This window comes from Calliphora vicina, chromosome 2 (assembly GCF_958450345.1).
Source record: "Calliphora vicina chromosome 2, idCalVici1.1, whole genome shotgun sequence".
NCBI classification, from domain to species: domain Eukaryota; kingdom Metazoa; phylum Arthropoda; class Insecta; order Diptera; family Calliphoridae; genus Calliphora; species Calliphora vicina.
This window is the reverse complement of record NC_088781.1, coordinates 53,920,155-54,064,333: the sequence shown is the minus strand read 5'-3', so window position 1 is coordinate 54,064,333 and position 144,179 is coordinate 53,920,155. Positions and strand designations below refer to the sequence as shown.

At 30.7% G+C, this 144,179-nt stretch overlaps 5 protein-coding genes across 7 annotated transcripts; 2 read left to right on the top strand and 3 right to left on the bottom strand.

Annotated features, from left to right (window-relative positions):
* Window positions 1-25,643: 25,643 nt before the first annotated feature.
* LOC135950257 (retinoid-inducible serine carboxypeptidase-like) lies at window positions 25,644-34,630 on the bottom strand. The gene is made up of 5 exons (XM_065499798.1): window positions 34,459-34,630; window positions 26,596-27,167; window positions 26,311-26,530; window positions 26,052-26,237; window positions 25,644-25,978 (listed from the first exon to the last, which is right to left on the bottom strand). Exons 1-5 carry the CDS (start codon window positions 34,517-34,519, stop codon window positions 25,680-25,682), a joined length of 1,338 nt encoding a protein of 445 aa, XP_065355870.1. The 5' UTR covers window positions 34,520-34,630; the 3' UTR covers window positions 25,644-25,679.
* A 5,042-nt stretch (window positions 34,631-39,672) lies between these two features.
* Window positions 39,673-40,615, top strand: RabX6 (RAS oncogene family member RabX6). The gene is made up of 2 exons (XM_065499745.1): window positions 39,673-39,970; window positions 40,031-40,615. Exons 1-2 carry the CDS (start codon window positions 39,791-39,793, stop codon window positions 40,502-40,504), a joined length of 654 nt encoding a protein of 217 aa, XP_065355817.1. The 5' UTR covers window positions 39,673-39,790; the 3' UTR covers window positions 40,505-40,615.
* A 3,899-nt stretch (window positions 40,616-44,514) lies between these two features.
* On the bottom strand, window positions 44,515-45,485 carry Vti1a (Vesicle transport through interaction with t-SNAREs 1a). Its single transcript, XM_065499735.1, has one exon. It carries the CDS (start codon window positions 45,381-45,383, stop codon window positions 44,700-44,702), a length of 684 nt encoding a protein of 227 aa, XP_065355807.1. The 5' UTR covers window positions 45,384-45,485; the 3' UTR covers window positions 44,515-44,699.
* Window positions 45,486-46,459: 974 nt separating this feature from the next.
* Rab3GAP1 (RAB3 GTPase activating protein subunit 1) lies at window positions 46,460-121,183 on the top strand. 2 transcript variants are annotated; one of them, XM_065502511.1, is made up of 6 exons: window positions 46,461-47,802; window positions 47,861-48,030; window positions 117,914-118,323; window positions 118,381-118,616; window positions 120,245-120,370; window positions 120,434-121,183. In XM_065502511.1, exons 1-6 carry the CDS (start codon window positions 46,501-46,503, stop codon window positions 121,028-121,030), a joined length of 2,841 nt encoding a protein of 946 aa, XP_065358583.1. In that variant the 5' UTR covers window positions 46,461-46,500; the 3' UTR covers window positions 121,031-121,183. The 2 variants fall into 2 exon arrangements, with proteins under 2 accessions (XP_065358582.1, XP_065358583.1); XM_065502510.1 differs by having other exon boundaries at window positions 46,460-47,802; window positions 117,914-118,616.
* Window positions 73,719-130,073, bottom strand: haf (leucine-rich repeat and fibronectin type-III domain-containing protein hattifattener). 2 transcript variants are annotated; one of them, XM_065502508.1, is made up of 9 exons: window positions 129,839-130,072; window positions 88,112-88,470; window positions 87,090-88,040; window positions 86,663-87,031; window positions 85,749-86,473; window positions 82,071-82,209; window positions 78,109-78,233; window positions 77,478-77,762; window positions 73,719-75,366 (listed from the first exon to the last, which is right to left on the bottom strand). In XM_065502508.1, the coding sequence occupies exons 2-9, from the start codon at window positions 88,442-88,444 to the stop codon at window positions 75,237-75,239; spliced, it is 3,057 nt and encodes a 1,018-aa protein (XP_065358580.1). In that variant the 5' UTR covers window positions 88,445-88,470; window positions 129,839-130,072; the 3' UTR covers window positions 73,719-75,236. The 2 variants fall into 2 exon arrangements, with proteins under 2 accessions (XP_065358580.1, XP_065358581.1); XM_065502509.1 differs by lacking the exon at window positions 77,478-77,762 and having other exon boundaries at window positions 129,839-130,073.
* Window positions 130,074-144,179: the final 14,106 nt, after the last annotated feature.

Sequence of the window (144,179 nt, the reverse complement as noted above, 5' to 3'; positions counted from 1 at the left end):
ATGTGCATATCTACATTAGAGTGTCCCAAAAATTTTTTTTTGGAATTTCGGAACGCATACCCTCTAATTTTTTTATATATATAAAACTATAGTTAAATATGAAATTTTGTCTTTCTATCATGATTGTAACCCGTGGCGACTTGCGGTTTAGTTTTGTGGTGCCCTCCAAGGGGAAAAAATGCAATTTTTTCGGTTTTTGTAAAAATTTTGCCATTAATTAATTACTTTTGCAATTTAATTTAAAATAATCGAAATATGTACGTAATTGTCGTTCTAATAAGATTTAAAACACCAAAATGGGTTAAAAAATGTTAATGTTATTGACAAATCGCCAGACCATTAACGTGTCTCAGGCCACTAGAGCAAGAAATGTAGGAACAAAATTAACATATTTTGAGAAATATTAAAACAAACGTTTATTTTTACTTAAAATATATCCATATTTACTTGTATATGAGTTTTTGTCTTCGTAGAATACCGTTAACCTATTCGCAGGTATGACCAAAATAATAATATTATTTTAACGGCAGTTTCAAAACTCCATTTTCAAATTTTTAAAAATTTTGTTAAACAAATTTCAAAATTTGTTGACCATCTCATTGGGATTTATTTATAATGTAATAAAGAATCAAAATATGAAGAAAAGTATGACAATACCTTTTATAGTTTTTCCGTACGTGCGATTTAAATTTTGTGATTTTCGAGAAAACTAATTTTTTGGCCATATTTTGGCTAATGAGCCAAATTTTCTTACTGTTATGAGTTGTAAGTAAAACCTATTCAGAATATTATTGTACAGATAATTCTAAATATACTCTGAAAGTTTTATTAAAATTGAAAACGTTAAACATTAAATCGAGAGGTCAAAGGTAAATTTTTTCAATATTTGGAATTAATAATTTAAAGATGGCGAAATATTATTTATTTTTAAGCCGATTTTGATAAAACTTAAGAAAAATATAACATGAAGTCTATGATTTCAGGATGATTTTTTGCCAATGTTCACCAAACTTGGGGGGGGGGTTGAGACTTGCAAAATTTTCAACTTTATTTTATTAAGGGCCAGCCACCCTAATCTGCATATTGTGAATGACTTCAAAATGCGGGATTTACAACTTATATGTCGTTTTGAAGCTAAAATATCAGTCATTTATTCTCACTTAGTTATTGAACATTACAGTGTAAACAACAATGTTTTTTGTTTCGAAATTGTCGAATTTTGTACCAAGAAAGCGGGATATGCGGGTAGTTTTGCTTTAGTTCTTTAATTTGAAAGAAATTAAGCTGACAAAAGTTTATGGTGAATGTGTTCCATCGGTTTATACTTACGAGAGATGCTTTGCGGTTCAGAATTGGTGATTTTGACAAGGAAGACAGAGATCGATCGATCAAGCCAGCCAAAAAAGTTTGAAGACCAAGAATAGGTTGCATTACTCCAAGAAGATTATTGTAAAACTCAACAAGAGCTTGTAAACATATTGGAAACTATTCAAGCTGCAGTTTCAAAATGTTTGTGAGCAGCAGGATTCAACCAAAAGCAGAGAAATTGGGTACAATACGAATTGATGCCGAAAGATCTTGAAAGACGATTTTGCATGTCCGAAATGATGGTTGAACGCTATAAAAGAAAATCATTCTTGCACCGAATAATCACATGTGATGAAAAATGGATCCATTACGATAACCCGAAGTGTAAGAGATCATATGTGAAGCTCGGCTAATCAGCCGAATCGACACGGAAGCTAAATATCCATGGCGCTAAGGTAATTTTCTGTATTTGGTGGGAACAAGCGGGTTCTATCTACTATGATATGTTGAAATCTGACCAGACTATCAGGGAATCTGTACCAAACCGAAATTGGCCGAAAAAGGCCCTCTCTGGGATACGCTTCACTTTGGAACAGAGTATACGATATTATCTTGATTCGTTCTTGGCCTCATAAGATGAGCAGTTGTTTTGGCTCGGAATTCATATGTTGCCAGAAAGATGGGAAATATTATAGCTAACAACAGTCAATACTAGGAATAAATTTATATTGTACAAATGTTTCAAAATTAAAGCTAAACATTCTAAAAAATTCCGCATTTTTAAGTCATACATCAAATATAATATAAAAAATCGTAAGATAAAATCATTAAATATAAATGGCATGGTGACTTTTTGAATTTTACGCTTCTTAACTGTGGGGAACCTAACAACAGGCATCTACCAGTTGTAACCTGTCAAAATTTAAAAGAGCTGCGTTATTTAGTTTGTGTTTGACAGCCATTCATAGCTGACTATCGCGTGTCTTGAGGATAAAATGGAAAAACAGTGAATTTCGTGTGTTCATTAGACATTTTTTTTTGTGGAAAATGTATCAATCAAATCCAGGCTAAGCTTGATAAATACTACGGGAACTCTGCACCATCAATTTTAATGGTAAAAAAGTGGTTTACTGAATTTCGTTGTGGCCAATCAAGCACGGAATATGCCTAATGTTTTGGAGGCCCAGTTGAGATCTCTAATTCACAATATGTTGTTGGGCGATCGGAGATTGACTGCCTGTTTCTCTAAATGCGAACGAACGTTTTCTTTCGTATTTTAAATTAAAAAAAAAATAAATTAATTTTAATTTTTTTTATGTTTTCAATATAAAATACAAAAGAAAAGATTCGTTTCGTAATCATGGACGAAACGTGGATCCACCACAACAGACCAGAGGCCAAACAGTGAGCTTCTGGGGGTGAATCGGTGAATCTGAAATCTTTTTAACAACATTTTTAAAAACTTAAAATTGGAGATTCGAAACAGCCGTTAAAAAAATAATTTTTTTTGGCCGTACCTTCGAATAGGTTAACGGTATCCTACGAAGACAAAAACTCATACACAAGTAAATACGGATATATTTTAAATAAAAATTAGCTTTTATTTAAATTTTTCTCGAAATATGTTAATTATAAACTTCACCTTCGTGAGAAGGGTATATATAAGTTTGTCATTCCGTTTGTAATTTCTACCTTTTGCATTTCCTTCCCTATAAAGTATATATATTCTGGATCCTTAGAGATAGCGGAGCCGATTAAGCCATGTCCGTATGTCTGTCTGTCTGTTGAAATCAATTTTCTGAAGACCCCAGATATCTTCGGGATCCAAATCTTCAATAATTCTGTCAGACATGCTTTCGAGAAGTTTGCTATTTAAAAGCAGCAAAATCGGTCCATAAATAACGGAGATATGAGCAAAAAACCGGAACAACATCGATTTTTGACCTATTTTTGATCTATATCTGGATTACTAAGTCATTAATATAGACAGTATGGATATCTAATGATAGATATTTCAAAGTCCATTGCAACGATGTAATAAGGCTATAGTAAGTTGGACCTACAATAGGTCAAAATAGGGAAAAATATTTTTTAACCCGAATTTTTTTTCATCAAAAAATTTTGTTTGTCATACATTTTTTTTCCAAAAAAAAATTTAAAAAAAAATTCGAAAAAACGTTTTTAAAAAAAAATAAAAAACAATTTCAAAAAAAAAAAAAATTGAAAAACAATTAAAAAAAAAATAAATTTTGTTTACCTAAAAATATTTAAAAAAATTTATTTTAAAGTATAATTTGGTGAAGGGTATATAAGATTCGGCACAGCCGAATATAGCTTGTTTTTTCCTAAATTTCTTGTTGAAGTAGCCTGAGACACGTTAATGGTCTGGCGAATTTGTAATAACTTTAAAATTTTTTAACCTAATTTTGTCATTTATATCTTAATACAACGATAATTACGTACACATTTCGATTCCTTTGCATTGAATTGCAAAAGTATTTATTTAGTAGCAACAAAATTTTTTTCCGAATTTTGGCGATAATACAGTTTTTGGGTTAATTTCCAAAAAAAAAAATAATGTCATATTCATTAATATGAATAAATCTACATATGTATTTCTAGAAAACAATTCAGAAAGTTAACGAGTTTCACCTATTTATTTCATATAAATAGTAAAATTTTGCATATATCTGAACTTTGACCTCGATGCGCGTCCAGAAATCATTGTCCGATTTGAATCAAATTTTCAGCACTTAACTTTTAGGCCTAGTGTCAGAATATTTCACCCGGCACTCTTTGAAATCTAAAAAAAAAATTGGCTGTCACTCTTCTAAACAAAGTAAACACATTTCTAGTTTCCATGGCAAAAACCCATGAATTATGCTACAAATTGCTCCCTCATCCGCTCTATTCTCCATATTTAGCCCCTACTGACTCTTTCTTATTTCCAATACTGAAGGAATGGCTCGTCGGAAAGAGATTTGATTCTAACGATGAAATCATCTATATTGACGACCCTGACAAATCTTATTTTTGGAAGAGATATAAAAATTGGAGAAACTTTGGACAAAGTGTATAGAAATCAAAGGAGACTATGTTGAAAAATTAAATGACTTATTGACCTCTTATATAGTTATCTCATAAAACATCCCACTGTTATGTGTAATATCCAAAGAATTAAAGCTAAACATTCTGAATATTGTTTATCGAATTACAAATTTTAAATCTTTGAATATAATATCATAAAATATACCACTGTTTAAAAACAGAAATAAGTACGTTCCTACATTGATATCGCATGCAAATATTTGCGTAAATATACGTAAATTACCCCCTTTAATACTATAAACATGCACCGACATGCCAACATAGCAATTCCCTCGCATAAGTCTTGAGGAATATGCATGCATGCGAAAGCTTGACTGATTGTGCAACTAAATGAAGGAGGAAGTGACGGATTGGTTGACTGGATGTGAACTGGTTACTGCGTGTATATACAAAATTTTATTTACTTTTCATTTCAACAGTTTGTTGTATTTTATTTTCTGCAATTATTGCCAATATTCACTCGTCTATTTGGTAACATTTTATGATTTCCGCCAAATGAAATGTACAATTTCCGTTTCTTTATTTTCAATTACAACGTTTTTTGCTCATACGTACGATTTTTTTTAAAGGAGGTAATTGAAAAAATAAAAATATATCAATATGTTTGCAATAAAAATTTACTCTGTGATTGATTCTGTGGGAAATTTGAAGAGATTTTTTTAATAGGAAGATTGCAGGCAAATTAATAAATAAAAAATTGGAAATGTAAAGGTTATCATTCACTTGGAAATGGTCAAAAATTATTATTTATTTTTGGCTTATCCAGCAGAGTGGAAATGAGGTATTGTAGTCACCAAGTGAAACTGACACTCGTAAAAAAATTCCTTAAGGTAAAGACCACATTTGTCAAAAATATACCAAAATATACATAGAATAAATACATAGAACGGAAGGAGAAAGAAATGTCAATGAAAAATATTAAACAAAATTACTTTCATTTTTAGCTAACCTCCTTAGAATGGTAATAAATTGATTGATACAGAGTTTAAATTCTTTTAGAATTATAGTTCTCCAGATATTAAATATTAATTATTTACTTTGCGCCATAACCACTAATGCAATCCCGACCATTTTCAGCCAATCTGTGTAAAATGGTAAGAGATCTATGCGAACAATGTTTGAAGAACCTTGCAATTATTACTTTGTATGGGAGGTGACTCACATTCTTTTCCGACCTCTCCCATTTTGGGTGCTATGCCCTCTAATCTAATTCTGTCTATATTCAGCTAAACTCCGCACAGTAATAAGCAGGGAAACCAAAATATGCAAATGCATGTTTTTTCTGGTGAGTCTAATGAGCACATGGATAAGATATTTACACGTTTCAGAACTATTTAAGAATTTTGGCATCGATTTGTTAGTGCATATTTTTGCATATTTTACCCTTAAATACATATTTTTGCATATATTTGTTTTAAGAGCATATTTATGTCATATTTTGCGTTTTTAGAGCATATTTTACTGTTTAATAATATTTTGAGTTTATCAAAAACAAATTTTGTCTTACTTATTTTTCGCTGTTGTGTTACAGGTTTTTACTTCCTTTGTTTAAAATTCAAAATTGAAAAAAAGATGGCTTTTCACCAAAAAAAAAATTTAAAAAACAGAAATTTTTTTTTAAAATTTAAAATAACAATTCGAAAAATTTTTTTATCCAAAAAATGAAAAAACTGAAAAAAAAATTTTGTTCACCTAAAAATATTTAATTTTTTTATTTTGAAGTATAATTAGGTGAAGGGTATATAAGATTCGGCACAGCCGAATATAGCTCTCTTACTTGTTTTAATATAAAATAAGCACTATTTTAATAATAGCTCCATCTAAATATCAAATTTTAGTTCTAACTCAAACTTAACAGTTCTAAGTGTTAAAGAAATATTGTCTTTTAAATTTGCTCCTGTAACATCAGTTGATGTCGAAAGAACATTTTCTATGTTTAAAAATGTTTTCAGATCCAATAGACAACGATTTTTATTTGAAAATTTACGTAAATTTTTTTGGTTAAAAATTATGTAAAAGTTTGTTTTTTTAAGAGCATATTTTTTAAATTTTAAGAGCATATTTTAAAGTTTTTACTGCATATTTAAAGCGCCTAAAACGCTTTTTTTAGAGCATATTTCCGGTTTCCCTGGTAATAAGAAATTAATTCGCTAAAAGTTTAAACACTTTTACAATTATAGTTCTACAGATATTCGAAATTAATTATATACTTTGTACAGGGTGTGCCACGCCCACTATTCCAATCCCGAACAATTTCAGCGAAACTATGAAAATTTATAAAAGAGCCATTTAGACGCAGTTTGAAGAATCTTGCAATTATATTTCACAAAATATTTAGAGATAACTATTTACTTTGTATGGGAGGCGACTACAATTTACATATTTACCCCATATGCATAAACAGTGTTTTAAATTTGTTTTATAAACCTTTGATAAATTTAAAAATTGTTTATGCATATGGGAGTTAGAAAATAAAAAATATATTTATTAAAGCGAATTTAAATTACTAAAGTCTTCTTCTTTGTTTTCTATAACAACTCTCACTTAAAACAGAGCGAAATCAATACTGTTTAATTGTTTCTCTTATTTATTTACAACAACATATTGCACAAACACGCATAGCTTCCCAGCGGGAAAAAGATGCAGTAAAGAGGCCTTCCTAAATGCCTCATTTTGCAGACACAAGGACTTGCAAAATCATTTTGCCGCATTGCAAAATCATTTCAATTTTACACGGCTTGTCATTGCGAGCCAAGGCCTTGCATACTCGCTGCTGTTAGAGGGCTGAGAGAAGGCCTACTTATGATATGCTGTTGGCAGCCAACAAGCTCACTTGTTATTAGAAGGGGATTCATAGGGCTTCTTGAACACCTTCTAAGAGCAGGCAGGGTGGAATGAGTATCGGATCTTTTAGAATGTGTAAGTATGCCTATTAGAAGGCCTACAAATTGAAGTCCTATCATTTTTTCCCGCTGGGTTTGTTTACTTTTTTGCATATGTGTTAGTAACATCTTTAAACGCTTATAATTCCTAAAAAACTGAACCGATTTAAATAAAATATTTTTTGAAAACTGCACTTCTGTGAATAAATCCATTTAAAATGGTATATTTTTTGCCCAAATTGAATGTATAATGTGAGCGTAAAAGGGGTCTAAAGAAATCGACTTGCCTATTAATATTATGATTTGTCACAATTAATTCCATATTTATTATATTCAATACATGTTCCTCTATATTGCCCCAAACCTGTCTATCCTGCAACCAACTGTTGTCTGCACCACCCAAAACACTTGCTGACACCACTCTCAAATTAAACCACTAATTCAATAATTTCCTTATAAAGTTGTCAATTTTAAAAATTAAATAATTACATTTAATAAATGTCTCGACGGTAAATTAAATATCAATTTCATAAAACGCCTACAAACTGTCACCTGTCAAATACACGCCTTCTAAACATAGACACACACACTCATTTTAAATTTAAACACAATTGAAGCAGTCTTTGGTTACACTTTTACAATAAATACAGCAAGTAAAGCAGTATAAATGAGTAATTAAAAGCTTCTCTGCCAAGTCATAACTTTCGAAAACAGGAAGTAAGTGAAAGTATATAGTGTATACAAGTGCGTAAATAATTAAAAGCTGTCAGAATCTCATTAAATTAAACAACTGAAGCACACTTTAAATTATTAAATGATAAAATGGCAGCAATGATAACAACTACAAGATACTAGGGAAAGCATAAACAGTTGCTTAAAATAATCGCAGCAATGTTTGTCACCACAATACACCAGAGGCACTTGCAGATAATAAGATTTGCAAGTAACTTCAAATGATAAATTTGAGAAGATTACTGGTTACACAAGCTAAAGTCCTATATTTAATAGTGACGAATCATAAATACCCTTCTCTTCATTATGACAAGTAACCTGACATTTCCAAGAATTGTTTTAATTTTGCGAGGTTGTTTCACATTATGGTTCACAACTATTCTGCAACTGTTCCGCTTTTGCTGATTTTCAATATGAAACTGCATAGGGCAATGACAAATATTTTGGATGAATTTCTTTATTTTCGATTTTGCATTATTGCTGTGAGCGTCATATACACAAAAAAACTTACATATTGTTACGAAATTGTACTTAAATTCAAATATAACGTTTTTAACGGCTGATTTAAAGATGCACAATGCTATTTTAAAGCAGTGCCTCTCAGTCTGTAACATATCTGTGGGCATTATTAACATTAAATAAAAGCTTTGAGTTGATCATTGATCGAAAATATGACAACGCTGAATTTTTGCTGCGACTCGTATATTCGAATTCGAATTTTTGACAGTCAAAGAACATTGTGGAAAGTTCACCAGAGATGGCATGTGTATTCGAAAGTTCTAGGCTTCGAATATACGAGCTTTGACAGTTAAAGAACATTCTAGAGTGCAGATGACAGTGTTATAAATAGTGGCAGAGGTTGCAGTCGTTAGTGAGTTTATCAGATACGCTATTCGAATAAAACTGAGTGCCTTAAAGTGTGCTGTATTTTTCAAGTGAATTCATGGACATTATAAAGTGTGTCTGTATTTCTGCGAATTTATAAACGTGTATAAAAAAATACTGAGTGACTATTTAATTCTGTTTTTGTACATTTTAAATAAATAAAGAGTTGTTACAATTTTCAAACTACTAAACGGCTGTTATTTGCAATCAAAAGTATCCGGTTTATATAAAGGAAATAAACCAACGTTTTGAAAAGGTTAAAACGTAAAATTGACCAAAAAATTATGGCAGTCAGAGCGATAACGACCGATATGGTTAAATCGAGAACAACATTGGACTTTAAAAAAGCATTAATCGACTACTAAGCTAGTGCTAGGCAACTCAGGAATAGTAGGCAATGAACGAGCTAACAACCTCGCCATCACACGCTGGACTAGTGGGTAGGATCACATGAATCCTATGTCCAATAATAGTAGAGCGGTACGCATTTAAACATGACACTCTGTTTAAAAAGCGCAGCTATATCAAATGAGTTGAGCAAAATCTAATGAATTTAGGACAAGATATCGAAACTTTCGAGTATTTTCTCTACAACTGCAATGCTTTTGCCAGAATTAGCTTGATGCACTTCGGGCAGGATCTGATATTGGACTTAACCAGGCGCGGATCCAGGTCAACCATTTGGGGGGGGGATATTAAAATTTGTTCTACATTTTTCTTTTTATTCCTTTTTTTATATGAAAACTTTTTGGTTTTTGGGGGGGGTTAATTTCCTATTTCACCCCCTCTGGATCCGCGCCTGGACTTAACCCTCCTCGGCAACTTTGTTTGGATGACCCTAAGAAACTTTTGTTGAAGAAACCGAGTTTTTAAATATCGAACGATGTCTAATTTTTTTTATGAGATTTGCGCCCCGCCCCCTGTTATGGGTTAGTGGAACTATTTTCAAGGATTCAAAAAACATCAATTGTATTAATTTTTGATGCAGAATCGACAGGTGTAATCATATTTGCAATATATTTAACCGCTTTTGCTCTACAGAAAATTGTGCTCAAAATCCGCGTCTTTAGGTGCGTTGAACCACCACAAGGAGTGAAAATTTTCCAAAAAAAAGGACGCCATTATTTTTATTTACGCAAAAACCTTCAGAAAAATGATGATACCTGCAAATCAAATTTGAAATTAACTCTAATATACATACATATATGTACTTAAATTAAGAAAATATGACAACCATTTTTCGTTTTAATGGACAATTGATGGATTACATTCAGCCACAGATGGATTACATATCAGACAATTTGTAGGTTATCACAGGAAAACGAACGAGGTGTTCAGTAAGGGATGGTGCACATTGGATTTAAACTTTAAACACCATGGGGGCAGATCCTCAAAACCTAAAGGGGGGTACCTCGGGTATATGAAAAATTAAAAATGATGTCAAACTTTTTCTTCTCCATCCGATTTGAAAGATATTTAGTATATGTATTAGGGTGGGTCAATTTGTTCCGGCCTGAAAATACGTGACAGCAAAATCGGAATCTACACAAAATTCTAAGAAAATTACCAAAAGAAAGTATGGGTCTAAAATCAAAACCTAGCTCCCACTGAGAGACTTCAAAAGACACGTTTAAGAAATTTCACTGTCCAACAAATTGAGACTTTTTGATTGGAACAGAATAGCGACCCTATAATTCTGAAAGGGCATGTTGAGTAGATCATTTTTGTAGAATGAACTTATATTACAGTGGGTCAGAGTTGTTGTATGTTAATGTCTGAGAGAATTCTTATTGTCATAGTTATATTGTGAAATTTTATGGGGATAATTTTTGTGGAAGATCGTAACTAGGGTATTCAATTAATCGGGTTTCTGGTTTAATCGGTTAATCGAGCAAATAATTAATCGAGGTTTAGATTTATTCGGTTAATTTAAAATTATTCGATTAACCGAATAATTTTTATTTTCATTTTAAATTGAAAATACAACAACGAATTTTGTGTACAAAAACATAAAAAACAGCAAATAAGGTATTTGAGATCATTTTTGTAAACATATCGTCTATTTGCTGCAACAACGTCATAACTCAAAATCCGTGTTTTTTTGAACTGAGTAATACAAAATATGAGCTGTTCTACAATCTTTCTTAAAGTTTTATCAGTTTTCAAAAAAGTCAATTATTTTTGTGTGAGAGTGTTTTTTTGTTGTAAACATCAAAATTAAAATTCAAGTTTTCTCGTATATTTTATAAGTTTGGGTTAAATACAGATTAGAAAGATATTAACATCTACTATTTATATTTCTGAAATCGCATGATTTGTTGAACTTTTATTTAAGAAATATGTAGTAAAATGTCATAAAATATTCAAAGACTTTTTTCTCGAAACGACTTTTTTTGAATTATGACGTTGTTGCCGCAAATGAGCAATGTGTGTGGTTTTTAGGGCTTTAGTGAGATCTTCTTAAATAATCTTTTATTAAAAGAATATAATTTAAAAGATTTTTTCTTTAGATTTAATAAAACTTTTCTTGGAAAAAACTCTGTCGCTGATTGTATATGTTAGAGAAATCAAAAGCATGATAAAGAATATTCCTTTTTGCATTGTTTTAGATTTTTCATAGTTTCGTTTAGTTATGATAAAAGACTCATTTCAAAAAAAAAGTTTCGTCTATACATGTAAATCCAAACAAAGTTTCAAATACATGTAAATTAAATATGTCAGTTGTTATACATACTCACTAATCATGTTTATTGGATGTTCAAAAAATATCTAATTTTAATTTGAAATTTGTATTTGAATTGAAATAAAAAAATAAATACAAAAAAATGGTAAAAGTGCAAAAAAAAGGAGGCATTCGAGTTTAAGATATTAAATTGAGTCATACAAATGGTCGAGGGTTGGCGATATGGTGCTTCAAATTAGGGTACCTTCGACATGTAAAATTTTTAAACATGTGCAATTTTTTTGTTTTCTATCCGATTTCAAAAATTTTTATAAAAGCGCTCGGCTAGGTCTTGAAAAAATATGGTTGCGTGTGCTATTTGTCTCTTATAATTTCCGAGTTATAGGAATTTCAAAATTGAAATTTAAATATTTTTCCATACCTTGGTCCGCTTTTTTAAAAATATGGGTAGTACTTTTGGACCGAATGGACTTGAATTTTTTTTATTAGTTATACAACTTAATTACGAATAACATACAAAAGGATTAATGATCCAAAAATAAACGATTTTCAATTTAAATATTCAAAAAATAGTTGATTTTTGCTGTTTTTTGTGGCGAAAAGGTGACTTACCTCTTTTTTACCTCTTTGACCTATTTTTTTTATCAAAAATTCAACTTTGGGCCACATGTTCTAAAATCTCAAAGCTGGGATCAGAAAGCAAAAAGCAGCTTTGGAAACCTTGATGTGTTCCCTATTTATCGCCTAAGTATTTTCTCAGCCCCGAAGGAAATGTGGACCCTATATGCAAAATTGTAAAAAAATACCATTTTTTAGGAATTGCGGGATTCCCTTTTGACAAGTTTTTTTACACCTTGTTATTTAGAATGACAAACTTAAAAAATGTTAAAATTTTCATTGAGTTTCTAAAACTAAAATTTATATCAAAATTGTAATAGGATTGCAAATATTAGGAAAAATTTGATCCACATTTATTCCGAGCTATATTTTATTGTTTAGATAAGTAAATTTTTGGTCTTACAAAAAAAAATTCAAGTCAATATCTCAATTAGATTCAAAAATATGACAGTTTAAAATTCCGACCTTCAAAAATATTCAGCTTTTTCATACTGAAAAATTTGTATAAATTTTCTATTAAGAAAATTTATACAAACTTTTTAGTTAGAAATTAATTGACGTATTTGAAAAATTTTACATGTTTTTTATATCAAAATGTAAAATTTTGTCCCGATCGGACAAGCCGTTTATAAATGCCAGATTTATTGCCCCACTGTGCATAGTGAGGAGGATATTATGCGTTTGTACTGATGTTTGTAACGCCCAAATATATTAGTCTAACACCCGCCTTAAAGTATAACAATCGACTCAGAAGTAATGTCCGTCTGTCCTGTCTGACTGTCCCCATGTAAATCTTGTGAGCAAAGTCCGAAATAGGACTTTATAGGTCATAAAAGTTAACTTTTTATAAATATCTACACAAATACGGTAGTCATGTCACCTACTTTTATTATGATTGGTCCATAATTAGTCATATCTCCCATATAAGGCCCAATAATTCAATAAGGTTAAGCATTGCACAGTGGGGCAGAATCGAAATTTTTTGGAAATAAATCTGGCATTTCTAAACGGCTGGTCCGATCGGGATAAAATTTGAACTGGACGTAGCCAAGGAGTATTCGATTTTAAGTTATTAAAATGGGCCCTACAAATAATCCAGGGGCGGCGCTATGGGGGCTCAGTAGGGTTCCTTCGACATGTAAAATTTTTAAACACGTGCCATTTTTCCCATCCGATTTCAAAGAATTTTATATTTTTGGAAAGCGCTCGGCTTGAAAAAACATGCTTGTGTGTGCTATTTATCTCTTATAATTCCCTAGTTATAGGCATTTCAAAATTGAAATTTTAAAATTTTGCCATACCTTGGTCCGCTTTTTTAAAAATATAGGGCGCACTTTTGGATTTTATTTCCAAAAAATTTCGATTCTGCCCCATTGTGCATTGGTGAATCGTAAAAGTGTCGTTGGAGAGTTGTCGAAAATTTCATGTAGACTCTCAACTCTTGTCATCTCTCAAGAACTCTTTTGAACCATTCGTTAGCGTTTTATGAGACTATAAGTAGGTTTTCTACGACAAAATAAATTAGAATTGGTCTCTCTATCCAGACCATCTGCTTTCCACATCTGATATAAGCGTTAATTTTGTTAACGTGTTTCTTTTTTCTTGTTTTTTTTTATTTAAACTAATTTATATGCACATATTGTCATAATGTCCTAATATCAGAGACCGAAAATAACGGGTTCACCTTCATTTCAATGGTAAATTCTCATTCGCAGCCATTTAAAAATAATTTTTTGTGGTATGGGCTGCGCATTACTGGTTTAGAATCTAAACTTTAGATTCAAAATTGACATATATAGGTACAAAGGGCATGGCACCTCCCATACAAAGTAAACTTTTATTAATGCATATCTGGAGTATTATTATAGTGGGTGTCTTTAAACTTTGTGTGAGCTATGGCAGAACAACGTTTGCCGGGACAGCTAGAATATTATAATAGTTAAAACAAATTTTTGTTGTGTTTCAAATAAAAAAGTTCTAAACTAATAAGACTATTTGAACCATAGAGAATAGACATAGAGCGGAAACTCTGCTGTCAAAGACCTAACTCAGTTGTCAGAAACCTAAGTGGTGAGAATGTATTAGTAGAAAAAACTATGTGAAAACAAAAACAACACTCGTATGTATGTGTGATTATTTTGAGTAATTTTTTTGTTTGAGTTTTTTTCTAGTTTCCGCTCTATGTTTCTCTATGATTGTTGTTTTGTCATAAAATAATACTTTTATAATAAATAAGTAAAATATATTAGGACATTATGACAATATGACTAATAGCAGACCATGTGAATACCCCAAATGTTTCTCAATTTTATTTAGAATTTTCTCAATTTAATTTGGAATTTTCTAAATTTTATATTGAAATTTCCTTTGTGAATTTTCTCCATTTCAAACGAAAATTCTCAATTTCATTCGGAATTTTCTCAATTTAAAGAAGAAATTCTCAATATTAATTGGAATTGTCTCAATTTAAAATTGATATTTTCAATATCATTTGAAATTTTCTCAATTTAAAAAGGAAATTCTCAATATTATTTGGAATTTTCTCAATTTTAATTTGAAATTCTCAATTTCATATGAAATTTTCTCAATTTCATTGAAAAATGGTGTAGATTTTTGTAAATTTTTAAATAGAATAACATTAAATTCATAGTAGAAAAATAGAAGGTAGTTTCATTCTCTCTTTATTTTTTAAAATTCTACGTCTGACATGCTTAAGGATTTTGACGTTTTCGTTAAAATAGTAATGCCATATCAATTTCAAATTTTCCCTTTGGGAATACATAATTTTCATTAATTTAAAAATTATTAAAAAAATAGAAAAAATATTTACCCAACAACAACAACAGTTTATGGATATATGTAAAGCTTGCGAAGAAGATTTGCCAAAACAGCCAATGGTGTGCTCCGACCATTTAGTTAAAAGTAATATTTCAGTTAAAACAAAGCGTGTGAGATTAGATATGAATGCTGTCCCAATGAACACAAGGTAACTTCAAAATACTATTTATTATGTAAACATATTTTGGGATATATATCACCGATTATTACCGATCATAATCCATTAACTATGCACACTGGAGTAGAATCGAAATTATTTTAAGATTTGAAAATGAACCCCACAAATACTTCAATGGCGGCGCTATGGGACCCAAAGTAGGGCACCTTCGACATGTAAATTTGTTAAACGCGTGCCATTTTTTGTTTTCCATCCGATTTCAAAGACTTTTTATATTTTCTGAGAGTGCTCGGCTAGATCTTGAAAATACATTCTTCCGTGTGCTACTTGTCTCTTATAATTAAACCTCCATTTAAAAGATATTAAATTTTTACATAGTAATAAAAAAATAATTAATAAGTAATCGAACGTTAGGAATTGAATCAATAACTCCCAACACAACATAATACATTTTTATTTAAATAATAAATTAAATTACACATTTTTTGTAAAAAATTCTCGAAAATCATAATAATTTTTTGGAATGTGGCAACGCTTTTTATAATGCTCACAAAAAAAGGAAACTTCAAAAAACCTTATTTTAAAAAAAAAAATTTGATTGAAACTACCTTCTATATTTTTATCATGATTAAATTTACACTTTATAACAGATTTTTAAACGACAAATTCTGTCTTAGCTTGTAACTTGACAACATGGATTGTTATTTTTTTTAATTTTGAAATAATTTTATTAATTAATATCCCTCATTGTGTGATTTATCTTCATGCTAATTTGTCATTAAAATGTTGATATACTTTTTATACAATAACTTATTCATTACTTTTTAATGAAATGAAAATACTAAAAATATAATAGAAAAACGACAGTTAAAATACCCATTGTTTCTTTCTCGTTTTAAAAATTTCCATATATTTCGCTGTTTGTCACACTAATTGAGACAATTTCTGACTACAACTTGAACATCTAACTTATACTAGAATAAATCAAATACTAGTATTTAAGTAACTAAACATTTTTTATAAAATTCCAAGTTTTGTTTAACTTTATTTTAGGTTTATCAAACTATTTAGAATACTAACAATTTTGTTGGGAATATTTACAACTTTGTTACCAACCAGCCACCCCCAAAAAATTTACTCTAACAGCCACTTGTTTCTAATTATTTATGTCACTAAAACTTAATCAATTACTTAAACTATTTAATTATGCAACATTCTAAAAAGAGCATTTGAAAAAAAAAACAAAAAGCAACCAAATAATCAAGTAAAAATTAGTTCACAGCAGAGATGAAATGCGATAGGAAAAACTTTTCACATGTGGCATGTCAAACCAAACCTTAATGTCGTTGTTGCCAGTGGAAATATCGTGCCAAAAAACAAAACCCCGACAAGTATCTAAAAAAAAGAAGAAGAAATATTGTATATAAAAGTTTTATTTTTTTGAAATCTACAGGAAAATCCCTTTCAAACTTTTATGTAGAACCGTAATAATGTTCGTGTGTACAAATTGATTATGAAATATTTTTTTTATAAAAAAAAAAACTTTTTTCTTCTTGTTCTGATTTTTTATGTTATTTTCAGTCTACTCTTTTTTGGCATCATAAACCAGTCAAGTCAGTCAAGCATTGTTTGATGCTTTTGTAGGGGTATTCACAGATAGTGTTGTAATGGATTTTCTTGAATTACAATTCCTATTTTCTCAATATTAAATTGGATTTCAAATTATTTTTTCAATTTCAAATTATTTTTTTCAATATAAATTTATATTTTCTCAAATTCAAATTGAAATGGTGTAGTTTCACATGAATATGTCGATGGCAAAGTTTTAGATTTTAACTAATTCGAAATCAAATTTCAATTATTTGTTTCTTGGAATATAATATAACACAGCCTCCCTACACAACTATCGGTGAACAGCCTCAATATAATTGCCAGTGTTAACTACTACTTACTATTTGATGCTACTACAGCATTACAAACATCTCTCCATCACTTTGAAAAGGCGTGAGTGTCACGACGTTATTGGTGCTGGTGGTGTTAAACAATCATCCTGGAAACTCATTTATTATTTTTGTGGGTAAGGGAAAAGTTGAACGTTTCTTTTCTATTTTTTCTACTTTTTTTTTTGTTTGTTGTTTGCAACATTTATTTATGGATGGCAAAAGTTGTCCTTGTCAAAATGTAAAAAGCAACAGAAATAGAATAGGAAAACGAAATGGATGGAGGAAAAGAAAAATACAAATAAAAAGAGAGATTAAAAACTTAAAGTAACAATTTTACAAATCATAAGATTATTTTTCTTTATTGTTTTCTTTTCATTTTTGTTGTAAGCATAAACAATAACAAAAGATTTATTATTTAGGATGAATTTCTAACCACTAATTTTATTTCATGTTGTGGTATTTTCCTAAAGTCTTATTATTATTAACTGTTTATTGATTCCCTTTTAGTATTTTGACAGTTATGCCAAATAAGTAATGGACACTTAGACCCTAATGTAACAAAGTGACAGAAGGTGGGATTGGTTTTAATATCTTAAAATGTGAAATTTTACTAGGATGACGTTAAGTTGGTTTATTTTATTTTGACATAAAGGAAAGAAATGTTAGACATGTTATAATTTTTCATCAAACATTTTAGATAGCAGATACATTAGCAGCAATAAAATAGTCCAGGAATGCCGGCCATCCTTAAATAGGATATCGAGACAGTCGTTCTCATACACTGAGGGAAAAATGTTGTTGCAAAATCGACAACGGTTGATGTCATTTTGGTACCATACAGTGTCAGTTTTTTTCGACACCGTAAGTTTACAATTTGTAAACAAATGGGTACGAATCGACAACGCAATGTTGTTAAATTAAACGCCGACGCATCTTAACGTGAGTTGCTGACAAGTTATTGTCAAAGTGTTGCGGCGAAACTTTTTGCTCTGCTTTGTTTTTATAAGTGAGTTTTAAATTTTATTTACATTAAAAAAGTGAAAATATTTAAAAATGAAAATATGTATAAAAGAAAGTGTAATAGTGTTTAATAGTGAATTTGTGTTTATGCAGATGAAGACCCAGACAGTGCAAGAAATGAGAAGATCACCGAATCCACTGACGACATACAACTCCAAAAATTCCTGGAAACAATAAACATACAGTTTTTGTACATTTAAAAGGAAAGTAGAGCTATATATATAATTATCAGCAATGTAGAAATTTCACATACAGGAACTCCTACAATTGCCACAAATGTTTTGCCACATTTAAACATGAAATTTGTATGTTTTATTTTATATAAGTATTTATTCGTATTGTACTTAAAAATAAATGTAAAACATAAAGGAATTATTATTTATTTCAATTGCCAAATCGTACACGAACGGTATCAAATCCACAACATATGGTTTCAAATTGACAACGGTGCGGTATCAAATTGACAACGGTCTGGTGTCAAATCGTACACGAACGGTGTCAAATCGACAACGGATGGTTTCAATTCGGCAACTGAATGGTGTCATATTTTCGTTGTCAAATTGACACCGTTCATGTACAATTTGCGCACATACGGGGTTGATACACTATTGACACCGAATGGTGTCAAATCGTACACGGATGTGTTCATTTTTTCTCTGGGTGTATGGGTTCATAGACACGGAGATATTTTCGGCAACTGTGTTGCTGATGATCTGACGATAAAGGCGCCATGATGCCTGACGGAGACAGAGACTTCCCATGTGGGATTTCGTTATTTAAGTAAGTTCGCTCACACAAGATGGAGATGTGATTCCCAGAATGATATGGCCTCGACTAAACCAAGGACGGACAACATATCTTCTTAGCCCAACATGCTCACAACTAAGTAATACATTGGCGGTGATAACAGGATACTGCAAATTTGGCAATCATGCAAGGAGGCATGGCCTGCCCTATAATGACTTCTGTAGAAGCTGTCAGAATGAAAAGGAGGATTAGACCATTTTTCATCTTCTTTGTCAATGACCGGCATTAGGATATTTACGCATCAACGCCTTTATAAGAATTGGCCACTAACGCCAAACAAGAGAATCACCTAGCAGTGACTCAGTATCCGTCAAATGACTGGAGTCTACTAATATCCATCTTACTTCTCACATAACCTTTTCCTCTATATTTCTTTTACACCCTCTATATTTCTCTTTTTTCAGGTAACCCTGCAGCCACACTAGTTGTGTTCGAGTACTTGATAATTTGTAATAATTTGTAATAATTTGTACAAATTATCATTGGAAGTTACGAGATTCCGTTCGTTTACTTTTAAAAACTTGAAACGAGAGAGCAAGAGAGTGTTAAAAGTGACAGTTCGTAGATAGAGAACATGGTTTTTTTACTGGACATTTTTTGTCCAGTAAAAATATTTTTTTTTATTTATTTATTTCAAAACATGTAATATAAAGCCAACATAAATAAATATCAACATAAAAAATTTCATGCATATCTCAAATGCCATATTTTTTGTTAAAGAAATTCGAAAAATTAAAAAAAAAACAAGTAAGAGTGCTATATTCGGCTATGCCGAATCTTATATACCCTTCACCTTTGTTGTGGATGCATTATTATTTTTTATAATTAGTATATATGTATGTACATTGCCCACTTTCAGCGTACAGCATCCTAAATTTATCAAGAACACAAAAAACAACAACAACGCCAACGCCAAACGAAACAAAACACCAAAAGAAAAAACAAAATACGCAAGCCAATGAAACCAACACACGTCCAAACATACGTTTAATTGTATAAAAAACAACAACGCCAAAAGAAACAAAACACACATACGATTTGTTGCTTTTTTGTCCAAACATACGATTTGTTGCTTTTTTGTCAAAAAAACCAACACACAACCAAACAAACGTTTAGTTGTATAAAAAACAACAACAACGCCAAAAGAAACAAAACACAAAAAAAAAAACAAAATACACAAAACTTGCACATCCAAACATACGTTTTGTTGTTTTTTTGTCAAAGCATGCAATACATTGTGTTTTTTGATGAAATTTTCAGAGGTTGTCTCGGATTTTTGCTCATATCTCCGTTATTTATGGACGGATTTTGCTGATTTTAAATAGCAAAATTCTCGAAAGTATGTCTGACAGAATTGTTGAAGATTTGGATCCCGGAGATATCTGGGGCCTTCAGAAAATTGATTTCAACAGACAGACAGACAGACAGACGGACAGACAGACGGACATGGCTTAATCGACTCCGCTATCTATAAGGATCCAGAATATATATACTTTATAGGGTCGGAAATGAAAAATGTAGAAATTACAAACGGAATGACAAACTTATATATACCCTTCTCACGAAGCTGAAGGGTATAACAAGTAAGAATCATATATACCCTTCACCAAATTATACTTCAAAATAAAAATTTTAAATATTTTTAGGTAATCAGAATTTATTTTTTAATTTTTTGGAAAAAAAATGTTCGAATTGTTTTTTTTTAATTTAAACATTTTTTTTTTGTTTTCTAAATTTTTTTTTAATATTTAGCGAAAAAAACTTTTGGTGAAAAAAAAATTCGGGTTAAAAAATATTCTTTTTTCGATTTTGACCCATTGTATGGTCGTTGCAAAGGTCTTTGAAATATCTATCATTAGATATCCATATTGTCTATATTAATGACTTAGTAATCCAGATATAGATCAAAAATAGGCCTGTTTTTTACCTTATATCTCAGCCATTCGTGGACCGATTTTCTCGATTTTAAATAGCAACCGAGCCGGAGATATGTGATCGTGTATGTAAGTTATTTGAGGGCTTCGGAAAGTTGATTTCAACAGACAGTATGTCAATATGATTGATTATATACAAATTATTTATTAACAACTAGCTGAACCGACAGATGTTGTCCTGTCCAAATTAAAAAAATGCTTGTGTTCGATTTGTGAGAGAGACAAAGAACCTAAGTTTGCTGTCAAAAACCTAAGTCTTGCAACAATGTACATATTTTGAGTTTTTATATAAGTAATCGAATTTTGGTCAGAAATATGAGTGATCACAGATCGAGCTCCGATATTAAGGATCGATATTAAGGAACACAGATCGAGGTCCTTTTCCTGATTCAACGCATATTGGCCAAGTTATTAGCGAATTTAGATATTTTGAGTTTTTATATAAAAAATTGATTTTTGATCAGAAATATGAGTGATCACAGATCGAGGTCCTTTTCTTAATTCAACGCATATTGGCCAAGTTATTAGCGAATTTAGATATTTTGAGTTTTTATATAAAAAATCGATTTTTGATCAGAAATATGAGTGAGCACAGATCCAGCTATTTTTCTTAATTAAACACTTATTGGCCAAGTTATTATCAATGTAAGCTATTGTGAGTTTTTATATGTATAAGTAATCGAATTTTGGTCTGAAATATAATTGATCACAGACCGATGTATTTTGCAGATGTATTTAATAAGTAGGCGTATTAGTGAACATGGACAATTTGTATTTATGTAAAAACTGTTGCGAACATTAAAAAAAAAAATATTTAAATCGGTCCAGGCGTCCTGCGATTTTAGATACATATATCGATATACATATATATTTATCTATTTTGAAAGTGCATGAGTTTTGTCAAACTGAATTTATTTTGAAAAATTAATAAATTTTATTTTCAAAGAAAAAAATTTTTAAATCAAAAAACATGAATGAAAATGTGAATAAAAAGATTTCATATAATGAAATTTGGATAAAGCACTATTAAAACGTTGCACAGTGGTATGAGAATAAAAAAATAGGGAAATAAATCTGTAACTACTAAACCCTTACGCCGATTTGAATGCAATTTCACATGCGCACAGACGAAGTGTTGTCGAGTTTAAGTTTTGAATTTTGACCGCACGGACCCACCGGGGGTGCGGCCCGGGTTCCCCAAATTAGGACACCTCGGGTATGTTCAATTTTTAAAATGATCCTATTTCTTCGTTTGTGTTCCGATTTAAAAAAATTACACATACAGAATCTCCTCGTCGAGCACTACAATAAAAATTTTATTTCAATTTGAAACATTTGAAACATTTGTATCTATGCAAAATTTAATAAAAAGCTTTTTTTGTCATATTTTTCAAAAAAGTATTCCATGAATTTTTTAATTGTCAAAAGATATATACATTTTTGAAAAGAAGACAAAGCATTTTTTGTCATATTTTTCAAAAAAGTATTCCATGAATTTTTTAATTGTCAAAAGATATATACATTTTTGAAAAGAAGACAAAATCCTCTATCCATTGATATATAACATGTCTACCTTATGTTTTTTACCTGTCAAATAAATAAGGGAAAACTTAACAACTCGCTGAGAATTTACCTAGCACTGTTATTTACATTCATAAAAATGTTATTATGTAGGCAACTGCTTTTTTATGAATTTCTATGTTAGCTATATTCTCTGCGAGTTGTTTAGTTTTCCCCAATTTATTTGACACGTAAAAAACATAAGGTAGACATGTTATATATCAATGGATAGAGGATTTTGTCTACTTTTCAAAAATGTATATAACTTTTGACAATTAAAAAATTCATGGAATACTTTTTTGAAAAATATGACAAAAAATGCTTTTCATTGAATTTTGCATAGATACAAATTTTTCAAATTGAAATAAAATTTTTATTTAAAATATTTTTTAATGAAATTTCACAGTTATGTATATTTTTCTATTTAAAATGGAAAAATAAAAACAAATTTTGAAATTTGTTATCAAGTATCCCGCAATTCCTAAAAAAATCTTGAAAAATCCCAAAAATGGGATTTTTTCGTTTTTTGGCTATAATATCCATACCAGGGGCGGGGTTATCGGAACCCTTTACAAAGTAATTAAGAACTTATTGGGCCATCTAAAATAGCTTACTATATTTTGATATCGAGTATGCGATTTGAGAATTTTTGCCCTAATATTGAATTTTATATAAAAAATAGGCATTTTTTGAATGGACCTGATCCCGTCGGTATCAAAAATTGTAAATGTTTTTTTCATATAAAATATTTGGCGTAAAGTTAGCTTTTCAAAAAAAAAAACAAATTCATTATACAACCTCTTAGAAAATTTTTAGATAACTTAAAAAGAATAAAAGTACTTTTTCCCCAAAAAATTGCGAAAAATCGCCATTTTTAATTTTTTTATATTCAAATGCATGTAACTTTGGACTCAGTCATGATTTTTAAACACTTCTTTCTTTATTTGATATATAGATCTATTGTTAATCCTATAAAAGAAAAATGGATAAAATCGGAGAAGATTTGGAACCCCGGTCACCAAAAAACTGGTATAGGGTGGGTAAAAATGTTGAAAATTAAATTTTCAAATGCGAATATCTCCTATATGAGATAATTGATAGGTTTTATGTAGTGCTCGACGTGGAGATTCTGTATGTGTATATTTTTTAAAGCGGAACGCAAACGAAGAAATAGGATCATTTTAAAAATTGAACATACCCGAGGTGTCCTACTTTGGGAACCCCTGATCCCGCTCTTGGTCGGGTCATGAGGTCCAAATTCAAAACTTAAACTCGACTACACTTCCTCTTTGCGTATGTGAAATTTTTTCGGCGTAAGGGTTTAGAAGTTACAGATTTATTTCCCTCTTTTTTATTCTCATACCACTGCACAGTAGTTTAGAAACATTTTTTTTTGGAAATAATTCGGTATCTCGGGAACTATTGGAGATATTATTACAAAATTGCACATGGTTAGAGCTGAGGTGTTTTTGAGTTGAATTACATTTGTTCAGCTTCCTAGGGGTAATACGGGCCAGTTTGTGCCCCCTCAAAATTGGTCACCTCGGGTATCAAAATATAAATAGTCCTTGAGAAGATCTACAAAAAATACGCTTACATGTGTAGGTTATCTCCTTCAGTTAAAGAGATATTTAGGTTTATTTATTTTTTTAATTTGCTCGGTTTTTTTTTTGTTTTTTAGATATGGCGGCCCTACGGAGGGTCGAATTTTTTTTTCAAAATATCAGCTATATTGGCAATAAAATTCTAAATAAAATAAAAAAAACTTGGTAACAGTTATCTCGTCCGTGTAAAAAGTTACACGCATCCAAAGTTGGAACATGTAAAATGGGCCTAATTTTTTACGATTTTTCCTAAAAAAAAGTCCCTATATTTTTTCTTTTGTAGAAACAAATTTTCTTTGGGACTATATACAATTTTTATATGTTCCGGAAAGAAAACTTAATGCAAAAGCATGTAAAGTAAAATTGGGCTCACTTAAGCGGACACAGTATCCCCCAGACCTATCCAAACTTGGACAATTTTAAAAAAAATATTTAGGTTTCAGTAAAAAATTCTAAAAAGGCAAAGCACTGATCCTCGAAAAAGTTCCGTATTTGTATAACCCTATATGTTGTTTAAATACTTAGAAAGTTGTTTTACTATCACACGGTAAATAGCGTCACAGTAGTCACTTTTCTAAAAAACTCAGTTTTTGGAACACATTTTCCCCGTTTTAGGAATTTCGATATTTGAAAATAAAAAATGTCAAAAATTATAATGTCATTAATTTAAGGACATTTGGATCTAAATTAGTTCCCAATTTTGTTATGATATCTTTAACCGTTAAAATTTTACATTAAATCAAATTTTATATTTTTATTCGTGGAAAATCACCATATGAAAGTTTTTTTAGTTTTTAAGGTAAATGAAGTCCCAAAATTTTATAAAATTATTTAATTTTACTAAAATATCAATCCTCAGGTCATAATGTTTTCAACAGTATCAAATACTTATATAAAAAGCCTTTATTTACTCCTCAGAAGTTCCACAAACCTTGCCCGCTTTGACAAATTTGTACGTTTTTTCATATAATACGTGCAAAAATCTGTTACACTAAAATTTCTGTTAAGTCAGTATGTGTTTGAATTCAAAATTTACATTTGATATGTTAATAACATTTTGTACGCATTATATGAAAAAATGTACAAATTTGTCAAAGCGGGCAAGGTTTGTGGAACTTCTGAGGAGTAAATAAAGGCTTTTTATATAAGTATTTGATACTGTTGAAAACATTATGACCTGACCTATTTACATTGCGTGTTGACATAAAATATAATAAATTTAAAAATTCTAACAAAAATTAAAATCTCTTTAATTCTGAAAAGCAACATTTTGCTAAAATCAACGTTAATAAAAATAATAAATAAAAGATACAAAATTATAAGGTGAGTATCAATAAAATTGAACTTAAATAATAAACATCCCATTAAAAAAATCTAAAAGATGCCAAAATAAAATTTGTTTATTTTTTATTTGACAAATTCAATTTTGACAAAACCTATGCACTTGTCAACAAGAAATATTGTGTTTGTTGTCGAAACGCTCTCACCTTACTTATTACATCATGGAAAGACTATTATTTTGAAAGATTTTTTATAATTTACTTTTCATATTAGACTATTATTTTTTAAACGGAAATAAACTCTTTTATATTGTTTTCTTTGGTAAACTACTATATTTATTTAATTATTTAATAATATTTTATTGACCATAATTGGTAAACTTCTTAAGAATGTGACTCATAGCAGCGGGATTATCGGCAGGTACCATATGACCAGCACGATTAACCCAGAACATGGTAAAGTTGCCAGCAGACTTTTCGTAACCCTCCAAAATGCGATTAACACTAATGCCCAAGCGGGGAGCCTTAACATATTCATCGCGATAACTCCATTGCATTTTCTCAATCCAGTTAACGGTACCAGGAGTGGCGCAAATTAAATCCAATTGACCAGATAAAACGCCTACCTTCAAGTTGGTGTTGTCCAAAAGTTCGCTGACTAAAAAGGAAAATTTTAAATAAATAAATTATACTAAGTAAAAAGCTTTTTATACAATCAATGTTCCACTTACCAATATGAATAACGGGTTTCATGAAATCACCCATTTGACGCGAGAAGGTATTACTGCTTTGAGAGCCCCATTTAACCTTGGAGGGAATACCCAAAGCTTTGCTAACTGGACCACGCATTAAATCTTGTAATTTTTGATCACGATTCTCATCAATATCGTAATGCACCAAAGTACGATACATGAGTTCTAAACATTTTAAAGAGTTATATGATATAGATATAATTAGACGATTTTATTTATTTAACTGATAATTTTTTACCTTGATAATTGTTTGTTCTGAGCAGCATGCGTGTGTAGGCATCACCTCTGGTGGGCTTTTCAATATCATAGAAATCAACACCTTTAGATTCTCTAAGCAAAACCGATTGTGTGGCACTCCATTGCATGGTGGCTTGAGTCCATTTTTCACCTTCAACCAATTCCTTAGTTTTGTTAGCCGAAACCATAATGTTTTCATAGCCATCTTGATCAACAATACCCTAACATGAATAAAATAATTATAAAGTTTTCATTTAATTAGTTTTTTAAAATCTGGCACACTTACCATATTCAACAAAAGAGGAGCCCAAGCCATTACCGAATCAATGGGTGAAGTCCATGGATCACCCAAGACCACCGATGTCAAATTACTTTTGATCTCTTCCTTTTGTATGGCATAGTATAATTCCAAAGCAAACTCTGGTGCCATTTTGCCACCATAACTTTCACAGAAAATGTGCAATGGTACATCTTGGAATTCTGGATGCAAAGCATAGAAACCCTTCATGAATTCCACCAAATCCAATGCAATTTGTTTGTTGTTCGTAGTCAATTGTAAAATACTGTCGGTATATGAAAAACCACTGCCCACGGGATTATCGATGAACAAAACATTCATATCTTTAACCCAAGTCCAAGTACGATTGTTTCCATCGAGATCCAAAGGACCTAATTCCTCGAAATTACCATAGCCGGTAGAGGAGGCGCCTGGACCACCCTGCAACCATATAGCCAAAGGACGTTCAGTGTAGCTGGTAACATTTGCATTGGTGTAGTAGAGCCAATAGAACATATGGGCACCCTTGCGAACGTCCACAAAACCCCAATCTTGCTCACCAGGACCATAGCCGGTTTTAGCTGAAAATTAACAGTTAAATAAAGGTTAATAAGCTGATAAATTATTACTCCACATACAGATATTAGATTCTAAGTCTACAATGCTATCAATGGAAATGAAATAGGTCAAATTTCGAAGAGCGTAGGGACGACATATTCAAAAAATGGGACATGTTTTTTAAACCAAAATGTTCTTTGTAAAGATACCTTACAGAAAAACATAAAATTGTTATATGTTCTTAAAGAACATTTTTTTACCAAAAAAAAAATTTTTAAGTCATCTATTCGCCCAAAAAACAGCAAAAATTTACAATTTTTTTATATTTATATTGGATTCATAATAGATATTGGTTTGAAATCCTTTGAATATATTGATAATGCCAGTGTCGTTTCTGGAGAATATAGTGAAGAAGAACATATTCGTGATAATTCGAATGATAATGGTAGTGAAGTCTCTATATTAGAGGATGAAGAACATATTAATACAAATTCGAATTTGTTAACTGATGATAATTCTGATTCTTGTGAGAACGAATATGTAGAAGCAACTAATCCCCAACCTAGAAGAAGCGAAAGATTGAAAAATAAAATTCTAGGTTACATTACAGGTAACGCAAATACTGTAATTTCTGACTATAGTTGGAAATAGACCTGATAAATCTAAGTGGTTGGAAGCTATTAAAGATGAACTAGAATCAATGAAGAAAAATGAAGTGTGGAAATTAGTATCACGACCAGAATATAAAAAGATTCTTAAATCTATGTGGGTTTTTCGGATTAAAGAAGATTCAAATGGAAATCCAGTTCGATATAAAGCACGTCTAGTAGCAAAAGGATTTCTCCAAAAGGCAGGCGTAGATTATGAAGAAACTTATTCGCCGGTAGCAAAGCTATCTACTATTCGTATAGTATTAGCAGTAAGTGTTAAAAGGCGTTTGCATTTACATCAACTCGATGTAAAAACAGCTTTTTTGTATGGAGTTTTGAAAGAAAATATTTTTATGGAAATTCCTGATGGACTTGAATTTTCTCCAGATCTTGTATGCAAACTTAAGAAATCAATTTATGGACTGAAACAAAGTCCCCGATGTTGGTATGAAAAATTTAATAATATTCTGATCCAGTTAGGATTTATTCGTTCCAAATATGATGCATGCCTATACACCAAATTTAATGATAACAACTTTATATACTTGCTGTTGTATGTTGATGATGTCCTAATCGCTGGTGATAATATTAATGTCATTGAAAATCTCAAAAAGGATCTCAATTCAGCTTTTGAAATGTCAGATTGCGGTCCTCTTCAATATTACTTGGGAACAAAAATTGAATACGATCGTCCAAATGGTGTTATGAAATTAAGTCAACATACAAATATTGAACGAATACTTTAGAGATTTTCCATGAATGATTGTAACCAAGCAAAAACCCCGATGGAAAAGTCTTTATGTCTTTCACATAATAATTCAAATGAACCAACTAAGAGCCCGTATCGTGAAATGTTAGGAAATTTAATGTACCTAATGTTAAGTGTTCGTCCAGATATATGTTACCAGGTCGGCTATATGAGTAGATTTCAGAATAACCCCAGTGATAGTCATTGGACAAGTTTAAAACGTATAGTTCGTTATATCAAAGGCACAAAGGACTTGAAACTTATTTATTCAAGAAATCTAGATGATAATGAAGTCATTGGCTTTGTAGATGCTGATTGGGCTTCAGATACTGAAGATAGAAAATCTGTTAGCGGCTATATTTTCAAAGTATTTGGTTGTCCAATATCTTGGAGCAGTAAGAAACAGACAGTGGTAGCAACGTCATCTAGCGAAGCAGAATATATTGCTCTTAGTCATGCAGTTTCAGAAGCTATTTGGATTAGAGGTATATTAATAGATCTTCATATACTTTCAGAAGACAAAGCTGTGACTATTTATGAAGATAATAGAGGATGTATTGGAATTGCAAAGAACTCAGAAAGCAAACGGTCCAAGCATATTGATGTGAAATTTCACTTCGTGCGTGATTACGTTTCTAAAGGAATAGTTAAATTAGAACCAATTTCAACAGAATTACAACTTGCTGATTTGTTCACCAAAGCATTGGATTCAACAAAATTTACTAAATTTCGAAAAGATCTACAACTTAGTGATTGAGAGGGGGTGTTGTGTTATACTTGTTATTATAATACTTGTAATTTTATAATTGTATTTCAATCACATATGTTGTTCTTTTTATTATTATAAACTCAAATATCAAAGAATAACAAGAAGGGAAGCCTCTCAATTTTTCTACAACAACAACTTCTCTCTCTTCTCACATACAAGTAGTATGTGAATTCAACACACTTGAGAGAGAGATTTGACTTCAAAACTTTTTCTTGAAAATTGCAATAAATTTGCAATTCTAACACACTTTTTCACAGACACATAATATTATTTTATTTTTTTCCACACATATAAACCATTAAAATAACCGAAACATGTATATTTCGCACAAACGAAAAATATTTTTTTTTAATTATTTTGACTTTTAATTTTTGGGTGTTGAAATTAAAACTGAAAAAAACACACTTGTAAAATTTAGTATTAAAATTTAATAAAATATTCAAATAGATTTAATTTTTGCAGAAATTATGGAATAAAAAGCTGAAAAATCTAATTATATAATCTTTTCAGTTCAAATATACATTAAATAATTTGAGAATTGTTTGAATTTTTTAAATTTAATTGTAGTACAATTTTGTTATAATTTTGTATTAAGGTCGCTTTTTTACAACTCTGTGTGTTTGAGGAGTGTGGTGAAAGTGGTTTGAAAACTAATACATATGAACAAACTGTTACCAATACATGCATAGAGTTAGGTTTTTTATGACAACCGACTTAGGTTTTTTTTGTCAGCGTTTCACTTCTTGTTATTATTCTTTGTCAAATATTTTCTTTTAACTTCTATTACAAAATATTAAATTGAAAACTTTAATTTTTCAATAAAACTTTATTCTTAAAAATATCTGCGTACTCTAAATATAATAGTAGTTGTCTAAATAACAAAAATAAAATCGACTCCATGCGGTCCAAAAGTAGCCCTATATTTTTAAAAAAGCTGACCTAGGTATGTCTAAATTTTAAAGTTTCAATTTTTGAATGCCTATAACTCGAAAATTACAACAGATAAATAGCACACGCAAGCATGATTATTCAAGAACTAGCCGAGTGCTTTCCATAAGTATTAAAATCTTTGAACAAAAAAATGGCACGTGTTTAAAAATTTTACATGTCGAAGGTACCCTACTTTGAGTCCCCATAGCGTCTTAACCCTCCGTTAGTCGCAATCATTTTCAATCGTGACTAGTCGCAATGTATCAAATTGATATCAATAATAAAAGGCGCGTTTGAAAATAATCTCTTCACTTTTTATTTCGAAAACATAAAAACAATATTAAATGCAATGTATTTAAAAGAATAATATAAAAAAAATTGCAGTAAAAATATTATTTTATCAAAAAATAGTTTAAATTTAGGGTGATTAAAAAAATGTTCAATAAAAAAATGTTTGCCTGTATCAACCAGATCAGTTGCGAGTAACGGAGGGTTAAACTTAAACTTGAATACTCCTTGTTTACGCCCACGTCAAATTTTATCCTGATCGAAGCAGCCATTTAGAAATGCCACATTTATTTTTATAATTTTTGATTCTGTCGCACTGTGGACTGTTAATCAGAACTTGCTATTATAAATGGGCAAACTCTGTCCAACCGAAAAAGATTTTAGAACAATATCTCCGCCCGTCCATGTATAAAAGCAATTAAAACGTGATAGGGCCTAAACTAGGAGGAGGCTATTAGCACAAATAGTTATTTATAGCTAACTTATATGTACCAAAATAAACAAAATTGATTGAACTGTTTTTTTGGATCAAAATATATGAAAAACTTTGTTCGTACCACTATACATATTTTGATCCCAATAACATTTAAATTCATGAATCTAGTAAGATGAAATTTACCGCTGACAATTTCTAGTAATAGAAAATATAAAACTAACCAAATCGAATAAAAGAGATAAATATGTTTATACAAAATGCGCTACAATCGGTGGCTATATTATATTGGTGGTGGGTATATACAATTCGGCACAACCGATTATAATACTCTTACTTGTTATTTTTAAAAATGCATTACAAATTATTCTAAAGTTTATTTTTCTAATATTTCAGCCATACAATGTGTTTAAACGTTTAAACGTGTAAGCATTATTTATGGGAATATAAAATTTATTTTAATAGTATGTTATAATTTTTAACGTGCTAAATTCACCGTTTATAGATTTTGGTTAAAGTCAGTGAAATTTATTGCTGGGAGATAAGCGAAACGAAAATGTTTGTGTTAAAATTGTACACAGAATTATTATTTCGAAATTTAAGTTAATATCATTATAGTATATAAATTAGTTATTGACAATAAAATATTTTTCTGGCATAGGGGTTATATGGGGAGTAGAGTCTATTATGGACCGATCCTCATAAAAGTTGGTAGAAAGATTTAGGTTCATATAAAACTTGCTTGCTTACGACGACATTAATTACACTGTCCAACAGCATTTTTGGAACAGAATAGTGACCCTATAATTCTGAAAGGGCATGTTGAGTAGATCAAAGATACCAAAGTTGCAAATAAAGCTCTTTATTTACATCTTTGGTGACCCCCACTGATATTTTCCGGAAAAAAATTTTCGACAAATATTTTAAATCTTAAGTGTCCTTTTTTAAAGGACTTTTTTTAATTTTCTCGAAAAAAGGGTCAAATTGACCCCTAAGGAGAGGAGCTAGAGGGTAAAGATCTTCCACAAAAATGATCCCCATAAAATTCCACAATACAACTCTGACAATAAGAATTCTCTTAGACATTAACTTACAACATTTTTTCAGTATACTGCTCCCTTTGATCAAAAAATTAAAACTTGACCAACTGTAAAAAAAAAGTTTATTCTACAAAAATGATGAACCCAACATGCCATTTCAGAATTATAAGGTCGCTATTCTGTTCCAATCAAAAAGTCTCAATTATTGGACAGTGTTATTAGAAGACAATTATGAATGTTCAAGTCTTTTTCTGAGGTGGACCTTGTATGGAGACTAGGGACAAATGTTGCCCGAATTTCATCATACTTTACAGTCTAATTTCAGAGTACTTATAATTGTGTGCAAAATTTTATCAGGATTGTCGCATAATCAGCATATTTATGACTGCTCAAACAGTATTTCGGGGGGGCATTTGTATGGGGGCTAGGTGAAATCATGGACCGATATTGCCCATTTAACAAATACCGAACAAACCTTATCAATAGATAGTTTTTGTGGAAAAGCTCCTTTCGTTTAGGTCCTATCGAGTTTTAAACAGACAGACGGAAGGACATATCGAGATCGCCTTAGAATTTTATAGGGTCCTCATTTTGGTTCTAGGATCAATATAGATATGTATTTTTATACCCTTCACCTTCGTGAGAAGGGTATATATAAGTTTGTCATTCCGTTTGTAATTTCCACAATATAATTTTCCGACTCTATAAAGTATATATATTTTGGATCCCTATAGATAGCGGAGTCGATTAAGCCATGTCCGTCTGTCTGTCTGTTGAAATCTACTTTCGAAGCCCCCAATACATACACTACATACACTATTGATTAAAATTGAGAAAATCGGTCCACAAATGGCTGAGATATAAGGAAAAAACCAGGACAACCTCGATTTTTGACCTATTTTTGACCCATATCTGGATTACTAAATCATTATTATAGACAATATAGATATCTAATGATAGATATTTCAAAAACCTGTGCAACGACGTATATAAGACCATAGTAAGTTGGACCTACAATGGGTCAAAATCGGAAAAAATATTTTTTAAACCGATTTTTTTTTCATATTAAAAAAAAATAAAAATTTAAAAAAAAAAATTATAAAATTTAAAAAAAAAAATTCGAAAAAACAATTGGAAAAAAATTTAAATTTTGTTTACCTAAAAGTATCAAAAATTCCGGGTAAAACTCGGATTTTTTTGAGTCCAGTCAACTGTAATAAAAAAGCTCCCTAAAGTATGCAGTACAAATTTAGATATTTTATTTGCAAATAAATAAGAACAGGCAGGTGTATGTGGGTTATAGAAACTTGGAGAACTAACATTAGTAAATGCTACCGGGCGAAGCCGGTGCGGTCAACTAGTTTGGTATAAATGTGTTCCAAACAAAATTTAAAGTTTGAATAGTTTGGTTACGAAATAGCTAAGAATCGCCAAGAGGACCATTTGATTAAAAAATCGGAGTTTATATAATCAATAGAAATTGAGCGATTGAGGAACGGGTAAGGTCCGATGCCTTGTCAAACATTTTTGTTCTCCCTATGGCGAATTCGCGTCAAACTTTATAGGTTATCCAAAATGAAAGCAAAATAATCTGGCAGTTGAAAGGCTTGTGTAATTTATTGTCCAATTATTTGCAATTGATAAAGTTTAGCACACGTACATATATATTTGTTAATCTTCAATTCCCACTTTCAATTGAAATCTATGTACGTACTTATGTATGAATATGTATCTCTAGAAACTATATGTATGTACTTACAAGTATTTATCAAATCTCATACAATACTAAGTACTAGTATTGATTTTAATCTAATCATTTGATGGTTTTATTAAGAACTATAGATTATATACACACTTGTACATTGGAAGTGGAATATATTATCAGAACTTTAAGAATTTGCTACTGTTTCGGTTAAAGACATTTCAGTTAAAAACGAAATTAATAAAGCAATAAATTAATAAGATAAAGTCATGATTTAAAAGGGGGAAAATACTGGCACAAAGTCAGTTAAAAATAAATTATTTATTTCACCAAAATGATTTTCCAAAATTTGTTCTCAATAATTGTCACTGTGACTGTGAATTAAATGAACATTTTAAATTTTTTTTTATAGAATTTGCATTTTATATTGGCTTAATTATTATTTAGTAGTGTTTAGTTTTCTTTTATCTCTGAATTTTAATTAGCATTATTTTATTATTCAAAACTCCCACAGCTTATTAATCGTGTTCTACTTTTGTTTACACTATATTTTGTTGGTTTTTTTCTCGTATAATTATTTAAATTTATTCATTTTTTAAACATATATGAGAACACTTAAGTCATTAAACTTTTCCCATGATATTTATGTTTTATTTTTTGGATTTTATTTAATAATCTCGTTTGTTATTCTCACTTTCAATTCATTTAATTTCCAAAAACAAACATAAACGAGCACAAAAATAGACCAACTTACCACAGACGGTGGTGGCAATTGCTAATAGAGCTAACAACACAAAGATTTGACCACGATTCATGATGGGTTCTTTCTTTAAGTTGTCTTCTTTCTTTTTATTTAAACAATTCGATCACGTTCTTTTTTCACTTTTATTTTTTCGGCGTTTGTTATGGGTGAAGGTGGCGGAGTTAATAATGTTGCGAAAGCCCCTATTGCTGGTAGCCTTCTGCTAAACAATTCGACTTGTAAATGGCTTTTATAACATTCTATGGCTGGAGTAGCTGTGTGTTTGAGTGTAATAGAGGTTTGATATGCTGCGTTAACCGTTAGAAATATAGTGATAACTGTTTATTTAAAAGCCTGTCAGCATTTTTCAAAGAGAGTTTATTTTATGATAAGAGACTTCGTAAATTTTTAATTTAATGAAATTCCCAGGAATTATTAAAAAATTATCGGAAATTACTTCAAAATATATGTATGTATAAAAGAGTGACTAAGTTTTTTTATTATACATAATTATTAATTATAATTATATGTATGTAAATAAACTTTGACAGTTGATAGCAGCCATTGTTGAAACTAAATCTATCGAATTGGCTGTCATATATTCAGTTTGTTTTGTCAAATCACCAGGCAACGTTCCGCGAACTTTGCCCATTTTACGGTAAGTCCCAATTCTGAATTAATAGATATAAGTTTTCAATTTAGACCTCATGGGTCCACCAGGGTCGCGGCCAGTAGGACACCTCGGGTATGTTCAATTTTCCTATTTCTTCATCGAATCTCCTCGTCGAGCACTAAAAAAAATCTCAATTATTTCCTATAGCTTAGGAGAAATTAAATTTTCTAAATTTATACCCGATTTTCTCTACTTTTCCTTTTATGGACTAATAACAAATATGCAGTGGTTGACATGGAAACTTTTCCAAATATTCCATATGTATAGTTTTATTTATATAAATTAACTGAAAAACAAACAACATAATTATATTCTGAAAAAGGGAACAAAATTAAAAATATTCACTATTTCGCTACTGGCAAAACAATGGAAACTTTTAAACTTCTGCAAGAAAGAAGTGTAAAATGAAAATTATATTTAAAAAAACGATGTAAAAAGCATCCTGTTTACAGTTATTTTATTTTATTTTTAAATTCTGGTAATTTTTCACAATTTCTTTTTCTAAGTTTTTCGCATAATTGCTTTTTTCAAAGTTAAGATTTGTGAAGACTTAAAAAATAAAATAATTAACGATTTTAAAGCTGGTTTAAAACAAAAAAGTATCTGTGACAAATATTCAATAAATAAATCAGCTGAGTTCTGTAAAAACTCAACATTTAGGTGGAAGGCCTCGTAAGACTACTCCTAGACAAGATAATTTAATAGCGAGAGAGTTCAAGAAATTCCCAAAAAATAACTCCTCGAGAGGTTATTAATAGCCTAAAATTAGAAATAAGTCCTTTGAAAAAACCACTCATTTCTAAAAAGAACCGTTCTGCTCGTCTACAATTTGCCAGGGATCATTTAAACTGGTCGATACAGAAATGGAATACTGTCCTCTTTTCCGACGAATCCAAATACAATTTAAGAGGCAGTGATGGGAGAACATTTGTAAGACGGCCAAAGGGAAAAAGATTAGATCCAAAGTACACAAATAAGACTATAAAGTTTGGCGGTGGCAATATTATGGTATGGGGATGATTTTCAGGGCAAAGTATGGGCCCAATTCATATTATAAAAGATACCATGACAGGTATAGGATACAGAACAATATTAAACGATGTTATGTATATACGCTGAGGAAAATAAGCCCCTAGTTTGGAGATTCCAACCGAGTGGTTACAATCCAACGAGGTACGTGTTTTGAAGTCGATCTGGCCTGCCCAATCGTCAGATCTCAATCCCATAGAAAATCTATGGGAAATTGTAGATCGTAAAATAAGGACCCAAAATTACACCAGGAAGGAAGATTTATCGGAGGCGGTTATAAGGGAATGGCAAAATATTTCAAAGTAGACCATTGACTGTTTAATTGGTTCAATGCATCGTCGATGTGTAGCAGTTATAAAAAATAAGGGATACCCAACAAAATATTGAGTTATTGCAAAGTTTGTTAAAATAATACCTAAGTTTCCATTGTTTTGTCAATGCCGTAATAAAGAAATCTTTTAATTTTGTTTTCTCATTTTTAGAATTTAATTAATTATGTCCTTTGTTTTTTGTTAAATTAATTTAATAAAAATATACAAATAAAATACTAAAAAAATTTTAAAATATTTTAAAAAATTATTTCAGATTTTAGGCCATTAATGAAATATTTGAATGTGTGAAATAAAAAAATAACTGTTTAAAAATCATGACTGAGTCCAAAGCGATATTCATTTGAATTTAAAAAAGGCGATTTTTCCATAGTTTTTTGGGAAAAAGTACTTTTTTTCTTTTTCAGTTATCTAAAAAATTTCTAAGAAGAAGTATAAGAAATTTATACTTTTTGAAAAGCTTACTTCACATTAAATATTTAAAACGAAAAAAAAATTGAAAATTGTTGATACCGAGAGGATCAGATCCATCCAAAAATTCATATTTTTTATGTAAAATTCTTGTTAAGCTGTTATCAAAAAAATGGGTAAAAATGGTGAAAATTTAATTTTCAAATGCGAATATCTGGTAATTTATAAGAGATAATTGATAGCTGCGACGAGGTTTTTGTAGCGCTCGAGACTATATATGTAATTTTTTTGAAATCGAACACAGACGTAGAAATAAAATCGTTTTAAAAATTGAAAATACCCGACGTGTCCGACTTTGGGGACACCTGGTGGTCCCATTAGGTGAAAATTCAAAACTTAAATCGGACTAAGGGTTTAGAAGTTACAGATTTATTGTCCGTTAGGGATAAAATTCGTGGATAAATGTCGTGGGCGTAGCTAAGGAGTATTCGAGTTATTAAAATGGGCACTACAAGTGATCCAGGGGCGACGCTATGGGGGCTCAAAGTAGGGTTCCTTCGACATGTAAAATATTTTAACACGTCCAATTTTTTTTTGTTTCCCATCCGATTTCAAAGATTTTTATAATTTTTGGAAAGCGCTCGGCTAGTTCTTGAAAAAACAATCTATTTATCTCTGATAATTTCCGAATTACAGGCATTTCAAAATTGATATTTTAAAATGTTAAGAAATGCCAGATTTATATACAAAAAATTTTGATTCTGCGCCACTATGTGACCCTATATATTCTGGAACCTTATTGATAGCGGAGTCGATTATGCCATGCCATGTCCGTCAGTCTGTCTGTTGAAATCAAATCAATATCTTGATTACTAAGCCATTAATATAGACAATATGGATATCTAATGATAGATATTTCAAAGACCTCTTACTTGTTTTTCTATACCACTGTGTGACACCTCAATATAATTATCTTCATTATCTGTGTTGATACTAAAATCAAAATATCTGCGAAAAACATACTACATTTTCCAAAAAAATACGGAAAGTTTGTAATGGTCGTGTTCCATTCCTAGAGCTCTGACATCAACAAGAAATTCATAAGTCTGTAGCAAATGACATATTTTAAATGCTGTTGTAGCGATCTATTGAAAAAACTGTAAAATTTAAAAAAAATCTGTAAAAAACTTTATGCCAAAAAGTATTACTACCATTATTTATTGCATATTAAAATGTCCAAAGTCTAGCGCTGTAATTTATAGTAGATGTAATTTGTAACTTTAAAACTGCGAGTATCAAATAATGAAAAAACAATTTTTAAGTTTTTAACTGTAAACTGATCATAACTTTAAAAGGTTTAGTAACCCCAAATTTGTCTACAGAGATGTGTCAATATTTTTTCTAATTTCGAAACACAAAAGAAATATAAGCCACATAAATTCAGTTTCCACGATTCTCCAAAATTTTTGATTTTTCTCATATATGTATGTATGTATATTTTTTTGCACTTTATCTAAACAATGTGGATATTTTTAGAAAATGCTTCAATACCATTATATTAAAATAAAATATGGTAGATTGTTACTCAAAAAGGGTATTTTTAATTTATATAATGGAACTTTAAACATTTAGAAATATAAAACAAGTTTTTATAGCTAGGATATAGCTATAGACCGGAGGAGTACGTCTTTATGCCCAGAAGAAGAAGGAAAACAAATACGTTATCTTTCAGGCAAAATTGAAGATGTTATTATAATAATTCAAACTAAATAATAAGGTGTGTTCGCGTACTTTCCAGTAAAAATATCCAGTAACTTTATTTTAGAGAGTAAAAATAATTTATTCTCAATCTAAAAAAATATCCAAAAAAAGTACGCGAACAACAATTTGTAAAAATAAGTTGTATTTTATTATAAACCAATTTAAAACGTTTATTTGGTGTTATTTTACTTCTTTTCTTTGCAAAACTTGTAAATTGTATTAATTTTCAACTTTTTTGTTTACTTTTGCAACAATAGTTGTGTTCGCGTACTTGATAATTTGTAATAATTTGTACAAATTATCACTGGATGTTACGGGATTCCGTTCGTTTACTTTTAAAAATTTGTAACGAGAGAGCAAGAGAGTGTTAAAAGTGACATTTCGAAGATAGAGAACATAATATATTTTACTCGACATTTTTTGTCCAGTAAAAAATATCAACATAAAAAAACGTTTAAAACATATGTTTGCAAATGCAAACAAAACTAAAAAGTTGAAATTAATACAATTTACAAGTTTTGCAAAGAAAAGAAGTAAAATAGTACAAAATAAATTTTTACAAATTGTTGTTCGCGTACTCTTTTTGTTACTTTTCAGATTGAGAGTAATTTATTTTTACTCTCTAAAATAAAGTTACTTGATATTTTTTACTGGAAAGTACGCGAACATACCTAATATGTTTTAAACGTATTTTTTATGTTGATATTTTTACTGGACATTTTTATCATGTTCTCTATATACGAACAGTCACTTTTAACACTCTCTTGCTCTCTCGTTACAAGTTTTTAAAAGTAAACGAACGGAATCCCGTAACTTCCAATGATAATTTCTACAAATTATCAAGTACGCGAACACGACTATACTTTGTTATTGGTTTTCATTTTAACGGTACTTTACTCACAATAATATATATTCGTCAACAATTCACAATAACATCTATTATTGTGATTGTTTTAGTAAATACATTTTTTCCTAATTATTTTCTATTGTTTGTTTTGATTGCTGTATTCGCAGTGGCATAAAGGAAACCACCTAAAGTCAGTTTACTGCTAACAAGAAAAACAATTTGTATAAATAAATATAGAAATATTTCTTAAATCAATAAGAAAAGGTGTTGGCTTATTAGTAAAACAAGAAAATAATGGCCAAAGTAAGAATACCAAAACAAAAGGTTATACTGTGCGGTGATTATGGTGTAGGAAAAAGTTCTTTGTTTCGACGTTTTACCAATAATACATTTGTGACGGATACTGACCGCAAGTCTACGCTGGGCTTAGATCATATTGACAAAGACTACCGGATAGATGACAAGCAAATAAAGGTAAATGAGTGGGTAGTTAATTAACTTGCTAAATGGAAATATATATTTTTTTACATTTAGTTACAATTATGGGATACTGGCGGTATGGAGCGAGTAGCTTCGGTTACCTCATCCTATTACAAATTTGCTGAAGGTGCTATTTTGGTATTTGCTTTAGATAGCGCAGCCTCATTTCACTCTTTATCACAGCATCTCTTGGATATTGTAACATATGCTGAAAATGCAAAAATTTTCATATGCGGCAATAAGTCCGACCTGGAAGGCCGGGAACCAGAAGTCACTGACGCTGAGGTGGAGGCATTTTGTGAACAGTGTCATACCCTTATCAGTGCCACTTACAAGACTTCTTGTAAAACCGGCGAAGGCATTGACGAAATGTTTGAAGACATTTCACGTATCTTGGTAGAAGCGAATCGTTCAAAAATGGACTTGCAAGCCAGTATGGAACAACATGGTTTCCAGATTGTAGCCGGCCAAGTGGAACTATTAGATGGTGTCGATGAGGGCGAGGAAGCCTCTAGTTGTGTTTGCTAGCAAATGGCCGAACTGGAGTTCGGTTAAACAGCCAGTGCCAAGAAAATTTATTAGTATGCATAGAATGTTTAATTGGTGGATGAAATTGGGTGGGTGGGTGTTTCTTATTTGTGTATGTGTGTATTACTCATATGTATTCATAAGAGGTCTCAATTATCATTGAAATGGATTTCATTTAATCCCAGCAAAAAAAGTGAGGAAGAAGATGCAGAATTTTCACAACAAATAGCATGCTTGATGTACTTCCAATTTTGGTGAAAAAGCTATGAATTTTACATAAGCTTGTCATTGGAAGGATGTTGTTCATTTTTGACAACTTGTTACTTAATAAATTCGATGCTTTCGATGCGATTAAATTTCGATTTTAAGGTGTTATTTTAATGTAGGTAGTGGATACCTATATTTTTTGGCATCTTGGATGGAAATATAAATAATAGAAAAAAAGTGATGTAATTGAGCATTTATGAATTGATTTTAATGTAGTTATAAAATTTATGAAACAATGGTTGATTAATTTTAATGATTAAAAAATGTAAAAATTGTTTGTATACCAATTTTTACAGGTTTTAATAAATTTTAAAAAATTCAAAAAATGTAGGAAACAATTACATCAACGAAATATTTATAATTCAGTGTCAAATACCCATATTTAAAATCACATCTTCAGAGGTAGAAAAGATTCATTTGCAACTTTAGATGTGATTAAAATGTCATATGTAAAGATGCACTTCCATTATTTTTTGCTGGGATATTTTTGTAAAAGCTTTAATTTATAAATACATTTAACTAACATAGATTTATTAATCACATTATTATAAAGAAAATATTTATTATACTTGTACTCATCACAAAAGAAAATCATCATATTTATTAAAAAAACACGTCCATTAATCATGAATTTTCTAAAACAAAAACTAATATTAAAAAATTAATATAAATAAATTTAAGATTTCAATAGTAGGGCTCGGCTTAAAATGTAGATACAGCAGTGCTTTAGTTTTAAGTTAAATAACTATCTAACATTGGATGTGCATCCTTTTGAACTCATTTCACATCGAAATATCAAAATCAGTTTCTCATCATATACGGCATTTTATAGATCTAACTTAATCTTATGCTTAAGATCAAAATTTAATTTAAAAATTAACTATAAGCCTTATATGGTTAAAATTATAGAACTAACTAACTAAATTTTTACTTAAAATGAAAAATTTTAAAATTGCTAATTTCTATTATTAGAAAACTTCTTTAAAAACAAAAAAATACTATTTAATCTAAATGATGTAACAAATTTTTTAATTAATTCAACACACCGGTTATAAGTTCTATTATGAAGAATTTATATTGGAAAATTTAAATATTTTATTTCAAAAATATGCATACATATTTTTTAATAAATGAAATATTTATAATTATGTATTTCATGACAAAAATGTCTAAAATGAAGACAAACTCCATATTTAAAACGGCCAGAAAACTGAGGTTTACTCCATAATACCATTCGAAAGAAACCACTTTGGAATTAGGATGTATTTTGCAGACAAATTCAAACATTTTCATTTTCGAATCGATTTACGGATTTACCCTGCTGGTTTAATTTATAATATTAATTACAAAATGTAAACAAATTGGAGAACTTCTCTTTTAAATCGATGTAAAGCTGAAAATTTTTTAAAAATTTATGTTTAAATAAAAATATGAATAAAACGAAAATAACTGAGTTTATGCTAAACAAATAATTTTAAATTAGGTAATATTCCTTTGACTCCTAATATTATTTTGTATCCGATCATCAGATTCCGATGTTCTTCATGCCTCCATTTTTTTTTCTGAAAGCCTCCAGGTAATAAATTTTATTAAAAATCAACAAAATGACTGAAAAAACTATTGATTTAGGAATTAATGAAACGATTTGAAAGTGATGAATTTCGATCGATTTCAGATATAGTTTTTGAACCATAGACATTAGTTTTTATAATTCATGAAACTACTAGAAGATGACACTGTACATAAATAGTGACAGCAGGTTGCAGAGAGTCAGTTTATCGTAGTCGCTTTTAGAATTAACATCAACTATATTACCAGTGTGTAATATAATTTCTATTTATTGTTTTAGAAATGCGATTTTAGTCACAGAATTTATGAAATTTTCTAGTCCTTTTCCCAATAAGAATTTTTACTGGAATTCAAGTGTAAGTGTAATCATGAATTGAATTATAGTTGTACTTTATATCAATAGCATTCTCCAGTTAAAAGAAATCATAAATTCAAGCCATATGTTTTTTGTTTGAAAAATATTTAATTTTTTACAAATATTTATTAAGTTGAAAATATAATTATATTTGCATTAACACGAAGTCTGGTTATGTGTTAACTAATAGTTAAACTGACAGTTTTCATACAAAAATATTTTAAACCGACAGTATGGGTGAATTCCAAAATGTATGTATGCAATGCAGTCATATCTTTATCAAGACAAAGCATGTAAACGCGTAGTTAAAATTTAAAAAAAGAAACTTATCATGCCTGTTTTTACTTTTTCATACATTTTGCGATATGAAACATTATCAAAGTTTACACGGTTGCATTAAGAATCGCTCGACATTTTAAGGTTGCATTGCATACATACATTTTGGAATTCACCCTATAACTATTAGTAAAGACATAAACAGACTTCATGTTAATGGGGGTAAGTCAAATTCTAACAAAATGTTCAAGTGCTTGAATTTTTGGGGCGTTGGGTTAGTTTTATATCCAGAGCTTCGAAATAATTAATTCAATTTGAGATTAATTCACTAAAATTAGAACTGGGAATTAAAAAATTCCAATCATTAATTACATAAATCCATTTCCAACATCTAATTCTTAAGCTTTATTAAAAGACTATTATTTAAATATAATTCATTAATCGTTGAATTAATTTATAACATAATTCATTCAACATTTAAATGATTACATTTTTGCTAATTAAAATATTTTTTCTTCATTCTGTTTTTTTTTCGCTTACAAAATTAATTGAAAAAATTTACTTTTTGAATAGATTTTAATTGAAGAAAAATTTAATGGCTTTGAATTCAGGATATGTTGAATGATTCCATAAGGAAGTTTTAGTTGTTGTTGTTGCAGCAATGGTTGCTGAGTTGACAGCCCTTGTCAGCTTGAAATCGGGTCATTCCAGTGTGTAGAGCCAGTTGCAGTAAGAATGAAGTCAATATGTTTGCAGTACTTAGGAATTAAGACAACGAATTAATTATTGCTTTAATGGAATTGTTAATGTATGACTGGAATTAAACATGTTTTACACATGAATTCCAGCAAAAAAGCTTATTTGGATTTGATTGATTGATAAGAATTAATTATTTCGAAACTTTGTTTATATCAAATACATATGTATATTATTTTTTTTACTGTTTTTCTATAATTTCAAAAATATAATACATATTTAAAAAAACCTGCGTGCGAATATTTTCGAAAACTTACATTAAAATATGAAGAAAATGTTGTAAGGGAATATAAGTATGGTTATTTTTTATTAATTTATTAAAATTTTTACAATTTTTGTAGTAAATAACTTTAAAATCGCTTCATGTTTGTTTCAATTATTAACAATAGAAAAGTTATTAAATATTAGTATTAAATTAATTGCATAAATTTAGTAATTTTTCTAGGTTTTCTAATCATTATACATAAATATGAATATAATTTGTTTCAAATATGTATATTAAAAAACTGAAAATTTTGTTTAAACACTAAACTAAAAATACTTTTGTTAAATGACATAAAAACAAAAATGTTCAATAAAATAATTTTGCTATAAATACGTTATTCTTTGATAAATACAAACAAGCAGTTTAACAATTTATGATTACAGATATATATAAATAAATGTAAATTTTAATTTCCGTATTCATTTATAACAGCAAACACATTTAATGTAACGATTGTTTTACGTCCCCCCATGAACATTCCTGGATGTACAGTTATGTTTTGCAATTTTAAAACGCAACAAATTACTGTTAAAATTATTACATTTATATATATTCAACAATTTATTGTTCAATTTAAATGGAATGAATGAATATTTTTCGTTTCGTTTTCTCAAAAGTAAGATTTAGAAAAATAATAAAAAAAAATTATAATAATTTCAACAATACCATCAATGTAATTATACATACAAAATGTCTTTTAATTTTCTTTAAGACGTAGCTGTTGACGAAGTAAACGTAAAATATAGACTTATAACTACACCAATCACAAAAAATCCTCCAACTACATACAACACGGCCTTTTCTCTTAAAGCCCTTAGCAACATGGTGTTTAGAGTTCTTGATGCCCGACCTAATTCAGCATTAGTTTCTCTTAAACGTCCTCGTGAATTTTGTATGGTTTCTCGTTGATGATGCAAATCGCTCAAGACCTGAGCGCCCAATGTTTCGGTTTCGACGAGCACACGATAGCCATCTTGAAGGCGATTTCCCGTTCTTTCTATGGTCTCCGAATTCTCCAACAGTCTCTGTCTCTGATCATTGCTTATGGCCACATCTTCATAGTCGTCATAGTCTCCAGCTGCTGCTTGTAGATCCAAGGTTGTGTGTTTCTTCTTACCCGCCTCTTTGGCTTTCGAATATTCCGTTTGCAGTCGCTTTAATTCAACCTGGGCACAGTTTAGTTTATTGGTGGCTGTTGTTCTCTGTGCTGCATTAAGGTCTCTGATCTCCAGACCCATTTGTTCCAACAGTTCTTGGGCTTCTGTTAAGCTGGCATCGATTTTTGCACACTGTTCCCTTCGTTCATTTGTTAGAGTCAATCTGCCAATTTGGCTGGTAATTTCAGCAATCAATGATGCATATTGCTGTTCGTAGTTCTCCAACAGCGTCATTTTTTAATTTTTTATTATCTATATGCTATAAAATTTAACTTTTTTTTGCAGAAATATGTTACTTTGTGAAAATTTTCTGTACTTTTGTTTATTTTTACTTATTTTTTTTTTTTGGCTGTACAGCTGTTTCGTATAAGAAAAGGAAATGTCAAAAAATGAATGCTGTACATATAACAGGAAAATATTAGTACTAAAAACGCTTAAATTAAATCTCTAAAATCAAAGAAAATGTGGCACACTCGTGAACCGCTCAAGTTTGTCAAGATAAAAAATTATTAGGTAGTTCACCATTTATCAGTATTATTGCTTCGTTGCCTCCTGTCTATACTTGACAAATATTTATCATAACAATTAATGACGTTTGTTGTCAAGACAAAGTTTTCTGAGCAAAAGCACTAACAATTTTGTCATAACTAAACAATAATACTAATAAATGGTGACCATACCTGATAATTTGTTATCTTGACAACCATTTTGATGTTTAACATGATAACAATTTATCAGGTATAGATAGGGGGTTATGACAACAAACGTCATTAATTGTTATGATAAATATTTCTCAAGAATTTACAGGTTTAATGAGAAATTAGTCCTTTTGCAGAATGCAGAAACTGAATGGCAGACAGACGAAGTTTGTTGGCGAGGGGTTGGAGAGGCAGAGTGTGCAGTACTCTTCGCAATTTTGAAGTTGTTGCTTCATATAATTTTTCTCACAGCAATGTTTAAATGCATTTGACAATGCAAATATTCATACGCATCAACAACGAAAAAAGGAAACGATACATTTCTGTCTGTCTATTAATTTCGCGGCTGAAAAAGGTTTAGGCAAGTTCAAAAGGGAATGAGAAAAATGTCTGCGTTTCAATTTCTGCATTGTAAAAGGAGACTTAGTCCCATAAGAAATGCACGGTATGTGTGTGGTACTGTAGTTAACGTGATACAGATGAGCCGGAGTATAAAATTCAACAATCTGGTAGCATTTTATTATCTCAAAGATAATTGAATTCTGACATTTCTACACGTAAAACGTAAACAAAGAACATATGGTCGGTTATAAAAACAAATAAACAGTTTCGTGTTTTTGTTCGCAAAGTGCATTTTTGTTTGTAATATAATAATGGCCGAGGAAATTGATGATAATGGATTTTATCGCGAGGATTTTAGTGCCGAATCCGATTGGGAAATATTAAATGCCCAATTGTGTGAACTATTCCAGAAATGGGAATTGGCCAATACTGACTGGGGTCGCAACTTCCAGCAAAATGAATTGTATCAATGTAACTGGAAAATTGAAGAGGAACTTCTAGATGTCAAGGGTAATCAGGTAGTGGTGACCTATTACAGGGCGGATCTAAAATCTTCAGATAGAGTTAAAACAAAAGAATTGAATGCTTCGCCCATGCATGAAGATCTATTATCTTTGGCCAATAACTTTGGTCCTCCGGTTTGGGATGATAAAACCAAAAAGTTGCATTGGTTGGCCAGATTTTATGGCCTCAGACGTTTTGTGGTCTTAAATCCTCGCAGTGAACAAAACAATTTCATTACCAAGCGATCGGAATTTAGTTTTTACTTCAGTGCACTTTCGGTAGTGGGTGCCGAAGTTTGTGCGGCTGTACCCATGTTTGTGCAAATCTATGATCAGAAATGGAATTTCTTTTTGGGTCTAGGCATGACCTCTTATATGCGCACGAACTTTGATTTGGTGGCATTGGAGCAGCCTCCTCAAGATTATTGCTATTTGTCGGGTTTATTGACCATGTTTAAAGAAAAGTTGCCCAGGCATTGCAAACAACCGGCCTTGGTATCGGTGCGCAATACATATGCTTTAGATACGGTGAAGATTCGTGTCCCTATGTATGTACCATTTGGCATGACACCCCTGGTGGATGAGGATCGTTCGGTTATAAGTTTGTCATATTTTACGGCTTTGCCTCATGGCTATTTCCCAGACTCACACACAAAAATATTTGCCATATTCACCTGGCCCGAATTGACCGACAATATGGTCATCGACTCTGCCATGCAGACACAATTTGTACCCACTAAGGCGCCCGGTGGAGCCATACATCAAGTTGTATATGCCACTTCGTATTTGTCATCGTGCATTAAACATTTCCACAATTTAATAACGGCTAAAAATGCACTTGAATCATATGTGGGTCGCAACTTTACGGGCACCCTATCGCCCTCAGACGTGGCAAATCCTTTGGAGCAACTGACCAAACCAAATTTAGGCAAGTTCCAGTCATATCGCCAAATGAAACGTAGCAATGAGGGTGGCCAGCAATCGACGGCTTTAAAAAAATTGCCTGGTCCTATGCATGAGCACGAGCTTAATCAAATGTTGTATTATTTGTTTCCTGACTTACATCCTGAAGTGGCTTTGTTTCCCTACGAAGCAAGTGATTGGTTAAAGGTAATTAAATTTGTTTATTATGCTAGGTAGATATTGCTAATGATGCTTTTGTTTTAAGGATCCTCATCGTGTTAAATCAGCGTTAGCTGATTCATTGGTTCACCGCTTAAGTTGCTTACTGGCCACTTGTAATGCTCATTTTGGTGGCAAAAGCGGCCTGGCTCAATTGTGGGCCACCTTTACGCGTGAATTACGTTTGCTTTGGGATTGTTGCATTACTATACCGGGGTAAGTTGTGTTTGTTATAGTTATTTTCTTTAAATTTATCATCATCATTTCTATGTTTGGGGTTTTATATGAAAATAATTGATACATATAAATATTTCTTTATTGTATGAGGACAAATATTCAAGAGCTATGAGACATGTAATGGCATTCCCTTAAATATGTACCAACTATTGCACCTATGATTGTAACTGATATATCATGTTGTCTTCCTTACCGCTAATTCTTCTATCATCTCGAATTGAAGCTCTCCGCATTTAAAGCCTTTCTCTTCAATACACTTTTAAATACAGTACGGTTTGAGACCCTGCCTATTGTTTTCACCGGCGAGAGATCAAGTAAGAGAGCTATATTCGGCTGTGCCGAATCTTATATACCCTTCACCAAATTATACATAAAAATAATTTTTTTTTTAAATATTTTTATTTAAACAAAATTAAATTTTTTTTTTTGTTTTTAAGTTTTTTTTTAATTGTTTTTAATTTTTTTTTTCCAAATTGTTTTAAATTTTTTTTTAAAAAAGTTTTTCCCAAATTTTTTTTTTAATTTATAAAAAAAATTTTTTTTGGAAAAATAATTTATGACAAAAAAAATTTTTTTATGAAAAAAAATCGGGTTAAAAAATATTTTTCCCGATTTTGACCCATTGTAGGTCCAACTTACTATAGCCTTCATCATTAGATATCCATCATTAGATATCCATATTGTCTATATTAATGACTTAGTAATCCAGATATCAGGCTTGGGCAGTAATGATTACATTGTGTAATATATTACTGGTACATTACCATTACCTTGTAATTGTAATTGGATTTTTGCAATTACAATTACTTGTAATGTGTAATTGACCAATAGCACATTACAATTACATGTAATTGTAATTGAATTTTTCAATTACAATTACAAGTAATTGTAATTGCAAAATTTTACATTACAATTACATGTAATTGTAATTGAAAAATGTCAATTACAATTACAAAATTAAGAAAAAGTAATAGTAATATGACTAAAACTATGTAATGATTACTTTCAAAGTATTTATTATTAAAAAAATATAAAATTACAGAAGTTACCAATTACTTATTTTTATAGTGTGCAGTAGAATGCCGAAGACCAGTATATTATATAGTAACACATACATATCTACTGATGCATACTCGATTAATTAAATTAGTCTTCAGTTTCCCAACAAAGATTAAAAATCTTTATATAAGTAGAGTTTGTAAACAATAATTTTTAAATTTTTTCGAAGTACAATGTATATGGATTTTTAGCAACTTCGAATTCTCTGAAATTCAAAGTATACATTCTACTCATTTCAAGACGTATTAACTCGAAACTCCAACTTCATATCATTTTATATCCCTCTAAATTAGAACATTCACTTCTCAGAACTAACATATTGACCATTTTTAAAATATGATGTACGAATATTGAACAAAATTAACAAACTATTTTTAAAACGAAGTAAATTTGTAAGTTATGATTTACATTTAAAAACAAGTAAGAGTACTATATTCGGCCGTGCCGAGTCTGAAATACCCTCCACCGAAATATGATGAGAATTATAGAAGTTACATTGGTATAAAGATCCTATTATGTATGAGGATTGAGAAAATGTCATTGAAATACTATTAAATAAATATATGAAATAATATAACAATTGTTAAAAATACTATTTTGCGCAGAAGTTATTTCATTTTGAATGTAAAATAATTATATATAATTCAAGTGAAGAATCCGATTTTAAAAAAGGGTATACAAATATATTTAGAAATAGTTCAAAATTTTGCATACGGAAATTTTAATATACATATATTCGCGTTTAATGAATTTTCCGGATATGAGCCTTATATACGTGCAATATATAATTATGAACCCATAGTCTCATGATTATGATTTCTGTCTACTTGAAACTGATTTCTGTTAAATTTTTGATCGATATAAATGTGCGTTAATGTATTTTTGGGTTGAGGGACATATGTGGGGCTATGACCTACTTGGTTCAGTAAAGATTTCTGAAGGTTAATGAGTTTTCCGGAAATGTTTCTCATGCGAAGGCTATGACGATAATTTATCTTCATAAAATTGAGTACAGTGATTTTTATATATATTGAAATTTTTTTTTCGAATTTCAACTTGATAACTATATTTGTAAGAAATTTATTACGATCTTATTCGGGAGTTGACCTTATATGGGAGGTATAGCCAAATATGGACTAAATTCACAAAATCCTGTAGTATGATTTGCAAATATAAATTACGGATAGGTATGGAATTTTTGTTCAATATTAATATTTTTTAGATATTTATGCATCTTAATGTGTTCGTAAATGGTCCTTATATGGTCCTTAAGAATTGAGTAATAAATCCTCGAACATTTTACATTTTTTAATTCTTTATGCAATTATTTTATATCTTTGACGAAATAATATTTTTAAAAATAGTATCAAAGTTTTTAAAAATATGTTTAAATGAGCTTTAAAAAAACATATTTCATTAAAACCGTTAAAGAAACCTGAAACCGGTCGAGTTTACAAAGATGAAAAAAACGGTAAACCGGTTTAATATTTATAAATGTAATTGAATTTAAAGTAATTAAATTACTTTTTAATAAATTACATATGCTTTTTCTATCAATTACAATTACTGGTAATTGTAATTGCCATTTTTCAATTACAATTACTGTTAATTGTAATTGAATTTTTCAAATTACAATTACATGTAATTGTAATTGAAAAAACGCAATTACAATTACCAGTAATTGTAATCATAATTCTTCAATTACAATTACATGTAATTGTAATTTGAAATTATCAATTTCAATTACACCTAAAGTAATTTAATGGAAAATGTAATTGGCATCGCCCAAGCCTGCCAGATATAAAATCAAAAATACAGAAAGTTGATTTAAACATACAGACGGTCAGACGGATAGACGGAAATGACTATATCGACTTCGCTATCTATAACGATCCAGAATATATATACTTTGTGGGGTCGCAAATAAAAAATGACAAACGGAATGACAAACTTATATACATATATGTACCCTTGCAACTCATGGTGAAGGATATAAAAATGTTTTTTTTATTTTTCAAAATTATACATTATGTATTTATTCAAAGTATTGGCCATTGGTAGCTATGACATTTTCTTATCTTTCTGTTAACATATGGATTCCGAGCCAAAAGAACTGCTCATCTTTTGAGGCCAAGAACGAATCATGCCAATATCGGATACTCTGTTCCAAAGTGAAGCGTATCCCAGAGATGGCGTTCTGCATTGATCGAAACAAATAGTAGTCGGACGGGGCACCGTCAGGACTATAAAGCTAGTGAAGCAAAACTTCCCAGCCTCTTCATTCTAGACCAGCGAGCTGCAGTGAGCTCTCAAATGAGCTCTCTTGTTTTTATTTTCACATGTACGCAAGCACCAGTGTTGCCACTTCATGTGTAATTACACATATTGGGTGTAATTTTAACTTGGATGTGTAGCCCATGTGTAATTGAGTGAATGTGTAATTCATGTGTTATTTTAAATTCGGAACAAATCAAGATCCGCGTAACAGTTTTTATTTTCATAATTTTTTTTCTGTTAATATTCACATTTTCTGTATTGCCGGCCTTCGGCCGGGTGAAGGGACTTTTAGTTCTGGGGTGTATCGCTGGGGTGTAATGCAAGCTGTTTCGCTGATCTTGATTTATACCTTAAATTCCAATTATATCCAAAATATATTGTCAATGTATGTCTTTTATCTATATTTAAGATTTTAATTGAATGAATGAATTATGGATTGTTCAGATTTTAAAACCGATTGAAATAAATATGTACATTTATATGAGGGATAGTAGCAATATCCTCTATTTTAGTTGATAAATAAAAATCCAGTATCTCTAAATGTATTCATATTGTTACGTTTTAACCTTTTCAAAACGTTGGTTTATTTCCTTTAAATAAACCGGATACTTTTGATTGCAAATAAAAGCCGTTTATAGTTTAAAAATTGTAACAACTCTTTATTTATTTAAAATGTTCAACAACAGAATTAAATAGTCACTCAATGGTTTTTTTATACACGTTTATAAATTTGCAGAAATACAGACACACTTTATAATGTACACGAATTCACTTGAAAAGCACAGCACTCAGTTGATGTTTATTTGAAAAGCGTCTCTGATAAACTCACTCACTACTGCAACCTCTGCCACTATTTATAAGTCTGCTTTTACACAGGGCAATTTTTCTTGCGCAAGTCAAGTATAGGAGAGAGAGGCAAGAAGAAAGAAGGGGTACACACTTGCTTGTACTGGCAAGTCTCTTCAATTCTCTTTTGTTTTCTCATTTTCAATATGGCGTTTATTAGGTTTTGACATACAAAATTGCTCACAGACTTGCTGTGTGTAAACAGACGAGCAATTTTAAAAGGGAATCGACGAGACTTGCTTCAAGTAAACTTGCCCTGTGTAAAAGCAGACTAACACTGCCATCTGCACTCTAGATTGCTCTTTAACTGTCAAAGTTCGTATATTCTAGAGCTTTCTAATACATACGCCATCTGTGGTGTACTTTCTACAGTGTTCTTTAACTGAATATTCGAATTCGAATATACGGTCGCAGCAAACAGCGTTGCCAACTTACGATCAATGGTCAACTGAAAGCTTTTATTCAATGTTAATAATGCCCACAGATATGTTACAGTTTGCTATTACAGCACTGTTATTTAAAAGCATTCTGCTACTTTTAAATCAGTCGTTAAAATCGTTACATTTGAATTCACGTACCATTTCGTAACAATATTTATTATATTGTACTCCTTTGTTACTCAGTATAATTGAATTATATGTACTAGGATCGCCCGTGGCCGAAAAATAGGTTTGCAGAAAAATACGATAAGTAATTTGGAGATTGCTATGTTTGGTTTTCCAAGTGGACATTTCGCCGTTTGTGATAGTTTTGTTTGCGTAATATTGGTAATAGAAACTAAATTTTAGTTTATATACATATAAGACTTTTAATTTCAACATGAAAAAAATATAAAACAACAAATACTATACAATAACTATACATTTTTACAAGTTATTACAAATTGTTATTGGAAAAACGTTAATTTTCAAGATAACCCAAAATCGAAAATTTGTATTTTTATAATTTTAAATTGTTTATAGAATAAAGGTAATATCGATAACGGTAATTGCAGTTATTTCGGGGTAACGTTAGCCAATCTTAAGAGAAAAAAACAAGAACGTAGGAATTTGTGGGAGAAAAATTTATATACAAATTGTTACTAGTTATTTTTTATACCTGTAAGATCTGTTTTGTATTTATGCTATTGTCTGTCTGGTTTCCAATTTGTGTTTTAAATAATAAACAATAAAACTGACTTACTATTTTGGAAGCTTTATTTCAAATTTATAACTACAAATTTTAAAAATATAAACGTTACAAGATTTTACTGGTAAAGTATTTACTGGGAAGAAAAATGATCAGAGCTATAATTTTTAAACAAATAGTAAAAAATATTTATCTGAAAACTGAAAACGAAACTGATTTCAAAGCACTTAATATAAATTAGGAATAAATTAAAATTCGAAAGCAAACAGTGTGCTATTTTTTAAATATTGTTAAATTTTTAATAGAAATGTAACAATTTCCAATGGAACAATCTCCGAATGGACATTGATTAATATTTGTTAAAAGCGTATTTGGGATTGACATATTTGACTGATCTCAAGAATTCATTAAATTATAAAAGTTCACTAAAAAAAGACATTGCTAACCTTGATTTAATACCTCTCATATATCCAATTCCTGGTTAAATTAAAATCACCGCAAGTGAAAATTGTGCATGAGCATTTATAGAAGCAGGTTGTGTTACGCATTTATGTTTGTTTATTTCATTATTTCAGATATTTGTTTTTGTTTTTGCCAGAGAATAATTCTCAACTCATACAACTACAATATCTAAAAACTGTAGTGGTGTGAGTTTGCATTTCGCTGTTCTAGATACTTTTTATCAGGTATTGCAAAAATGTAACCGAGCGTTGTCCTTCCTGATGGAATCTTACGTGTGATACTTCATTTCAAACTTCATTTCGGACACGCAAAATCGTCTTTTAAGGACTCTTGGATACAATTTGTACGGTACGGCTTTTTGATGAATCCTGCTGCTCGCAAAATTATCTCAAAATGATTTTGCAAGCTCTTATTGATATTGACAACAATCTTCATGGAGTAATGCCTCAAATTCTTGGTCTTCAAACTTTTTTGGTTAGCCTGGACGATCTTTGTCTTCCGAGTCAAAATCACCACTTCTAAACCGCACGAACCATCACTTGCACGTTGAAACCGGTGGAACACATTCATCATAACATTTGGTGAGCAATCGGTGTGCTTCGGCGGCTCTTTTTTCAAGTTAAAAAAGTAGAGCAAAACTTCCCGCATATAAAGCAAAAAAAAAAAACTTTTTTTACACTATAATGTTTAATAACTAAGTGAGATTAAATGACACATATGTATGTAACCTTCAAAATTACATATAAGTTATTAAACTGAAATCCTCGTTTAAAAGATGCGCCATCTAATTTCGTTTTCTAAATTGTTCACACTATCATTTTGAGGCTTTTAAACAAATTTATATCAAATTTCTTGCCAAAATTCTATTAAATTAAATTTGATATCTGGGCTTGATTTTGGTAGGAAATAATGAAACATTTGTTCAAAAACTTTTCATGAAATTTATCGAAATTCATTACACTTTTTCAAATCGATCGTTTTGAAAATTAAACTTAAACGAAATTTATCAAATAAACTAGCTGACCCGACAGTCCTGTCCAAATTAAAAAAGTGCTTGTGTTCGATTTGTGAATTTGTGAGAAGCGGTTTGAAATGGGTAAAAATTGTTAAAAAAAAACCTATTGTTGAATGATTATTTTTATTCATATTCTATGGCCTATAGAATAAAATATACATAGAAGCGCTACTAAGAGACAAATTACAATGTACATATTTTAAGTTTTTATATACAGTTTGTCAAAAAATTCTTTGCACATAGAGAAAAAATAACAAAATTTTAAAGAAAACATTGATTACTAATATAAATAATCAACTTCTTTATTATTTTCAACACATTTTTTTATAAACATATGTTTATTAATATAATAGATAACAAAAAAAATCAATTTCAATAAAACCATTCATATTTATAATAAACAAGTAAGAAAGTATGGTCGGTCAAGCCCGATCATATAATACCCTACACTAAGTAAAAGAGCAAAAACATTTTTCTTTTAAAATTTCAATAATTTATATTTTTGAGTGATTTTCGGAAGTGGGCCTTATATGTTGGCTATGACCTTATAGGGAGCTATGACTAATTATGGACCGATCGTAACAAAATTTGGTGACATGAATTTTGTATATATAAAACTTATTTGGAGCGCAATTTGTGGAGATACATTTATAAATTAATCATTTATGACCGATAAAGTCCAATTTAAGAAGGACATTTGTATGGGGGCTAGGTGAAATAATGGACCGATTTCAGCCAGTTCCAATAGGCTTAGTCCATGGGCCGAAAAAATAATATGTACCAAATTTGATCGAAATATCTTCTAAATTGCGACCTGTACTCTGCGCACAAGGTTTACATGGACAGCCAGCCAGCCAGCCAGCCAACCAGACGGACGGACGGACATTGTTTAATCGACTCAGAAAGTGATTCTAAGTCGATCGGTATACTTTAAGGTGGGTGTTAGACTAATTTTTTTGGGCGTTACAAACATCTGCACAAACGGATAATACCCTCCCCACTATGTTGGTGTAGGGTATAAAAGGGACACAAAAATCAATTTTTATACTGTCAAGTAAATGTTTGCACATTCGATAAAATATTAAGTTTGTGATACATTTCCAGGGTTTTAGCTGCTAATATATTGTGTGTCGAACTTGAGCATCAATTACGGCTGCCCATTGAGTTAATTAGCTTAGGGATATCATATTCCAAGGGTATTTTGTCCCACTCTTCTTTAATTTATTCGTTTTGATTCTTTGGCGATATTTTTCCCACTTTTTTCTTTAAATGTACCCACAAATTTTCGATATGGTTAATATCAGGACTTCGGGCAGGGGTATCAATAACTTTTGTACAGTTATATAGTAACCACGACCAAATAAATAAGAGTTATGTTTGGGATCATTGTCTAGTAATATTTGTATTAAAACTTGTTTGAATTTACCGGGTCAACAAAACCAAATTTCAGAATGATAGCGGTTAAATCGGTTTTAAAAACATCAAGAAAAACTTATTTCGTCAATATTTTATCCAAAATCCAGATTACCCCTACTCCCTTACTGGATATACAACCCCATACCATAACTGAAAGCTTTCCAAACTTAACTGTAGGTATTAAATTTTTGTTTTCTAGAGCTGTCAGAGGTTTTCGCCAAACTTGTTGGATTCCATCATGACAGTACAACATTATTTTTGTCTCATCAGAAAAAATTTAGTCGTCCCAGCACTCTGGAGGGAGTGAAATGTGCTCTATGGAAAATCTTAATCGTTTCTCAATATTTTTGATTTAGAGCAGGGGTTTTTTCCTAGCCATTCCTGAAGAATATTTGTGTTTTAGTAGCACATTTCGGAGTGTTTCATGTGATACTCTTAGCCCATAATCATTTTCCACTTGCAGATTTTCCTTTATAATAATTAAAATACAAAAAGTATAATTTTTTTCGAAATGCGATTTCCTGCCATTATTTTTTTTTATTATTATTATTTATTTTCAACAACCTAGCCTATTGGCCATAATCGGTTATAAATTTCTACTATTTAAATATAAAGTCACTTATAGAACTTAAAAAAAATACTTTTTAACTAAACGCTATGCAACCTCTTTCAAATGCGATAACATTCATAAAAAGGCCTAATTGCACAAAATTCGAGTATAATTAACCAATTTTTTGTTTTCTTCACTCAGTATGCAAAGATTTTTTTGACACCATTCATATTGAAAAAACATATATTTTTGTTGTTGGTGTTGTAACGCGTTTGTCAATTTTAAATATGTTGGTGGAGTCAGATAGTCGTAAGAGGTCCAATAACGAAATGTGTGAAAAAAAACAAAAATGTAATGAATTCTTAAATGAAAATAAAATTTTAAAACTTTGTTTACTGTGCAAAGATATTTTTGACAAACTGTATGTAAGTAATCGAATTTTGATCTGAAAAATGAGTGATCACAGCTCGAGCTCCTTTTCTTGATTAAACGCTTATTGGCCAAGTTATTAGCGATTTTAGATATTTTGAGTTTTTATATAAGTAATCGAATTTTGGTCTGAAATATGAGTGATCACAGATCGATGTATTTTGCAGATGTTTTAATAAGTGGGAGTATTAGTGGATGCGGATCATTTTTATTTCTGTAAAAAATTTTGCGAACTATTGCGAACATTAAAAAAATTAGTTAAATCGGTCTAGGCGTCCTGCAATTTTAGATACTACATATATCGAAAAAAATTGGCGTGGTGAATTTTTCTTTCAGTAAATCTTAAATTGGATTACTATGAACAAAAAAAAATAAGCCATATTTCGATAAATTGAAAAAAGTGGGCGTGGTAAATTTTTCATTCCGTAAAAACTTAAGTTGGACTATGATCAACATTAAAAAAAATCGGTCCGGCCGTTCTCTACTGATGCAATTACCAACGAACGACATTTGATTTTTATTTATATAGATTTAGATTTTCCGACTTACCTTTTATAATTTAATTTGTCTTTAATAAAATAACTCTCTCCCATTTTTAACAAAAATATGTATGCAATTTTATTTTTGGCAAAAATGTTTAAATATTGTGTACTGTACATTAAACGCAATTAAAATACGAAACCAAAAGACTTACAAATACAAACAATACTTATATTATAATATAATATTATTTTTATTTCTAATGAATTTTACTAAATGATCCTTTTGAGGTTATTATGAAATTCTAATTTAATTTTTTTAACAAATTACCAATACATATTCGCTAATTAAATTTACACAATGGATTAAATATAGTTGGAGTTGGATTTATATTGTTAAGTGCCGCTAAATCTATAAATTGTTTAATGAATTATTTTATTTAATTGTTATGAATATAAATACTAAGTAAGAGTTATAATTAGGTTTTATGTTTAATTTTCTATATACAACAATATTTGTGTAACTAATCTCTAGAAACTAGATTGTTAGGTGAATGAAGCCACTAATGTTAATGCCTACTATACACAATTTGGTTTTTTTATGTTTTATATTTATTAGGTTAATAATTTATATTTATTTTATATGCTATTTTATTGCTAGTGTTTAGATCAAGGACTTTTCAAATTGCTACTTGTGTTGATTTGAAAACTCCTTGAATGTGTTGTATTTTTCTTTTTTGATAATGGTGTTTTTGTGTTAAGGCAGTTTATTATCTCAATATATTTTGTTTTTTTTTAATATTTGCTAATTTTCATTATTATTTTTATATGTATATTTAAAATTGTTTAAATATTTTCAATTTATATTCAGTTTGGTTAAGCAACAGTTTTGTAAATTACATCTCCATAATTGAAAGGGTATTAGGTATTTGTGCTGATGTTTGTAACGCCCAAAAATATTAGTCGAACACCTATCTTAAAGTATTCCGCTCGACTCAGAATCTCTTTCTGAGTCGATTTGAAAATTGTTGAAACCTAGGTCGCATACAAATGCCCTTCCGAAGTCATATTTGTCAGTTTTTTTTTGTTAACGTGCCTTATGGCGATCTTCTCTTTTTATTATAACTATGAGCCTATTTACATTGGTAACTTTTCGAGTTATAAATCGCAGCCTTGCGATTATAGGGAATTTTTCATATTTTGCCATTGTATTGTTTTCAGTTTTCAAATATTAATATATTGTAATTTACAAGGGACAAATTGATGCTTACAAACATGAAAGAGTTTAGGAAACTATTTTAAATGAAAATTGAAATAAAATTGCTGCGTTTAATTTCAAATGTAAATAGGCTCTATGTCTTAAATTTATCGCAACTTTTATCCTTCGACTTTCTTAACCGTCAATCAAAAGTGGAACTGATGGACAACTTGGTGTGTTGGAGATCATTGCTTCCTTTACTACATAACTATTTTTCTTACTCAAGAGCTGGAAAGGTTAGTGGCTTGTACGTGAAACTTGTAATAAAAAAATCTATTGAAGTCATATAAGGGAATATTGAAATTTCATTATATATTGCGCGAACAGTAGCATCGTTAATTTTAATATCCGAAATACGAAACTCGTTTAACATGATTCTGAAGTGCTTAACATCTGTTATTAGCGTCAGTCATTACTATCAGTTTGTTTTCAAAAAGGAAAGAAATGTTTGTTTCCCCCAGTGTAGCTCAGTTATACCAGTAAAAACTAAGGTTGCCGACCACAGTTTAAAAGTTAATACCCACCAGTTCTGGTTAACTGTACCGAACTAGTGAATAATTTAGGGTGATCATAAATAGCTACGTGACTAGGTTCTACAAATATTAGAAATAGACTGTCTAATAGCCGGTCTGAAGTGGTCAACGCATTAGTTGTTGTTGATGCAGCAGCATAAAAAAATTAACTATAATTAATCAGAGGGTTCTGCAAGTCCATGGAATTGTGCCACTTCGACTGGATGAGTCCATAAATCCACAGGACGTAGTGAGGTAGAGTTTGCTGTGTTTTACGCTGCAGAATCGTCTCGGCTTTCGATGTTGGGCGACCTTCCAGTACGACATTCATACTGTATCCTGCTACTGCGGAATTGATGGCGTCTCTATGAATTCGTTCAACGCGGCGATCAATTGGATCCTGCACATACCTCTGTATGCCCTCCTCGTATTTGCGTAGGTCCTATCTGACATGCCTCGGAAGTTTGAATGACTCCTCCGGTGACATCTCAGAAGAAACTGTTGCGTCAACATGATGTGTTCCTTGACCGGTAGAACCTTAGTTTCCTCTTGAAGGTGGTGTTCGCAGATAATTTAAAGTCAGCATGTGACGATCCTGAAAGCTGTATTTTGACAGCTTTGAATATTTCTCCACCGACTATCACTCAACGAAGGCGACAACACTGGAGCAGCTAGTTGACCACTGACCGACAAATCTTCTTGAGGACCTTGTTCCTATTTCGCAGTTTATGCGTGATTGCAGTGGCGTGTGCTGATTCTGAGGAGGTAAAAAGGCTATCAAAAGTGACAACCAAGATTTTCGGGTGGTTAACTGTAGGAATTTGTACGCTGTCCACCATGATGCCTAAGTTGAGTTTTACCTCCTTCGTCCAGGTGTTGAAGAATGTTGCTGAGAACTTCGTTGGTGATAACTGCAGGTTACGTGCAGTGAAGAAAGAAATGATGCTCATCAACGTTATTAACTGTCGCCAAGATAGTGTAGTCGTTCGCATAGGTGATTACCTCCACACCCTGTGGCGGCACTGGGAGTTTGGAGAGTTAGAAGTTAAACTGGTGCTGCGACAGGTCCCCCTGAGGGGCTCCTTGTTTAACTCTATGGGATTTTGCGCATTTGTCTCTAAACGAACTACTGTCTGCCAATCAGATAGTTCACTATCTATCTCTTCGTATTGTTGGGTATTTTGGACTGCAGGATGTCCTTGAAGAGTGTGACGTGACCGTTCACAAAGACAGTTCGTTCACAAGGCCTGTGCTGATTTAAGCCGTGATAGATCTGAGTGACTATAGCTGATAATGCTGTGATGGTGCTGTGTATCTTATGGATACCATGCTGGTGACGAGCTGCTGGTCTCACATACTGGTTACATAGAGTCAGTTACCAAACTAGCTACCTAAATGGTGACTTGATTAGCTACTTAACTATCTATTTTAAGATGTACGGGTGGTAAGCGGAATTTAATACATCTACTAGATTGCTCGTATCTCACGATTGCTTGTAAACACACCTTTCTGCGACTAATCTCCAATAGGTTACTTCTGGTAGGTAAAATAAACGTTTAAAGTGACTACACTCTAGATTATTTAGAGACACTTAAGTGACAAATGACTTCACGCTAGATTATCTGGGATGTGTAAACTAACCAATTGACTTCTCTCTGCACTGCAAAGAGCACATACTTGTCAAATGCTAACAATTACTGTTTCTAAAACTGCTGGGAAGTGCTGCACATATTAGCTATTCAACTGAACACGTTTTCAGTGCTGGCACTTAATCGAAAAATGTTATTCCTTTAAAAAAACTGAATATCAATTAAACAATTTTTTGTTTAGTTTTTTTTTTATAATTTTACTTGTTTTAATATTAATTTATTTTATAATAACTTTAATTAATTGCTCCCTTTTGCTATTTAAAATATATTTTTGCTAAGTTTTTTGTTGATTTTAATATTTGTATGTTTTTTTTTTGTTGTGTTTAACACTTAATTTAGAAATGTTTAATTTTTTGTTCGTTTCTATATTTGTAATGCTTATTTATGTAATTAATTTAATGCTAATATATATTATAAGCCTAATTAATTAACTTAAATAATAACTATAATAATTTTTTGTGACTAAATCTAAAGTTTGCATTTAATATCAATGACAAGCACAATCGATTTTTTTTGTTTTTTATATAAATTGAATTTTTTTTACTAAAAAAATTGTGTGTTTTTTTTGTGTGTGTTTCTTGTCATGATATTAAATATTTGTTAACTGTCAACTGTGTTTTTGTTGTCTGGTTTTTTGTTTTTTTTTATTCTTAAAAAAAATTTATTAAATTGTTTTTAAAACGTTTTGTGGCGGCGGCATTTTGAGTTTCCTTAATTAGTTTTTCCTTTTTTTCGCTCTATATTTTACAATGAAACCTCTGATACTCCCTTTTGAACGCTTTAAAATTTTGTTTATTTAAGCGTGCCAATATTTGTTTAAATATTTAAATTAAAACTTATTACTAAATATTTAAGAACTACTTATTTGTAATTGCTATTTAAGAATATTTACTAAGTGTTTGTAATAGAATTGTTTATAGAATTATAGTTTAAACTACAGTTTTAATGATTAGTTTTATGCGCTTAAAGATAGTTTCATGTTTAATTTGTTTTCTTACTAAAACAAAGTTTATATCTTCTGTTCTGTTTAACTAGGCCTAAGTGTAATTAATGTATTTAAACGTAGGATTAACTAAGCTAAGTTTAACAAATCTTGTGTAATAGAGTTTGAGTTATAACAATTGATTCTAAATAATATTTACAAAATTATACTAGTTACTAGCTTAGTTTTTTTTTTATTATTGAGTTTTAGTTTTCTTATTTAAACTTTAACATTATTTGAGTTGTATTTTTAAATAAATTTGTAATTTAAATAAACTATAGTAACGTAGCTAATGTAAATTACCTGTTTATAAGTTTGATTTGAGTCTAAAAAAGTGAAAAACTAAATGAATTACGTTCCAAGACTGAAAATATGAGAATGATGTTAATTTTTTAAATCAAACAGAAATTGCGAAGCGTTTTCCATGTCTGCAGTTACACCCAGAGTCTTTGGAGGGAATCGAACCCGCAACCCTCAAATTTATAGTGCAGCATTCTATCGTTTAGTATATCGGGCCACCCTTTCAGAGGTACATTGAGGCAGATATGTGGTTCAAAGTCGTCAATGTCAGTTAAATCAATTACTTTATAATTGTTTATAGTCAACTATTCAGCAGAATCCAGCGTAATCACATGGAGCTTAAACAACACGATCAATGACTATGCAGACGATTTGAGCTTTCTATAAATTCGATGAATTCTATACTAGAGACCGGAGCCACAAAATGTATGGATAGATCTCCCGAATCTTCTTAATTTCGTACTAATCGTAGCTGAAATCACGAACTTACGACTTCATCTGAATTTCGTTATGAATTATTTTAGTTTTGCATAATATTAAGTAGAAGAATCCAAGAATTCTTCTTGACTTCGTTGTAGTTCTTCTGATACTAGGAACTTCCGAATTTCTAGTTATTCGTAGCCAAATTCAAGATATCTCGAATCTCTTATGTAGTGATGTTAAAGCAACAAATTTTTATATTTTTTTCCAAGATTTTGTTTACTTTTTTGTTTATAATTATGACGAGATTCGACCGTTTTTTCTATCGTATTACCAGCGTCTCATCATTTCAATAGTCACAAGTTTTTCCGATTACACCGTTTCAACATCGTCTAGGTTTCAATGTCTCACCGCTTCGCCCTTTCATCGTAGTTTTGACACGACAAACTTTATCTTAAAAGAACAACTGCTCGATTATTACATTTTCTGCAACATAAGCATTATGATTTGAAAAACTGAGGATTCAAATCCAATAAAATGCTGCTTTCATATGAAGTCCTTGTCATATTTGGCGAAGATAAATCGAAATTGTAAAAAAGGCAATAGATCGTGGAACGAGATAAACACTTAGCACAAATGGAACGATCTCGTTCAGTCCTTGTGTTCCTTACAGATTAGAAGATATACAAATAAAATTGAGTAATATAGAGATCAAAGAAGCAAAGATAAATTCTTTAAAAACAAAAGTATGGAGGATAAACACGACAAATTCGCTGTGACCAACAACGACAGTTCCTAAATGTCATCACTTTCGGCAACAAAGGCAGATGTGCTACACCGAACGATAGATTTTGTGTTTATAAGCAGCCGATCAAAATAGCAAGCCCAACTTAGAACTGTTTAAAAATCTCTCTCTCTCCCAACGACTCAATATTTCTCTTAACCTTTGTGTTTCCATTATGTGGTGGCGAAATCTGGAATAGCAATCACCGGGAGCTCTCAGCCTGGAGAGTCTTCATAAACTATTATTCACGCTAAATATTAAAATTTGTCTTGTGAAATATAATTTGCCATGAGAGACAATGTACAGGAACTGGGCAGATACCGATCGAGATCGAAATAAGAAAATGTAAATGCTTAACGAATATCGCAAAACGATATCACAGAATATACGATATACTGCAACCACCGTGGAAGGAGTCAACAACCGAGACTTACTTAACGAATGCATATCGAAATTTTAGCAGAAAAGCCAATTGATCCTGGAACGAGATATAGAACGTGTGAGCCTTTGAGATTCGACTGTATGCAGTCAATAGATTAATATAGAAAATCCAATGCTGGAAATATAATCGAAAGAAAAATTCTTCTCTTTTACAATAAAGGAGGAGGCAAAATTACTGAAAACATTTCTCCAAAAATCGAAGATCAATACATTTAACCTCTGCATGAAACCGATAACATTATATGGTAGCGAAAGCTGGAATCTATTATTTTAAGTTAAATTACAAGTGACAGAGAGTTGATTACTTGGCGTAAGGCAAACAACTAGTCGCTTAAGAAAAAAAATAAATTGTTTTTGAGTTAACTCTAAAGATTAGTAAAATGACAATTAAACTGAGTAGATGTTAATTTTGGAGAGTGAGAAATGAAATTAAAGTTTTGTACAAACTTCACCTTGGTAAGGAACTGTATAATAACAGAAAACCCAGGGATATATGATTTGTACTCTGAAAAGTTAATATAAATTACAAAGGGATTCGAACTGGGATTACGAATACATGGCTTCTGATAGTTGAAATTACTACTTTTGAAAGTCAAATACATATAACAAAAATGGAAACTGACTACGTTAAAAGGTTATTCGGGAATACAAAATTAGTATTTTAGTAAAATTGTTTTATGCCAAATTCCCAATTTTTAATTTGATAAATTCACTGAAATTTATTGTTGGAGGATAAGCTAGTTTAGATTAGGCGCGGATCCAGAGGGGGTGAAGTAGGAATTTCCCCCACAAATGGTTAACCTGGATCAGCGCCAGCATAGACAACAACTAGATAGGTAACTGAGAGCCAAAAAACTAAGTCTGTTGTCAAAAACCTAATTCATGAGAATGTATTGCATGTATTTTGGTTTTGTATCATCCGTATGTGTGAAAAAAGAATAATTTTTTCCTCTCTCCTTCCGTTGTATGCGTTTATTCTATGAGCGCCAGCTTTAGATTAGGTTAGGTTAAGTAGGGGAACAGATTAAGTAGAGGAACAGGTTAAGTAAAGGAATATTTCCGCAAGTTGTGTGATCTTTGGAAAGTTTTCTTCTACATACCCATATGTCTATAAACAGAAATGTCGGCTAGATTAAAAAATTAGTCCCAATATTAGTCAAATATTCAATAATTTGACTAAATGCAGGGCATTGTCACAGCTTTTCGTCCTCCTCTATCTTTACAGTATCTACATATATATATATATTGATTCCTATGGTTCCAAGGTGGAACAAAGGGCCACAACAAAGTTTTTCCATTGTGATCTATTCCGTGCTATCAGCTTCACTTCGGCCCAAGACTTTCCATTTAAGTTTGCTTCAGTCTCTATTTGTCTCCTCCAGGTGTTAGCGGGTCTGCCTCTTCTTCTACTGCCTTGGGGGTTCCAATCAATTGCCATCTTAGCTACGTTGTCGTTGGTGCGTCTGAGAACATGGCCAATCCAACTCCATTTACGAATGATTATCTGGTTACGTATTGGTGTTTCACCTGCTCTTTCCCACAGGTCTCTGTTTGAGATAACATTCGGCCAGAATATCTTGAGCAGTTTTCGTAACGAGCGATTAATGAATACCTGCAAGGATTGCAAGTCGCTAGCTGTGGTGTTCCAGGATTCACATACAACAGGATTGCCATACAACAGGACGGAACGCACGTTAGATGAGAAGAGGTGGAGCTTGGTCTTCAGATGAATTTGGGGTGATTTCCATACTTTTTGCAGTGCCTTGATTTGCCTTTTTGATGCGATTTGTAATATCCTCTCGCGAGCCGCCTGTTGCCGACATGACACTACCCAGATATATAAACGATTGGACATCTTCAAGATCTGCGTTGTCTATTTGAAACCTTTGGTAGTTGGTGGTATTTTAACGCATTACCTTGGTCTTTCCAATGTTAATAGTATCTACATACTATCCTGTTAACACATTCAGTAACTAGTCTTCTGAGTGATGGTGTATTTAGTTTCTGAATCCCCCTTGTTTTCAACTGGATTGGGTTTCTCCATAGAATGTCGGTCGGTGTCTTTCGACTAAAGAATTCTGCCAGTTTCTGACATGTTCATTTATTGGCATCCTTTATGTTCATTTTTAAACTTTGTGAAGGGTTTTACATTTTCCAGAGGAATGGTGTTCATGTATGACTTCATTCTGGATAGTTTGACGGCATTTTCGATTCTGATAATGCCGTGCTGGCCTGGCACCCTTATTATCTCGCAGTTGGGGTATGATTACTTAGGGATACTAAATTTACAATCGTATCGGTGATATGAAATGGGTTGTGATATGAAAATAATAATTTAAAATATACCATAATCAGGATTAGAAATAATCACTAAACGGCAAATGACTCTACAGTAGATACATTCTGATGTGTAAAATAACTACTTCCAAAAGTGATATATGTATTAAAAAAATTTAAACTTTAAACTGTAGACATTCTAGATTACTGAGGATTGCTAAGGTGACAATTGACTGCTTGAGATATGGAAAGTAACCAATTGACTTCTCTTAATATTATCGAAGAACAAACACGTAAAACTGAATTGACTTAAAAATAGAAAAATTTGAAAACAAAATAAACTCAAAAAAAAAAACGATTAAATTGTCACTATTTAAATCGTTGGTGGCCAAATACTACCCCGGGGTAGTTATGATATTCTCACTAATATATACGCAATACGAATGCTCTGAGTAAAAACACAAAGTAAACTCAAAACTAAAATAAATTTCATACAATTTTTTCAGTGAAAAACACACGCATTTCCATTTGAGTACTCTTTTAATTTTTCACTACTACATATGCATTTTAAGCACTCTCCCGTTGGCCACCACTGATTTAAATTGAAGTGTATTGTATAGCTACAGCAGAATCAGCAATGACTACGTTACTATAGCATATTATAGTTACATATAATTCCTTGCTTTTAGCACTCTCTCATATCTTCTGTTTTCAAATTCTCTTTTGTATTTTCTTATTTTAATACATATTATATGTTATTTTTCGAATGCACTTGAGATTTCGCTAGCGAAACTTTTGTTTTACATTATTTTTCCTCTAAAAGTAACATAAATATATGAATTTTTTTTCAGCATTTTACTAAATTTATAACTTATGCTGCGGGTGTTATATTTTTGTGTGCAATTATTTTACAAATTGTTTTTTATAACCATACATCCTTTCATTCATTCGCTTACTTCAAAAAAAAAAAACTAAACTTCTAAAGTTGTAACCACAATGCGTTCTAAAAAATATTACATTACTTTTTGATAGCAGTGTGTCCTTTCCATAGTTCCCAACACCAACACCATTTCATTTATGGCTGCAAGTTTGAAATGGAAATTTATTTGTTTAAATTAAAACTTTATTTTATGTGTGTGTGAGTGTGTGTGAAATGCGTTTAGTTTTTCCAACTAAAATAGGAATCGAAAACGAAAAATTACTAAAACAAACTTTAATGTTTATAGTGGCTTTTTTCGGGGGGTTTCGGTTTTTGGTTTAGTCTTTTAGTTTTTTATGACTACCATCATTCCGTTTGTAACATATCGAAATATTGGTCGTAAAACTAAAAAGTGTATATATATTCTGGGACCTCATAAGATCTTAAGACGATTTGGCTATATCCGTCCGTATGTCTGCCTGTTGAAAACACTATAGGGCCCAAACGAAAGCAGCTAGTTGGCTGAAATATTCCTAAAATATTTTTTGTTGATAAGATTTGTTTGGTATTGCAAATGGCCAATATCGGTACATGATCTCACCTAGCCCCCATACAAACGTCCTCCCGGATCTATGTACTCTGAAATTATACTGTAAGATATGGCGAAAAACGGGAAACATTTGCCCTTAGTCCCCATACAAAATGGGGACTTGAACATTCATAATTGTCTTATAATAATTGATATCGTTATGAAATTGGACATAAACAAGTTTTATATGAACCTAAATCTTTCTAGCAACTTTTGTAAGGATCGGTCCATAATTGACCCTAGCCCCCCATGAAGGCACTGATCCAGGTCAACCATTAGAAGGGGGGGGGGGGTAAATAAAGTAAAATTTCTTTTTTATATTAAAACTTTTTGGTTTTGGGGTGGAGGGGATTTCATTTTTTCACCACCCTGGATCCGCGCCTTCCCCCATTTAACCCCTACATCAGAAAAATATTTCGTTGTCACATATTGATGGTGGGTATACAAGATTCGGCTTAGCCGAATAAAACACTCTTACTTGTTTTTGTTGTTGGTTTAGTGTCTAAATTGTTTTCTAAATTGCACAAACATTAATTTTTATAAAAAACAAAACCGAAAAATTATTACTTGTTGTACTAAGTGTGATGAAAAGTTTTAACTTTCAGTACTTTTTGTATAGTTACTAGTGTGGCATTACTATAAATACGAGTATATATATATTGTAGTCTCTAATTGTTACTTATGATACTTTTTAAGTAGCATTTATGTGAAAATTGTTATTCTTGCTTAGTTATATTTGTGTAAAAAAAGGTGACAAGTATAGCTGTTTCCTTGTTTATTTTGTACAATGTAAATATGTTAAAATGTGTGGCAAATCAATCTAAACTAAAATGGAAACTTTGTACAATTTACATAAGAATACAAAAGTTTAATAAAGAAATGAAATTTAAATACAAAATTATCAAAAAGAGCTTTTCTTGGTTATATTTGCTATTAACAAATGTGGTCCTTCGAACCAAAGCACAGTGATTTGTTCCTATATAACGACTGAACAGTTGATATCAGAATTCCTAAAAAACCTCAATGTCCGTCTAATATGGATCCATAAGGAATCTGTACATTTCAAAGTGGCACCAATAAATTAAAATCTTCTTAAATTCTCTGGCTAATTAATCCATACACAGTCCTAATCTTGGCCTATAAGGTGAGAACTTTTCTGTTTAAGATGGAATTGAATATAAAGAGGTGCTCTAGAATTTAAATAATTAAAAAGCCGATAAAGTTCGTATCATTCCTAATTTATTCATGCTTTTCGAATGCTATTGCCGCTTTTGTTCCTTTCAGCTGAATTTCGTAAAGATTATCCAAAACCAGTTGTTGTTTTAGAAAACTTTGAGAATCTCTTTTATCTGAGATCGGTCTTTAAGTTAAAATTAAATTAAGCCATGAACATTCGTACAATTTGAATGACCCAAATAGGCCAAAGAAATATTCAAAGAATTTGATCTGGGAGATTTAAAAATCCTAGATTTTGCTAATAGCTAACAGATGCAGCCCAATTATGAATAAAAATTCTCAGGGAGTTTTTTTTTCCCTTTTTTTCTATTCAAATTCAATGGGAAAAAACTCCAGGGGAACAAACTCGCGGGGAATTTTTTATTCATAATTGGGCTGAAGATATTAGCTAATTTACTTGTAAAAATACCTATCAACAACTTTTGTAGTCTCTTTAAGCTCTTCATAACATGCTACTGCTAGTGGTCCCTCGCATTGTATTAAATATAATGCAGATATTTAATCGTATTTTGGTTCTTCTATAAATATAAAAGGATTTTTAACAAACTGTTTCAGTTTTTTACCAAGAAATAAAACTGAAATTGCAGGGGGTTATTATGTAACTCCTTTCGAAAAATAATTCGTTCGAAATTGTATTCTTTATACATTGTATTTCGAAAGTGTTTCGTTTCGAATCGAATTACATAATAACTACCCTCCCCCCCCCCCCGGTTTTATGAAGATCTATCCATTTTAATTCATTGGTCATTAAAGCAGTTTAAAAATCTAAATCTACTTTGTCCAAATCCTAATGCCCTAGCTCTTGAATATCGACATTTTCTATAGAAAAAGTTGTACTTTAAAATAGGTCTTTGTTTGAATGTGTATGTAATATTTACGATCCTCTAACTTTTGAGATGGTAAAATTTTCAAGTTGTCATGAATTTGATGTGAAGTTATAGCCTAGAAAGTTTAAATTGTGATACGCATATCACTGCTGGTCCTTCGAACTCTAACAATTTACAAATGACTAACATTTGCATTCTAATCACATTAATATTTTGAAATTGTAGTGCATCGAGAAATTACTTTGAAATACCACAGAGTAGAAGGCAGAATTTATGATTTGCATAACACAGATGATGGTCCTTCGAACTCGATCATTTATCATAATTATGATTTTTGGAAAAAAAATAATTGTAAAAATATATACGTTTAGTAACTGCTATAGTCTCAAATTTATGATTCAAACTCGACAGCATCATGAAGTTGAATTAATACAAGAAGAACATTTATTCTCAAACTTTAGTAATGAAATATTGATCAGTGTCAACCATTTTTGAATAACATTTTCCAGATCCAAATTATATTTAACCCTCTAACCCGCAAGAGTGCATGAATTACAAAACACAAATTATCTCAAAAAGTAATTATAATTTTTTTAAATGTAACTATGACTTTAGTTACAGATTTGTTAACATTTCCCTCGAAGGTCGAAATGCAGTCTGACTTTTAGTTTTTGTTCTGTCAGCTGTTTTGTGAGTGATGTCACAATTTTAGCACTGAAATTTTGTGTGTAATTTTTTTTTACTAACTTTTAGTCGCCCGATGTATTCGATTTTTTTTTATTACCCAGCAAAAAATGGTGCTTCCTCGGAAGCAGGTTTGTAAGGCAGAGAGCACTTGTATACTGCTACCACTTCGCATGAAAGATTACATAATTTTTATATGGGATTCCTCGCGTAGAGGCTCTGCATAAGGAATCCAAAATAAGCATATTTCACAGCTTTAAAATTAACCTGATTTCATCGAATTAAATATGTGCAAACAATTGTGCACATAGATTTTAGAGCTGCTGAGAAGCAATACAATCTTACAGACCCAGTGATTGCCTAACAAGAAGCGCTGATTTGTTTCTAAGTTCTTCACCACCTATACGAATAGCTTAATGTATGCCTTCCAAAATCATTTTTGTAAGGCAATAATTTTAGGATGCAATTAATGTAGCAGTAGAAGATGCAGTAATGATATTTATTGCTTCCAAATCCAAAATATTTTTTGCTGGGTAGTTCTTTTTCATTAGTTTTTCAATAAAATCGTATCATAATTATTGTATTTACACCTAAAACGGCAACAATGCCCTGAGGCACTCCTCACCTTTTCGCAACTGGTTCCTAAACTTAATTTGCAAATTAGTTTCTGATGGCTGTTCATTGGGTCATAATTACCCTAAAAAAAATATTCGACAACTTTTTTTAGATTTTTAAAGATGCGAGGGACTAGCAGTTAAATGTTTTAAATAGATAAAAACTTGTGAAGAGCTTAAATAAACAAGTTCTTGATAAATAAATATTTGTAGAAAATTTCATCTTCCTAGGTCTTACCCTCAAGCCCCAATCGTGCATTTAACAGACAACTGGGATGATTAGGATGGAGATTTTGTTCTAATTTTTTTTTGGTTGAACCGATTTGGCTTATTTTCAGTACAAGAGAGAATGTTTGGGGAAAATTTCTGTTTTTTATGTCTCCTCGTTTCGGTCCTATCGTGATTTAATTGTTTTCAATTGTCAGGGGCACATTTTGTTCTATTTTGGTTAGGCTGAACCTATTTGACTAATTTTCAGTAAAAAACATTTCTGATCAACAGAGACATTTGGAGAAAGTTTCATCCCTCTATATAATTTCTATCGTGCCTTCAACAGCCTTTGGTTTTATCAATTTTGGACACTTTTAACATTTCTGATCAAAGCAGAATATTTGGAGAACATTTCACCAGGACCGACCCTCTAGGTCATATCGTAAATTCAGGACAGACATAGCTACATTATCTTCAAATTTTATAAGGAAACAAAACATTTGCTGAATTCACAAAATCCCTTGTATTATTGTATTCAATACAATAGTGTAAGCTTGTTGTTGGAAATTTTCATACAAAAATTAAATACACCCAGCAGTTTGAAAAGTGCCAATTGGAAACCTTGCACTAGCTATATTACTACTTGTACAACTAACTAGTTCGATGTGGCTGCTAAAGTGGTAGTTAAATGGTTATCATTTGCACTACATTTCACCAGCATATTCAGTAATAAACAATAGTCAGATATTTGTCTTTAGTTTTTGAAAACAAATTCAAGAAAAATAAAATCTTCTAAAATATACCACTTCGATAGCCACATGTAATGCTGAATGTGGCCGTATGTGTTTTCATTCTCAGTGATGATGAAGAAAATGCAAAAATAGAGAGTAGACTCACATGTTATTCTTAATAACAATTAGAGAGCAGTACAAATAAGAGCTCAGTGGTTTAGTAGTTTGAGCATTTGACTAAAAAACGAGAGGTTATGTGTTCAACCCCGCTCTCAGAAAAATGTATATTTTCTTTTTTTCTCAAATGCTGGAGTATTTTCACTATTGAATTTAATAGTGAAGTGTTATGCAGAGTGTGCCAATCGGCCACTTGCAATGACATCCCCGTGTTAAATTCACCAGTCAATAACGTTGCGAGTTTGTTGAAAATTCACTAGTGGTAGTTCTCATTGGCTAACTAATTCGACCTAGCGGAACTAGTGCAATGAACTGCAGGGCACTTATACACTTTTATTGTATATGTTTTTAAAAAGTTGTATTGGTTTACAGCTATAAATTCCCAGCAGTTTGAAAAGTGCCAATTGGAAACCTTTCACTAGCTATATTACTACTTGTACAACACACTAGTTCGCTGTGGCTGGTAAAATGGTAGTTAAATGGTTATCATTTGCACTACATTTCACCAGCATATTCAGTAATAAACAATAGTCAGATATTTGTCATAAGTTTTTGAAAATAAATTCAAGAAAAATAAAATCTTCTAAAATATACCACTTCGATGGCCACATGTAATGCTGAATGTGGCCGTTTGTGTTTTCATTCTCAGTGATGATGTAGAAAATGCAAAAATAGAGAGTAGACTCACATGTTATTCTTAATAACAATTAGAGAGCAGTACAAATAAGAGCTCAGTGGTTTAGTGGTTACAGCATTTGACTAGAAAGCGAGAGGAAAAATTTATTTTTTCTTTTTTTCTCAAATGCTGGAGTATTTTCACTATTGAATTTAATAGTGAAGTGTTATGCAGAATGTGCCAATCGGCCACTTGCAATGACATCACCGTGTTAAATTCACCAGTCAATAACGTTGCGAGTGGGTTGAAAATTCACTAGTAGTAGTTCTTAGTGGCCAACGAATTCGATGTAGCGGAACTAGTGCAGTGAACTGCAGGGTTTGTTTACATTTCTCTGAGCTCACATAGTACCCGTATATGTGAGAGAGTAATTTGAACTACTACTCTTTCAAAAACATTCATACAATATACAATGGTGTTCACAAACTAATAAACAAAAAGTGTATTTAATACAAGATACACTATACAAAATGTTGAGAATTCAGCAATTAAACTCCCCTTTTTTAGGGTGATGGGTATAAAAATGTAAAAAGAAATGTACCAAACTGATTCGGAAACATTTAAAATTCTGCTGATTAGTTCAAGAGGGCAGACATTTCAAGGATGTAATGTAATATTTTGATAGTTTAGATTTACATTTTAAACAAAAAAATAAATTTAAAATCAATTTAAACAAAAAAACAAAGCAACTTAAACAAATAAAATAAAAACACAAAATGATTTATTGTAAAAAATAAAAATCTTAATTTATTATTTTTGTTTGTTTTATTAATCAAATACTATTGCAATTTTGTATTGATGTTAATTTTAAAATAAAAATTATAAAATACTCATAGTTAAAAAGTTAAAAAGTAAGGAAAATATATGTTTTTTTTTGTTTTGTTGTATATATAAAAAATAGAACCTGCTGTTACCACGACGACTTGGTTTTTTGGTTAACAAATTTTTTTTCTTCTTTTGTACAAAATAATTTTGTTTATTTTTTAAAAAAAAAATTGCACCTCTTTTTGTAGTGTGTAAATGAGTGTTCTAAATCTAATATTGCATATGTTGCCTTAGGTAATTTTAGATTAGTAATATAATTAATGACTTAAATTTTAGAATTGCTATATAATTTAGAATTTTGTTTTTTTTTAAAGAAAAAACCATAAATGTCCAAATGATTTCAAGCCTGTTTTAATGGCTTGAAATCATTTGAAGTTTTTATAGGTATATTTTGTATAAAAAAAATAAAGAAGAAAAGTTAATTTATAAGTTTGTAATTTCGTTGTTCTAAATATTTTAAATTTTGTTTTTTAGTTTAACAAATAGTGATGATCTTTGTTTCAATGATAAAGAGGAGGTTTTTACAAATTTTTGTTTTAAATTTCATTTTGTGCTAAAATTACCATCATCACTACTGTTAACAGAAATTTCCTTATTTAAACTAGCATTATTGCTATTATTATTATTATTAATATTTATAATATTATTATTATTATTGTTATTATTGCTACAATTAGAATTATTAGTAATAGCATTAGAATTACTCGTTGAATCGTTAATTTGTTGCGGTTGTTGCTGTTGTTGTTGTGGTTGCTGCTGCTGTGAATGATGATATACTACTACATTACCAGGGTGGTGAAGTTGCAATGCTGGTGACAAGGTGAATATTGAATTATTCACCATTAACTCCTCTCCCCCCTCACTTACGCTATTTGTATTCGTATTCGCATTCGCACTTAAATTCGAATTTGTATATAAATTCGTTGAATTTAGTTTTCGTTTTGGTTGATGATGATGTACAATTTCCTGACGTTCGTATTCATTGAAATAATTTTCAACAACAATACCATTGTGTTCATATTCTTCAGGTATTGTGGGTGTATTGGCGGCGGCGGTGGCGTTGCCGGCATTTGTATTTTGTAATCTTGGCACCACATCAGGTGGTGATGTACAACGTGGATACGATGTAGAGTTGTTGTTACAGTTGCTGGCAGAGGAGGAAGATGAAGTTGAAGAGGCTGTACGTCTAATACGATTATAATGATTTTCATTGAAATGATATGGCTGTTGTTGTAGTAGTAATTGCTGTTGTTGTTCACGTTGCTGCTGTTGTAATTGTAATTGCTGTTGCACATATAATGAATACGCCTCCCTGGCACCGTTATTGGCACCACCGGAAGGCGTAACGTACTGTCAGAAAATCTCATCTAAATTTAATACAACATCGAAATATCAGGATAACATAACACGCCCTCATAATGGCACTAAACCATTGCGTGTAGTTGGATTTCTAGCCATGTATATATCCATATCATGATCAGTCCAATTGTCCGATGTATCGCAATAGTTATTTAGAGTGTGGGTAGAACCAGCGGTTGAGTATCTGAAAGAAAGAGGGAAGCATATTTTTGTTTAAAATTCAAAATTTTCATAAAAATTATATTTTTTAAACCAGTAACCATTTTAAAGGGTTTAAAAATTCCATAAAATAAATTTAAAAAGCTTTTGAGCTTTTATTTTAATTAATAATTAAGTAGACAGCTTTAGAGTTGTTTGATAGCTTTGGATTTTTGAAATGATTTGTTTGCCAAATCTTTTTACAGCTGTTTACCTCAAAGCTTTTCGAAACACTCTTTTAGTTATGTTTGGAACCATTTTTTTATTACTGTTTTTTAAAAGCTTTATTAACAAAGCTGTTACATGAAGAAAAATACATTTTCCAAAAACAGCTTTTAAAAAAGCTATTTTGCCAAAAATAACTTTGCAAATGATTTTATAAAAGCTATTTTTTATATAATTTTTACGAATTTTCTTTTAAAACTTTTTTTTGAAAGCTCGTTTTGACGATTTTTTAAAACTATTGAGAAAATTTTTAGAGAATGCTTTAAAAATACCAGGTTTTTATAAAATAATCTAAAAATAACGTTTAAAAATCTTTACAAAAGCTTTTATAAAATATTTAGAAAAATTTTATTTAAAAGATTTTTGACACAATATTTACAAAAAGTTTTAAAACATTTTGCAAAAAATAGTTTAAAAAACTTCATCAAAAAGAGCTTTCAAAAAACGTAGATAAAGCTTTCATTTCTACTACACCTTCTTTAAATGGTAATGTCAATGAAAATCTTTTTTATGTAGGTTTTTTTGTACAACATTTTTAAAAACTTTTTGACCAAAGTTTTCACATGGATTTTAATGAATATTTTGTTAGAAAAGGCGTTTAAAAACTTTAATGAAGCTTTTGTAAACGCTATTTGGCAAAACTTTTTTAAAATACCATTTTGAAAGATCTTTTTGACAATTTTTTAAGCCCTTATTGACGAAAAGCTCGAATAATACAATCTGTATACAGAGATCTTGTATTTTGTTTTATATTTTTTTAAAAGCTGTTTTACAAATATCAAAATACGAATTTTAAAAACGTTCATTAATTGATAATGGCTCACTTTACAAAGCTTTATTAAAGCTCTATTATTCAAAATTATTTCAAAGCTTTCTGAAAATAACTACATGGTATTTTTTACGTTTTTAGGTCTTTCAAAGCTTTAACTAAAAGAGCGTTTAAAAAATTATTTATAAAATTTTATGCTTGGGGAATTATGAGAGATTTGAATTTCAAACAAAATGAAAGCTTATAAGCTTATACATATCTAAAAGCTTTTTTATTTATTGTTGTAAAAAAATACATAAAGCTTTTTTAAGTGTTTAAGATTTGTGGTTCAAATGAATATGAATTAATTGAACTTTCGTCTTGAACTAATAAAAGCTTAAAACATACAAAAAATAAATTGTTTTAGATTATAAAAGCTGTAACTTAAGGAGCATAGAAAGAAAGTGATTTAAAATACTAGAAAGCAAAAGTTCCAAGCTCCAGCTTTAACAGCTTTAATTTTAGTTTTTCTTTTATTTGAAAAGAAGAGTAGGAACTATTTTTAGCTACTTTAGAAGCAGTAGCTCATGTGTGTGTTCTGCTGTGTTGAAAAGTGTGCAAACTGTAACTGTTTTGCAATTAGTGTGTCTCTTTAAATGGAAAATGTGTGTTAGGAATGTGTCTAAACACAAACATTTGCGAATGTGCAATATTTCCATTTAGATGCCCCATAAAACCAAAGAACCTTGTTAGACATTAATTAAAGCCATCTTATCCCCAAAGAAAATCTTAAATGATTCGCATGTGAATGACAGAACAGTGAACGTTTGTGCATGAGGGAGTGAGGGGAGATTGCATGTTAAAATTCCATTTCAAATGACATTGCCACAACTAGTAGTTGGGTAGTTAGTAACAACAAGTGAAGTGAAGACAACAAGATTGCCACAAAATAGTGTGATAATGAAGATTAGAAAATAAAAACTTAATTTGTTTCTCATTTTTTTTTGTTGATTTGGTTTTGTTTGTTTTAAAGTTAGTTTAGTATGCCATTTGCTGGTTAGAGATGTTGTAGTATTGTAGTGTTTTAATAAGGTTTTTTTTGTGTTTATAGTCAGCCTACTTACCGACTTCCAGGTCGATGATTATGCATGTGCGTGGTATTCAATTGATCGCGTGATCGGGAACGCGGTCTTGAGCGACGTGTACTAGACGCTACGCTTTGTGGGCCGCCATGCATAGAGCCGGCATAGGAGGCACGCGACATCCTTTCAGAAGCAGCCGCCAACGATTGTCTCGATTGTCTTAATTCTGGTCGCGAATTGACCAAATTCGAGGGAAATGCTGTGCCCAGGTAGCCGCGATGTGAGTTATTGGAAAAGCTGTGCTGCGATTGACCATCAGCAATGGATCTGTGTGTATGTGTGTGTTTCAGTGTGATGTTTGGAAGAGGGGTTGGGGTTTGGGTTGGTGAGGAAGCAAAATGAAATATTGGATTAACATAAAATTAACAAAATTGCAAACATAAATTTAAATTATAATAAAAAATAACTTAATATGTAGGTTTTAAATTAAAAACATGTTTTGAAATTAATTAAAATTGATGTAAATGTATGGGTTTTTATATGAGTTGTGTCCTTTGTGTTGATTTCCTTATCCTTTTCCATTTTCTTTGTTTCTTTTTGGCCTCGTATGTTTGGCATTGTGGCTTATAACTACTTAATGTATTCCTTAATTGTATAGGATATTTAAACTCACCTGGGTTTCGCTAATTTGCCGGGCATACCCGAGAAATGACTACGCATATCATCCTGATTATCCATGGGATATATTCTAGGACGTGGTATCGAACGACCACTATATGCTGATACTTGATCCCATTCCTGAAAGGATTTAAAATAAATCATTTTGATAATAAAAATAAATAAATTAAAAATTCATTATTATAACTGTTCGGTTGCTTTCTATTTCAACTATCATGACATAAAGATAAAAGCTTTAAATGTTAAATGCTTTCAATAAGCTTTTATATTTTTCACAAAACAACAATAAAGCATTCTTAACAAGAAAAACATCAATTTCCAAAATTCCTTTATAGAGAGCTTGAAGAGAATAATATTATTGTAAAAGTAGCTAACTAAAGAAGCTGCAGAAAAAAGTATTAAAATTGAACTGAGAAATATGAAAAAGAAAATAATATTAACATAAAGTTCACAAAAGCTTTAAATTTTTCAAAATATTTCTTTAAGAAAACTTAACAGTTCTTAGTTCTATAAATAGATCCAGGTTTAGGGTTAAAATAGTTTAAAATGCTTTCTGAAAACAGCTGTAAATTTTCTAAATCAAATTCAATATGTTGTTTAATTTTAAAAACTGCTTTTATGGAAATATTTGTGTATTTAACAATAGTTTCTGTAAATAAGCTTTTAAATTGTACTTCCCAAATAATTTTAGAAAGCTTTTACAAACAAAATTATGTTTTGGATCCAAAAATTTATGAATTTTCGGAATCTAAAAGCTTTTAGCTTAACAAATATAGTTTATTAATAGCTTTGAGTAATAAGATAAAAAGCTTTTACCGAAGTAACTTTTCAGAGTCGTTATTTGTCTAATATGTTTATATTTTTTATGTTTTAAAGCTCTTTATTATTTGTTTAAAGTTGTAAATGCTTAAAGCTGAATTTATCAAATTTTTCAAAGCTTTTAACCAACAAACTTTATTAAGACCCAAAGTTTCAAAGTCAGAACCTAAAAGCTTTGCAGTTTAAAAATATCTTTTGTTAAATACTTAAAAAATTTTTCGTTTCAGTTTTAAGAACTTTCAGAACCTAAGAAATTTGTACTATCTTTTGTAGCTTACAAGCTTTGCCTTAAAATATATATGTTTTTGATAAAAGCTTTTAGAAATTATATCAACAACCCTTAAAGCAAGAAGCTTTAAGCATAGCTTTTCAAAAAAGTGGTAAATTTTTCTAGTTATAGCAAAATAGCTTTTTAGAATGCAATTTGTTAATGAAACTTTATTTTTAATAAAATTTTATGCAAAATTTTTAGAAATGAAGAAATCTCATTTCTCGAATTTAAAAAAGCTTTAAAAAAACTTTATTTTGTTATTACTAAAGCTTAACTAAATTTTATAGCTTAAAAGCTTTTGCACTAAAATATTTATATTTTTTTAAAAACTTTGTAAAAATTTAATAGAAAACTGCAAAGCTATAACACGTCATTCAATGCTTTATTTCCCATTGAATTTATAAAGCTCTAAAAAAAGAAATTTTGGAATTTTGGAAAAAAAGCTTGTTAATAAAACTTCATATTTTTTTAGAAAATGTAAAAGCTTTTTGCTAAAAGCTTTTTAAAATTTGAATAGACATTATACATTATTCAAAACTTTATTTTCTATTGAGTTTGTAAAAGCTTTCAAAAAATAGAAAATAGAAAAGCATATTTTCTATAAGCTTTTTAAAATTCAAATAGAAAACTACAAAGCGAGAGGAGATCATTGAATCATTTAGTATCGAAATTCTAAAAGCTTTAAGTTTCATTAACAAATTGCTATGCTTAAAGCTTCTTGCTTTAAGGGTTGTTGATATAATTTCTAAAAGCTTTTATCAAAAACATATATATTTTAAGGCAAAGCTTGTAAGCTACAAAAGATAGTACAAATTTCTTAGGTTCTGAAAGTTCTTAAAACTGAAACGAAAAATTTTTTAAGTATTTAACAAAAGATATTTTTAAACTGCAAAGCTTTTAGGTTCTGACTTTGAAACTTTGGGTCTTAATAAAGTTTGTTGGTTAAAAGCTTTGAAAAATTTGATAAATTCAGCTTTAAGCATTTACAACTTTAAACAAATAATAAAGAGCTTTAAAACATAAAAAATATAAACATATTAGACAAATAACGACTCTGAAAAGTTACTTCGGTAAAAGCTTTTTATCTTATTACTCAAAGCTATTAATAAACTATATTTGTTAAGCTAAAAGCTTTTAGATTCCGAAAATTCATAAATTTTTGGATCCAAAACATAATTTTGTTTGTAAAAGCTTTCTAAAATTATTTGGGAAGTACAATTTAAAAGCTTATTTACAGAAACTATTGTTAAATACACAAATATTTCCATAAAAGCAGTTTTTAAAATTAAACAACATATTGAATTTGATTTAGAAAATTTACAGCTGTTTTCAGAAAGCATTTTAAACTATTTTAACCCTAAACCTGGATCTATTTATAGAACTAAGAACTGTTAAGTTTTCTTAAAGAAATGTTTTGAAAAATTTCCTTTTTCATATTTCTCAGTTAAATTTTAATACTTTTTCTGCAGCTTCTTTAGTTGGTTACTTTTACTAATTTAAGTTTAATAGAAAAATGGGCTGGTTAAAAGTAATCGTTTAACTAAGTAATGGCGAAAAGTATAAACCAAAGAAGAAAAAAAAAACAACCTGAAAACACAAAAAATATTAGTTTAATGATGCCTTTAGCCTTGACTGCATTTGCCGAATAGCCTCTTCAAAGTTCAGGCTTAAAACAATAGCCGGTAATGCAGAGGTATGAATGAATGCATCATGTAGTAGTTGCTGTGGCACGATGCTCGTTGCTTGACTGGCTGGCTGTTTGGCTGACTGAAAGTAAAGGAAGCCAGCCACTTCTACTCAGTTGAGGCGTTACACTATAATTAACATTATTTCACGTAACTTACGAAACACACGTTGATTTTTTCTTTTTTTGTATATAAATGATTTTAATTCTTATGTTGCGAGCTGAGCTGAGTTGGCTATATATTGTGTTCAATATATTTAAAGGTTGTTGTTTTTGCACTTTTGATAGCAACAGTGGGATTGATGAAAGAAAAATTGTTTGAAATATACAAACATTTCCCCCCATATTTATAATAAATTTTTAAATTTCTCAAAGGTTTATAATTCTTTTACAAAATTAAACAATTTAATAAGATCCTATAAATGTAAAATTTATAAACCACTTTTCAGAGCTGTCCTAAATTTTGAAATTCAATACAGAATTAGTTACAATTTTGGGAATATTTTTAAAGGTGATCTGAAATCTAAGCACTGGAAGATCCACAGGAAGCCAAACCTATTAAAATTGAAGAGTTCAGAAATCTTTAAAATAAATACCGAAAATTATCAACTTTGTTACACTGTAACTTAACCTATATAGAAATTATTATTTAGATTGAACAATATTTTGAAAGCTTAACTTCTTTTCCATTAAAGTACCAATTTTTGTTACAGTTGCTCCAGTACTTTTAAAGTTCTTTAGCTTTTAAAATTTCACAACTTGTTACAAGGCCCCCACTGTGCACCACCCTAAAAATCTTACAATATCAGCTATTTGTGTTGCACGTTAAATTTGAGCTTATCTCGTTGTAATTTTACTTAATATTTTTGTTCTGTTATTTTCGCTTTTTTGTATAAATTTTGTAATTTTTTTTTTATTTAAGATTCTTTATGTTCTCACTTCTCGTCTTCTCTTGGAAGTTTTTTTTTTCTCTCGTATAAATTGGGTTTAAATGAGTTTCCCTGGCTAAATGTCTTTGGTGTGAGTCGTCTTCTTATAGTCATGAACATAAATCTTGGCTTTTTGTAGCAGATTTTCTTTTTGTTATAGTAATTTCTTAAATATATTTATGTATGTGGCAACAGTATGTATAACTATATAGAGTGTGTAAATGTAATGAAGATTCTTTGTTTTTTTCGCTTACCTTGTGATTATTGAATGCCGAAAGCGTTGCTATTGAGCCAAGTGGTCCTGGTGAACCGGCTGGACCGCAACAATTTACGGGCAAACCTCCAATTGGCAGTGGACTCTTTTGTTGGGACGTTTGTAGTTTGCGAGAACGTCTATTATTATTTTGTGGCAAAATGCAATGGAATGAAAAAGAAAAACGAAAAGAAATATTTGAAATATGTCTGTGTAGAAAAATAAAACATAATACATATTGTAGTATAGCTTCATACGTATAGCTAAATGTTAATATCAATGGCTAACGACTGAACAATAAACAGCAAAAATATATTATTGGCTTACATTAGTTTATGTGTATCAAATATGTATAAAAAATAAAAATTTAACATGTATCTACTATCTCTGCATCAGCTATCTGTGTTTGTAGCCTATCTTCATGCTAGTTAAGTTATTATATGGTTTAGGGCCAATTTAAGGTTATAGTCGCCAATAAATAAACACTAAATCATGTTTTATCATCTGTGTTTGATGGAGAATTCAAATTTCATATCATTTATTTGTTTGTATCGTATTAATACCAGAGTTTAAATCTGTATTTATGGCTTTGAAATCATCTAGAGATTTTTAGCAAATTATATACCAAAGGTTTGGTTGAGCTGTGACAGACTATTTGTTATAGACCTACAAATGAACGCCTCTTTTGGGAGTTTTACATGTTAATGGCGGCTTTTTGGTATTAATTGTCAGTTAGTATTATTAATTGTTGTAATTACTTTTTAGAAAAGTTTTCTTCTTTATGTTTTATGAGTTTGTATAACAAAAACTCTGACATGGATGAATATAGTCCCTGAACATGACTAAGTTATTCTACTCAGATAGCTAAATGAAACGTTAGTCTCGTAAGGAGGAAACAATACATCTTTGGGTTCCAAATCGCAGCAGTTCGGGGTTGTATTGAATGCTCAAAAACGTCCTGTGGGAGAAGGCATTGTCGTGTAGATCAATGAATTTAATGATCCCAAAACGACCTAACAGAACTCCAATATTAGTGGCGGAGAATCATCAGTGCTTATCTTTGATTATTTTTATTTCTCCAGAGAATTTTAGGGCAACATGATATTGTCGAGAAGAATCGACCTGTTATAGCGCTCATGATCAGTTATTTATCCAAAAATGTCTGGCATACAAAATGCTCAATCACTATTTCAACCAATCTGTAAGAGCACGATATTTTCATATTTTCGAGTAGAAGTATCGATTTGTTAGAGATCAGTTCTGATCAGTTAAATTTATCTAAAGATCTTCTAAGTTCTCTCTTCTGCATTCGTTTGTATTTTGGATTCAATTACATAATGACCTCTACATTTATTTTTGACGGCCGTTAATAAAAACAAGTAAGAGTGCTATATTCGGCCGTGCCGAATCTTATATACCCTTCACCAAATTATACTTCAAAATAAAAATTTTAAATATTTTTAGGTAAACAAAATTTATTTTTTTTTCCAAAGTTGTTTTTTTTCATTTTGTTATTTTAAATTTTTTAAAATTTTTTTTTTAAATTTAAAATTTTTTTTTTAATTTTTAAATTTTTTTTTTTGTTTTTTAAATTTTTTTTTGGTGAAAAAAAAAATTCGGGTTCAAATTTTTTTTTTCCGATTTTGACCCATTGTAGGTCCAACTTACTATGGTCTTATATACGTCGTTGCAAATGTCTTCGAAATATCTATCATTAGATATCCATATTGTCTATGTTAATGTCTTAGTAATCCAGATATAGGTAAAAAATAGGTAAAAAATCGAGGTTGTCCTGGTTTTTTCCTCATATCTCAGCCATTTGTGGGCCGATTTTGCTGATTTTAAATAGCAAACTGCTCGAAAGCATGTCTGACAGAATTATTGAAGATTTGGATCCCGAAGATATCTGGGGTCTTCAGAAAATTGATTTCAACAGACAGACAGACGGACATGGCTTAATCGACTCCGCTATCTATAACGATCCAGAATATAAATACTTTGTGGCATCGCAAAAGAAAAATTTAGAAATTACAAACTTGTATATACCCTTGACACTCATGGAGAAGGGTATAATAAGTTATGGAGATATTCTCTTGATGATCTGTTAGAGGTAGCATGGTAGTAGCAGAAAGAGATCCATGCTTTTCTTAGATAAAAACATCTCTCAAGATTTAAGGCAAAACAAATTTAAATATTCCTGCATCCAATGGGGCAGTTTTGTAAGGGTTATTTGTAAAGCTAATATTGTAATGATTTAATCACATCAATCGTAACTTCAGGGTTAAAAATATGTCGGTGATGAATGACCCGGTTTTACGAAAACAATACGTTGCTGGCCCAAACAACTTTTGTTGGATTATTGCCTTAGTTTCAGTATTCCTTGACTCATCACCCCTCTTGGTCTCAAATACGTCTTTTGAACTAATGCGATGAAGATAACTAATGTTTAGTTTCGTACTTCCATGATTCATCGCCTCTCTAGGACTCAACCACATCTTTTGAAGATACGGAATGAACTCTTTCATGACGATCTTGTAATATTAGTTCCCAAAAAGCAACTATGTTTTCTTCAGAACAAGTAATTCTAAATGACCTTCACAAAATCTTCCTGGAACGAACTATTACCACGATTAAATTCGAAAAACCACTTACACAACTTGGGAATCGTGCTTCATCATCCAAAGTTAAAGCGTGTAGATCGGAGCATTATTATTGTGATAATCCACGACGAAAATCACATTATACATATATGTAGAGAGCGTGGCCAGAAAGATTAAAACAAGATGAAATTCGTACCAGTTTCAGAACACCACCTAGCCAATCAGCCAATTTTGAATGACCTTCACGAAGTTCGTCCTGAAGCCAACAATGAATTCGAAAAACCACTCAAAGAGCAAGACCCAGATTCGTGCGTCGTTATGGAAAGTTAAATCACAATGATCGGTGATACGAAGTCATATTACGCAGTCATATTAGTTTCAGAGCGAAGTTCACGAAGCTCGTCTTAGGGCGAAGACGACTACAATTGATTTCGGAAAACCACTCAAAAAGTAGCCCGGAATCATACTTAATGATTTAAATTTAAAGCCAGTTTATCTGTGCATTGTTGCTGGAATAATGCATGACGAATGCATTTGTTTGATAAAACGTTCACAGTTCATTTCATTCAATACTTCAGCTTCAGATTTTTGAACAGACAGTCATTATTCAACTGAAGTAAGACCTTCATTTAATAATATTTGCACTAAATAATAGCTTGAGAATCAACAAAGTAAAATTTAAATTCATTTTAAAACGTTGCAACCTAAACCCCTAAGACTTTCAACAAACCTTTACACCAAAAACATCTATCTCTCTTTCTTAACTACCTGTTCCATTACCATTCATCACTGATCAATTTTTCCAGCATAAATCAAACGTTTACACAACTCCTGCCAAAGATAAAAACCAACAAACTGCAAATAAATACTTTAATCCCCAACAAAAGCCCAACTAACTAACCACCTACCCATTCTTCTACACTCACTCATTCCCTTCCTCTCTCACATCCTTTTAGACATTTTTATAGACACAACACTTTATTTGGCCACTTTGTATTCAGAGTTTCATTTCAAACACACTCATACACACACACACACACTAATAAATTGAACTGTCTAGTTCGTTTGTTTCTTCTCACCTGCTCGCAGCTATAAAAACAATCACAGCCACAATAATGGTGCCACAAATAGCCGCACTTGCTGCAATCGTTATCTTGTCCATATTCGATGTTTGCGAAGCTACAGTGCGCACTTCACGACACTGTTGATAGGGCACCGTTTCAGGCGTTACATGCAATTCCTCCAACGATATCACACACACAATAATGCATTCCTGAGCGGGAACATTTTTGATTTTAAACTCACGTTCGCTGGCCTCCAGTGGGGGTCCTTGCTTAAAGGATTTCTCACCAAACAGACGATAGACAACGCGAAAACCTAAAATGTTCGCAGTATCGGAATCCCATTGTATGATGACAGAGCTGTCTTGGCGGAAGGCATTTTTCACTTGCACCTCGTTGGAGTCATCAATACGTGTGCCACGTTGGGGTGGGAAACCCAGCACTAGGGGAGGTCGTTGTTGTTTGTGTGGTGTACCACTGACGGATGTGCCACTACTGCTACTGCCAATGCCGCTGCTGCTGCTGCTGCCGGATGCATTTTGGCGCCATGCAGGTACTGGCTTTGCATTAGCAGCATTTGGATTTGTGATGGTTGTAGGTGAAGCAGAACCAATGCCGGCTGTGGATTGTAGTGTTGGCTGTACAGGTAATTGTGAAGAGTTACCACTGCTAGCAGAACCAGCCGACGATGAGGGGGAGGCAGCCGGAGGAACGGGTGTAGTTGCTGCTGTTGCTTTGGTGGTCTGTAATGAAATTAATACAATGTTGTAGAGAAATGAGTAAAGGAATTTTATTGCGACGAGGACGACAACAGACATTTTGAGTCTGTGGTGACAAATTGAAACATTTGTTTAGTTGACAGTTAAACTGTAGTTAGTTTAAACTGTTTGGTTAATTTATAGACGTTTTGTTACTTGTTTATTTATACTTACCGTCGTCGTTGTTGTAGAACGTGGAGTATTTGTGGTTTTTGCGGTAGTTGGACTTGTAGCCGGCGTTGTTGTTGTCGTCGTCGTTGTCAAACGTGTAGTTGATGGCGCAGCGGTTGTTGTTGACACCACATTTGGAACATTATTGGAAGCACTTGCCTGTGTTTGGTTAACAGTTAAAGGCACTATACTGGGTGCAATGGTTGGCTTTTGCACGGGCTGCAGTGTATCAATTACACCGACTGGACCATTTAGATCGGCTTCGCTGTCATCGGGACAGGTTAATTCATCGGCTTGTATGGAGTAGAAACCACGATCACGGAAACGATTGGGACTGCCACAAAATTGTGGATTACGTTCGCGTGAGGTCACCTAGATAATGGTGAAATAAATTAAATCCCTATTATAATGACAGAATATAATAACTCACCTGCAAATCTCCATTACGAATCCATTCGGCCACCCAACGCAACTTACAATCACAGTGCAGAAAACGACCGCCCAACGACAAACCGCGCAGAGTGGCATTCAAATGGGAGAAGGCTTTTTCAGGTACTGTCGGCAAAGGATTACCATCCAAGGCCAATAACGTAATGCTAGGATTGCCACGGAACGCCGACTCCGGCAAAGTGGTCAACAAATTAAAACCAATATCCAAAACTCTCAACTCCTTCAGAGCGTGGATAGCACCCACTGGAAATTCGGCCAAAAGATTGTTCAACAAACTTAAGGAACTCAAAGTCTTGCGGACACCCGCAAACGAGGATTCACCCAAACTCTGTATTAAATTGCGCTCCAGATTGAGGGCGGTCAAAGAATCTAAACCTTCAAATGTACGTATGCCACCCACACCAGGCAATTCTTTGATGCCATTCAACGATAGATCCAAAAAGGCCAAACTCTTGAGACCTCTTATGCACTCGGGTACACGACGTTGACGTGTGCCCTTCAAATTCAAATTCTTTAGGCTATTCTCTAAACCCCTGAAAGCTCCCGACGACAAGGTGACATTATTGTCATTTAGCTTTAAGGTAGACAATTTCGTTGAGCTCTTGAAGGCCTCATCGGGTATTGTGGTTATGCGATTTTTGGATAAATCCAATAAATTTAAAATACTTAATATTCTTAAAGAAGCTATGGGCACATCGTCCAGTAAATTCTCCTGCAGATTTAGATTTTTCAACACCAACTCTTGGCCCCTAAAGGCGCCCTCACTAATTTCCGATATTTTGCAACTGGACAATTGGACATTGTGCAAACTAAGATTAATAAACATGTCATCGGGTAAATGGCCCACAGTGGAATTGTTGACATACAACAAATCAATGGGTTTCTGTTTGGCATATTTATTTAAGGCCTCCAATAAAGTGGGAAAGTGTACCTATAACCGAAATAGAAAATTTGTTAATGGTTTTTTAAATACATAAACTTCTAAGCAATTTTTTTACACACCTGGTCACACTGCACCGACAATTCTCTGCCTAAATTATATGAACATATACAGGATGTTTGCAAATCGGGTATGTCTCTTTGCCAAGGGCATTGTGCCTCAACTGTTGTTGTTGCCACACAACAAACAAATATGGTCATTAACAACAACAGTCTCCATCCTTTTGACAAGGACATGGCTGGTGCTGTTGCATGAATTGGTGGTAATGTCGTCGTTGTTTTTGTTGTTGTTGTCGTCGTCGTCGTCGTGTGTTGCATTTTTATTTTATTTATTATTATGTGTTGCTGTTTTTTCTTCTGTGTCTTTTCAACATGCGTCTTATGGTTTATTTTCATCTTTGTAGCATGTGATGGCTCGGTGTCTGCAATTAAAAATAATAAAATAAAAAGACTTTTAGTTTCTTTTGGCTGCACATTGTTAGATTTGTTTAAAAGGATAAGGTGGAGGTCAGGTTTTAATAATTCAGTGTGAATAGAGGATTTTATTTAAATAATTAAAAAAGGTTGTGCTTTTCTTAATTCATTTGTATTTGCTTTCTTTATAAAACTTTTAAAGAGATGTAGTAGAGTTTATAAAAATGTTTAAAAAATGTCTCAAACTAATAAGAAAGTAATATTCGACTTCAACGTTTAAATTTTTTACTTTTTCATTGAGAAATTGTAATAATTCGAAGATTAGAAATGTTAAAAATTTTATTTAACTCAAAAAAGCTGTTTAAAAATAAGTCTAAAAATTGTTTTCTAAAAGCTTTAAAAAGTCTTCTTGTAACATTTATTTTTTTTTTTGTAGAAAAAATTTTTAATTGTAAGAATGAGAAAAGCGTTTAAAAAACGCTTTTCGCGAGGAACTTTTTTAATTTTACTTTATTTGCAAACAAGTTTTCTTCAAAAGCTATTTTAATGTTTTAGTTTTTACCAAAAAATGTTTGTGAAAAATCTGTAAAATGGAAATATCAGAAAAACAGAAAAGCTTTAAATTAGAATTAAATAAAAGGCTTTTTTTTAAAATTATCCATACATATGCTTTTATTCAGAAAAGCTCACAAAAGAGTATCTAAAATATTTTTGGTATAAAAAGCTTTTTAAATAAAAAGTTTTCATAAAAAAGCTTTTATAGAAAAACATATTCACAAACTAGTTTTTATATAAAACTTCTTTTTTTCAAAAAAGCTTTCACAAAAGAAGAGTTAAAATATTGTTTGTACAAAAAGCTTTTATATAAAAAAGCTTTTTAAATATAAAGTTTTCATAAAAAAGCTTTTATAGGAAAACTTTTTCACAGACAATTTTTATATAAAAAAATGTTTTCACAAACTTAATTTTTTCAAAAAAGTTTTATAAAAAAAAAGTTAAAAAGCTTTTTATAGAAAACGTTTGTATTAAAATGATTTTACTAACAGCTTTTAGTAAAAAAATTGTCATAAAAAAGTTTTATAAAAAAACCTTTTTCTTAAAGATGTGAAAAGATATGAAAACTTTTTAAAAGAGCTTTTACGCATAAATTTAAAAAGGCCGTTCTTTTCCTAAAAAATGCTTATAACAAAAAAGCTAATGCTAAAATACTTTTTTTTAGAATAAAAGTTAAAAAGCTTTTTATAGAAAACGTTTGTATTAAAATGATTTTATTAACAGCTTTTAGTAAAAAAATTGTCATACAAAAGTTTCTACATACAAAAAATTTGATAAACTAGTTTTTATAGAAAAAAGCTTTTAAAAAAATTAATTTTTCACAAATAAGCTTTTTATAAATTTTTTCAAAAACTTAATTTTTTATATTAAAAATAGCTTTTGTACAATAAATTAAAAAAGCTTTTATACACGAAATTAAAAAAAGCTTTTATATACAACAATTTTTTTTATATAAAATCATTTCACATAAAAGCTTTTAGTAAAAAACTGTCATAATAAAGTTTCTATATAAAAAAATATGATAAAATAGTTTTTATAGAAAAAAGCTTTTAAAAAATAAATTTTTCACAAAAAAGCTTTTTTATAAATTTTTTCAAAAACTTAATTTTTTATATTAAAAAAAAGCTTTTATATAATAAATTAAAAAAGCTCTTATACACGAAATTAAAAAAGGCTTTTATAGAATAAATTACAAAAAAAGCTTAATGCATAGAAAAAAGCTTTAATATTTAAAAAAAGCTTTAACAATATTGTTTCACGAACTTCTTTTTTTTAAAAAAAAAATTTATACAATAAACATTTTTTTAAAAAAAAAGCTTTTATATAAAAAAGTTCTATCACAATAAAATGTTATGAAATCAACATTTTTACAAAAATCCTTGTTCACAAAAAAACTGTTATAAAAACAAATTTTTACAAAAAAGTTTTTTTACATAGAATTTTTTAAAGCTTTTGTACAAAAAACTGTGTTTAAAAAAAAACTATAAAAATAGTTTGTTTACCAAAAAGCTATTTTTCACAAAAAGTTTATATGCTAAAAAGTAAAAAAACTTTTTCTTTACAAAAAAGCTTTTACAAAAAAAAAATACTTTTCACCAAAATTTAGCTTTAAAAAAGAATTTTTTACTAATATGAAAATGTCATATTGGCTCTAAAGTATTAGCTTGCGTAGAAAATCTAAATTAAATCACAAATATTTTTAATATTTAACAACTATGAATTTATTTTCTGTAATATTTAAATTTTTTTGCTTCAAATAAAATTTAGCCAACATATTTTTTATAATTATTTACACATTTATCTCATTTACCAATATCTTTTACTTCTATTACAAAATTAGCACTTTGTCTGAATTTATTTCTTTACAAATCATTATCATCATCATCATCAAAATTTATTACATTTCGCCACAGAAAATGATCTGTCCTGTGAAGCCATCATGAAGCATGACCTTTATATGAACTTAATTTTGTCATGATGAGCAAGAAATACTGGGAAGAAATGACAGGGAAAGAAAATAAAAATTAAAGGCTTTGACTTCTTTGTGGCCTCATCTACCAATTGTTACAATTCATCTTTTTTTTTTGTTCATATTTGTTGACTTGTTTAAGTCTTGCAAACATTATTCATTGAGTCATTATATTTTTGCACACTTTCAGTTCAGTATTTTCATGTTATGCCTTTAGCCGAGAAAATTTCAACAAGCCAAATAACAAATTAATCAAGTTAACGACATTGGATGAATTTCACTTTTCATTTAGCTTCTTTTTTTGTTGTTGTTGTATGTTTCTTTTCAATTTTGTTTTACTTGAGATTTCAGTTACAGAGACAGAGGCAGAGAAAGAAAGACTAAACTTTAAGTTATAAAAAGCACGTGAAATGCTTTTATTTTGTGTTGTATATGTAACGAGTTTTTTTTTGTAAAGAGATACCAAATGACCCTGAATATACAAACAAATTTAAATGAAAAAAAAAATTGACCAGAAAAAAGTGTCAGAAGAAGCTTTCAAAGCGTTTAATGTGATTAAGTTGAATAGAAATGGAAACTATAGTAAGGAAAAAAACAATAAAATCAAAGACCAAAAACTGAAATTGTATCTCGGTTGAAAGCCTGGTAGGGTAAGTCGGGTGTTAAAAAAGCCTAATAACAATTATACTAAACACACCCATATACATTTGTAAACAGATATATTTTGCGAGATAAAGTATCTATAGAAAGAGCTTAGATTACATTTGCAAAACCCCTAATGGAATGTATGACTCTGTAAAACATTAAACGACCCACTGACAATGAAACTTGACCTAAATAATGGCCAACAATTAATGTTGTGATTTAAGCTTCTTTTTCTGTTGGCTTTTGTGGCAAAAGCAAAATTAAATTGCAGACAGCCAGACGGACTGACAGACACAGTACCACACATCCATAGGTACAGTTAGATAGTCTGTTTTGTCAGACAGTTAGACAATCATCTATTGTCTTGTACATCCATGCCATCCAAGCAATTGTGTGTAAAAGATAAATGTGCAATACAAAAGCATAAAACATAAAATATTATGCCAGCCGTAACAGGAAAAAAACCAGTGTGAGTAGCAGCAGGTGAAAAACAATAATCCAAAGGAAAATATCATTAAATCTCTAGAGATATAGCAAAAAAAAATGTTTTGCTTAATAGATTTTTTATTCTTTATGCGTATAATACCTACAGATAAGATTAATAGATGAGCAGCAAAAGGTCACTGGTCAACATATGGATTCCGAGCCAAAAGAACTGCTCATCTTTTGAGGCCAAGAACATATCAAGCCCATTTCGGATACTATGTTCCAAAGAGAAGCATATCCCAGACAGAGCGTTCTGCATCGATCAAAACAAATAGTAGTCGGACAAGGCAAGGGCTGGACTATAAGGCTCGTGAGGCGAAACTTCCCAACCACTTCATTATAAATACTTTTAAACAGGTATTGCAACATTTGGCCGAGTGTTGTCATGATGGAATATGACGGTTTCATGTCCGGCCGTATATTCTAGGCTTTTTCGGCAAATACTCGCTTCAAACGAATCAGTTGCAATCGGTATAGATTCCATGTGATCTCCTAGCTAGATTTCAGCAGCTCATAATAGGTATGGCACTTTTTCTCCTACGGAGAATTACCTTTGGCTTTGGTGTTGATTCGACTGGTTGGCCGGGCTTCACATACGATATCTTGCGCTTCGGGTTATTGTAATGGGTCCATTTCTCATTGCAAGTAATGACCCAATGCGTTATAGCTTTCAAGCATCATTACGGATAAGCATAATCGTCTTTCAAAGTCTTTCGATGCGGCATGGTACCCAATTTCCCTGCTTTTGGATGAATCCTACTTATCGAAAAAATTTTGAAATAGCTGCTTGAGTAGCTCCTAATGATTTTTAAAGCTCTTGTTGAGTTTGACATCAATCTTCATGGAGTAATGCCTACAATTCTAGGTCTTAAATTTTTTTGACTGGGCGATCTTTCCCTTCCGTGTCAAAATCACCACTTCTTAACCATCTCTCGCAACTTGAAACCCAATGGATCACAAAGAAGTAATATAAACTTCCCGCATATGACGCTTTGTTGCCACAAAATTCGACATTTTCGAAGCTAAAAAACTTTGTTCTTTATAAATCCGCTGAGAAACTTAAAATCAGTTGATATTCAAGGCTCAAGCGTATGAAACCCCGGTTTTTTTTATCCATAGCTCATGATTTTGGAGGTTTTTGGTAAATTTCAATAACAAATTCTTGTTATACTCGATAACACCTACCAGAAAAATAGTATTACTTCCCAGGTATATCTACTTCATTCTTTTTTGTATCACTGTCTAATTGTTTTTATGCTTGATTTATCTCGAAATATAAGAAGTGGCTATATAAATAAAAAATCTATCTAGTTTTATCATTAATTCATTCATTTAGAAAATTTAAATAGTTTCAAAAACGTTCTTGTGTTTACACTAACACTCTTTAAATAAAAACTGTTTATAGAAATATTTCATGCATAAATATTAGGGAAACTCCGTTTCCATAAAGCCAAAAAATGTAGTATCCTACCAGATCACCAACTTCAAGTGTTAGACAGATATTTTAAAATAAAGTTAACTTTGAAACTACTATTTATTTAAAAGGCCACCCTAATAAACCCACATCCTTTAAAGTTCAAGCCCTAAATATTTGTAATACACACACACAGATGCTCGCTCTTCATCTCTCTCTCTCTTAGAGTACAAGTACTTTTAAAATTATAGTCATTGTCCTCTTATGGTCAATTTATTTTGTAGCAAGGAATTGAAACATCAACACGCATTTGACCATTGCACCAAAAAAAGGAAGAAATCGTACATAAAAGAAAACAAGGAAGAAGGATATTGCAAATAAAACTGGGACAACAACCCAGCAATATGAAATGCAAAATTTTGAAATGGTAAACAAGAATAATGTCAAGAAAGATCTATTGATATTTTGGTTGTGTTTATATTTATCTTCGAAGTAGATTCTCAATTTGAACGATGTAATTCAAAATAAGCCGTTTTAAAATCTTCATTTTAATATACATACGTCCGCCATTTCAGTTGGCTATACTGCTCCTGTCAACAGGCATCTTTCAGTTGACTCCTGTCAAAATTTGAACAAGCTGCGTCATTTAGTTTGTGTTTGACAGCCATTGATCAGAGCAGACTACCGCATGACTTGAGGAGAAAATGGGAGAAATTGACTTTCGTGTGCTCATTATTCTTGATAAATACTATCGGAACTCGGCACCATCAATTTCAATGGTAAAAAAGTGGTTTACCGAATTTGGTTGTGACCGTACAAGTACGGAATGTTCTGGAGGTCTCTACACCTGAAACAATTGAACAAATTCACGAGAGATTGTGGAAGCCATGGTTCAGTGTTTTCAATTTTGAATGATCACTTGGGTATGAGAAACCTTTTCATTTGCTCACAATCGATCAAAAAACGCAATCGTGTGACAACTTTGCAGGAGTGTTTGGGCTTATTCAACCGTAATATGGAGTCGTCTCGTAACCGTGTAAGAAACGTGGATCCACCACAACACACCGATCCTATATTGACAGTGCGAGAGATCGTGGAAGCCATAGGCATCTCACATGGCATATGTGGTTTCAATTTTGAATGATCTCTTTGGTATGAGAATGCTTTCCGTTTGCTCATAATCACATATTGTGACAACTGCGATGGAATGTTTGGAGTTTTTCAACTGCAATATGGACGAGTTTTTACGCCGTTTGGTAAGCGTGGAAGAAACGTGGATCCACCACAACACACCAGAGACCAAACAGCAGTCCAAACAGTGGATTTCTCGGGGTGAATCGGCGTCAATAAAGTCATGGCGACCTTTTTTTTGGGATGCAAAACAATCAAAATGGGTCGATTTAATGATGACTTGAAAAACAAACGACCGCATTTGGCAAAGAAAAAAGTTATTTTTCACCAGAACAATTCAAGGGTGCAAAAATCCATGAATTAGGCAACGAATTGCTGTCTCATCCGCCCTATTCTGCGGATTTAGCCCCGAGTGACAATTTATTGCTTCTAAACCTGAAGAAAAGGCTCGTCGAAAAGAGAGTTGACTTCAACGATGAAATCATCTGACAAACAAATACTTATTTTCAAGACCTAGACAAATCTTATATTTTGGAAGGGATACATACATTTAAGAAACGTTGGACAATGTGTATAGAACTCAAAGGAGGCTATGTTGAAAAATTAAATGGTATTTTATACAAAAACCTGTGTTTCATTCAAAAAGTCACAAAGACTGCGGGAATGTTAACAAATTATTGGGTGCCTAAGGTTGAGGTCACCAAAAGTCATTTCTTTCAGATGATATATGATATTTTACATTAAAGCAGCCCTCAGGCGAATTTATACTAGTTTGAAACTGTGACGTTTGATATTATCAATAGGGAGAGAATTGTTTTGAATGTCCAACTCCATAATTTGTTCGCCGAATATTATTACTTAATCCAAAACATACTAGTGTTATATTAATACTACCGGTATCCTCGAAATTGGAGAATAGTTAACAAAGATACACATACCTATGGAATATTTTATAAACCCTGACTACTCTACAAACTAAAAGTGTGTGAAAAATTATTGGGTTCTTAAAGAGATCGAACAAAAATTCGATATTGTTTCTGGGTCCAAAATGGTTTGGTGGGAGCAAAGGGTCCTGTGAACTGCTGAATTATGACCAGACCATCACAAGGAACCTGTACCGAATGCAACTGATTCGTTTGAAGCAAGTTATGGCCGAAAAACGCCCAGAATATACTGTCAGACATGAAACCGTAATATTCCATTATAACAACGCTCGGCCACATGTTGCAAAAAGTATTTAGTCCGACTTTTATATGTTTCGATCGCTGCAGAACGCTCTATCTGCGATAACAGAGTCTCGGAAATTGGCTTAATTCGTTCTTGGCCTCCAAAGATGAGCAGTTCTTTTCTATATATTCTTATACTTAAAGGAACCAAATGAAACTGTCATATCTAATTTTTACTTTAGTTTTTTTTATACGATAAATGTTGCGGTGTTCTCCTTTTTAAAATCAAAAAAGTTTAACAAATTTGAATACTTTTTATGACGTTTATATTTCTAGTTTAAAGCCCCGTTTGAAAACAAAAAGCCTTAAGATTTTATTTTAATTATTGTAATAAATCATACCCAAAATTAGCATATTTTTGTAGCCTTTTAAGGCATTTTGATTGTAGGTTTCTTAAGAAATTTAAATTTAAATGAGCTTCAGAAAATCCTCTACTCTACATTGAATATAAAAAGTATGAAAAATCATTGTAGTCATTGGTTGTGGCGCCAATTGTAACTAGTGTATTCAGACATAAATTGCAATTTCTATTCAAAACTATTTCTTGTTGGGTTACTGAAAAATATTTAAACATATTGCAACAGCTATAGTAGTTACAACGACCAATATATTTTATGTCTGTAGGACTGAGTATATCCTTAAATGCTGGATCTAATATGCTGTAACGATGGCTACCGGCTGATGGCTTTAAAATGTCGGCCACATATTGAAAATTTATCCACGAGTGACGATTGACTGCAACATAGAGCGACACATACTTACTTGAGACTGAAGAGTGTGTGTTTCTTAACACAAGAAATGTTTTGTCCGAAAACCACTTTAATTCGATATTTATGTTCATGTCTACAAAATGCTCTGATGGTGCTGATAGTTGAACTGATGATATTGATGTTACTGATGACAATATTGTTGCTGCAGCATTTCAGCTATAAAATGTTTAGCTATTAAATTGTCTGTGTTGCAAGATGCAGGAGCGGTTGCTTTCATTAAGAGGTTATAAATGATACATAAGGGGCATTTATGATACAGTGTAAGGGAAAAGTAAATGTTATTAAAGTGTTTTTATACCCTTCACCTTCGTGAGATATCTTCGGGATCCAAATCTTCGAGAAGTTTGCTATTTAAAATCAGCGAAATAGGTTCACAAATGGCTGAGATATGAGGAAATAAACAGGAGGAACCTCGATTTTTGACCTATTCTTTACCTATATCTGGATTACTAAGTCATTAATATAGACAATATGGATATCTAATGACAGATATTTCAAAAATGTTTGCAATGAAAAAATATTTTTTAACCCGATTTTTTTTTTCACAAAAGTTTTTTTTCGCTAAATATTAAAAAAAAAATTGAAAAAAAAAAATTAAAAAATCAATTCGAAAAATTTTTTTTCCAAAAAATTAAATTTTTTTTACCTAAAAATATTTAAAATTTTTATTTTGAAGTATAATTTGGTGAAGGGTATAAAGATTCGGCACAGCCGAATATAGCTCTTACTTGTTTATTTTTTATAAATTGGGAGAGTAAGATCACTTAGTTTTCAGTTAGGTTGTTTTTTAAAAATTTGTTTTAGTTTAGATTTGGGTTATGGTGGATATGAATACATTATGCATTGTTTGAATACTTTTGTGTTTGAGTGTTTTATCCGCACTTTATATTTACTTATATAAGTTAGTGTTTATGGTTAAACTATTTATAGCTTAACTGCATATATCGATAACTTTTAAAAACTCTTCTATGCTGTAAATCGTCACTTAATTTTATGAGGAAAAATAGTTATGTTTATTAAAGCGAATATTGAGTAATATTTTTGGTGAAAGTAATATAATTTTCTTATTTATCATCAAGCTAAATTTAACCATCAATGTTTATTAATACTTATCCTCAAGGTTGCTACAAGTTTTGTTTATCCTTGATTTTGTTATTTTGGGTTTTACAATGTTTTCACTTATTTATATTTTTTTTTGGAAAGATTATTTTTGTTTTGTTTTAACGTTAATCATGTAAAACCTGTCAATCATATTGTAACTACTCACTCCTTGTAAATGTAAAACCATTGATTCAAGCATCCATACATCAAATAATATCCATCCATTCTCATCAATCGTATGACGCTTGTTGTTTTTTTTCTGCTGCTCTCCTATTCCAAAACAAGTTGTAAAAGTAAAATGCTGTTTTTGGAATGGGTGCTATGAAAATCCCCTACACTGGATGGTACAGATAATAGATATAGGGCTTCATAAAGAGCTTTGCTTTTTAGCTTTCTTTAGTTTATAAAAACTTTTTAAAATTACAAAGATTTTCATGCATTCTTAACTTGCCTTGACCACTTCTTTCTACTTCCTTGGAAGTCCTTTTTTACTTCAAAAGTTTTAGCTTTTTAGTTTTAGTTTTAGCTGGCTGTAGCGTATCTGAAAATTAAGTTAAATTGTTTATCAACTTGTTTGACTTTCTATTCTTCTCTCTCTCGTATTGTTTAAAGCAGTCTGCTGTTGTTGTTTATTTCACGTTTTACTTTTTCTCCATTTTCAATTTTGATGGATGACCAGACATGTCATGTTTTATAAAAAGTGTTTTGCTTGGCAGTGCTTTAACCTCCAAAACTATTAAACAAAAATGTTTTGTATTTATTTTAGTTGTTTTATTTATTTTTATGTGGATGTTTGTGAGTCGAAGTAGTTATGGCCATAATTCTTTGAACATAAATCTAAATACATTAATAATTTATCATTTGTGGCTAAATAATGTATCGTATAAGTAGCAGGAGTTAAAGGAATGTAATCAGTTTTTCGTTTTGATATTTATTGACAATTTCTCAGGAATTTGCTATTTATAGGAAATTTTTTGAGAATTTGCTATTTATAGGAAATTTCTCAGAAATTTACTTTCTTATATTGAGTGTATGATTTAAAAATGTAGGATCTACAATAGATGGCGTATCTTTTGAATGCGTTTTTTGTTTTTATTGTTTTTTTGAATGCTGGAGTGTTTGGCGTTGATCAAACGCATTATGCACGAGTTTTTGCGCCGTTTCGTAACCGTGGATCAAAACAATGGATTTCTTGGGGTGAATCGGCGTCAACAAAGTCATGGCGGCCGTTTTTGACTACCTTCAGAAGGGTAAAACAATCAATTGCGAATATTATGTCAACTTATTGGGACGATTTAATGAGGATTTGAGAAAGAGACCGCATTTAGTCAAGAAAAAAGTTCTTTTTCACCAGGACAATGCAATGGGGCACACATGTGCAGTTTCCATGGCAATAATCCATGACTTATGCTACGAAGTGCTCTATTAACCGCCCTATTCTCCGGATTTAGCTCCGAGTGACTATTGTTTCTAAACCTGATGAAAAGGCTCTGCGGAAAGAGATTTGACTCCAACGATGAAATCATCTGACAAACAAATACCTATTTTGAAGACCTCGATAAATCTTATATTTAGGAAGGGATAGAAACATTTGGGAAACGTTGGACAAAGTGAATAGAGTATATCTCTCATTTATTCTCACTTAGTTATTCAACTACAACGTTTCTTTTTTAGTATTTTGTACCAATAATGCGTCATATGCGGGAAGTTTTGCTTTACTTTAATTTCAAAAAAAGTGTCGCTGAAGTACACCGATTGCTCACCAAAACTTATGGTGAATGTGTTTCATCGGTTTCAACATGCGAAAGATGGATTGTTCAGTTTAGAAGTAGAGATTTTGACACGGAAGACAAATATCTCCCAGACCAGCCAAAAAAGTTTGAAGACCAAGAATTGGAGGTATTACTCCATGAAGATTGTTGTCAAACTCATCAAGAGCTTGCAAAATCATTGGAAACTACTCATGCAGCAATTTCAAAACGTTTGCGATCAGTAGGATTCATCCAAATGCAGGGAAATTGGGTACCATGCCGCATTGAAGGCGAAAGACTTTGAAATACGATTTTACATGTCCGAAATTATGCTTGAACGCTATAAAAGAAAATCGTTTTTTGCATCGAATAGACACCAAAGCCAAATATCTATGGCGCTAAGGCAATTCTTTGTATTTGGTGGTACCAAAAGTGTCCTATTATTATGAACTATTGAAATCTGTCCAGAAAATTACAGTGAACCTGTACCGAACACCACTGATTGGTTTGAAGGCAATGCTGGAATGGATTCATTACCATAACCCGAAGCGTAAGAGATCGTATGTGAAGCCCGGCCAACCAGCCGAATCGACACCAATGCCAAGTATCCATAGCTCTAAGGTAATTTTATGTATTTGGTGGGAGCAAAAGGGTCCAAAAGAGTTTGGACCCTGTCTATTACGAACTGCTGAAGTATAACCAGACCATCACAGGGAATCTGTACCGAATGCAACTGATTCGTTTAAAGCGAAACGCCCAGAAACCGTAATATTCCATTATAACAACGCTCGGCCACATGTTGCAATACCTGTTAAAAAGTATTTAGAATCATGTGGTTGGGAAGATTTGCCTGACCCGCTTTATAGTCCAGACCGTGCCCTGTCCGATTTCAATTTGTTTCGATCGATGCAGAACGCTCTATCTGCGATAAGCTTCACTTCGGAACAGAGTCTCCGGCTTAATTCGTTTTTGGCCTCCAAAGATGAGCAGTTCTTTTATATTTATTCTTATACTTAAATTGTCATTTCTAATTTTTACTTTAGTTTTTTTTTTTTTATACGATAAATGTTGTGCTGTTCTACTTTTTTCAAATCAAAATAGTTGAACAAATTTTAATACTTTTTATAACATTTATATTTCTACACCATTTCCAATTGTTTTTCAGAAATTTCTAATTATATTTCAGAAAATTCCAATTGAATTTCAAACATTTCCAATTATATTTCAGAATTTTCCATTTATATTTCAGAAATTTCTAATTGTATTTCAGAATTTTGCAATTGTATTTCAGAAATTTCCATTTGTATTTCAGAAAATTCTAATAGCAATACCAATGGAAAATTCTGAAATACAAATAGAAATTTCTGAAAAACAATTGGAAAATTCTGAAATACAATTGGAAACTTTTTAAGTATAAATTAAAAATTCTGAAATACAAATGGAAATTTCTGAAATATAATTGGAAATGTCTGAAATTCAATTGGAATTTTCTGAAATATAATTAGAAATTTCTGAAATACAATTGGCAATGGTGTAGTATAAAGCCAAATATTGTAGTTTTATCCCCGTTTGAAAACAAAAAGCCTTAAGATTTTAATTTAATTATTGTAATAAATCATGCCCAAAATTAGCATATTTTTTGTAGCCTTTTAAGGCATTTTGGTTGTAGGTTTCTTAAGAAATTTAAATGAGCTTCAGAAAATCCTCTACTCTATGGCCTCTTATAAGCAGAGTTTAGCCCTGATTTCTTTTCTCTTATAATTTTATCACTTTTTATTATTATTTAATATTTATACAAAAAAAAAATCCTTTTATATTTTTATCTTTATTTTTATCTTATCCAATCATATTTTCTTCTTAAGTTTTTTTTTGTGCTTTGTAGGTTAAGATTTTTTATTTCGTGCTTTTTGTAGACATTTCAATAGAATTTTAAACACTTTCTATGTTCTCTTCAATTTTGTGTGTGTGAATGTGTGTTTGTATATGTGTCTGTGTTTATTTGTATGTGTAAGTTTGTTGTCTTGCCTTGAGGGTTTTCAAGTCATATTCCTCGTTTCTATGACTTCTTCAGTTTTATGATTATAGATTCAATATCTTCTCTAATGTTGCATAGATGTTGCATGCCACGTTAAATATATGTACTTTCATATATATGTGTTTATTGGAGTGTGTTTATTTGGGTGTGTGTGTGTGTCTGCGTCTTATGAATATGATGCATAAATGGGTTGTGCAGTGCATATTGTATGCATAATGCCAGTAGGCAAAAATGTAAAGTAGCAGTCGAATATTGTTTGACTTGACTTCATCTTGCCATCTACAGTGACATGGGAATTTGCCCGATTTTAACAAAACTTAAAGTAACCGTTCAGAATTTAAAACGAAGCTTATTATCAATTTTATATAGAATTATAAATAGTTTGTTTAAACCTTAAAATGTTAAAATATAGTTTTGTTTTAACAAATTTACTTTTACTGGTTTCTACTGTCTTATCACTTGCCTCCTTGTATTTATGTCTATTGAAAACTACTTAAGTATGTATTGTTGTAAAACTTACTGCCACTATGTATTCCCTGATATACTTACTCTTACTCACACATGATGATGATGATGATGATGCTACCAACATGAATGAACCTTAGAAAATGTACTCGTTTCTATTGTATGAAGTTACTCCCACTGTTTCAATATAAGTATATATTTACTGTATTATACACATTGTCTTTGATACTGTCAAAAAGTACAAATCCTTTGATACTATAATTTCAATTTTTTATCGACATTTTTATTTGACAAAAATAAACTGAACAAAACAATTTTCATAGTTTTATACGAATAGTAGTAGTTTTTAGTTTTTCTGTTCTTTTGTTTGTAAGTAGTTGGTGTACGTTGTCAGTAAATTGATATTTGATGGAAATTATCATTTTCTCTTTGGGAATTTTCTTTTTATTTTTGAATGTGCTACGAAAAATTGCTTAAAATAGTAAGAATAGAAATAAGGGTTTTGTTAAAGTTAGAATTTTGTAATAATAATATGGAAACGGATCAATTTCAGCAAATCAAGGAAAGATTTTAGAATAAATTGGGAATAATTATAGAAAATATAGTAAACTTTTTCTAGTAAATTTCTCATGAATTTGCTATTTATGTAAATTTCTCAAAATGATGCTATTTATAGTAAATTTTTCAAGATTTTGCTATTTATATTACTTTTCTCACGAATTTTCTATTAATAGTAAATTTCTCAAAACTTTGCTATTTATAGTAAATTTTTCATGAATTTGCTATTTATAGCAAGTTTCTCAAGAAGTTGCTATTTATAGTAAATTTCTCAAGAAGTTATTTATATTAAATTTCTATAGAATTTGCTATTTACAGAAAATGTCTCATGAATTTTCTATTTAAAGCAAATTTCTCAAGTAATTTGCTATTAATAGTAAATTTCTCATGAATTTGCTATTTATAGTAAATTCCCAAGAATTTTCTATTTTTAGTAAATTTTTAAATTTTTCAAGAATTTGTTATTAATAGCATATTTTTGAAGAATTTTTTATTTGTAGCAAATTTCTCAAAAAGTTGCTATTTTATTAAATTTCTGATGAATTTGCAATTTATAGTAAACTTTTCAAGAATTTGCAATTTATAGTAAATTTTTCAAGAATTTGCTATTTATAGTAAATTTCACATGAATTTGCTATTTATAGTAAATTCCCAAGAATTTGCTATTTTTAGTAAATTTTTAAATTTTTCAAGAATTTGTTATTAATAGCATATTTTTGAAGAATTTACTATTTGTAGCAAATTTCTCAAAAATTGCTATTTTATTAAATTTCTCATGAAGTTGCTATTAATAGTAAATTTCAGATGAATTTGCTATTTATACTAAATTCCCAAGAATTTTCTTTTTATAGTAAGTTTTTCAAAAATTTGTTATTAATAGCAAATTTTTGAAAAATACTATTTGTAGAAAATTTCTCAAAAGTTTATTTATTTACTACATATTTTAAATTTCTCATGAATTTACTATTAATAGTAAATTTCTCATGAAGTTGCTATTAATAGTAAATTTCACATGAAATTGCTATTTATAGTAAATTTATCTTGAATTTGCTATTTATAGTAAATTTTGCTATTTATAGTAAATTTTTCAAGAATTTACTATTTGTAGCAAATTTCTCAAAAAGTTGCTATTTTATTAAATTTCTTTAAAATTTGCTATTTATATTCTCCTGGTGTGAATAGTAAATTTCACATGAATTTGCTATTTATTGTAAATTCCCAAGATTTTGCTATTTATAGAAATTTTTTCAAGAATTTGCTATTAATATCAAGTTTTTGGGGAATTTACTATTTTATTAAAAAGTTGCTATTTTATTAAATTTCTAAAAAATTTGCTATTTATATTTAATTTCTATAGAATTAGCTATTTATAGTAAATTTCTCAAGTAATTTGCTATTAATAGTAAATTTTTGGATAATTTACTATTTATAGCTCACCTCTCTATCTAAACCCTTAAATTTTTCTAAAGATTTTTAAGTATTTAATAATTATGCAATTAAATTCTCAACATTTCTTATTTAAAATGTTCTTTGCTTTCTTTTAATAAAGCTCAAATTTTTGTTTAAATTTCTAAAGGAAACTAATTTAAGCATTCTGCTTAAAAGTATCACTACTTTTTTCATTCTTTCTTTGCCTTTCTTCCCTCTGCAATTTATCCAATTTGTTGTAGTTTCTTGGAAATTCTATTATTTTTCTTTTGCTCTGGCTACCATTTTAAACTCTAGTATTAATCTTAGTTCATCAATCACATTGTTAAACATCTAAACTAAATTACTCCCATTTGTAGTGTCGCCTTTTTGCAAGACAATAAAACAAAAATAATAGAAAGTAAATACAAAAAAAAAAAATTGTAACACAATAAAAATACCATGTAAAATGTTTGTTTACATAGTTAATTGTTGTAAAACATACAACAACAAAAATATTAACAACAACATCAACAATAGAAAAAATTGTTCAGACAAAGTAATTTTTAGCCAAACTACCATAGCCGCCCACTTCTAACGTCAGTCTATACCATCCCATCCTCTTTCTATTCTCCAAAGGCTTTGGTTACTAAAGGTCGTAAGGTTTTGCTCATATGTTTACATTCTGTCCCATTCATCTTATCCCATACATTTAAAAATATTTTTCATTTATTTATGGAATATCACATTTACACCCCTTAGCAGTTGTTTTTTTTTTTGTTTGTTTTTTTCCTTATTTGCAGTAGTTTAACAATTTTGTTGCATTTTAAATGGTAGCTGCTATAGTTTTGGGAAAAAATGTTACTTAAATATTTAGTTTACTTTTTTTTGCCTTTCATTTTTGCTCTCTTGTCCAAACGACCAACTAGTTTTGACCAACTGGTGAAGTAGTACTCCCCTATGACAATTGGTATGAGAAAAAAAGGATTTTGTATCTAATATGGTTAGCATTCGACATTAGGCCAGAGCTGGCTAAAAGTGGAAACTTTGAAAAATATAAATGGTGAAATAAATAGCAGTATTTATTGTACTTGCAAAGATATTTAAAAAAAAAAAACTATTTATAGTAAAATGTTTAAGAAATTGTTATTATTTGAAGAAATTTCTCCGGAATTAGCTATTTATAGTAAATTTCTTCAGTACTAGCTATTTAAATAAATTTCTCCGGAATTTGCTATTTATAAAAAATTTCTCATGAAATTGCTATTTATAGTAAATTTTTCAAGATTTGCTATTTATAGAAAATTTATTGGAATTTGCTATCCATAGTAAATTTCACGAGATTTTGCTATTTACAGTAAATTTCTCATGAAATAGCTATTTGTAATAAATTTCTCGAGATTTTGCTATTTATAGCAAATTTCTCATGAATAGTAAATTTCTCTTGAAATTGCTATTTATAGCAAATTTCTCATGAAAATGCTATTTATAGCAAATTTCTCTTGAAATTGCTGTTTATAATAAATTTCTTATGAAATTGCTATTTATAGTAAATTTCTCGAGATTTTGCTATTTATAGTAAATTTCTCATGAAATTGCTATTTGTAGTAAATTTCTCATGAATTGCTATTTATAATAAATTTCTTATGAAATTGCTATTTATAGTAAATTTCTCGAGATTTTGCTATTTATAGTAAATTTCTCATCAAATTGCTATTTATAAGGAATTTCTCGTCAAATCTTGAAATAGCTATTTGTAGTAAATTTCTCATGAAATTGCTATTTATAGTAAATTTCTCATGAAATTGTTATTTGTAGTAAATTTCTCATGAAATTGCAATTTATATTACATTTCTCGAGATTTTGTTATTTATAGTTAATTTCTCATGAAATTGGTATTTATAGTGAATTTCTCTTGAAATTGATATTTATAGTAAATTTCTCATCAAATTGCTATTTATAATGAATTTCTCTACAAATCTTGAAATTGCTATTTGTAGTAAATTTCTCCTGAAATTGCTATTTTAGTAAATGTTTCGAGATTTTGCTATTTATAGTAAATTTCTCTTGAAAATGCTATTTATAGTAAATTTCTCATCAAATTGCTATTTATAGTGAATTTCTTATGAAATTGCTATTTACAGTAATTTTCTCGAGATTTTACTATTTATAGTAAACTTTTCCTGAATTTGCTATTTATAGTAAATTTCTCTTGAAATTGCTATTTATAATAAATTTTTTATGAACTTTTTTATGAACTATTACTGTAAATAGCAATTTACAGTAATTTTCTCGAGATTTTGCTATTTATAGTAAATTTCTTTAGAATTTGCTATTTATATTAAATTTCTAATGAAATGCTATTTATAGTAAATTTCTCAAGAAATTGCTATTTATTGCAAATTTCTCTCGAGAAGTTCCTATGTTTTTCTCTTTGAAATAATTCCTTTAATTTTCTGCTGTCAAGTGACAAATGGACAGTTGAAGTACTCGTGTAGTAGTAGTTTTATTTTCTGTTATTTTTTTTTTTTTGTGTGTTTAACTCACATGCAGTAATAGTGCATGTTACAACATGAATAAATGAACTCGAACATCAACAATAATTTAAGTTTTAGTTGCTGTCTTAAAATACGAATAGGAAAACATGAAACTAAAATTTAGTTATATCTTTTTTGCCACTGTTTCAAATGCTCCAACCACAAATATATATTTAAAAACAATTTTAAATGCTTTACATTTCTTTCTGAAATTAATTGTAGTGAGAGTTGCAATAATTTAGTAATGAAAGGAATTATATTTTAATGTGTAACTAAAATTTAAAGATAGAGCATAATATGGTTAAGTTTCAGTTGAAACTATGAAGGGAAGATATTGTCATGTAAACGATAGTTTGCTTCAGAGGAGATAAATTATGCTCAGAATATTTAAAATATGCTGAATTTTATATTGAATATCAATATTTATACTAGTAGTAGTACTATAACTGTTGTCAATAGCAATATTACAGAAAATAATGCTACATATAGCACCACTGATAGCAATAGCAATACATGCGTAGCAATAGCAAAATTGCTTTCAGTAGCAATTATGCGATTTAGATCAAATAACATTTAAGGGACGGATGGTCAGAAGCTATTAGTTTTTCCTGTGCGAATACTGCCCTAATAAATTCCCAGTTACACAGCCTTTGGCTTCACATTTTGTGCCACATTTGCCACATCTTCATCTAGAATAGCATTCAGATTATGTCATTTATATGATACCACTCTATAATTTAAATAAATTGTTTTTGTATTTTATTCTTCCAGGTGTTCGTTCACCACTACCTTTTGTCTCTTCTTACATAACTAGGCTGCCAATATAAAAACTGTATTCTATACATTGTGCCACACATTGTTGCCTTTTCCTTATACGAATATTGACATGTATGCAACACATGTGTGACACCTTTATCCTGTACGTTTTTTTTTTTTAAAAAAAAAACTTTTTTGTTTAACAATTTTATTAAAAACTGACACCAGTGGTGCTTGGGCCTGAGTGTTGGCTCCAATATCATCATTGGATAAATCTGCACCGATAGTGAGAAAGAGAGAAAGAGTAAAAAAGAAACACTCGGTAATTGAAATGTGTATGTTGCTGTTAAATTGGTGCAAGTTTAAAGTTTTTGTGGCAAATGTGCATTAAACAAAATATTATTGTTTCTCTAAAGTTGGCCACAAAACTAGAGAAAATTGAAAACATTTGTTTGCATTTTGGTTTTAAAGGAAAAACTAATGAATATTTTACATATTTAGGAAGAATGAATAAACTTTTAGACATTTAGTTTTAAACTGTTTAAAAGTTTATGGCATATGGTAATTAGTATACCTTAAACTGCTGTTTTCAACTAGTTTTATTTAAAATTGGTATAGCTTGTTGAACTCCTTTTGTTCTGTTCTCTATACTTTAAATGATTTCCTTATATTTTCCCCCGTTAAACACCAAACCATTTATTGTGTAAAATGTTTTCTTCCGCTATTTTTTGGTTGTTTTTTATGTCTTTTTTTTCATAGCATTCTTGCTGCAACCTCTTGCAGCCAGACCAAACCAAAATGGTTGTATTGTCGGCCAACAATTCCACCTCAATGGCTTTAAGGTATTACGCTTGACTGTCCACTAACGTTGTCGTTGCCGTCGTTTGTTCTCTGGTCGCTGTTTATTTCCCGGCAATTTGTTGTTTATCCGTTACAGTCACTGATTGTTTAAGTTTATTGCTGGTTTTTAAAAGAAGTTGAAATTAGTGGCAAAAATGGTGGCTGTTGCCAATCGATGTCATAAATTTTGAGCAGGAAAATATTTAAAAAAATTTTATAACCCCTTGATTTGGTCTTTTATATGTTCAAAAGTACTGAAATGTCCTGTTAAATTTCTCAAGAATTTTGCTATTTATAGTAAATTTCTCGAGAATTTGCTATTGATAGTAAATTTCTGTATAAATATTTCTTTCCTATTATATTTCGCTCTCTTATTATAAAGTGTGCCACTTAAATTATTATTATTTTTACCTCCAAGACGTTTTATATAGTATCTAATCAAATATTTATAATACATATTTGTATGAATATTTGTTTTACACCAACTTACTTACTACACATGTACAGATATTAAATATAAATAGATTTTCCGTTTTCCTTCCTTGACTTTATTAAATTATTCAAAATGATGCCAACGTTTTTGTTTCTGTTTGCACTCTACCAACCATTACCACGAATTTAACTAACACTACTGTGCTAAATATTCTACTATTAAAATGGCGTACATGATTTAATTCAGAGAATTTGGGAGAGAGAGTGCGAGAGATAGACTTTACTGAATTTTTTTTTTTTTTTGGTAGCACGTTTGCTAGTCTGTGTTCATTTTAATAATGACGTCATTTCCGTTTCCGCCATTTCCGAAATGTTGACTTTCCGTTTAGCGTGTATTACACAGAAATTTATTTAAAAGAAAAAAGCTTTTTAGCAAATTAGCTGCTCTTTTTTTTGGTTGTTTTTTCTTCATTTTTTTCTTAAGAATCACTAGCTAAGCTTTAGGAATAGACAACAAATGTTACAACAAAGTTAAAAATTAACGTATATTTTTAAACATTTTAATGTCTTGACTGATTATCATCACATTGCCAAATTCCTTCATGTTTAGGTTCTTCGTTGTTTGTTTATCTGTTTTTAAATTATATGCAACGAGGGTTGGAGAGGAAATTTGTGAAGTTTGTCTAAGTATAAAGACTGTAGTTTGAGTATCAGGCGGTAGTCTGAGTATAAGACGGTAGTCTGAGTATAAGATGGTAGTCTGAGTATAAGACGGTAGACTGAGTATAGGACGGTAGTCTGAGTATAAGACAGTAGTCTGAGTATAAGACGGTAGTCTGAGTATAAGACGGTAGTCTGAGTATAAGACGGTAGTCTGAGTATAAAACGGTAGTCTGAGTATAAGACTTTAGTTTGAGTATAAGACGGTAGTCTGTGTATAAGACGGTAGTCTGAGTATAAGACGTAGTCTGAGTGTAAGACGGTAATCTGGGTATAAGACGGTATTCTGAGTATAAGACGGTAGTCTGAGTATAAGACGGTAGTCTGAGTATAAGACGGTAATCGGTAGTCTTATACTAAGACGGTAGTCTTATACTAAGACGGTAGTCTTATACTAAGACGGTAGCCTTATACTAAGACGGTAGTCTTATACTAAGACGGTAGTCTTATACTAAGACGGTAGTCTTATACTAAGACGGTAGTTTTATACTAAGACGGTAGTTTTATACTACGACGGTAGTCTTATACTAATACGGTAGTCTTATACTAAGACGGTAGACTTATACTACGATGGTAGTCTTATACTAAGACGGTAGTCTTATACTAAGACGTTAGTCTTATACTAAGAAGCTAGTCTTATACTAAGACGGTAGTCTTATACTAAGACGGTAGTCTTATACTAAGACGGTAGTCTTATACTAAGACGGTAGTCTTATACTAAGACGGTAGTTTTATACTAAGACGGTAGTTTTATACTACGACGGTAGTCTTATACTAATACGGTAGTCTTATACTAAGACGGTAGACTTATACTACGACGGTAGTCTTATACTAAGACGGTAGTCTTATACTAAGACGTTAGTCTTATACTAAGAAGCTAGTCTTATACTAAGACGGTAGTCTTATACTAAGACGGTAGCCTTATACTAAGACGGTAGTCTTATACTAAGACGGTAGTCTTATACTAAGACGGTAGTCTTATACTAAGACGGTAGTTTTATACTAAGACGGTAGTTTTATACTACGACGGTAGTCTTATACTAATACGGTAGTCTTATACTAAGACGGTAGACTTATACTACGACGGTAGTCTTATACTAAGACGGTAGTCTTATACTAAGACGTTAGTCTTATACGAAGAAGCTAGTCTTATACTAAGACGGTAGTCTTATACTAAGACGGTAGTCTTATACTAAGACGGTAGTCTTATACTAAGACGGTAGTCTTATACTAAGACGGTAGTCTTATACTAAGACGGTAGTCTTATACTAAGACGGTAGTCTTATACTAAGACGGTAGTCTTATACTAAGACGGTAGTCTTATACTAAGACGGTAGTCTTATACTAAGACGGTAGTCTTATACTAAGACGGTAGTCTTATACTAAGACGGTAGTCATATACTAAGACGGTAGTCTTATACTAAGACGGTAGACTTATACTAAGACGGTAGTCTTATACTGAGTATAAGGCGGTAGTAGTCTGAGTATGAGACGGTATTTTTTTTAGTAAATTTTTCTTGAATTTGCTCCAATTATTTCTCTAATTTCATTACAACCCTCGTTACCGGCATATATGTATTTACTCTAATGTTGGCATTGCTTCACATTTAAATTAATCCAATTAGATAGCAAGATTCTCATCTTAATTTTGTTTATTACATTAAAAAATTTTCTTTCACTTTTGTACTTTGAGACGAAGGCGAAGTAAATTACAAAATAAACGTTAAAATTAAGCAAAAAAGCACATAAACATTAAACGGAAATTCTTGAAGTAACTCAAGTATCATTAAGGCATACACTTATATAGATAAACATTTAGAAACAAAGTTATTTTTAAATTCTTTAATTCCCATTAATAAGGTGTGAAATTGTTAAAATTCTTAATAAATAGAATTTATCAAGCTTTTAAATTATTTAGCCAGCCATTTATAGTTTTATACAACTTGTGGTAATTAAAGGTTTGAGGTCTTTGAACTTAAAATCATTTAAAAATGTAAATAAAATAAACAAATTTGTTGACACTTCATTGAACCTGAAAAAGTCTATAGTAGGAGGAGTATATATCGCCATATGGGCAGTTTTGTAGTTGGCACTTACTGCTGTGTATTGACACATGCTCAATACAGCCATTAGATCGTGCAGTCACTTTTAGTCATACAGTTTGTTTGGTCATTTCTTCATTCATTCATTCATTTTACTTATACATTATGTTCAGCGGTTTGCCATTCTGTCATTTCTACTTCTGTGGACTTCTGTTATAGTGTAAATTTAACTGTTTTCCCTACAACTTTTTGCTTGATTACTATAGACAGACAGACATACATACGTAGTCATCGACATGACTGTTCTTTGGACTACGCACATGATTAATATGCGTAACACAGCAACTCAATTGAAATGCCACTATCCACACCACTACCACTTTATTAAAGTATATGCCAAATGATGATGACACACACTTGCAGACAGACGGACGGACGGACGGATAGACGCATTCATACAGAGGAGGCACATGTCATGAATTTAGGCTTTAGTTGAACCTTAAAACACGTACATCATAAAAAACCGATACAATACACTCATGTGAAATACATTTAAATGCATAGAGAGTTAAGTTGTTTTGGCTCGGCACTATGGGTCATGTAGCGGAGAAAATTTCCATGGAAAAGGGTTTACAGACAAGATTTTTAGTTATCAATAAAACTTATCTAAAAAAATTAATGATGAAGAGATGATAAATTACTGAAATCAGAAATATTAATTGAATTAGTCAAGTAGTTTTGTAGAAGCGAGGAATTTCATTACTTTACAACTTCTCAGAAGTTAAATTTTCATAATAAATGTGATTTTATTTAAAGTACATCCACGGCACTGAAATGTTGTAGTTGTAATTTCTTATGAAGAGTTTGTATCCTACTCATATCAGAAATATTACTTGAATTAGACAAGTAGCTTTGTATAAACGAGGAATTTCATTACTATACAACTTCTCAGAAGTCAAATTTTCATAATAAATGTGATTTGGTTTACATTACTTCCTTTGTCACACCATTGTTCCGGTATCATCAACACATAACTGAAATATTGTTGCTGTAATTGTAATTTCTTACCACTACACTGCTACTACTCAGTCATGGAATAACTTAATATTAAAAGCATCTGTCTCTGGTTTATTCACTCTATACCCAGTAGTTTTGAGAAAATATTTCTAACTACAGGTTATGCATATTGGGGTAATTACTGGTTACATAAATTACTTCGGATTTCAAAAGGACACTTAGTGTCTATTGACTATAGATTAGTTGTAAAATTACTACTATCTAGATTAATTAGAGCCTCTAAAGTGATAATTGTCTTTACTTTAGATTACCTGGGATGTGTAAAGTAATCGATAGACGTTTTTTTTCATGAAAATTAGTGTCTGGCCATACATAGATTACAAAGACGTAGTCTTATAATGAGGCGGTAGTCTTATACTGAGACGGTAGTCCTATACTGAGACGGTAGTCTTATACTGAGACGGTAGTCTTATAATGAGGCGGTAGTCTTATACTGAGACGGTAGTCCTATACTGAGACGGTAGTCTTATACTGAGACGGTAGTCTTATACTAACACGGTAGTCTTATACTAAGCCGGTAGTCTTATACTGAGACGGAAGTCTTATACTGAGACGGTAGTCTTATACTGAGACGGTAATCTTATACTGAGACGGTAGTCTTATACTGAGACGGTAGTCTTATACTGAGACGGTAGTCTTATACTGAGACGGTAGTCTTCTACTGAGACGGTAGTCTTATACTGAGACGGTAGTCTTATACTGAGACGGTAGTCTTATACTGAGACGGTAGTCTTATACTGAGACGGTAGTCTTATACTGAGACGGTAGTCTTATACTGAGACGGTAGTCTTATACTGAGACGGTAGTCTTATACTGAGACGGTAGTCTTATACTTATACGGTAGTCTTATACTTATACGGTAGACTACCGTCTCAGTATAAGACGGTGTCTTAGTATAAGGCGGTAGACTTAGTATAACACGTTAGTAATTTGAGTTTAAGACGGTAGTAATTTGAGTATAAGACGGTAGTAATCTGAGTATAAGACGGTAGTAATCTGTGTATATGACGGTAGTAATCTGTGTATAAGAAGGTAGTAATTTGAGTATAAGACGGTAGTAATCTGTGTCCCAGTATAAGTAGTCTTGAGTATAAGGCCTTATTTTCTTTATTGTTTGACTACACTGTAGATTACTTAGAGACACTATAGTGTTCATTGTCTTCTCTTTGGATTACCTGGGTTGTATAAAGTAATCAATTGACTTCTATTTGTATTAAAAAGAACTCGTGCGTGTCAAATATAAATTGCAGTCCGCCAAGTAGATAGTAGCGAAAATTACTGCTGGGTTACTGCTGAGTATTGTGGAAAAATATGAACACATTGGGTATTTGGTTTGTACTTAAAATTGTCCTGCCACATTTGTGTATCTGTTTGTATGACATGTCTCTACTTTACTCTTTCTATTCTCAAGCCTATTTCCTGTTCAAACCGACTATGGGTTTTAACATTTAAATTACTTGGCAAGCAAAGACATACACAAACTCAACAAAAAAATACATATATGTATGTATAAATAGATTGGAAAACCGTTTTTATTATGTATATGTAGAGAAATGCTAGAACTTATTTAAAATTGTTTTGTTTTCATCGAAGTTATAGAGAAAAAGATGCCTTAAACCCTTCTATAGGCTGGATTTTGGAAGAACAAAAAATAAACTACTGCCACCCACTCTCAGGATAGATGATAGGAATAGTGTTTTTGTTGATGATGACCACAAAACCAGACGCATATTTAAACACATTTTTAAACACCACATGTGCCATGTTTTAACTCACGCACTTGGAATGCAAATATTCCCATATGATAGCCTAAATATTAGTCTAGGGGGAGTAGTTTTAATACAAGTGGTTTTGCCTATACTTAAAGTGTAGATTAAACTTAAATATAAATTTCAATTTGCTATGTAAATCCCAAGAACATTTCTCAATAAAATACTTTATAAAATTTCTTTAAATAATAATGATTTCCAATATTAGCCCTTTTATTTTATTAGCTTATTTTGTTTGGCAAAATTTATTTTAAATTTCTTTTTGTCAACTTTAAATTTACTATTTATACCTCCCTTTCACTACTAGCAGCAGGCTTAAACAAAAAGAATTACAATATAAACCGCTAAAAATCAATCCAAACTTTTTTTCTATTCTATTTTAACGTTATATATCCCCAACATGGTTGTTTAATCAACGTCCAACTCTTGCTACTATTGCAATTCAAATAACCCGCACGAAAAACACACACGAAAAACTTTACAACTTTTTTCAAAAATTTTAATTGTTTTGCATGCGGTTGCATGGTTTGTTGTGTCCATGCAACATTTGAATGCTAAAGTGGTGGTGGGAGAGGGGGGAGATATAAATTTTCGCTTATTTAGTTTTTACAACACCCGATCAGAGCCTCCATTTTCTATGTATTTAGTATACAACTGCATAAAAGTTTAGGTATGTGTGTTAGTTAGGTTTTCCTCTTCTTTTCACCACAGTTGAATAAAAAAAACCTTGTCTATTTTTAGGCGTTTATTTATTTTTCCTTTTGTATGAGTGTTATTTGTGCGTTTTGTGGATATTTTCACTAGTTATTCAATATTTCTACATATTTGTTTTTTTTTCTGTTGGCTGTGTTATTGTTGTTGTTTTGTTAGCATTTGAGTATTTGTTAATTCAGTAGTATATTTTTAAAATACAATTTTTTTATGCGTTTTTCTACATGCGTGAGTTATGTATGTGAAATTGAATGTAAATGTATTGATTGCGGTTCATTATTACTGTTGGTTTAATCCAAAAAAAGGGGAAATATGGGAAAAAGTGACCAGGAGTAACGAAACTTTATAAGCGAAAAATTTCAAATTTTAAGTTTAAGCACAGGGAAATTCTTAGAAATCCCGTTTAGAGGATTTTTGATTTCTTGTTTACAATATTTTTATGATTAGTTAAATAATAGCAGAAATATAAGAGAATAGCCACTTTTTTCCTCCAATATTTCTTTAAACCAAGATTTTACTTTTAAAAACTTATGAAACTCTACATTTCTCAGACACATCAGTTACAAAATCACTGTTGAAAATCAGTTCACAAAAAAGCTTTTTTTCACAAAAAAAATCTGTCAAATCGGTTCAAAGATGACTAAAATATATGGGATTTTGGAAAAAAGCTTTTCTCGCATTAAATCAAACAAGAAGTGTTTTTCTATGTAAGAAGGTCTTTTTTAAATAAAACAATCGAGTTTTACATAATAGCTTTTTCATCAAACAAAAAAGCTCTCTAAAGTCGAGCAAATCGGTCATAAATCGTATAGCTAAAACAGCTTTTCCGAAATGAAATCAAAACACGAATATTTTTTTACTTCTTTTACAAAAAAAAATTTTTATCAAACTATTTTTTAGCAAAAAATCATTTACCCAAGGCAATTCTTTAGATAAATAAGTAATATTTACTTTTTTTTTTAAAAAAAACAAGCTTTTTTAATTAAAAACAGCCTTTTTGATAAAGCAATTTCTCAAGAAAGTCTAAACAAAAAACTGTTTTTATAAAATAAATTTTTGTATCAAAATAAAGCTTTTTCGGAATAAAACAACTTGCATATACAAACAGCTTTTTTTTAAAAAAAAATTTTCTTGAGAAAAAAGCTTTTTTATAAAAAAAAACTTTTGTTTTTATATTAAAGCATTTTTATAAAAACTTTTATTTTTATAAAAAAGCTTTATCTTCTTTTGTTACTAAAAAGCTTTTTTCAACAAAAAATTATTTTCAACATTTTTCACGAAAAACTTGTTTAAAAAGCTTTTTTTTATTTTAATAAAAAAAGTTTTTTTTCCTTAAGCTTTTTTTAAATATTAAAATTCAAAATTTACCCCATGTTTTATAAAACTTTAAGATCATTCAATTCGTCACAGTAACAAATAAAATTTAGTATTCGCCATTATTAAAATAACTTTATAATTTTCCAAAAAAATTTGAAAAAAAAAAAAATTGAAAAACTTTGAAATAAGTAAAAGCATAACTTTCCTAAACTAAAACCTTGTTTAAAAATAAACCTATTTGGGCAAATACATATGTAGTTTTCATATAAGCTTTTGTGATTAGAAAAAGTCGTGTCAAAAAAGCTTTATTTTCTAGAACAATTTTTATGAAAAACATTGTTTCAAAATAAGCTTTTAACCACGCTTCGAGTAAAAACTCACTTTTCCCAAAAAAAAAAGTTTTTTCGTCAGTTTTACAAAAAAGCTTTATTTAGCTAAATAAACTAAATTTTCAAACAGCCTATTGTGATTAGAAAACATCATGTCAAAGAAAGCTTTTTTCACAAAAATTTTATTCATCATAAAAAGCTTTTTTCCAAAAAAAATTATTTTTTGCAGAAAAAAAATATTTCCACAAAAAAAATTATTTATTTTTATTTTTCTCAAAATGAAATAGCTGTAACAAAAATAAACTTGTTTACCAAAAATTATTTATCAGCTAAATAAAAAAAAGTTCTTTAAAAAACATTTCTGCTAACTTTCGGTTTTTTCTTCAAAAATAAAAAATGTTTTATGTAATTTTTTAAACAAAATTTATATAAACATTTTTCTAAACTTTATCAAAATTTTATGTAAAAAACCTTGCCAATCAATACTATGTGTACAATTCAAAATAAATAATAGAGTGGCCAAAATTATTTTTTGTATAAATGCTTTTTTTTGTACAACAAAAATTATTATGTAAGTTTTATCATAATAATTTTTGTTGTACAAAAAAAAGCTTTTATACAAAAAATAATTTTGGCCACTCTATTATTTATTTTGAATTGTTCACATGATATTGATTGGCAAGGTGTAGCTGCAATGCACGTAAACCCAATCAAACCAACTCAACTCGCCAATTCTGCATTTTATTATATTCAATTGTAAATATATGCAATACAATTAAAATTTTTCAAAATATTTTTTTTCTGTTGTATTCAATGTAAATTGATGGTGTTGAAGATAAAGTGGGAATTCAATTGAAATTTTTATATACAAATCCTTAAACCTACTCCACATATACAAAAAAAAAACAACACTGAAACGCACAGAATTCCTGTAATAAAATGAATAGTTATCAAGTGATTGGCAGCAATAAAACCAAAAATAAATAAATAAAATTCAAATTAAATGAAAGAAGTAACAAAAACAACAACTGCTACACCTGCAATAAACAAGAATTGACTACCACAATATTTGTGTTCAATCATTGAATAAATGAAAAAAATGTTGAACAGAATAAACAAAACCCCCGAATTTGTATAGAGACTCTCAACCAACATAAGTCAATAATGTTGTTAATGAATTCATTTGCAAACATTTTTTTTTGCGAAAAAATTAAAAACACAAATTGTAAATTATTGTTTAAAACTCAAATGAGATAAAACCCCAAATATTTCCGTAAAATCATAAAAATCCATTTAAAAAATAACACTTCACAGCCACATTTGGCCAACCAAAACATTTACAAAATATTGCAATTAAAAAACATTTCTAATTAAAACAACATTCTCTAAAAATTCTATTGAAAAAAAGGGTGGCTGCTGGATTTCCTGATACCAGAACTTGTCTTTTACATCAGAAACTGCAAATGTTAAATGTCTGCATAGAGCGTAGAATTCAAAGAGAGCAGGGCATAAGAATAACAGAACCCCAGTGGTCAGACTCATCGGTTCTCGAAGACGATAAGGAGGAAAAGGAGGCAGACAACGATACTGAGGAGGAATTCTATGATTGTGATGAAGACGAAGCTAATCGCTCTGCTTCACCGCTTAAAGGCGTTGAGGCCAATAAGCCCGAAGGACGTTTGAAACGTTTGCATGACTTAAAGCTGTTAAATTCTCAGGAATATTTATATGTGCCCATTACTCAGGAGCCAGTGCCCAAGACTGAAGATCAATTACAAGATGATGCAGATGTTATGTTGAAATTGGGACCCACTTCAGGTTTGTTTGCTTTAGAATGTCTTAAAGAAATATATATTAATTGTGTTTTTTTTACAGATCATGTTACGGCCATGATGTGCTCTACTCTGCTGTCAGATGCCGAAGCTTTTAAGGCCGCCAATTTGAATGCTGAATTCGAGGATTTCATACGCTGGTATAGTCCCAACGACTGGGAGGAGTATTTAGATGAAGAGGGTGTTAAGCAACATAAATTAAGTGCTCGCATGAAAGCTGAGGGCAATACCTGGCAAATGGTGTGGGAACAGGCAAAACCAGTGCCTGTAGCTAGACAGGTGGGTAATGAAAATGATGTTCTATTTATTTAATCGTGAATCTTAATTTAGTTAGAAGAGTTATTTTTTATATTTTGTTAAATTTTAAAAGCTTTATTGGAAACAGTTTTAGACAATTTAATGCTTTTATTTCATCATTAAAATCTCTAATCAATTAGAAAAGATTTTGAATGCCTTTAACAATGAAAAGCTTTTACTAAAGACTGAAATAAATTCGAAAATATTTTAAAACTCTCAAACATAAAGCTTTCATAACTCAAATGAAAGTATGTATCCAAGCACGCATACTTCGATATTTGAGTTTGTGTTAAACAGCTTTAAAAGCTCTTTTTTTCAAAGTACATAGCGTATCGTTGTTTGTTTGTAAAATTAACAGCAAGCATTGTTATCTGATTGCTTGTTGTACTTTTGTCAGGGTGAAATCACAAAAGCTCTCTTTTAAAAGCTCGCACATTGTGCATATTACGATACTTTTTTAAAGCTTTAATTTTCCAAGAAAAGCTTTTAGAATTTTCAAGATTAATTTAATATGAAGCTTTTTATCAGTTGTGCAAACATATAAACAGATTAAGCTTTAGGTTCTCAATATTTAAAGAAAAGCTTTATTTTCCAAAAAAAGCTTATGACATTTTAAAGACAAATGTATCATGAAGTTTTTATTTAGATATTTTTTGCAGAAACTCTTAATTGGAGTTCTTTATATGTCCAGAAATATTCATGAAGGGAAAATTATTAGGAAGATTTTAACTCGAGCTTTTTTAAAAGTTCTTAATATAAATATATTAGGATTTTTGATTTACTTTAAAAACAAAGCTTTTACAAGTTTATATAAAGCTTTTTTAAATTTAATAACGATTTTAGAGATAAAAGCTCATCATTTGATATTAAGCGCTTCATTTGACCTTTTAAATAAAATTATATAAATATGTATATTAAAAGCTCTCAATATGTCTTGATTAAAATTTAAAGCAAAAGCTTTTACAAGTTTTAACATCAATTCAATAAATCTATTTAAAGAGTTTTAGCAAAAACTTTATCCAAACTTTAATAACACTACTTAATTTGAGAAAAAGCTTTTGATATTTATAACAATTATAAAATAAATTATAGGTTTTTGGGGTAGGCTTTTCGCTAAAGCTCCTTGTCTGAGTTAAAAACCAATTAAGCTTAAAAGCTTTTTGTAGGTTTATGTGACTTTTTAGATTTTATTCCGATAAATTAATGTTAAAACTTTTAGGATTAATTAAATATAATCTAAATTTGTATATTGCTCACATTGAAAGCTTCTCTATTAAGTGTTTTAATATTTGACTCAAAAAAGCTCTACACATGCTTATGCACGTACAATATAAACCAACTAAGTTTAAAAGCTTTTAATATGTTTATTTTTATTTTCATACAAAATGTTTTTAAAAACAGCTTCAAAGCTTAAGTCTAAATTCTGATGAAAGCTTTTAAAAATTTAATGTTTTTATAAATGTAACAAATGAACTCAGAATTACAGAAAACCAGCAAAATATATTAAAATTTTATGAACGATTTCTTGTGAAACCTGTAAACAGAGCTATTTTATTGTGCTTTAGAAGCAACATCTTAAACCACATCTTAATAATATTTAAATTTTCTAGAAACGTTTGTTCGATGACACCAATGAAGGCTACAAAGTTCTAAACTATTTGGAAACTCGTAATATTGGTGAAATTTATGGTCTAACTATTGTGCCACTGTTGCACAGTACCATTCTTAAGTTAAAGGTAATATACCATAAAATAACTAAACTTTAAAGCATTTATAATTAAATTATTCCACCTTTATAGAACATTTTCACAAATTCCTATGTCTTTGATCTATTCTCCGAAGCCCTAGATGAAATTTTAGCCGATCTCAGTCGTTATGCTCGCGACATAGAAATTGTGGCAGGCTCTCCTTCCTCCACGACTTCAAGCAACTCGAACAGCGATACAAATTACATTTTGCAATTACCCAATCCTATGGCCATCACCAAAAAAATCGAACAATTGGAAATGCAATACTATCAATATGAATGTTTCAAACAAATGCCGGAATTAAGCAATATGCCACTACAGCAAATACAAAAGAAATTCCAGGAGATATTAAAAAATCAAGGAACTTGTACTATTACCCCCAGGCACTTTAAAGAGGGTGAAATTGTTGATAAATCCAGCGAGGTGGAAGAACGTTTAATGGCTTCATTTAAGCAAGACATGCAAGAGAAACTTATTAGTAAGGATTATGTTATACGCATGGGAGAGGGCTTAACCAAATCGGTTGAGAGTGAGAGAGATAATGAGAATGTTAAACCAGTAATGCCGCAATTTTTGAGAGCCATTGTTACGGGTGAAAAGTTGCGTTTATGTGGAGCTTTTACCGAAAATACCACATTTTTGGATTGAACAGGGAAATAAATTCCCGGAATTTATTTTAAGCTTAAAGTTATATTAAGCATTTAATGCATATTTATGGTATTTGGTGTGATTTTATATTTATAAACTTTTCTCAATTAAATTATTATATTCAAAATAAAATTTCTCTTAAACTTAACTCAATTTGAATGCGGTTTTTTCCTCATGTTTTATTTTATTGTTATATTTTGTTTAATTATAAGTTTGTTGCTTAATTTTGCTACTTTTCAGTTTTTGTTCTTTAATCTAGCAGGATTTTAAAAATGAAGTTTAAATAAGTTTTCTTTGTATAATACTGCTGCAACCAAAAATGTTGCTACATATATAGCCAAAATGGCAACAAAATATTCAAATGAACTTTTTCTTTAACTAACTACTCCCTTTGGTACTGTAAGGTATGGCAGTATTTTCTGCAGAGAAAAAAATGCTGGCCACAAAAATAAATTTCTTACTTGTTTTATTCTGATGAACATTTCATAGAAATCTTGTGGAACAAAAAATGTTTAAAAAAACAACATCAAAAAGAATGCCACCGTGTTTAAGAGGCTGCATTTTTTAATGCCACAGGTAATTTTTCTTTTATTTTACGGAAAATACACTCTTACATACCTCCACATAAAATGTCTGCAAAACCTTCATTAGTCAAGCCTTCCTTTGAGTCTCTGTTCGTTTTTTTTTTGCTTTGTTTGTTCTTGCCTTTATTTCCTGACTGCCTGCCTGCCAGCCAGCCAGTACCACCAACGCCCGCTTTGCTCATTCACTCCATCATACTTTGGTAATTTGAAATATTTAACTAAAATTACTTCAAGTATTTTGTGTGTTGTTTTTGTTATTATTATAATTTTTTTTATTCTCCATAAATTGCTCCTATTCTAAAAGGAAACTGCCTGGGAGCACAATAGCTTGGCATACAATTGCTGTGCAGTTGCTGTGCTTTTGGGGAGGTGCAGAGGTACAATGATGCTGGGCCAAAATCCAACTCACTATGGTGAGAATTATTCGAATAGAGAACAAATTGTTTAATGTTTAAAAGGAAAGGTTTAGTCTCAATAAACTGGGACCGTAACTAGTACTAAATAAAGAAACTGATTATTTAAGTAGGACTTGATTAAAACTATATTGTTACGAAATTGTACTTGAATTCAAATATAACGATTTTAAATTAATCGTTATTAAATAAAAGCTTTCAGTTGATTTGATCGTAAGTTGGCAACGCTGTATTCGAATTCGAATATTCAGTTAAAGAACATTGTAGAAAGTACACCACAGATGGCGTATGTTTTTGTAAGATCTAGAATATTCGAATTTTGACAGTTAAAGAACAATCTAGAGTGCAGATGGCAGTGTTATAAATAGTGGCACAGGTTGCAGTCGTGAGTGAGTTTATCAGAAACGCTTTTCGAATAAACATCAACTGAGTGCCTTAATGTGTGTTGTGTTTTTCAAGTAAATTCGTGTACATTATAAATTGTGTCTGTATTTCTGCGAATTTACAAACGTGTATAAAAAACATTGAGTGAATATTTAATTCTGTTGTATATTTGAATAAATAAAGAGTTGCTACCGTTTTCAAACTACTAAATGGCTTTTATTTGCAATCAAAAGTATCCGGTTTATTTAAAGGAAGTAAACCAAAAGTTTTGAAAAGGTTAAAACGTAACAATATAAAGCACGACAATTGAAGGTAAACTGGGAGTTTATAATCAACCACGATTAAAGCTAAACTAAGAGTTTATAATCAACCACGCTTACAGCAAAACTGGAAGTTTATAATCAACCTCGATTAAATCTAATCTAGGAGTTTATAATCAACCACAATTGAAGCTAAACTGGGAGCTTATAATCAACCACGAATATAGCTAAACTGGGAGTTTATTATCAACCAGGATTCAAACTAAACTGGAAGTTTATAATCAACCACGATTAAAGCTATACTGGAAATTTATAATCAACCATGATTAAAACTTAACTGGGAATTTATAATCAACCATGATTAAAGCTTAACTGGGAGTTTATAATCAACTACGATTAAAGCTAAACTGGGAGTTTATAATCAACCACGATTAAAGCAAAACTGGGAGTTTATAATCAACCACGATTAAAGCTAAACTGGGAGTTTATAATCAACCATGATTAAAGCAAAACTGGGAGTTTATAATCAACCACTATTGAAGATAAACTGGGAGTTTATAATCAACCACGATTAAAGCTAAACTGGGAGTTTATAATCAACCACTATTGAAGATAAACTGGAAGTTTATAGTCAACTACGATTAAAGCTAAACTGGGAGTTTATAATCAACCACTATTGAAGCTAAACTGGGAGTTTATAATCAACCATGATTAAAGCAAAACTGGGAGTTTATAATCAACCACTATTGAAGATAAACTGGGAGTTTATAATCAACCACGATTAAAGCTAAACTGGGAGTTTATAATCAACCACTATTGAAGATAAACTGGAAGTTTATAGTCAACCACGATTAAAGCTAAACTGGGAGTTTATAATCAACCACTATTGAAGCTAAACTGGGAATTTATAAGCAACCATGATTAAAGCTTAACTGGAAGTTTATAATCAACCACGATTAAAGCTAAACTGGGAGTTTATAATCAACTACGATTAAAGCAAAACTGGGAGTTTATAATCAACCACTATTGAAGCTAAACTGGGAGTTTATAATCAACCATGATTAAAGCAAAACTGGGAGTTTATAATCAACCACTATTGAAGATAAATTGGGAGTTTATAATCAACCATGATTGAAGCTAAACTGGGAGTTTATAATCAACCACTATTGAAGATAATCTGGGAGTTTATAATTAACCACGATTAAAGATAAACTGAGAGTTTATAATCAATAATGATTGAAGCTAAACTGGGAGTTTATAATCAACCACTATTGAAGATAATCTGGGAGTTTATAATTAACCACGATTAAAGATAAAGTGAGAGTTTATAATCAACCACTATTGAAGCTAAACTGGGAGTTCATAATCAACCATGATTGAAGCTAAACTGGGAGTTTATAATCAACCACTATTGAAGCTAAACTGGGAGTTTATAATCAACCAGGGTTGAAGCTAAACTGAGAGTTTCTAATCAACCATGATAGAAGCCGAACTGGGAGTTTATAATTAACCACTATGAAAGCTAAACTGGGAGTTTATAATCAACCACGATTGAAGCTAAACTAAGACTTTATCATTTATTCACCTGAGCATTTCTTTCCCTATTCACTTCATTTACACTGTTAAAAAAGAGGCTGTTTCATACAAATTTGTCTCTGCTGGTTTCTTTCATTTTCCCTAAATGTATGTGTGTATGTAAAATAATGACTGCATAGAATGAGTGAATGAATGAGTGTATAGTACGAATATTATAATGGTTTATGGCGGATTTTGCAAAATATAAAAGAGGAAATATTCCCTTTTTCTTGTTTCATTTGTGTGTTTTTTTTTGTTCAGACTTTCTTTCTTTTTGCAAAACAATAAAAAATAATGACAAAAATTAAGTTTGTTAAAAGTAGATGGAAAAAATTAAACTTTTGATTATTATAATTTTTTTTTCTTCTGCTCACGGTATTTATAGTTTCAAGGATAATTAAAATGAAATCCTGTCATTTATTAAATCAATTTGAGTGAAAGACTTTTTTTTGTGTTCGAGATTTCTTTTTAAGCTTGTTAGCATTTATGGGTAGAGGGTGGACAGGTTTTGCAATAAATATATTAAAATATTTAAGCATAAAATAATTATAAATGTTTAAGAAACTTGATAGAAATATTAAGGAATCATAAAATCATAATTAGAAAATATTCAATACTTCAAAAGCTCCTATTTCAAAATTTTCAAAAGTAATTGTTTCAATTCTTTGCTGCAGTAATTTTTTGCTAAAAAGAAAATCTCTGCATTTCCTTCCTTTTCATATTCCTGCTAAAGTCTTTTGCATTGTTTTTATGTAGTTTATTTTCCTTTCTTTCTCTCTTTTCTTTTTGCGCTTTGTTCTATTTTGTTTAATAATAATGTCAATTGAAATATTCCGTCTCTTATATGCAATTTATATTTTTTTTTATAAAATTAAACTGTGACTCAGAGAATCCTGTTATTTATTTATTAGTGGGTCATAATGTTTTTTATTATTTTGCATATATGCATACTTTTTGTCAGGGCTCTATTTTTGTTGGTCCTTTGTAGTTTTGTTTTATAAACTTTTTTTGAATTCTATACAAAGGTTTCCACATAAAGCAGGCACTTTCATGTCAATGACATGTGTGTGGAATGCAAAAAAAATTAAGAAAAATATAAAAAAAACGATAAGGGAACACTATTGTTCTTTTCTGTTTTTGTTTATAATAAAAGAGCCCACGTTAAACATGCAACTCTGCTGCAGGAGAGATGAATGTATTTTATTTTATTCCATGTTTTTTTTACAAAAAAAAAGTTAAAAAACTGTGGTGGTTAAACCATACATTTAAGCTTGAGATCAGCTTTAAAGCATTGGCAAATTTTTATTAATTCGGGTTAAATCATTGGTGTTATAATCAATTTAATCCTAGAGGTAAAAAGAGGATTATTGCATGCATCATACAGCAATTCACTTATTATTTCAATATCTTAACATAAGAGCTGCCTTGGCTACTGATCCTGTTATTTTCATCTCTGTATATTTTAAACTGCAAGCTAAATTGGCACTGTAAAAAGATATATCAAAGATGTTAAATTAGGATTGAACCTAGAACTATATAAAGAACCAGGATTGTAGATATGCGGAACTTTATAAATAACTACAGTAGTCTCTGAACTTGGATCGCACCTAGGACTATATAAATAACCCCAATTGAAGCTATACTGGATCTTTATAAAGAATAACGGAACGTTATAAATAACTACAGTAGACGCTAAATTTGGACTACATAGTATATAAGGAACCACAATTTAAACTATACTGTAACTATTTAAAGAACTTCAATCCCAGTAAGTATCAATTATTTAAACTTGAAACACAACTATAATTCAGTTCATTGACACTGTACTCAATGCATTTGTTTTAAACTTCAGTTCCAGCAAAAATCTTATTGGAATAGGACAATTTAAAGTACTTCGATTAAAGCTAATTGACATCATTCATACAAGATCTGAGCAAAGAACTAAAATAAAATCTAAAATGGGACTGTAAAAAGAACTAAAATATAAGCTTTAGTGGGACTGTAGAATGAACTATAAAAGAAGTTAAACTAGAGCTATAACTAAGACTAACTAGGAACAATAACTGGAAACAAAACTGAGACTGGAGGAAAATTTAACTCAAACACTATATAAAGAACTACAATATAAGCTAAATTTGGACTGTGTAAGGAACATTGATTGAAGCTAATTCTAAGCTAAACTAGGATAGAAGAAAATCTAGGACTGCAACTAGGACTGTACAAATAACTACGATTAAAGCAATACTAGGCTGTATTAGACGCTATAATAGCAATTTAGCTAGGACTATATAAAGAACAACGATTGAAGCAAGGACTGTATAAGAAACTATAATAGCAGTTTAGCGGCCACTAGGACTGTATAATAAACTATAATAGTATGGAACTGTATACAGAACTACGACTATATGGGACTGGGAATATATAAGAAACTATAATAGCAGTAAAACTGGGACTATATAATGAACTACGATTGAAGCAAAACTGGAACTGTATAAGAAACTATAATAGCACTATATGGGACTATATCAAGAAATACGATTAAAGCAATACTGAGACTAATAATGATCTACGATTAAAGCAATACTGAAACTATAAACTGCATAATAAACTATAATAGCAGTTCAACTGTGACTATATAAAGAAATACTATAATAGCAGTTTAGCTGGGACTATATAAAGAGATATTAAAGCAATACTAGAAATGCAGTTAAACTGGGACTATATAAAAAACTACGATTACAGCTATACTAGGAATGTATAAGGAACTATAATAGCAGTTAAACTGGGACTATATAAAGAACTGCGATCGAAGCTAATTCGTAGTTGATTGAAATCAGACAGGGATTAAACTGTGTAATCAACTGAAATATAAGCTGGCAATGTATAAAAACTACAATATAAACTAATTTGAAGCTATTTGAAGTCAAACTGGGACTACATAAAGAACTATAGTACAAGCAAAACTAGGAATGTAACTACGACTTGATAAAGAATAGGACTGTATAATGGATTTTAACATAAACAAATGAAGAGCTACGATTGAGGGTAATTCGAAGCTAATTTGTTAAACTGCAATTATGTAGATAACTACAACAGATACTCAACTAGGTCAACTAGAGCAACCACAGCTAAGAACTACAACAGAAGCTATAAAAAAATCTATATTAAGAACTACAGCATAAGCAAATATACTAGGACTTTGTAAGGAATTGCGATTGAGACTAAACTAGGATTACATTAAGTAAAGCTCATTGATGTCACAAACATTCATTACAAAATAACTCGTTAAAATTTACGCTAGTTTTGAATTAGCCGCCATTTGTGGTGGTAAATTGTTAAAAATTAAGAATGAAATACTGTCAAGTATTACTGACAGTTTAGGGTTAGTAAAAATGGAGCATTATACCAGAGAAGAACACGTTATCATTGTTGAAAAATATTGAGAGTTTAAGTTTATTGATTTATGTTCGTTAACTGTAAAGAGAGTAATTGAAAAATTCAGAAAGATTGTTTCAATTGGATATGATGCCAACAAGCAGATGATACAAAAGAAGCCGTTCAAATATCAATATCCAATCAGTGCGTGAGAGTGTTGATGAAAGTCCAAGAATATCAATTCGACGTCCAGTAACATCAATTCTCAGTGAAGATCTCCTGGCAAAGTTCAATTGACACAAAAAATGAAGCTTAATGTATAGACACAGTGAAGAGAGGTCGTTGAATGTTTCATTGAACATCAACATGTGTATTATTTTTTCATCCTAAGCGGTGAATCCTATTTTCAACTTGATGTTTCTGGTAATCGTCAAAATTGCCTCATTTGGGTTTCAAAAAAGTCACCTATGATTATTGGAAGACAAAAGTATCTACAACGTGTCAATATTTGGTGGGTTTTTTTAGCCGGAGGCATCAATTGATCACACTTCTTCGAATATGAGGTTGCTGTTACTTGTGCTCAATATCGCAAAATGATAACTGAGTTATTTTTGCCCAAATTTGGATTATATTGATGTAAAGAGGAGATGTGGTTTTAACAAGACGAAGTCACCTGCCGTACACCCTGTGAAACATTTCAATTACTGCATGAGACATTTTCTGATCGTGAAAACTTTCGTTTCGGTCCTCTATCGTGTGATTTAACATAATAGGAGGCTATTTTCCGGATGTGATATTTGATAGAAACCCGTGTCCTTTGTACTTATTTTAACACGGGGATGTGATTGGATGTAAGAACTATCCACAATTGCTTAAAAATAAAGATAAAATAACTAGTCACATGTTACGACGATAATGAGATAATTTCGACGGTATGATACGACAAAGAATCAAGATGCTGCTTCAAATGACTAGTAAATAAGCAGTATTACATATGGGCAATTCCATTCCATACATATGGGCAATTCCACGAGAATCGCTACCACGACTGAAAACACAAAAACCCTTGAAACTTTTTTTCACGATGATTTGAATAGAAGAAAATAATAAAATTTTACTGTGTGAAAGTATTTAGATTATATTACAACATTTTAAAGACAAAAATAATAGTTTAAATTGATTATATTTAAATTTTTAGGCTCCCAATTAGCTTGTGAATGAATTGACTCTGATTGTTTTTTTGCTATTGTCAAATTGTTTATTGAAACCGAATGTGTGTATATTTTCTATTCAGTTTTGTAATTTTTGTATACATATATTTACAGAATATATATTGTTTTATTATAAGTGAAAAATCTGTCACGTACGGTATGTCACGTACGATATTAAATTTTATTTATTATAAAATCATCCAAAGATTGTTTATATTTAAATATGACGGATTGTAAAGGCAAAATATTTGGTTTAGTGTAAGATATTAAAAGAAAACATAACGCCTCTTACGATTCGAATATTTTCGCATATTTCTACATGTACCTCAAAATGAGTTCCTCAATATTTTGGACAACAATATTTCGAAAGAACTTTTTTATTATTTTAAAATATAGTACCCTCTGAATGTAACATAAAGACCAAATTATTTTTCAGATACTCTTATTTTTGCAAAATCTATTCCACTCCATAGGCGTACAAATGTCATGTACGATAAAAATAAAGGCCTAATATTGATTTTCCCCCATTTTCATAATCAAATTTTAAATTATTAAAGTTTTATAATATAAAATCTGTATGGAAATTTTGTTTTTAAGGCTTTAGTAAATTTAAAAATTGATTATGCATAGTTTTAGCTGGCTATATATTTTGACCTCAGCAAAATAGCAATTTCCAAAGAAGCGAAAAGAATATACAATATATATTACGGCAGCGCTGATGCCACAAATTTCACATTGCTATGAGTCGAACATTGAAGATACTAATGTAAATATATATCTGATCGCAGACCGATCATTACGAAATTGGCTCTAAGTAATCCAGTCAGTATGTAGTAGTCATTACACAGTATATTAATCAGTAATGGCACAGCATAACCAATGTTTTGCTGGGCACATAAATAATATTTCTCATTTAGAACTTGTTGAAAATAACATTTCATTATAATCAATTAAATAAAATGAACCTACACTCAAATTAAATGCATTAATAATGAAATTTACTTACCAACATAAATACAATTTTATTTATTTTATTTCTTTTCACACAAAAAAATAAAAACTGAACTGAAGGGGGAAAGAAAGTCAGTCGTTGAAATGCAGCAAAACAATCTGTAAGAAAAAAACAAAAAAGAAACACACAAAAAGTTGACATTAGTCTCAGATACTTGCAATTCAAACATAGACAATTTATTTTTCTAATATAAAAACTATATTCCTACAGATAAATCATCTATCTCTTGTTTTTTTTGAGAGCTGCAAACTAAATATACTGTGGCAAAGGCAAACAATATTTAGCTTGCAGTAAAAGCTTACAGTACAGTAAATAAATTACGAAACAGAGGAATAAACAAAAAATAAAAAATTATAGTTGCTTCTCAATGTAAATAAATTGCTTAAATGTGGTGTAAATTGAGAGTGTTTTATAAAATAATTAAAACAAGTGTGACATTACTTGTATTAAGCACTGTAAATAACTAAGAAGTGTTGACATTGTATGAGGGTTTTTTTTTACATACATATAAACCTACATACATATAGTAAGTTCTAAACAGTATCTGTGTCTATATCAGTTGGTACTTTAAGATTCATTTATATCTAACTTTAGACCATGGATAATTGATTTAAAACGTCAATTTTTCCTTTATATAATCAAATAAAACTACAAAAAATAAAATAAAAAATAGGACGACTACATGGCAAAGAAGACGAAACAGACTGACTGACTGGCAGTCAGTCTGTCACTCCGACATCTCTGAGTCTCTAGCCTTTGGACATAAATGTACAAGTACTCACTCACTCTCTTGTAGTCGTAATAGATGTTCAGAATGATGCTCATGATAATAAAAGACAAAGTCCTGCTTTTATGTATTTTTTTTCCTGGTTGCAAACTACTGTGGCTAAAGAAATGGACAATACAACAAAGTTGTAAGATGATGTTTTGTATTGTGTTTTTTCCCCAGTTGTTTAACGCAAACTGCAATACTATATAAAAATATTACAAAAAATTGTACAATAAAATGCAGCATAGTTTCATTCTGAGTCCATTCGATTCAACATTTTTTTTTTTGTAGTTTCCCATTTTTATTTTATATTTTGTTTTGTGTCTTTAAGGAAAATTTTTCATATAATTGCATTTTATTACGTTAAAGACTTTTGGGTTCGTATACTTAAGGTTATGAATTATTCAAAAAGTAGAATGGCAAACTGTAAAAAAAGTTTTCATTCCACAGATTTTTTTTTCTTGTTACTCTAGTTTTTACAGTGCAGTTTTTGTGTGATGTTTTATGACTGACTGTATGTACGACGACAGTTGTATTTAAACATACTAGTGATGTTTTTATATGCGTTTAAAATAAATTTTATTCACTTTTGGCTGTCAAAAAAATAAAAAAAAGGAAATTAAAGAATGGGTATACTGTGCTTACATTAAAGATATGAGGAAAAACCAGCCAAACACAACAAATAAATATACACTACTGAAATGTTTTAAATATTGTAGGCAAAAATTATTAAAATCCTCTACTGGTTCAGTCTTAGTTCAGTTCTAGTTCAGTTCTAGTTCAGTTCTAGTTCAGTTCTAGTTCAGTTCTAGTTCAGTTCTAGTTCAGTTCTAGTTCAGTTCTAGTTCAGTTCTAGTTCAGTTCTAGTTCAGTTCTAGTTCAGTTCTAGTTCAGTTCTAGTTCAGTTCTAGTTCAGTTCTAGTTCAGTTCTAGTTCAGTTCTAGTTCAGTTCTAGTTCAGTTCTAGTTCAGTTCTAGTTCAGTTCTAGTTCAGTTCTAGTTCAGTTCTAGTTCAGTTCTAGTTCTAGTTCAGTTCTAGTTCAGTTCTAGTTCAGTTCTAGTTCAGTTCTAGTTCAGTTCTAGTTCAGTTCTAGTTCAGTTCTAGTTCAGTTCTAGTTCAGTTCTAGTTCAGTTCTAGTTCAGTTCTAGTTCAGTTCTAGTTCAGTTCTAGTTCAGTTCTAGTTCAGTTCTAGTTCAGTTCTAGTTCAGTTCTAGTTCAGTTCTAGTTCAGTTCTAGTTCAGTTCTAGTTCAGTTCTAGTTCAGTTCTAGTTCAGTTCTAGTTCAGTTCTAGTTCAGTTCTAGTTCAGTTCTAGTTCAGTTCTAGTTCAGTTCTAGTTCAGTTCTAGTTCAGTTCTAGTTCAGTTCTAGTTCAGTTCTAGTTCAGTTCTAGTTCAGTTCTAGTTCAGTTCTAGTTCAGTTCTAGTTCAGTTCTAGTTCAGTTCTAGTTCAGTTCTAGTTCAGTTCTAGTTCAGTTCTAGTTCAGTTCTAGTTCAGTTCTAGTTCAGTTCTAGTTCAGTTCTAGTTCAGTTCTAGTTCAGTTCTAGTTCAGTTCTAGTTCAGTTCTAGTTCAGTTCTAGTTCAGTTCTAGTTCAGTTCTAGTTCAGTTCTAGTTCAGTTCTAGTTCAGTTCTAGTTCAGTTCTAGTTCAGTTCTAGTTCAGTTCTAGTTCAGTTCTAGTTCAGTTCTAGTTCAGTTCTAGTTCAGTTCTAGTTCAGTTCTAGTTCAGTTCTAGTTCAGTTCTAGTTCAGTTCTAGTTCAGTTCTAGTTCAGTTCTAGTTCAGTTCTAGTTCAGTTCTAGTTCAGTTCTAGTTCAGTTCTAGTTCAGTTCTAGTTCAGTTCTAGTTCAGTTCTAGTTCAGTTCTAGTTCAGTTCTAGTTCAGTTCTAGTTCAGTTCTAGTTCAGTTCTAGTTCAGTTCTAGTTCAGTTCTAGTTCAGTTCTAGTTCAGTTCTAGTTCAGTTCTAGTTCAGTTCTAGTTCAGTTCTAGTTCAGTTCTAGTTCAGTTCTAGTTCAGTTCTAGTTCAGTTCTAGTTCAGTTCTAGTTCAGTTCTAGTTCAGTTCTAGTTCAGTTCTAGTTCAGTTCTAGTTCAGTTCTAGTTCAGTTCTAGTTCAGTTCTAGTTCAGTTCTAGTTCAGTTCTAGTTCAGTTCTAGTTCAGTTCTAGTTCAGTTCTAGTTCAGTTCTAGTTCAGTTCTAGTTCAGTTCTAGTTCAGTTCTAGTTCAGTTCTAGTTCAGTTCTAGTTCAGTTCTAGTTCAGTTCTAGTTCAGTTCTAGTTCAGTTCTAGTTCAGTTCTAGTTCAGTTCTAGTTCAGTTCTAGTTCAGTTCTAGTTCAGTTCTAGTTCAGTTCTAGTTCAGTTCTAGTTCAGTTCTAGTTCAGTTCTAGTTCAGTTCTAGTTCAGTTCTAGTTCAGTTCTAGTTCAGTTCTAGTTCAGTTCTAGTTCAGTTCTAGTTCAGTTCTAGTTCAGTTCTAGTTCAGTTCTAGTTCAGTTCTAGTTCAGTTCTAGTTCAGTTCTAGTTCAGTTCTAGTTCAGTTCTAGTTCAGTTCTAGTTCAGTTCTAGTTCAGTTCTAGTTCAGTTCTAGTTCAGTTCTAGTTCTAGTTCAGTTCGAGTTCAGTTCTAGTTCAGTTCTGGTTCAGCTGCATTGGAAAATTTATTTGAAATTAAAACTTCTTACTTGCTTTTCTAATTCGAGATGTCTTCGGTAATGATTAAAGGAATAAGTAATAACTTAAACATTTTTCAATTGGTTTGGAATAATCTATATTTTATTCGATCGAATTTGTAAATTATTTAGTAAACATAATGCTTTTTTCAGTTATAGCAATAATTTTAGAGAGTTTCAGGTCATAATGCATTAAGCACCCAAGTGCAGTACTGCACAGAGGGGCAGAATCAAAATGTTTTTGAAATAAATCCGGCTTTTCTAAACGGCTAGTCCGATCGGGATAAAACTTGACGTGGCGTAGCCAAGTAGTATTTGAGTTTAAGTTATTAAAATGGGACTTGGTAATATTCCAGGGGCGGCGCTATGTGGGCGCTAATAGGTACCCTGCGGCATGAAACATTTTTAAACAAATGACATTTTATTGTTTCCCATCCGAAATATAAAAATTTTTGAAATCTGATGGGAAAAAATACACCTGTTTAAAAATTTTACATGTCGAAGGTACCCTATTTTGAGCCTACAAAGTGCCGGCTCTGGAGCTTTAACCATTAAAATAAAACTGTTTAAGTTTCAGATCTGTAATTAACTAACAACATTATGCTGTACTTAAAGCTATAGTTTTGTAAAATCATTCCAATACTTAAATATAGAATCAACTAAGTCTTAAAAATATGAATAAATTTACACAAAACTAAACAGTCACAAAATGCTGAAGTCATTCCAATTCTTTCCAAAAAATGCAAGACAAAATAGACAAAGAACTTCTTGAATTATTCATGTTAACACAGACGTAGCTAAAACTATAAATTTTATTTTCTTAAAAAAAAGGTTGCAAGCCAAACAAAAAAACTGAATGTCATCTTGTGGTTAAACATTGAAAAATACCAGAAAAATGCCACACGCAGCGGTCGCTACTAACAAAAGCTGCTACATATGAATAAAAATAAATTCATAACTTTAGGAAACTATTTATATTTAAGTTCAAATACATTAAGTTTTAGTTAACTTTTTAAGTTTAAATACAAATTTTAAGTGGCTTATTTCAACTCAACAAAAAAAAAAAAATCATTTATAATGCCATCTAGATGCTAGCTATTGTCAACTATTTGTGTGCCATCTTATGATCATCTTCATCAAGGAAAAATGTAAAAGCTTATTTCTTTTTTATGTCTTGTACATAAACATAACTCAATCATTAGTTCAGTTTTTGGGATAATATACACAGAGTAATAAAAAAAACCCCAGTACTTTTCTATTGCATATGAAATTTATGTTTTGAGGGAGTGTTCGTTCTTTTATAGCATAGTAGATGTCTGTGGCAAATAATGTTCTATAATTCTAGTATACATTTCCAGTTTTAGTTTAAATATCATCATGATTACATGTAGAAAATGTCATCATGGTGTCCATGGCGTTCTGTCTCAAGAAGCTTCATCATCATCATCAGCAGCAGGGCCACAAATATTCTTCTTAACCAACCACTGCTATTCTGCTCATACATTCTTGATGATGGAGTATCTGCTGTGAGCTGTTGAGTGCTGTGGCAGTCAGAGTATATTGTGGAGACAATATAGCCATGTTAATTTTATTTTCGTTTTTTTTTTTAAGGTTTTACAGTCCGTGTTGTAGATTTACCAGGGTTTTTGGGAGGATGTGTGTGTGGAGGTTTTTGTGGTTATGTAGTAAATGACTAATATGTGGCAATGATTGACGATGACAAGTTCGTGAAACGTTTTTTAAACTGTGATCATCATTTTCATTATTTACATGCCCTTAAGGTGGTAATAACACTGTTTCCTAGTTTAGTATTTAATACAGAACAATACTGTAGCCGAAACTACTGGATAGTAAAGTACTATATTCTACTGTATAGTACTGTAGTCAACTGAGTAGTGCTTTAGCCAACTGAATAGCACTTATTAAGCTTTAATCTTCAATTAAAGCTAAAATATGACTGTAGAAAGATCAATGATTATATCTAAAATATGTCAATATAAAGACTAACGTTTGAAGCTAAAAATATGTCATTATAAATTCTAAAATATGATTGTATGTACGAAGAAAAATTATTGAATAAAATGACTGTATAAATCCATCGATACACAAAAGAAAACAGATTCGAAAATTATTCGGTTGCACACATAGAATTTTTCGGTTCTATAAACAGATAGCCAGTTGATAAAGAAGAATTTCAGTTGAAGCAACAAAACTTTTGTTACCCCTACTAAAGTTTTGTAGCCCCTACTAAAGTAGAATCATTCGATTGTCAACAAATTCGGTTGCTATCACGAATCGGTTTTCTCTGTGTAGAAACAGACGTATATATCAAATAAAGAAAGAATTGGTTAAAAATCGTGATTTAGTCCAAAGTTACATGCATTTGAATTTAAAAAAAATAAAAAGGGCGATTTTTCGCTATTTTTTGGGGGAAAAAAGTACTTTTATTCTTTTTAAGTTATCTAAAAAATTTCTAAGAGGATGTATAATGAATTTGTACTTTTTGAAAAGCTAACTTTACATCAAATATTTTAAATGAAAAAAATAAATATAATTTTTAATACCGAGGGGACCAGGTCCATTCAAAAAATGCCTATTTTTTATGTAAAATTCAAATTTAGAGCAAAAATTCTCAATTCTCAAATCGCATAGTCGATATCAAATTATAATAATCTATTTTAGATAGCCCAATATGTTTTTAATTATTTTGTAAAGGATTCCGATAACCCCGTCCCTAGTATGGATATTATAGCCAAAAACGAAAAAAATCCCATTTTTGGAATTTTTCAATTCTTGTTTGGGAATTGCGGGATTCCTGATTACAAATTTCAAAATTTGTTTTAATTTTTCCATTTTCGTTAAAAAAAAATTTATATAAGTGTAAAATTTCATTACAAAATATTCATAAATAAAAATTTTATTTCAATTTGAAAAATTTGTATCTATGCCTCTTTGCGCATGGGAAATTTCGTTTAAATTGGACTAAGGGTTTAGAAGTTACAGATTTATTTCCCTCTTTTTTTTCTCATACCACTGTGCGTTGGTACAAAATTCGACATTTTCTAAGCAAAAAAAAACTTAGTTGTTTACAATATAATATTTAATAACTAAGTGAGAATAAATGTCAGATATTTGCCCTTAAAATGGCGTATAAGTTATTAAAAACAAAAACCTCGTTCAAAAGATACCCCATATATTGTGAATCCCACATTTGTAAGTCATACACCCAATATAATATTCAAGCTCATACACCCAATAATTAACTCAATAAAATTTGTTACATCGATATACCTTTTGGTGGAAAATGGAAAGGTGTTAACAAATATACGATTTAGAATCACAAGTCTCGCAATTTCCAAAAACTAACCAAAAATTCACAATTTTAGTATCATTTGGAATTTTTCCCATGAAATGCAAAATGGTAAAAAAAAATAATATGAATGATTTAGAATACAAAATATTACCTAAAACTGATAACCTTTTTGCAATATCTGAAATTTTAGAACACTTGACATAAATTCAAAATTTCGATACAAAATAGATCAAAATTTGCAAGGGCCTAGGGAAACTCCTTTAAGTATATTTTAGGAGTTTTTCTTGTTGAAATGCCTTTCAATTAAATGTGAAGACTTTATAAGTTCCTTAAGAAACTTTTTTTTTCTAGGAAGCAAAGAGCAATAGCGGATAAACCAAAAAAAAAATGGAAAAATTAAAAATTTTCTCAACTTTCCAATTCCAATTTTTGGACTCATAAAAGATATGGCTTTGAAATTTTGTTCATATGAGTTTTGTATTTATTGTTAAGCTAACAGGAAAACTTGAAATAAAATTGGTTATAAATTAGGTCCGATGTAGCAAAAAAACCGATTTTAGATATGATCAAATTTTAAAGTCTGAATTTTCAAATGCGTAAAACTCGATAACTATAAGTGATAAATAGCAGACGCAAACATGTGTTTTATTGGGCTAATCGAGGGCTTTATTTATGATTTTGGACGAATTACATAAAATTCACATGCTTTTAAAAATGTTGCGTGCCCTGAGGGGTCTGTGGGGTCCATTGTGATTATATGATATTTTGTTGCTGCGCCAGATCAAATTGGAAGGAATTAATTTTTTTAAAATTTTTGGGTCCTTCTGCTATAAACTTGAATACCTTAGAAACAGTGTCCCATATGCAATCCATCTTTACTTAAACAATTTTATACTTTGTAGCTGCAATTTTTTTTACTTTTTTTTTGCTGCAGTTCTTTTGTTAAAAGAAACATGCAACTCTGCTCAACACAAGAACCCATCAAATAAACCAATACAAACGAAATAAATTATTACTACTGGCTCAAAACATTGAAATGATGTCATTCATTTTGTTGCATGTTATTTTTTTTGCCAACTAGGTTTTGTAGCTGTGTCGTTGAGTACATTTCTGCATAATAAACCACATACAACAAACCGCTGTCTCTGCTGCAGCTGCTGCTGCTGCATGTGACAAATACTTAATGCGTTTTATGTGTCGTTAATTTAATTGAAGATATAAAAAAAAATGTTGTAGAAGGAGGTACTCGTGCAAATAACAACCACAACAATGACAACAAAATATTTACATTTTTTATTATTTTCAAATGAAAAAAACGCATAAAGTAAACAAACACACGTTTAATTTCAGCGACCATCATTCATCACATTCGCATTCCAAGACTGGGTGCGTTTTTTCCACTTTATTTCTTTGTGGGTTAAAGGCGGTTTTAATTTTATGCAAATCTCATGTAAATGTCACAATATTCATATAATTTCAAGAAAATTCTTTAACATTTTTATAAGAAAAAATAAAAAGATTGTGTGGTTAAAATTCGTATGTAGATGAGAAGCTTAGTTATGCTAAAACTAAGCTGTTAAATAAGACAAGTACTGTAATTATTTGAATATATGTTTTTATATGAGCGTGTTACTTATTTTGCACTTTTTCGATTTCCAATGCTCTCAAGGTCTAAAACTGTTTTCCGTCCTCTAAAAACCAAGTGCTGAAAATTTCAGCAAAATCGTTGAACGTTTAGAGGGTTGCTCAGTTTATCTGGAGTATCATAAAAATTCCAATTAAAAATAATTTTTGTATTTCATTTACTATCTATAAATATAAAAATTGTCTGGCATCAATAATCCATTACCCCCTGTCTATACTTGACAAATATTTATCATGACGATTAATGACTATTGTTATCAATTTTGTCATAAAAAAGCAATAATAATAATTAATGGAGACCATTTTGACATTTATCATGACAAAAATTTATCAGATATAGACATTGGGTTAAAATTTGTCAGCAAAAAAATCATAAAATTTCATTCCTATTTTAAATGCCAAATTTTACATTTTCAAATTTTTTTTAACAAAATTAAAAACTTCCAGAAAGTTTCATCGATTCTTATAACTGCTGAATGAGGATTACAAATGCGAATTTTATCAGTTGTAGGCATTAAGTGTTAGCGTGTTTCGAGAACCTTCAGTTTTTGGTCACAAATTTGCAATGTTGGCTACCGTTACCCCTAAATTACCCTTTCAGCTCAACTACCGTTACCGCTAAGCTACCGTTAAAGATAAACAGATAAACCGGTAATGTTCGAGCACTTTGAAGCAAATATTCATGCAAAGCATTGTGTTGGAACTAGGAACATGGGTTATGGGAGGGAGCAAAGAGGGAGTAGTGTTTATGGGCATTCGATTTGAACTTTCCGACATTGAAAATGATAGGAAAGACTTCAGGGGGAAGTTTGTTCGACATAAAGACAGTACGGCTAAAGAACGAATTTTCCCTGTAGTGTGTTGTGCGGACCATTGGCCAAAAACGTCAGGAACAAATTCCCTAAATTCATCAGAACACATTCCATTATAGTACGAATAGAACAGTGAAACGCAGCCCACATTGTGTCGGTGATCCAGCGAATCAATCGATTCTGTCACATTCACCCTCTCCTGTACGCGATCGAGAATCTCCAAAATAGACTTTGAAGCAACGGCTCGTACCTGGGAGTTATATTCCATAATCGGTGGATAGTGAGGAGATCAGATGGAGTGAAGCAATTCCTACAGCGTTTTAGAAAACCGAGACACTTAAATACTTCCTGAAAAATGTGTCAGACTATTGGACATCACATTGTATTCTCATGCCCAAGAGCGTCTGATTCCACAATATTTACACCACCCATAAATACAGATGAAGTGACATAATCTGTCTTTCGTTTTTATTTCAACATGCAAAACTGAGTCTTGCGATTTACGATTCCCGATTCAGGGAATCATTATTGTTTTGCCTCATTGCCCCAATCTCCTCATTGCCCAGATCTATAACTGAATGAATATGAATGGAAAATGTTGCTGTCATCTGCAAAAGAATAGATAGGGTTGGAAGTTTGACATAGAAGGTCATTTAGAAAAATAAAAAAACTGAGTAGTAGAAAGTACGAAGCCTTGTGTTACCCCTAAATTTATCTTGAACTCGTTTGATGAGATCCCATCTAGAACAACTCGTATAATGAGATCACTGAAAAAGCTCAATATAAATCGAGAGAAGTTATTAGCGACACCCACTTTACTTTCGCCAAAACGGTAAATAGAACGACACCATTTTTTCAATAGGAAGGTTAGCAAATCTCTAGAAGGTCCTCTATGAAAGGCATACTGCCGGTCGCTGAATAGATTTTTAGACTCTAAATATTTCACAAGGTGTTAATTAACCATACTCTCCATAACTTTGGAAAGTGCAGAAAAAGTGCAAAGTTGTTAGCCTCTCTATTTTTTTTTAGCAAACTTCCAACATACAGCAAATTTTCCGGCACAAAGTTCAAGACGTGTGCTGGTATACCATCTGGCCCAGTAGACTTATTTACGTTGACAGCACGAGCTCGAAAGAAAATACTTGGCATAGTCACTAATACTCTTTCGAATTCGGGCAGTGGTAGATCACTTTCCAGCAAGTGAGAATTACTTGCGAATAATTCAGCTAAAAGGTTAGCTTTATCAACCGGGTTAGTGAATGTTTGGTCATCTTTTAAAAGAGTCGGAATTGAGGTACCAGCATAATCCTTTACTCTAACGAATGACCAAAAGCTTTTACTACCGCAGCAGGGAGCACCAAGAACCTTGGCTCGGAGGAGCAGCGATTCAGTATCGGCAATTTTGTTATCACTCCAGATTGTGAATGCTTTCTCTCTGGATCTGATTCCAATTTTTCACCAGGACTTTTCCATAGATTTAATCGAAAATAAATCTCAGAGATCGCACTATACGATTTCTTATAGATGGGATCTCATCAAACGAGTTCAGGATAAATTCAGGGGTACCGCAAGGGTCTGTTCTTTCTCCTAATCTATTTCTTATTTTTCTAAACGACCTTCTACGTCAAACATCCAATCCTTTTCGTCATTGCAATGACATTATTGTCCAAGAAACAGAGCTCAGCCCAACACGAGCCTATTCGTAAATAAAGGTAGAATGTTTCGTAGCTGGTTGTGAAGCGTTACGAAGTTCGGAGAGTGAAAATGGTACAATGATCCGAATTACCAAGAGGTGCACAAATATCTACTGCAGACTTGTCAGGGTGTGAAGTTAGAAAAAAAGGTGGAGGGTATTGTGTTGGTTCATTTACTAGTTGCACAAGGTTGGCCTTCTGTGATTGTATGTCTTGAATGGCGAATCCAAGAGGAGTTGTGAACATTGAAATCACCAGCAACAACAATTATACTGTTAGGACAACTCTCAACAATTTTCGATATTGAAGGCCCACTTCGGAAAATCACTCACGAAAAAGATGACTGAAATTGTAATAGAATAATGATTTGTTCATATACTCAGTGTAGGGTATTATAAGGTCTTGTTTTAGTTTCCAATTGTTAAGATATTTAGTTTAATAGTTACTATTTCAAATTAATCTTCTATGCAAACAGTTTCATTTTGGACTCCCCAATAATCACAAAATCTTGTAGTGATTAAATTTTGTTAATTATCCCTATTATCCCATTAGCTACAATATATTTTATACAGCACAACTCCCTCTTTAACCCCCTTTATAGTTGTATTCCATAATCACATTACGATTACTCATTAAGTTTGTGTGTTCTGCACAATTTCTAAACCCAACTCCAGGTTAATTTAATTGGAAAATTTTGCTAATGTTAAATTAGAGACTTAACTGAGAAGAAATACAATACAAATTTGAGAATTTAATAATTTACAAAATTAATTGAATATTTTATGCAAAATTTGTTAGCAATTTCATTTAGATTTAACGTTGATACTGAAATCCAAGTGTGTATTTGTATATAAATAAATTTTACTTTGTTATTACAAATACATACATATAATTATTGTGGTTGGTGATTTATAACAAATCTTGATAATTTTAGCAGATATTTAGGCAGCATATAGAGATAGATATAAATCGAATGCTGAAGACAGTAGGCTGAATTGAAAAAAATATGTGGTGGATAACACAGTGCATCACGAAAAAATATAACCATATACGGACACCAAAATCAAAACAAAGACCCGTGTCTCCCAGTTTTGCCCAAGGTCATGCACTTTTGCGATTTTGATCTTGAAGATGAAGTTTTTTTGATCTTATATGTTCACAATTTTTGTTCTTTATGACAAGAGCTATAACTTTGCCTCAGAGATTAAATCAAAATTCCGAACTGTTTGCAAGATATGAGACTGAGAAAATGATATTTTTTTTTGCAAAAATTACATCGAGGCCCCAAATCTTTGGGTGCCCATAAAAAAAGTTCATTACTTTGGGCAAAACTGGGAGACACGGGTCTTTTTTATTGTCTTTTATCATGTACTGGTGTCCGTATATGGTTATATTTCCATGACTTGAAAAATTACACGCAGTGTAAATAACAAAGAACTTTAGAACTTCTAGAATATTTAGTACAAAACTTGGTGTAATAAGCTTTACAGTAGTCAGAAAAAAATGTTAAAACTTTTGTTTACATTACCCGTCCTACTGTGCCATAATACTAATAGATACAAATAAATACATATTCTTCTATAATTCTAAATCTAATTTGTGTAAATGTATATTTTGCATATAAGTAGAAGTGTATTAGTACATATTTTGTGTGTTGTATTTATCAATATCTATCTAATCGTTTATTTTGCATTAAGATGAATTCAATATGGCCAAAAGCATTTCCTTTCGCTATCTCTTTCCCCATCTCCTTTCTAATAGAGTTTGTTTGTAATACAAAATCGTTTAAAATTTAGCTTTGGGACAAACTGCAACACAAACGCATTTGAATACAATGTTTAGGTGAGACAATAGATATTTATCTGGGATAATTTGAGCAAAGAGTAGAATATCTTTAGGAGAAATTATTAAGATGATGAGGTTTAGGAGACAATTATCAATAAAAAAATTATCAAACATTTTGTTTAGAATATTGCTTTAAAACTGATAAATTTCTAATTAAAATATAACATCGCTCTTGAGATTTCTGCATGCATTGTAGAATGCTGTAATGCCCTACACTATGCAGTTTCAACACAGAGAAAACAGATTCGTAATAGCAACCGAATTTGTTGCTAATCGAATGATTCTTCCTTAGGGACCGAATTTTACAGTTGTGGCTACAAAATTGTAGAAGTTGTAACAAAATGTTGGTTGCTTCAGCCGAAGTTCTTCATTATTAACTGACTTTCTGTTGATAGAACCGAAAAATTCTCTGTGTCTCAATTCTCAATCGATTGGTAACAAATTTGGTTGCTATTACGAATCTGTTTTCTCTCAGCGAGTTGTTTAGTTTTCCCTAATTTATTTGACACGTAAAAAACATAAGACATGTAGACATGTTATATATCAATGGATAGAGGATTTTGTCTACTTTTCAAAAAATTATATATATTTTGACAATTTAAAAATTCATGGAATACTTTTTGGAAAAATATGACAAAAAATGCTTTTTATTGAATTTTGCATAGATACAAATTTTTCAAATTGAAATAAAATTTTTATTTATGAATATTTTTTAATAAAATTTCACAGTTATGTAGATTTTTCTATTTAAAATGGAAAAATAAAAACAAATTTTGAAATTTGTTATCAAGTATCCCGCAATTCCCCAAAAAATCTTGAAAAATCCCAAAAATGGGATTTTTTCGTTTTTTGGCTATAATATCCATACCAGAGGCGGGGTTATCGGAACCCTTTACAAAATAATTAAGAACTTATTGGGCCATCTAAAATAGGTTACTATATTTTGATATCGAGTATGCGATTTGAGAATTTTTGCCCTAAAGTTGAATTTTACATAAAAAATTGGCATTTTTTAAATGGACCTGATCCCGTCGGTATCAAAAATTATAAATTTTTTTTTCATTTAAAATATTTGGCGTAAAGTTAGCTTTTCAAAAAGTACAAATTCATTATACAACCTCTTAGAAATTTTTTAGATAACTTAAAAAGAATAAAAGTACTTTTTTCCCAAAAAAATTGCGAAAAATCGCCTTTTTTAATTTTTTTTATATTCAAATGCATGTAACTTTGGACTCAGTCATGATTTTTAAACACGTCTTTCCTTATATGATATATAGATCTATTGTTAATACTATAAAAGAAAAATGGATAAAATCGGGGAATATTTGGAACCTCGGTCACCAAAAAACTGGAGTAGAATGGGTAGAAATGTTGAAAATTAAATTTGCAAATGCGAATATCTCCTAAGCTATAAGAGATAATTGATAGCTACGACGAGGTTTTATGTAGTGCTCGACAAGGAGATTCTATATGTGTATCGGAATTTCTCGGAGATTCTATTTTAAATCGGAACACAAACGAAGAGATAGGATCATTTTAAAAATTGAACATACCCGAGGTGTCCTACTTTGGGAACCCCTGGTCCCGCTCCTGATGGGC

Excerpts from the sequence above, each read along its gene's own strand:
- LOC135950257 (XM_065499798.1), bottom strand. The coding sequence starts at position 34,519 with ATGAATCGTGGTCAAATCTTTGTGTTGTTAGCTCTATTAGCAATTGCC. Across the intron at positions 27,168-34,458 it reads AATTGCCACCACCGTCTGTG|CTAAAACCGGCTATGGTCCT; the intron begins GTAAGTTGGTCT and ends GTTAATTTTCAG. Across the intron at positions 26,238-26,310 it reads CAGAACAAACAATTATCAAG|AACTCATGTATCGTACTTTG; the intron begins GTAAAAAATTAT and ends TAAAATGTTTAG.
- RabX6 (XM_065499745.1), top strand. The coding sequence starts at position 39,791 with ATGGCCAAAGTAAGAATACCAAAACAAAAGGTTATACTGTGCGGTGAT. Across the intron at positions 39,971-40,030 it reads TAGATGACAAGCAAATAAAG|TTACAATTATGGGATACTGG; the intron begins GTAAATGAGTGG and ends TTTTACATTTAG.
- Vti1a (XM_065499735.1), bottom strand. The coding sequence starts at position 45,383 with ATGACGCTGTTGGAGAACTACGAACAGCAATATGCATCATTGATTGCT.
- Rab3GAP1 (XM_065502510.1), top strand. The coding sequence starts at position 46,501 with ATGGCCGAGGAAATTGATGATAATGGATTTTATCGCGAGGATTTTAGT. Across the intron at positions 47,803-47,860 it reads AAGCAAGTGATTGGTTAAAG|GATCCTCATCGTGTTAAATC; the intron begins GTAATTAAATTT and ends TTTTGTTTTAAG. Across the intron at positions 120,371-120,433 it reads GTACCATTCTTAAGTTAAAG|AACATTTTCACAAATTCCTA; the intron begins GTAATATACCAT and ends CCACCTTTATAG.
- haf (XM_065502508.1), bottom strand. The coding sequence starts at position 88,444 with ATGAAAATAAACCATAAGACGCATGTTGAAAAGACACAGAAGAAAAAA. Across the intron at positions 78,234-82,070 it reads CGGCATTCAATAATCACAAG|GAATGGGATCAAGTATCAGC; the intron begins GTAAGCGAAAAA and ends AAATCCTTTCAG. Across the intron at positions 77,763-78,108 it reads GGCAAATTAGCGAAACCCAG|ATCCATTGCTGATGGTCAAT; the intron begins GTGAGTTTAAAT and ends ACATACACACAG.